General features: G+C 46.1%; 5 protein-coding genes across 16 annotated transcripts in view; 2 read left to right on the top strand and 3 right to left on the bottom strand.

The window, feature by feature from the left end:
• Positions 1–14,101: 14,101 nt before the first annotated feature.
• On the top strand, positions 14,102–98,538 carry RAPGEF1 (Rap guanine nucleotide exchange factor 1). 2 transcript variants are annotated; one of them, XM_034067547.1, is made up of 24 exons: positions 14,102–14,241; positions 46,288–46,427; positions 50,475–50,653; positions 53,784–53,940; positions 57,812–57,900; positions 58,207–58,359; positions 59,752–59,875; positions 61,017–61,200; positions 61,809–62,324; positions 68,389–68,591; positions 82,113–82,205; positions 83,832–83,920; positions 85,261–85,372; positions 86,976–87,051; positions 90,054–90,138; positions 91,467–91,559; positions 91,911–92,096; positions 92,246–92,330; positions 92,557–92,651; positions 93,121–93,199; positions 93,338–93,439; positions 93,816–93,913; positions 94,967–95,095; positions 95,641–98,538. In XM_034067547.1, exons 1-24 carry the CDS (start codon positions 14,217–14,219, stop codon positions 95,789–95,791), a joined length of 3,243 nt encoding a protein of 1,080 aa, XP_033923438.1. In that variant the 5' UTR covers positions 14,102–14,216; the 3' UTR covers positions 95,792–98,538. The 2 variants fall into 2 exon arrangements, with proteins under 2 accessions (XP_033923438.1, XP_033923439.1); XM_034067548.1 differs by lacking the exon at positions 82,113–82,205 and having other exon boundaries at positions 95,641–95,791.
• Positions 98,539–99,787: 1,249 nt separating this feature from the next.
• Positions 99,788–100,556, bottom strand: PRRT1B (proline rich transmembrane protein 1B). Its single transcript, XM_034067731.1, has 2 exons — positions 100,020–100,556; positions 99,788–99,934 (listed from the first exon to the last, which is right to left on the bottom strand). Exons 1-2 carry the CDS (start codon positions 100,554–100,556, stop codon positions 99,788–99,790), a joined length of 684 nt encoding a protein of 227 aa, XP_033923622.1.
• Positions 100,557–101,557: 1,001 nt separating this feature from the next.
• Positions 101,558–107,699, top strand: UCK1 (uridine-cytidine kinase 1). The gene is made up of 7 exons (XM_005146251.3): positions 101,558–101,666; positions 101,743–101,902; positions 102,556–102,652; positions 102,734–102,876; positions 102,956–103,050; positions 104,066–104,114; positions 104,487–107,699. Exons 1-7 carry the CDS (start codon positions 101,580–101,582, stop codon positions 104,672–104,674), a joined length of 819 nt encoding a protein of 272 aa, XP_005146308.1. The 5' UTR covers positions 101,558–101,579; the 3' UTR covers positions 104,675–107,699.
• POMT1 (protein O-mannosyltransferase 1) lies at positions 107,553–120,875 on the bottom strand. Of its 3 annotated transcripts, none has more exons than XM_031046460.2 (21): positions 120,756–120,875; positions 120,055–120,178; positions 119,261–119,404; positions 118,868–118,974; positions 118,239–118,289; positions 117,759–117,905; positions 116,692–116,803; positions 115,893–115,958; positions 115,232–115,325; positions 114,671–114,826; positions 113,955–114,085; positions 113,613–113,708; positions 112,188–112,280; positions 111,053–111,149; positions 110,869–110,961; positions 110,579–110,699; positions 110,223–110,320; positions 109,605–109,718; positions 108,970–109,096; positions 108,125–108,302; positions 107,553–107,909 (listed from the first exon to the last, which is right to left on the bottom strand). In XM_031046460.2, exons 3-21 carry the CDS (start codon positions 119,380–119,382, stop codon positions 107,735–107,737), a joined length of 2,178 nt encoding a protein of 725 aa, XP_030902320.2. In that variant the 5' UTR covers positions 119,383–119,404; positions 120,055–120,178; positions 120,756–120,875; the 3' UTR covers positions 107,553–107,734. The 3 variants fall into 3 exon arrangements, with proteins under 3 accessions (XP_030902320.2, XP_030902321.2, XP_030902322.2); XM_031046461.2 differs by having other exon boundaries at positions 119,261–119,568; XM_031046462.2 differs by having other exon boundaries at positions 120,055–120,194.
• Positions 120,876–124,868: 3,993 nt separating this feature from the next.
• The window catches only part of PRRC2B (proline rich coiled-coil 2B), a 44,021-nt gene continuing 27,914 nt past the window's right edge, over positions 124,869–140,975 (bottom strand). For 6 of the 9 annotated variants that reach the window (XM_034067872.1, XM_034067876.1, XM_034067870.1 and 3 more), the window contains exons 16-32: positions 138,989–140,975; positions 137,867–138,066; positions 137,219–137,364; positions 136,707–136,848; positions 136,044–136,126; positions 135,183–135,374; positions 134,849–135,043; positions 134,334–134,420; positions 133,321–133,425; positions 132,514–132,706; positions 131,137–131,234; positions 130,436–130,563; positions 129,386–129,626; positions 127,743–127,919; positions 126,997–127,088; positions 126,318–126,438; positions 124,869–125,867 (exon numbers count right to left, since the gene is read on the bottom strand). The exon at positions 138,989–140,975 is cut by the window's right edge and continues 77 nt beyond it. In XM_034067872.1, coding sequence (XP_033923763.1) covers positions 125,727–125,867; positions 126,318–126,438; positions 126,997–127,088; positions 127,743–127,919; positions 129,386–129,626; positions 130,436–130,563; positions 131,137–131,234; positions 132,514–132,706; positions 133,321–133,425; positions 134,334–134,420; positions 134,849–135,043; positions 135,183–135,374; positions 136,044–136,126; positions 136,707–136,848; positions 137,219–137,364; positions 137,867–138,066; positions 138,989–140,975 — 4,328 coding nt within the window. In that variant the 3' untranslated portion in view covers positions 124,869–125,726. The remainder of the gene's footprint in view (positions 125,868–126,317; positions 126,439–126,996; positions 127,089–127,742; positions 127,920–129,385; positions 129,627–130,435; positions 130,564–131,136; positions 131,235–132,513; positions 132,707–133,320; positions 133,426–134,333; positions 134,421–134,848; positions 135,044–135,182; positions 135,375–136,043; positions 136,127–136,706; positions 136,849–137,218; positions 137,365–137,866; positions 138,067–138,988) is intronic. The other 3 variants (XM_034067878.1, XM_034067875.1, XM_034067877.1) reach the window with 3 other exon arrangements.

The following is a 140,975-nucleotide window of genomic DNA, read 5'->3' on the forward strand; positions in this document are numbered from 1 at the left end:
GTCACCTGGTCCCAGTGTGGGTGTACAGATGTGCATCCAGCCTGGTCCTTTAATGGGAAATGCTCTTACACTGAACCCAAACTGCTCCTCCATGGGCTCATGGTGATGCCCCCTTCTTGGCACAGCCCCACTCAGCCAAGCTAGGCTCATTCCTCAGCCCCATTGCCAGCATTGCCATGTAGCATGCTCCTTGGGCTCACTGGAGGTACTGAGATTGAAGCTTTCACTTTGGGCTGTAAACCCTCTCTCCAAAACATCCCCAAATGAAGCCCTCTGCAGACCCATCCAGAAGAGTAAAGAGGGGCTTGGACCCAGTATTCTCACTCATGTCCAGTTATTCCAAGGGAAGTAAAATAAGAATGGAAAGAAGATAAAATGCACTTCAAGAATGACCATCATCTCTGAAGTGACAGAGCTTGGGAGCTGAAGGAGCAAACCAGTCTCTGGTAGGAAAAAGTGCTGGAGGCACCAAAAAGAGATTGGGAGCAGGAGACAGATGAGGGGTCCCACAAATGGGATGATTGAGGAGCTGCTCGCTTGAATAACACATCCAGCAGCAAGGGATGGGAGGCTCTCAGGGCCCATAGGAAGCCATCAGTATTGCTCACAGTGGGGCCGGTGCTCGGACTCACCAATGGTGTTTGCCTCATCTTCGGGGCTGGGTGTGCAGCAGGGTGCTGTGAATCTTGTTGGTCACGTTTCCTGGCAGGTCAATTAGTTCTGCACCTTTCTTCCCCGGATCTATCTGTCAGTCCCAATATTATCATTGATTAGAGCCTACATCCAGAGCCAGTTAATGCAGAGTGAACGGCCAGCGGGTTTGTCATTAGCTGTGCTTGTGGTAGAGGCCAGGGTTGACCTGATGACATATCCTGGCATCCTCGCCAGCACTGATCTCACTCATGCCTCTGGTGCTCAGGTACCAGTGACCATCAGCTTCTCCGGGTCCTGTCAGTGTTACACAGCAGCATCCCCTGTCAGCACTGCCTCTGCTGAGTCAGTAGGTTCTTCACTCCAGCTGAGTCAGCACCATCCCACTGGTACCATGCGGTGCCCTAGGGAAGATTGCATAGGAGATGGAGCACCCACAGGCACCTCCCTGGCAGATGCAGCAGTGGGTGCAGTAATGTGTTTCTGCCAGTTTGATGCCATCTATGGCCAGACTCTGATCCCAGTGTAACATCAGCACAGAGGTGCCCAGTCCAGGCTTTGCCCCATGCAGGCAAACTCAATGGCAGGTCAGTGTCTTGTGTGGTGATGTTGCAGCAGTAACATGGGGATGGATTTACTGCTGTCTTGCTGGGCTCAGCCCCTACCCTGGCCAGAAAGCAATGGGGTGTTTGGGGTGCTGAGCTGGGCACTGCCACCTCCCATCCAGCAGCCTCCTGTGACAGCCCCTCCTCATGTCCGTCCCACTTCCCTCCAGCATCCTTGTCCTGGGACTGATGTGTCTTTGGTCCCTGCTGCAGCCTGTCACTTGTCACCAGTGTTGGTATCACCCTTCTCAAGGTCAGGAAGAGCTCTGGGGTTATCTCTGTGCTCTCCTCAGCCTCTACTTTCCCACCAGTGCATTCTATTCATCTGCAAGAAAAACTGTCTTTTCCTTAACACTTATTAAGCCCTAATTTTCATCTTGTTCATTACTACCGAGTCATTAAGCTGGTGAGGAATTACAGGAGGTGAAATGAAAAGAATTGAAAGAGGACTTGAAGGGTTTGAGGTGGTGAGGTTATTTTTGAAGAGACCAGAAAATAATCTCCCAGGATCAAGCAGGTGAGAGCCACTAACGCTGCAGAAGGGCATCTAAGACTTGGAGATGAGGTTTCTAATTAAGAAGAGGCACCAAAGGACCCTGAGGGGCATCCATCCGCTCCTCAATGCCCAGCGAGGTGACAGTGAGGACAGGTGGGCACCAGCGGCTCCCAGACAGCAAAGCAGCTCCTTCTTGATGTCTCTGCTCAAATAAAAGATGCTGCAGTGAGAAATGGGGGCCCAGTGGGTATTTGTGAGGCTTCCAAAAATAGTCTCTGCCAAAGCCACTGCTGTCGGTGCCAGACTAAGCCCCATAGCTTATATTATAGATGGGTGGGATATATTTAGGGTTATTATTTAATATTAATGTGTTAAATATAAGCACACTGATATATTTAAGGTGTATAGTTAAATATATGTCTGTATATGTTTGCTTTCAGAAAACAATCTTCAACCTGCAGGGTTATCAACCAGCCCTTGCTGGCTGTTTTCTCCAAAGGTGGCTCTGTGTCATCTGCACTGACTGTGCATATGGCATGGATGAAATGCTTTGAAACCAAATGTGGTATCTGTCCGTCTGTCTGCTCCTGCCCTTCTCTCCATGCATTTCATCACTCGTGGCCCCAGGGCTCAGGTTTTCCCTAGTGAGGGCCTGATGCTGGGGTGTGCAGGCACTCCATCCCTCAAATAGCTCATTCCATCCCCATTCCCATTGCCCAGCTGGGCCCTGTAGGCAGTGGGCAAACCGGAGGGATCGGCTGCACCTGGGAATGTCACATTGGTGCCTGGATTTGATGTTTTCATTGTTGTTTCCTTAGAGCTGCCAAAGGAATCCCAACTCTCTGGTGAATTCATTAGTGCCGATGCCTCCAGTCACAGGGCTTTATTAGAACACAGTGTCTTATCTTCTGCTGCCCTCGCACATGCAAAGCCCTCATTAGTGGGGAAGACGAAGCACTTTAGAGTCCTGTTAAGTTTCCATCCCAACTTGTTTCATCTCCTCCTTTCCTGACATGCTGCCCTGTCTCCTCTGGCTTTGCTGGCAGAGAGAGGCCCTGTCACAGCCATAGGGATGTAGGACCCAGCATCCCCACAGCACCACAGTGCTGCTCATGTCCTGCTGGTGACTTGGGTCACCCTCTGCTTAGCCAAAGGGACTCCAATGATGTCTCCAGCCCCACAGTTAGGGCTGTGTTCCTGTCTCTCATCAGCAGATGTGTATTGAGCTGTCTGGCCTTTGCTAGTGCTATCCCTGCTGGGAATATCCCAATTCTCAGACAACAGGCAGACCAAGGTGCATGTAGCACACCTCTCTTCCTGGCCTGAACTGGTGCTACTGGGTTTAAACCCCAGTGGGCAGGAATGTCTGTGTTCCTGGAGTCCTGATTTACCTGGTACCCGGCGAGTTGGTGTTTGTTTCCACCCTGCTGCTTACAGCCCTTCTTCACATTCAACACATCCCTGGTTGAATTGCGACCCTGATGCTCTCCTGTTCATTTTGATGCATTCGGGATTGTAAGAGGCTGTTATTTTATGATGGATTAACGACACTGTATTTGCTTTTAGCCTGTTTTATGGTGCCCCGAGTGCCTCGGCTATAACTCTTCTGTTTATTTGTTTTATTATCCCAACAGGCTGCTCATAGAGATTACTGTGAAAACATTGTATGAGTCCCTGGAGAGGCTGGAGGAGATATCTCACCCAGGTGAGGCACAGACCCACCATAGGAATGATGCTTTGAAGCTGCCTGGGAAGGGGATGGGTATAGGAAGCCAGAGCTGCTTAAATTCAGTGCCTTTCTCAACGCATCCCCATGCCTGTGTGCAGAGTGGACACCACCCTGGAACAGCCAAAGGCTTAGAAGAGGAGGTGTGGAGCTTCTAAGAGGTCACATCCATCTCTTTTTCACCCTCATTGCTTGGGGTCCTTCTCCATCCTCATCTTGTTGCAGGTGTGCTGCTCCTGAGAGAGGCTGTGCATGTGGGTAGGGTTTGGCTGGAGGGGAAACACAGGCTCAGGGCTCTCCCCATCTTTGGGGATGACATTGAGGATAGCCCCAGCACTGTACCTGCTCATCACCTCCCCACATCCAGCACTATCATCTCCGGTCCCCAGGGGTTGGCATATATGCAGTGAAGTATCCAAGTGCTAATAACTCACATTAGCACCTCTGGCTGATGGATGTCAGCACCAAAGAGCAGATTCCATTTCAGCTGAAAGCCCAGCTGCCAATATCCAGTAGCAAAGATCAGCTGGGAGCTTCGGGGATAAGAGAAATGGGTGGAGGGCAAAAGGAGAAATGAAAGAGGAAGATCAACATAAAAGTCATACAAAACAAATAGCTGGCAGTAACTCCATTAAATCAGATGTTTTTAAAAGGAAATATTAAAATATTAACTATGTAATTAAGTATTTATTAATTAAAAAGGAAGCCAAGTCACATTAAGCTGAGCAAAGCTCTAATCATGTGCAAATTCTTGTTTAGCTCAGCTGCAACTCAATGGACCTGGTAGCTGGCTTCCCAGGGCCCTTGGGCTCAGGTCTCTCAGAAGGATGGGAAAGGACATGATGAAGTTAGAACTAGCAAAATCCCTTCAGCATTTCCATAACCCTGCCCTTCCAAGGTAAGAGCTGTCCATGTTGGCTTTTGTAGTGGTCCCTTCTTGCTGTGCATCACTACCATTCCTCCAACTTGGCAGTTCCTCCTTTGATGATACCCATGATGGTATGCCCTGTTCTTGACCTCCCAAACTGCAGGAGCTGGGTATGGAGGTGAATCACCAAGTCACTGTTTGGGATGTCTTAGCAACTGGTTTGAGGGTGACCTTAGTGTCCCCCTATGAGGAGCTGGTGCCACTGTAGCTGTGACTTGGGTGATGATGCTGGAGCCAGCACTGGGGTCACATTGAGCTGTCCCAGCCCTGTCCTGGAGAGCTCAAGCTGTCTGGTGCCTCTGACAAACTCATCTGTCACAGAGTGAGGGCCATCGGCTGCAAGACGCTGCAGAAGAGAGAGAATTAAAGAGGGAGAGAGAGAAAGAGCAATCAATACATTATTTAACAGTGGGAATGCAAATGACAAAAAATTAATGAGGCCTCTCCCCCCCTCCCAACCCTCCTTTGCTGTAAGATTGCTGACAAATTCTCTGGAAAATATCAAAACAGCCGGAGGGTGTAACCTGCCAGAGTGATGCACCATTATCTATTATTGATGGAAACCTTGACAAGTTCCCTTTAAAACAGGAGAGAGAAAGGGAGGGAGAGAGGAGGGGGGGAAAATGCATCTAATCTTTGGTTTAAAGCTACAGTTGCTCATTTTCTCTTCCCTGAGGGTGGTCGAGCAACAGAAGGTGTCACTGGGGTGTCACATTGTGCCATGCTCCCTGAGCCCCAGCACAGCCGGGTGCCTCTGGGCTGGGCTGTTGGGGAATCGGCTCAGGGTGACAGCCTAGGTATGGAGGAAGAATATGTTTCTCCCCCATTACCCCCGTAAAGAGTCTTTTAAACCTCGTTTAAGGGTGAAATAGGGCTGAGGTGGCAATGGGGATTGTGGCTGGGGAGGAAAGAGGTTGGGGACCTCGGTAGGAGGGAAGGATCAAAGCAAACCACACAGTGAATCCACGAGGAGACAGGCTGTGGGACAGGAGAATTCCTACAGCAGAAGGTAAAACAATATGCATCAAGTCCCTGAAGCAAAACCACTCCTGAGCAGCAGAGAGGTGAGAGACCACAGCAGCCAGCACAGAGCCACCATCAAACACGCTGGCGAGTGGCACACTGCAGGGATTAATACTTCTTAAATGTCATTGGCCTCCTGACAGGCTCCTGTCTAATCCTTTTATTTGGCCTCTTACAGCAAAATGCTGTGCATAGACCAGGTGGTGCAGGTGGTCCTCACTGCTGTCATCGCATCATCCAAACCCAGGCATGACCTGTCCTTTCTCCCACGGGTACCACCTTCCACCTCCTATGCAGGAGGCATCTGAACTGCTTTGGCTGCAGACCCCACTGCCAGCATTGCCCTGGGGATGCTGTTGGCTGCTTGGCAGTGGGGCAGGCCAATGCAGCCGATGCTATTGGAGTCCCCAGCATGCCAGCACCCTTCCCTCCATCCCTGAGCCCTCCTTGAGCAGCCATCCTGGCCATCAACTTATAACCTGCTTTCCTTTTTCTGTAGCACTCACATTCATACACCTTGCTGCCAAGTAGATGTGCAGCTCTAGGGAGGCAAAGCTGTCAGTGCATTGCGTGTGTGCAGGAGCCGTGGGCTCTTGGATGACGTGCTGTTCATGTGCCCATGTTTCATCGTGCCTCAGTTTCTCAAGGCGCAGACACTCATTTTGAGATCCAGGGATGAAGGGCACACACCATGGATGCCAAGTACTATTATTCACTGTTGCTTTTTATATAGGTCCTCAAATGTATTTCTCTCATCTCACGGCCAAGTCCCCCAAGGATGCTTATGGGATCTATTCCAGGCAGATGCTGAAATCCAGCTCCTGTTTCCCCATCAGTAGCTTGGGGCCTGTCCTCAGGCTATTTAACGTGACGCTGTTGGAGGGGTAGGAATTACCCCTGCAAGTTTATGTGTCCACCTTACTGTCCTGCCTTCAGTAGAGACTATGCAGGAAATCTTAAAGGTACAAAATCCTGGACAGAACAATTTCTATCTTATTCAATTGAATCCTGGCAAACACCAGTGTTCATGTGGTTTATGCCCACTGGCATTGCGGATCCTGCTGAGCATCACATTCCCACAAAACCTCGTGGCAGGGAGTTCTGCAGTTCTGCCTCCTCTTCATTTGAAAGGTATCGTCCTCTAATCACATTGAATATCTCCTGTTTGGGTGCTGCAGGGGCAAATTCATGCTCCCAGGCACCTCCTCTACATTAGCCATTGCTCTGTATGCCTCTGCCATGCCCTCTTTATCTTCACCTCTATTCCATCCCTCCTCTTCTTAAATTAAACAACCCTAAATCTTTTTAATCTCTTCTCATGGATTATTGATACTATTTGTTGCACTTCTTTGGATCTTTTCCATTTCTGCTCTATCTTTGCTGAGATGCTGGGATGATGAGGGCGGACTCCTGCTCAAGGTGGAGTTTCTAAAGTCACAACAATGTCTGCAGGTTTGCCACCTCCCTGCATTGCCCAAATCCACTGGTTTCGGGGAAGGGGCTGCTTTTGCCCACTGCATTGCATGCTCCTGGACCTGCCTACAGCAATACCCAGCCTGCTTCCCAGAGAGCAAACCCCATGCACCAGCAGGACCTGTGTTTTTCTCTTTGTGCTTGCATAGGAGTTGTCACAGTAGTTGAGATCTGCAGTCGTGCTGCCCTGCTCTATTTTTGAGTTCTCATTGCTCAGCCATCACTGGCACTCAGCTATTTTTGAAGTGTTTCCCCCCACCTCGATTTTGCTGCTGTGCAGTCCAGAGCCTCTCTGAACCCTCTGGACACAGAAGTGATGCTGCTCCTCCACATGGTGTCTTAGAAGCATCCCCGCATAACAAGGAGCAATCACATTCCCCTTCCTCATCTTCCTCCCACCCAATCTCCACTGAGCTCCAGCTCTCTCCCAACACATCCACAGCCTCAGCAGCAAAATCCAGACCCACGGGGAGGGATGAAGGCAGGGCATAGGTTCCCATTTAACTGGGGAGGTACCCCAGTTTTTGGGTCATTGTGAGATCTTTCAAGCCCAGAGGGTGGCAGGCAGCTGTCCCCACTGCCTGCACTGTGTGTCCTGCTGTTGGGGTGTCTCAGGAGGGCAAAAGGATGTCCCCTTTTGTCCTCCTAACCTTGATTCTTTTATAGTTTAATCAGTTCCTTTGTTTTGTTATTGAAAGGTGACTGATTCCTTGATTTTATCCCTTGGGTCTCCTTCAGGTTGGAGTTTGGCTTTTACTGCTTTTCCAGCTTGCTGAGGGGGGGCTACTAATGGGAGGTTTATTTTCTTCCTATCACAGCCGCAAGGAAATGAGTCTTAATGTCCATCTGAAATGTGCTGCACACTGGGTTTTCTGCCATGCAGACCACAGCTGGGTTTTATCAGAAATGGAGCTAAACTCTGTCAACCTTTAAGCTGGGGAGAAAATAGGCTTTGGTCCCATGGTAATAGTAACGGAGGTTGAATGACCTGCAGTAGTGCAGGGTTTGTGCTAGCAGAGGAGCTCATCTGTGCCTCTTCTAGGCAAGAGATCCAGGAGCACTCAGGCTGTACCCACCCATCAGCTCTCTGATGGACCACACCACCACTCAATACCCCAGCCCAGGGGACACAGGGACACAGAGACTGGGGCTGATCACAGCTCCTTGGGCTGCTTTGAGGCATTCCAGTTAGATGTGCAGAGACAGATGGGGAGAGGATTGAATTTTGTGAGCTCTGTGCCTTCTCCTGAGTGCCATGGAGCTTTGGTCAGCAGAGACAGGACTCTGACTCTTCCATCACACCACACTTCTTACTTCCACTCCTTATTCTTTCATTAAATCCAACCACTTTCAAATATACAGGAGACATCCCCCAAACACCCCAGCATGCAGGGAACCTCAGCACCAAAAAGCAGCAAAACAACGAGCTGGTAACAGCCACTGAAGAGGCAATTCCTGAGATGGGGCTGCCAAAGAATGGAGAAGCTCCAGCTCCTGCAGTGGGACCCCTCAGCCCAGGTAGGCAGGCACACAGCTGACAAGGAAATCAGTGTTCCATGGAGCTGAAGGTCACCCTTGGACCAGCAATGGGGGGTCACCACAGTCACCATGGTGCTGGAAATGTCGTGTCCAGCCAGAGCATTAGTTTTGCTTTTCTATTGTCTGTTCTGCTAAAGAAAGCGTCGCTGGCAAATGGACTTCATGGGAAGTTTTATCTCCCTGCTGCTAACTTTGTGCAAAAATACAATAATCATAAAAAGCAATAATAAAAAGGATCCAACCTAAATTCCCAGGCAGAATCAAGAGGTCAAGTCTGAAAAAAAAAGAGGAAAAAAAGGTAGGAGGAAAAAACTACTCTAAACAACCCATCAGCAGTGGCTTGACAGCGAGGAGAAGCGCTCTGGGCTGAGAAATAATGGTTTGAAGTTCGCATCATTATCAGAGCTACGTGCCCCACATTTACAATGCTGTCTGCAGTGTATGCAAGAGGAGTAATGGAAGCAGAATGGGGGTGGGACAGTCCCTCCTTCAGGGATGGAAGAGCCAAACTAGATCCTTGCACGAGATATTGCAACTCATCAGCCCGCGCAGGGACCTCGGAAGGGCTGGGTGAGAAGCATTGTTTCATCTTCATGCTGGCTGCTGCTCTTATAATGAGGTCTAAAGGAGTCTGGGTCTGTCTTGTCTAATGGCAAAGGTGAAAGGGCTCTTCTACAAAAGGGGAAACTGAGGCACAGAGAGGCCTGCCCACCCCAAGATAGCTTTCTACACTGGATGTGATGCCTTTCCACAAGCAAACATGTTCCCTTTCTCCCATGCATGTTCTCTGTGCCTTCACTGTTCCAAACCATGACCCTCTTTCATCCAGCTCCCTCAGGTTTCTCTTTCCACATCCTTCCACTTATGTGCATCTGCTGTGAGCTGTATGAACTATATGATCCTTCAGTTAAATGGGCTAGTGACACTCTGGCTTGGGCACAAGGTCTCCCCGCTTGGGATTAGCAGGGAGAGGAAATCCAGGATGTCACATCCAATTACATTATTCTCTGGGTGACCTCTGTTTCCATAACACAATTTTTATTGTTTGACTTTGGAATATTGATTTTGATTTTCTTTTTGGGTTCATTTTGGTTTCACTCTTTCCTGTAGGGAGTGACTTGGGTCACCTTCAGCTTCTGTTTGCTCTGGAGTGTGAAGCAGGAAGGGTCACTTATCCATGGAAAAGGACCTGGAAGAAAAGCAAGATTTTAAAGAACACTTTGTATGGGCTGGGTTTGCTTTCTGATGCCCTGAATGGGGCCCTCCATCCTATCCTTCCTGAACACCATCAGGCTACGTGGTGGCTCGTTTCCCTTTCCAGGAGGTCCTTCATGGAGGTGGGTGTGAGCTGCACTGCAATGGAGCAGGTCTAGATGTGAAGCTCCTCTGATCTTCATGAGCTATTGATCCTGTGGTGAGGTGAGAGGACATCAGACCACCAGGGAGGTGCTGACAGAAACACCTTGGGTACCAGACAGTTTGTTAGCCTCTCCCTTCAGTGTTAGCCAGTATGTATCTTTGTGGTGATTCACATGCTTCATTTCTCCACTGTGAAATATAGCCCCCAGTAGAGGGATAAGATTAGGCCAGAGAAAGAACCTGAACAGCCTTTTCTCCTTCCACACTCGCCTTCCTAATTACTTTAAATGTACAAGGGGGTCATCAAAAGTTGTTAATCTCTCTCTCTGTGTTTTTCTTTTTAGTAATCCCAGGGCCTGGAGTTCTTCTCAGCCTTCCTCTCCATCCATCTCATCCTCCTGTAGTAGTGTGAGGCCAAAAAACGTTCTCCCATTTACTTCCTTTCATAAAAGACTAAGAAAAGGACACTAAAGGACTTTAACAGATCTGAAAGTACACCTTTATCTTTTGTTAAACCACCCAGCCCCAGTGGCCTGGGCATTGTTGGGTCTCTGCCCTCCTGCCTGTGGGACTGGCTATGCTTTACAGATGGGGAGCCCTGAAAAGGTGAGTGACACATTTCAAGCAGCCAAAGGATCTGTTGGTCTTTGAGGCCAGAGATGAGTCTGGGGCAGGACTCGTGGGGCTTAGTTCATGGGAAGCAGTGTGAAGGGGATTTGATTTTCCGTGTTCAGTTTTGGCCAAGCAGGGAAGTGACCAAGGTTCCAAGGTTTTTTCAAGGTTGGTATGTCCCACCTGCAGACAGGGATAAATCCATTCTCCCTGTGTCCTGATCCCTCTTTTCTGTGCCCGGATGCTCAGAGAACAGCGTGGCCTTTGGGGAGCATCCTCAGGGCTGCTTCCTCCGGATAACCAGCGCCGGGATTCTTTTCTTTCTCCTTGCACCGGAGACTTTGCTTGGGCTCGGGGGGGGGCTCAGCTCGGCGGCCCCCCTCAGCCCCATGTGCCGGCATATGCTGCCCTCTAGAGTCAGCACCCAAACTTCCTTTTTTCAAAGGAAAAAGCTGGTGTAAAGCCCTGTCAATCATGTGTCAGTGCGGCTCAGGCACAGAACACAGGGTCTGCCCACAGTGGGACCACCAGCCAGGTATGAGAAACCCTGCGAAACACGGGGGCTGCCTCGAGGAGGTTAGAAATGGGGATGTACCCAAAATCAAGGTCTCCCATTTGTGCTCTTTTGCTTATATGAAGTTTGATGCAGTCCACATTGTGTGTATATACATACTTTTTTCCCCAGGGGGCTAATACAGAAGCTCTGCCCTCACGTACTTCAGCTCCCAGCTCTGTCCCCTTCTGCATCGCTTCTCTGAGCCTCTCACCCAGAGCCTGTTCCCTGCACCCATGCCATCTTCTCCTTCCCTGAACAATTCCTCTCCTCCTCCACATACTGGCACCTCACTACTATTTTTGCCCCCACTGAAGACCTCAGAGGAGTTGCATCCATTAACAGGAGGTGGGAATCTTGCCCTTTTGCTTTAGTTGCTTCCACCCCATCTTTTTTCCACCTCTTCCCAGTTGCAAAGCTTTCCACCCTGAGGGCTGAGCGTGTGCGGTAGCAGGAGCACATTGGGTCGCTGCGGTGTATCTGTCGCTTGGGGATCCTTGTGAGTATTGAATAAGGTCTTTACAGAGAGCTGGTTGTGTCTTAACCACACTGAGCAGCAATGTTATCAAGGCCAACGTCGGTTCAGAAGCCACCGTGCAAGAAGGCATCTGGATAAATCACATTTCCCCGTGTAATCCCAGCATTCCCTGCTACTGAAACCCACTTGGACAGCTGTGTTTGGGGTGAACAGCCGCTATCTCCTCGCATTTCTACAGGGACAGACACCGCATCACCGCAGCCCTGGCCCCGTAAGCCAGAGGAGAGCAGGGGCTGGGGTGGGAGGAAGCTGCCCGGAGAGGGGAAGAGCACTAGAGGGCAGGAGAGCTCTTCTCTAATTGCAAGTCTCTATCTCTTGGTATTTCTTGCACAATTTCCCCTGTTCAGTGGGTCAGTTGTAAGTCCAGTGACTCAGTGCAGGAGATCACCCTGCGCGGCTGCAGTTTCTGTCTGTTGGCCTTTCCCTAGCTGCTGGCAGTGTAGGTGAACAAGGATGAAGCCGAGTACATCAGAGGGGTTTGCATGTGGAGACAGACCATCTGCAGAGGTTTGCGTCCAGGTGGTTTATCCCAGTGAAGAAATATCTATGGAAGGAGGCTCCACTTCTTGGAGCCCTCTTGCTTGACTCTGCAAGATGACCTTTAGCACTGCACTCTCATCAAAGCAGGTATCCACACTGGTACAAAGATACAACGTAGTCTTCTTTTCCTGATGTAGCATCAGCACCTGAAAAATTGGTTCATTGCAGGATGCTTCAGTATTGCTCCCATTTGAAGGTAACAATTACAGTCCTCCTCTTTCCTCTCTCCCCAGCCTGCAGCAAGAAATATCATAGAATCATAGAACAGTTTGGGTTGGAAAGGACCTGAAGTTCATCCAGTTGCAACATCTCCATGCATCTTGTGCATAGGAAACCATTCACAGCTCTCCTGGTCCCAACTCTGTCCATAACACATTCACACCAACACAGTCAGCTCTGGGGTGTTTTTCCTCAGCCAACTCAATGGGATATTTAGGATCATCAGGTTTTCCCAGCGATGTGAGTTACACGTTAATGCAGAAAACTCAAGAGAAACTCCAGCATCCCCCGGAGGCAATAACACATCATGGGCAGAATGGGGCTTTTTATATCAGAGCCTATGAAAAGACCTTCCAATTTAGTAGCTGTTCTGCTCGTATCGCACGTTATTGCACACATGCTCCTTCTTCCTTGCCCAAGACTGAAAGCGGAGGGTGTAAGAATAGCAGCTTCTTACTTCATCTGTCTGCTTCCTGTGTGTACTCGCAGTCGGGTCTGCTCGCATTAGCATCACCCACTACGGTTCCTAGTTACTATCACTCACTAATACGAGTGAGTCAGCACAGCTCAGCGTGGCTTCAAGACAAGCCACTCTTTACATCTGTGTCAGCAAGAGGGAAATCTGCCCCTAAATCTTCCTTTATTCGGTTTAGATTTATTAAGAAAATACACTCAGGAGCTCTCCACAAGCCTCTCAAACAGCACCATTAATGAGAGCATACTTCTCCCTGTTGGAGACTTCCTCCTGCAGCTTGTGCCCAGCCCCAGGTGTGTGAGATGTTTAAACAAGTTGATGAAGTCAGCTTGTTTCAAAGTTGTGTGTAAAGCTTGCAAAAATAGCAGCCTTGTGAATGATTTATTTGGTTCAGGAGGAAGTAAACAGCGGCTGATGGCTCACCAGGCTTTATTGGTCCACAGCACAGGGCATTACCTGCAAGTCAAGGTGTTACTATGAAGTTTGTCCTTAATTAAGTCATAGAAATGAGTCAGATCTCAAATAGGACCATAAGCCATTTACTGTCGCCCAGGGTTATCCCACTGGCTCTGCTGTCATCCTGCCGGAGGGAACTCCCTTCTCCTGCCACTGCTTCCTGGGCTCAAACTAAACCGAGTGCTGAGGTCAGGGGGGCCAGGATGGAGCTGTTGGTGTATGGAAGCTGAATCCCAGTGCCTTCCCGTGGGAATGCCAGCAGTGGAGCTGGGCAGCCTGGGTTCGCATTGGCCAATGCTGCTGGGTGCGAGGTGCTTCATAGGATGCTGTGAGGATGCTCTGTGCCCGCTGGAGGCAACAACTGGGTCAGGGTGTGCACAATCCCACCTTCATTTCCCTTGGGTTAATGGTAATTTAGCTTCCCAAGAGCATTCCAAGAGGAACATTCCGCCGTTACAGCCTATTCGGATAAACGCAGCGCGCCTTGGAGGCCTGGAGAGTGCCTGGAGGCCAGCGCAGACCGGCGGGTCCCTGCCCTGAACAAACCCCCGCTTAGGGCATCGCATTTGGAGGGGGAAACCACCCCCAGGGCCGGCTCCTCCCTTCAGGTTCCCCCACCCCCTCAGCGGAGCGGGGCCCGGAGCTCCACAGCCTCCGTGTCCAGCACCGACGGCAGCCCTGAGGCCGCTGCCCGGCCCCTACCCCCGCCCCCGGCTCCGTGGTCCCGGGCAGGCCCCGCTGCTGGCCCCGCCCGGCGCGGTGTGGCGGCGGCCGGCAGGGGGCGCTGCGGCCCGGGGCGGCGCGTGTGCGGCGGGAGCCCCCGGGCCGCCTCTTCCCCTCGCGGCCCGGCGCAGCGGGCGGGGGGCGGGCGCTGCCGCCGCCGCCGGAGCCCCACAGCCCCGCCGGGTCCCGCAGCCCCGGATCGCGGCCGGTAGCAGCGGGCGGCGGCGGCCGGCAGAGCCCCGCGGGCCGCTCAGCCGGTTACCTGCGCGGCAGGGCCTGAGCGCCGAGCCCGGCTCCGACATGTCCGGCAAGATCGAGAAAGCAGGTGAGCGGGGCCGGGAGGGCCAGCGGGAGCCCGGCGGGGCCGGCCGCGCTCGCCGCCTTCCCCTCAGCGCCGCCGCCCGCCGCTGACGGCTGTGGGCCTGGCGCGGCCCGGTGGGGCTCGGGGGGTACCGGCGGCCCGGGCCGGCCCGAGGCGGCTGTCAGGGCCCGTGCTGGGGCCGGGGCCGGGGCTGGGCCCGGGGCGGCCGGGAATGCTCTGCCCGGAGGGTGCTGCCGGCGCTGCTCCGGGTGCCGTGTGGGTCAGGCTTTGTGTCTTCTCCTCCGCCTTGTCCTTTTTGTTTCCCTCACCCCTTTATTCCTCCTCTCCCGTTTCCCCGCACCTCTGCGGTCCTTTCCATAGAGCAAAGCATCAGTAAAGCCGGGGCGCTGCAACGCTTTGGGGCCTACATGCAATGATTAATTGCAACTTCTCCAACTTTCCTCTTCTGGTGTTTGTGCAAGATGAGGAAAGATGAGTCCGTGGGCAAATGTCAGGAGGGAACTTGCTCATTTTTTCCTCCCTCTTTCAAAGCTCTCCCCTCAGCTTGAGGTGCCAGGGATGGGGAAAGGCTGCTGAGACTGCCCCTGCTCTCACAAGGAAACGCTCAAGCACGGCTAATATTGTCTCTCTGTGCTGCTGGAGTCGTGCCTGGTTCTCAGTTGTCACTTTAGATGGTTGAATGCCCCCGTTTTTCCGTGTAGCGGGAGTAGTATTTTTAAAGATTCAATTAGTGTTTTGCAAATCAAGCCGCGGAGTTACTTAGTTTAATTATGCTGCATTTAATTAGCAGAGAAAAATCAATGCTGGTTTGTATTTTTTATTGTAAGGAATAGCTTGGCAGTTTCCTACTGGGGAACGTAGGGTAGCAGCCTGAGTTGGGATGTGTGAGTGCAGCTTCAGGCTTTCCAGGACAGCAGCCACTGATTCAGGAAAGATTCCTGTTTCAAAGGAGTAAAGTTGGTAGCAGTGCTCTCTCTGGTTTTGATCATTCATTCCGGGTTTGTTCTGGCTTCTGTGCTGTGCTGTATACAAATGTGTTCTCCCATGATACAGGTTCTGGAGCGGCCTCCAGGGATGAGCAGACTGGCTGCCTAGCAGCCGGCTTTTAAGTGAAATACATAGGCATGTTTCCAGTTCTTAGTGCTAAGTTACTGTCTCACAAGTGTGTATCACATCATGGGACAAATGTTATTCCAGAAATATCATAGGTTAATCTTTTGCACGATCCCTTACATAGGATCACAGCACAGCACTTTGTTTTGGGATTCTGGCTATGTCTTTTCAATGCTTACTGGCATATTGCTGCAACTGTTTGTCTGGGAAGTGGAGAACTGAGTCAGGAACGTGTTACCAGCATATATAGACATGGGGCCAGCTCTAAAATAATTGCCACTTGTTTATGCTAGAGGTGAATTTGGCTTGGAGTTCTTGGAGTCAATGCTGACAGTGCTGTATACAGTAATTACAGATGTATAAGTAAGTGATCAGGTTTTGTTTATTCACGTGCAGTAAATAACCCTGTGAGGATAGTAAATATAACTCCACACCAGAGACACAGTGTGAAGAGTTCAAAAGCAGGATGATGACTGTAGACACACACAAACGCAGCACGGTTCCATAAACAATAGAGTAGAAAGGCCAAAAGATACCATACAAAAATCATACGCTGTGCAGCCTAGAGACCCGACCTTGCAACACACTGACCTCCCGCTGAAGGACTCAAGACATCATGCAGGATCCATCCCCAGGTCAGTGCTGTAACCACAGTGTTGAGGATGCAGTGGGTGAAGCCTTTGTGTTGGAAGCATTCTTTCTAATACCTGTGTCTTGCAGTGACACTTTGCTGAACGAGAGAAACTGTAAGTCTGGGAAATTGTCCTCTTTCAACTGCTTGTACTTTGGTTTCTTTAGAAGGGCATTTAAAATAAAATAATAACATCCAATCTAAATATAAACTGGAGAAGAAGAGACTGGGAAGGAGGGCTGGAAGCCAACAGTTTCAGTGCAGTACAGCGTTGATCACTGGTTCTGAGTGTTTGAACTTCTGATTGACACAAACAGTTTGGTTAATAGTGTCACGAAATAAACACAGGCTGTAATACCACAGTAATTTTGGGATAGTTGTCAAAATGTGTACAGTAGCAGAACAAAGGATACAGAGTCATGAAACAATTGTGCTGAGGTCTAAGGTCTGTGTATTTGTGTACATTTGGATTTGTTTTTTTCTTATGGGAAGGGAAATACAGGCAAACCCCATTATGTGGTAAATAAAATAGGTTCTTGCCTGATAACAAGCTCTGACAAACTTCAGAATGGGCTTGGGGTTTGGTTTGACGCTCATATCTAGCCAGTCAGGCTGCTGGGGAAAGAAGTGTTACCCTGCAGGGCTAGATCCCTTGAGATCTTTCATACATCTGCTGCCTGAATCCTTAAATGAAACACCTTGTTGGCACTTAATAAAAACCAAGAATGAATGATAACAGCTACCATCCTGTCCACCAAGGAGGAGCAGATGAGACTCCCTCTGGAGCCTTTCAGTACTGCTGTTTCATCAGCAGAAAGGTCACCATAGAGCAGCAATTCACAGCACTGCTTTGGAGTGCAGGGGAGTCATCTGGTCATGTAGAATAAGATGGTATATTTTGTTTTGACTAGTTTTGGGCCTCCTGCTATGTTAGGCTCCAGCCAGTAGACTTCTAAACACTTTTTCAAAGCAAAACCCTTACTGACTTGAGGAGAAGGAATGGCATCCAGTGCTGGTTCTTCTTTACTCTAGAACTGTGATGTTTCATCTTCACTGTCAGAAAATATTTGTTCTCACCCTAGTTAGTCTTATAGTTTTGATCTAAAATCCCAAATAAGGATGCCAAGAAAGAGTGGAGAAAGTCACATATGGTGCTTGGGTTTTCTGTTGTCATGGCAATACATGAATTTCTCTATTTATTTACCTGATGGATTATGTGCTCCAGGGAATTGAACTATTCGGCATCATTCAGGGAGGATAAGGGAGCAGTTAGATACCATCAGGTCTAAAACAAGCTCTTCCATGAAGCAGGTCCAGTCAAAAATACCTTTGTTAAAACCAAGGAATATATGGGTGCCATACTTTGAAGATTTATTCTACTTGATGTTTTAAGTCTTAATCTTGTAATTTCTTTCAGGGTGTTCATATCCCTTGTAAGCTTGCTTTTTCAATAGCTGTCTGCTGAAGTTTGTTTGAGATAACTATTTGAAGTGCTAGCTACCTGGCACACTGTCAGTCATCTCTATTCTGCTCAGGACTCAACTGGATGTATTTATTCCCAACAGACACAAAATGCTGTTGTTTTCACCTTTTATTCATAAGCATTTGCCTGATAAGCAAGTTCACCTCTGAAGTTTCATTCTGTAGTATAAGCATCTAATCCCAGGAGAGCTCTGTTCTGAAGGAAAATGGAAAAATAGAAGAAATCATTCAGGAGGCCTGATTATTCCCATCTTTATAGGAACTTTATGTTTGTCCAGAGCCCTCTGCATCAATTTGCATGATCCTGAATTATGCATCTGTGAATGTGTCTGTATTAACATCAAGTTTCCCAGGGATCTCATTTTTTGGAAAGGATGTATTTTGACCTGTCATTGTCTCTTGGATCATTCTATGAAAGGTCATTATCCTGCATAGTTTTTTTTACACCTGTACAGTTTTCTTCAGTTTCCCTTTGTGTCAGTTATGCTCAGGTGAGTTACTGGGCAGAGCTCTTTCACCACTGTACTGTGTTCTCCAGTACAAGCGAGGGTTTTCCAGTTAAGTTTCACACTTGACCAGTGTAAGTGATGCTTTACTGGTGCTTTTCAAGTAAAGTAAAAATTGTCAGTGAAGTGTCTTGAATATGAAAATTAATCTCTTCTAAAGACTCACTTCACAGCCATAAAGGCAGTTCAGTTCCAAGTCTTCCTTACTTGGGATATCAGCACCTACTGCATGTATATGTCGCTCAGCATGTGTGTTGTGTTTTAACCTGTTTAAAAAGCATCAGCAGTTCAGTCTAGTTTCATGGAGAGGCAAAATGCAGGTACAAGATGATCACTGAATGGCACAAAGAGCAGAATTTTGCATTTTTAGTATGTTATCATAGGCTTGGCAGGTGTTCTGTTGCAGAGCTTCAAGATTGGAGTGTTCAGAAATGTAGCCTGTGGGATAACTGCTGCAAGACTGAGATGGTCTGAGCAGTTGTAAGAAGGAAGTGGACAAGGAGTGGAGAAAAAAGACAGCTGAAGTCCTCTGGAATGTGAAGCAGCTGGGCTGTGCCTTAGTCAGTGAAGAAGCAGAAACTGGAAACAATTGCTAAATTTATTTTCAGCGCAAGCAGTCGTTTTCCTTGAACCACAATGACTAAATATATCTATTGGTGGGATTTTTATGTGGTGGTAACTCTTGCTGGCTCTTGCTGACCTCCTGGCAAACAGAGATGAGTGGAAGGTCACTGTCAGTCAATATTGTACACAGATGTCCCTCACAAAGGTCTGTTGCTTCACTTGCAGAGAACATTTCCTATATGTAAGGGACCTGCAGGCTGTCTGTGTGGCTTTTACTTGTTGCCCTATGTTGCATGAGTGGAAGAAACCTGGGTGTCTGTTTCTAGGGAAGGTAGTCAATCTGTAACTGCTTTCAGATAGACTCTGATGCAAAGGTGTGGGTCTTTTACAAATACAGACATTAACACATTATTTATTCCAAAGTTGGGACCTTTTAGTGGAATTGACAAAATGAGCTTTGCTGTTGACTTAGAAATCCTTCAAAAGGAGAGCATTCAATTCATAAGCTTACAGCATCTTAACTGCATGTGGAGGAACATGAAGTGTTAACTTTCTAGACTGTATTAAAGAAACTCCTGCCTTCTTGGCAGGGGTATTGATGGCTAATCAGATTCAGCTTGAGCACTCAATCATTACATGTATTGCAGGAGATGTCTAGGTAGCTGTCAGATGGGCTACTGAGAGCTGATAGCTGTAATTGGTTGTTACCATAGCATCAGTTTTGAAAGATTCTTGAACCCCAGCAAAGAAAAGATGGTAGAAAGCATCTCCTGTCTTTGGGCCAGATGTAGTGTATTAAAACCAACAAATTACATGTCAGAGCTACAGGTATGGTAATATAATAGCTGCCTTCCTCTCTCCCCCTCACCACACCCATCATTTTGCATGGTTTGGGTACATGTAGAGGATATAACTGGTTCCATTAGGAAAAAATGGAACCAGTTCCATTTTTCTGCTGAAATTAGAGACCTGGAGTTTTGGGGTCTTTTGCCAGTTTGTAAAGCTATTGACCTCTGTGAACTGTTGCTTGGCAGTGAAATGAATCCTTCCAGCCTATATTCATATTGTGGAGACTTTACATTATCTGGAGAACACCCTGTGCATGGAGAAGGATCCTTCAGCTTCTCAAATATGTGACAGAATAGGCTTTTCTCTCTGAAAGCAATTTATTGTGCTGTAAGTTCCTCAATATTTGGTAAATTTCTGCTTTGGTGTTACCTCTGTCTTTTTTTCTTTATTAACATTAGCAAACTGTAGGATTCAGCCATCGTCATGGAAGCAATACAAAAGGAGTGTTAAAATCATACAGCTCTTGCAAGAATATTAGCTTTACTATTTGTCAGTTTTGTCTAAAACAAACAAAACAAAATGGGATGAGGCATGGTAATGGAGAACCGTGTGTTGTTATCAGTGCTTTAGTAGAGATTAGAGGAAAAGGGAGAGCTGGTTGGAGGAAAAGCTAGATTTATTTACCTTCATAAGGGTGAATTTGCAGCCCCAGAACTCCAAGGTGTATGAAAAGGTGACTAGAGTAGGAAAAAGGGACATCACAAGTGGAGCTGTTGATGGAATGATTGGATAGGACAGAAAGGAGATGAGAGGATGTGCAGCCCACAGATGGTAGAAGAGAAGGGAATGGTGGGCAAGTAGGACAGAGAGGAAAAGACGGATAACAGAAAGGGAAAGCGGGCAAGGAGGAGGCTCCCGGCAGCTTTCACAAGGTCTGTTCCAAGGCAAAGAGACAGAAGATAAATGTCAGCAATCCGGAAAAGCTGCAGGAATCCTGCAGGTTGGGACGTGCTGCCAAAGGAATGTTCTGCAGTTCTGCTATCCACGTTACTGCAGCCCGACAAATTCACAGCTATATTTATATTACCTGACCCACAGCATCCACTCTTAAAAATACATTTCCAGTCTGTTCTTATGGTGTGTGACCCTGATAGAGCAAACAATTTCATCTGCGTGGGAGAGAAACGATGTCCCTTCATATTCTGTGAAGCAACCTGAGAAAGCTGGTGGATCAGATTATTGGTATTTGTGTTGCATATTCCAGTTAAAGCTCTCCAGCTTTGAAACAGTCTCTTGATGGTAAATCTGTTTGCTGTTCTAGCTGCTGCCATAGCTTACTTTCTCTGGGGTTTGCAAGATGATGTTTTCATGTTGAGAGCAAGGAAAAAGTCAATAGAAACAAGTACAAAAAAAGGAGGTCTGTATCAGAGCATTCACTCACTTAGTGTTGTGAAGATTTGGGAGAATGGGTTCTCCTGTACTTGCTTTCTATTTTACCATATTTAGGAAAGTAATCTAAGAGATTTGGGAATTGACAAGATCTGTATGGCAATTCTAAGCCTTGGATAGCATTTTGGGTTTACACGTTTTTGGTTTTTTTTTTTGGTCCCCTTTTATACCATTGATAGGGTTATGTGGGTGGCACCCAAAGAAGAAATTTAATTATGGGGCTGAGGTTCTTTGAAATAAGCAAATGCATGTTTTGCGTTAGCTTACACTACCTGGGTGATGGGCTCTGCTGCTTTGTGTAGAGCTTTTCAGGTGTCATGAAAATACTGTGCATTTGGTGATACATCTTGGTGTGGACATCAGTGCCTCTAAGGAAATAACAATTCATTATTCTGCTGAGGGAGAGCATTCTTGTGCTGTCATTCTTTCTCTCAAGCTTTCATGTGGGGATGCATTTTGTTGCGTATATAACATTCACTGAACCAGTCCTATTTATAGTCTAAACAAGATCTTTAATTTCATCCCTCACATGTACAAAAATCTTGGGTTTTGAAAGAAAACAGAGGAGAATTTTCTTTTTAGGCTTCTGGAAAGAAAGAAAAAATCAGTAGAGGTTAAAATAAAATGATAGGTACTCACAGCTGGTGGAGTCAGAGTAAGCAGATGCTGCAACTTGGTTGAATTTTACCAAGAGACCAAATATGTGGTTCTGTAGCTGTTACACTTTAGTTTGCAGGTAGTCTTTAACAATTAAAATGGGAGCAAAAGGAGCATGTTCACAGTGTCCAGCATACGTTGTTTTATCCCCTCCTTTTGATGTTTTTATTGTGCTTCTCAGTTTACCAATCTGTCCTGTCCATACTGAACAAGGTGCTAAAATTGCCTCAAGAATTAATTCCATATTTAGAAAGTTTCCTTTACAAACCCAACATCAGTAAAGGGCACCCAGGGAAATCAATGTTTTTGTTCTGGTTGTATAGTACATTCCAATCAATTCTAGATAGCAGCGCTCAGTGAATCCATCCAGTGGTGGGGTTCAGTTAGCAGGACAATACTGTTTGAAACACCCTTTTCCTTGGGTGATATATTGACCTTTCATTTTTGTGCTCTATGAACTTAAGTTAGTTAACTTGAATATGGGGGGTAAAGTGCAGGTGGTTCCCATCCACTTTTTGATTAATAATGCAACCTTGCATTTCTTTGTTGGGAGTGACGTGTGCTACAACTTCTGTGTACAGAGAAATTAGATATCCCTGGTTATATGTATGTTTCTACCCTGATGTTTATGAAGTATATGTTTTCTGCTTTTCTCATTAGAAGAAGCTTTAAACTGCATTATATTCAGGAATAATAAGTTTGAGGAGCTATGGAGGACTACAACACATTTAGTTAGAGCTCATCTATGAATTTACAGGGACTTAAAGGAAAATGCAGAGCACTGGTTTGTGCAGGAGGTGCTTTCTCTGTATAAATATCCCTACAAAGGTCACATGAAATGATACGTCAAGTCTGATGCCAGATTTTTCATGGAGCATGGTATGAGTGGTACAGGGGTTGAGTTCACTTTGCTGCTGCTTGGAATTGTTTCTCCAGGGCTGCTGTACCAAAACCATTATGCATCTGAAAGTCACATCTTGTTTCTTTATGAGCAATACCTCAGAGAGCCTAACTGACAGAAACAGGTGGGGATTTTCTCTGTTTTCAGCTTAGTCTTTCTGTTTCCTCCATGAATAGCTGTTGGCTCTTTGGCACTGGAAACAGTGGTACTTCTGTCTCCTGCTCTGTCAGTCTGGTCTATTGTAGTGACAAAGGTAAGATAACTTCATGAAAGAGAGATTTATGGTGATTTGAGAATACCTTTGCTTAGAATTAGTTTTGTGAAGCTGGCTCAAAATTGCACCTGTACTGAAACAGGTACTATTTGGGGTATACCAAGTCTAAGATACTTTTTTTTTTATTTATGTATGATTTTCATTCTAAAAATTTCTAGTTCCAGCAGATTTAATACTGATTATATTGAGTTAGAAGTGCTCACCTTTCACCAGAGACTGTAGGAAAAGCCTGTAGTGACCATGACTAGCACAGGCCCTAACGCCTTGCATTTACCCAGCTAAGTTTGGGGAGATGAATCCCAACCTTGGGTATTTTTCTGTCCTGTTGGGAAGCTGTTCACTGAGATTTTAGATATTGCTTGAAACTATAGTTATGTGAAGTGGAATGAATTGATTTAGCAAAGGGCTTGCTGCATTTTTGGTTGAGGCAGAGATCGGAAGGCTTTTCTTCACTGTCATCTTCACTTTGTCATGCCTGTTTCTCATAGCCCTGAAGCAAACGTGCTGTTAGGTCATGGTGTGCACCCCTCAGACAACATGACTCTTGAGGGAGGAAACAGGTTAGAAGAAGACCCCTTCCCTCCAAAAAAATCCCATCTCACATGCAGGTCACTGCTGGGAGAACTGATGGAAGAACCTAATGTATCACAAAGGGGCTGCCTGCAGGAGCTCGCTTCATGTTAACCCTGATGCTGGTGGTGGGTCTGTGAGCTGGTAATGTTTTATCTAATTCACTGTTGGTTCCCAGGGATGAAATAGATACTAGACCTTTTAATGTTGCTTCCCCTGGTGCTGCTCAGCCCAGGGAGACACGATGTATTGCATTCCATCAGCCCATGATCTGGCATCAGGCTGAAAGGTAAAAGCACTGGTAGAAAAATAATGTTTTCCTTTGCTGCTAGAACAAAGACTCCTTGAATTGTGAACTGGTTGGCCAGGAACAGGGAATGCCAAGGAAAAGCAAAATCACGTCAGAGGAGCCAGTGGATGGGGTGGGGGTTGCTGTTAAAAGCCAGAGTATCCTGGTAAAAATGGCAGGGCAAATGAACCCTTTAAAACCATGCAAAGAGAGAATTTGGCTCTCATTATATCTGTGTACATTTCCAGGTAGTCTTTAAAGATGGGTTTGTTCCCGTCTGTCTCGGGTGAAAGCACTTGTATAAATTCTGCTTTGGCAGCTTTTACTCTCCAGTTTTATCCTGAATTACAGCCTTGTTCATTAGACCTCAAACCTGAGGTGTACGTTTCACTTCTAGGACTCCCTGGAGACATCAGGAATACCGCAAGTGATACACAGGAGAACTCTGAGCTTCCATTTGGCTGAACGCCTGGGGAGTGCCAAGGTCCAAGGGGTCTAAACCATCATTTGGACCAGACACTGGTGAAAGCCATGTCTTTGCCTGGGGTTGTTGGGATTATTGTGGCTTTTTACTATGTGCATAAGTTAAAAATGCTTACCTGGATGTTGACCGCAGTTGTCTGCACTCAGGGTTGCCACCTCAATGTGCATTTTGCACTTTGTGTTCTGTTAATATGATAGAGAAGGGAAAATTAAGGAAACATCTAAGGGATAATTTCTGGCAGCTGAGCAGATAAGTTGATCTATAAATTCTGAGAGTCACTGGCAACAAGGTGTGTAAGAGTGTTAGTAACAACAAAAAGGATGCTGGAAGGTTGTTGTTAGCTTATGTCTTTGTTTTGATACTTCTCAAGTTCTGTAAGTATTTAGGGCTAGTATAAATAATAGCATCTGAGGTTACAACCATTGGCCATCTGGTCTGTTGGAGCTCCAAATATACAATGTCCAAAATAAATATCCCCCATCAAATGAAAGCAGAACTGATCCTGAAGTCACTCCCAGCACACACGTGCTGTTAACATGGCAGTTGGTCGAGGTCCTGATCAGAGTCTGGCATCCAAAGTTCCCAACTCATGCAAAACACCGTTCCTGTCAATGCTATCAGTGCTGTGGCTTGTCCTGTGGGGAAAGCTAACAGGATGTGGGTTTAATTGTTACTATCCATTTGTTTTTGTCATGTAATACTTCTCAGATGAGGTACTTCACATCTAAGAGCTTTGGCAACATAGGACACTAAGGTTCTAATGTTATCATATGGGAGAAAAAAGTCATGCTAGAAATATTAATACTTGGTTGGACACATTAATGAAATTGTTATTCAAAGCTCTTCAATCCAGAAAATTTGTGTTAATCTTAACCTTTGGGATGATAACAAAGCACAGAAACTGGCTCCTCCTGCAATCCTGTGCCCTTGAACGAGTCATTTAGTTAAATTCCTTAATATTTTTGCAGCTGTGGTTGTGGTTTATTAACTGATGCTGCCTTGAAGAGGAGCCGGTGTCTGCAGCAGTTTTCATTACTCATCTGTCAATATTTGCAGAGTAAAACAAATGGGTCTGGGTAGGGAGGTTTCTGCTCTTCTGCGTAAATGGATTCTTTTTCTCCATCCCTGCTATTTTACCCAAGGAGAGGGTAGAGAACAGTTTTGATGGATTGGGTATTGGATCCGAAGGTCTGGCCTGTTCTGTCTGCCAGGATTATTTTAAGCTATGATGTTTAAATTTTATTAAATGAACCAGAGGGAATTAAAAGCATCTCTCTTTCCCAGAATACTCTGACTGTACATCTGTAAAATGCCCTTTATCCTCGATCATTCCAGCTGAAGAATCTCCAGAATTTCTCTTTTTCAGGGGGTAAAATAGGATTTTTGGCCAGTTCAGCAATTTGCTTCTCAGGAGAAATCCGGATGAGTTCTGTTTGGTTTTGTTTTTACACAGTCCTCAGAGTTGAAAATTACATAAACCAAAGTCATTACCTTGCTGAGTTTCCTGGTGCAAACTGGAAGTTGTGCAGTAATTGCCTTGGCTTCTGGGTGAGATATAGGAGGGAACTTATCTGCCTGGATTTGGGGTTTTTTTTGCATGATACTTGCAAATGAAGGACACATCTTACTGTGATGCCCCTGCAGAGTGGGGATATCTGCTGTGGGAGATAGAGATGTAAATGAATGTTGTGCTGGTGCATGCTATGTGTGAGTGAGTGAAGCAAACCATTTTCATAGCAAATGAGCATTCAATACAAAATGCTTTCCCGGAATGGGGCAGGGCTGTAGCAAAGGATGAGCTATAATAAGTAGGGGAGAAGGACTTGAGGAACCCAGTGTATTGACTCACTTGACCACATACTTCTCTTGAGTTTCACACTTGACTGACAAATACTGAACAGAATAACAGCCTGCCTAGTGAGCAAATGTGCGTAAGAGCCAAAAAGCAGTGCTGACCTCTTTCTGTGCATGTGTGCTTTGGCAGAAGTACTGGAGTCCTTACCTCCTTTTCCTGTGGGGCATTCTGGTTTTCCCTAGTTTTCATCCTGCTTCAAAAAATCATGGTGGGGCAAAACCACACAGGGCAGTTCCCTTTGCAAGAAGATGTAAAGAACTGGTGCTCAGCGCAGGAAAAGCAATTCATAACTTGAAGCTTCGCTTTGTGCCTCTGTACCCTGGCTACATGAAGTGTTGGCTGCTAAATTGGTCAGTTTCCTTAACCTTTGGTCATAGAGTTGCCATTAAATATATTTAAAAGCATGTCCTGTGGGAGACTATTTTGTGTTACCATGGCCTCCTCTGCCAGACTGAGCTCTTGGCTAGCTGCAAGCATGAGGAGCTAGTTGGGAGATAAAAACTGATTAGTGGATAATTCCCCCAGAATGAATAATCTCAGCCTTAAAAGATGAATTGCAGATGGGTTTGGATGAGAGAGAGAGATCAGGTTTAAAATGTCATGCTTTCAGTAACCTGAATCTGGTGACCTTAAGTGGCATTGCAGGGATCATGTCAGACGAGTAAGAATGGAAGGAGAGGCTTGTCCGTGGTGTGTGGCCAGTGCTTCCTGCCTTGGTTTGACCCTTGAGCCTCCAGTATTATATTTATCTGGTGATTTGAAAGGTCTTTCACTCCACAAGGTCAAGGAAAGCATCCAAAATAGAGACAAGAGCTACTGTAAGCTCCCCAAATGCAGGATTAGTATCTAATACAGTGTTTTAAACTATTTTCATATAGGTTACACAGCTTTACCCATCTTTCACCTTTATAAAGGTAACAGTATGTGTGTGTTTGCCTAGCTTTGACTTGAAAGCTTGCAAAAAACAAGACTGAAACAGAAAACCAAGTTAAGGACTATATGAGCAAGCTATGTCAATAAAGACTATCATTTTGTGTAGCTGTGCAGCTTATCAAATTACTCCAGCAAGAGTCTCTTTACAAAGGTTTTTGTATTCTATCTGTTGACTCATCCGTCTCAACACTTACAGTAACGTTTCAGTACTGGCTTATAAAGCCTGTGATTGAAACAAGGCTGTTCTTGGCCTGCTTAATCAACAGATGCAATTAATACAATGATGTTTGTCTTGACACCCTGTCTCACTGGCGGCATTGTAAGCAGCATTGCTGCGAGTTGATCTCTGTGGTTGAGGACTCACTGTATGGGCAGATCACTCAACGTTTGTATTCAGCATAAAGTCAACACTGAGAGAGTTTCAGAGCTCTCCAGTCTCACTGGTGCTACAAGCAATGCTAACAAAAGGGTAAATCATAAGCTGCAGCATTTCTTACTCATTTAACAGTTCTATAAAATGCTGGGATTTCATTCTGTTGGAGAGCACCAGAAGTGTAAAAGGAAAGCTCAGCTGGATTTTCTTCTTGTGCAAGTCTGGGAAGGTGGTGAAGGAAGTACAATTTGGACTCAGATATTTATTCTTTCAGTAGAACAATGTGAGTCCCAGACCAGTGCCTCTCAGATGTGTTTTACCCTGGGAACTTGTATAAAACGTCTTCCTTTTCAGCTATTTCATTTTTAGCTGTATAGAGGGTGTAACCATTGTTGAAGGGAGTGTCGGTGGCTTATAGCCAGTTGATATCTAAACCCTATCATGAATTGTTTTAAAGAGAGTACAATTTTCTGTACGGAGATGTATTGATGACTTCTTTTCCAAGGCAGGAAGTACATGCTGACTGCAGCAGTTGCCAGAGCAGCTGTTCATTATGAGTAAGCCATATGAAAAATCCTGTGAAAGCCTTAATATCAGTAGGAAGCAGTGAGAGCTTAAATGATCAGCACCAACGCGTGGTTAAACTGTGTCAAGAACTGCTTTTGGAGTTTCACTCACTTGGAATTTTATATTGGGAAGACTTTCTAGTTCTTACGGTATCACAGTCTGTAGGGTAGTTTACAGAGAAATGTTTAACTTCAGGCTAGGTACTATCTGTAAGGGCTTGTCTGGACACTCCCAAGACTCTTGCTCCAGGATACAAATTCATTTGATTTATCGCATTTTGAGTAAATGTAGTAGTTTCTGTCTCTGAAAGTATGCATCTTGTGGCTTTTAGCATTTCCTAGCCTTGTAGCACCAGTGTTACTTAGGCTGGGTTTCTGCCAAGCCCTGTATTAAACAGGGGACACAGCTGAAATGGAGTCATGTCCTCATCAGTGAAAATTTGGACCTTTTTGTTATATTCTCTGTTTAAAATCACAGAGCTGACTTCTGTCAAAACCCATACATAGATTTCCATAGCTTCAAGAAAAAGAGTAAATGAGAAGTACTGTGCTCCAAATGTGAACCTGCCTGGAAGCTGGGTAGGCAGAGATGTGCTACTGAAGAGGAAAACCTGTTCATCCATAGCTGATGTATTGTACAAGTAAACCCAGTGTAATCACTTCCTAGCTCAGCTTCTGAGATACTTCCAACCCAACTTCCTTCACTCTGCCTTTGAGCTCTGTGTTTGAACCGCTTTTCATTTTCTATTGTTCTTTGTTGTCCTTGATACCAGGATGTGATTTCTTCTTTGTCACCTTCCACTGCCCTTTGTTTCTCTTAGTTTACAGGTTTTTGAGGCATGCCCTGGCTTTGGTGGTTGTGCACATGTCTAAGCCTGTGTCACAAGGTTTTGATTCAGTGGGGTTGTCCTGGAGATGTATAGGGGTGTGCCAGCAAATAGTGGTGCATGTGTCACAGCAAAGAAACATACACATCCATGTAGTAGAGCTTCTCCTTCTGCTGAATATGCTCCTCAGGTCATGTCTTATGAGAGTGGTAGTAATGGAAAATGTGGGATGTTCTGGCTTATTTTGAGAACAAGATTCAGTTTCCTTTGATGCAGTAATTTCATGAATCAAAGAGGGAAATGTGTAATGCTTAGTTTATCTAGAGTTTACATTTTTAGAGCATTGTGCAAGCATTTATTTCATGATGGGTGGTGATGGAGAGTACTGTCTGTAGTGAGGTGAGAATAGTGAGTACAACTTCTGCCTGCGTTTCATTTACTAGTAAGATAGAACTGTTGGTCAGACAATGTCCACTTCTTCATAAGCTTCTATGGGCTTTTCAGTTTATCACTGGAGCTGTATACCCTGTGTGAGTGAGTTGTTAGCTCATGTTTTTAAGGCATTTCAGATCTCATTCGGTAGTAGCAAGGGAAGATGTGCTGTGTAGTGGTGGCATCTCCATTTGTGAGAAGATGCAGGTTATATTGTGTGCACAGAGCATGCCACCTAGAGGAGCAGAGCAGGGCTGTAGCCATGATTTGCTGGCAAAATTTAGGTGGTGTGTGACGAGTGGCTGTGTTGAGACCTTCTCCAAGCAGTGCCCTTTGCAGCCCTGCCTCTATTACATTCCCCAAGTAATGTGTGAGAAGGTCTGTGCACAGTTAGCTTTCCATCACCTCTTCTCAGACATTTTGCAACTGTTTACAAGAGACTACTGTTCATGGTTTAACCTCTTGGTTATGTTGATGCTAATCTTTCACAGAGGCTCAAGAATCTGAAATGGAGTTGCGGATCTCACCTCATATTCTCCGGGAATTAGGGTGAGGAATCTAGTACAAGGTGTGATTTGATGGGCTAACACTCTCCAAGCTCTGTGCTTTTTTTGGCTTGTATGTTGCAATTTCTTTTGTGGGAGACTAATAAATTTCCCAGAAGATTATCCTAATTTCCAGAGTCTCAAAGTCTGAGTTGTAATTAAGCACTTAATTTGATGAGGGTTTGTAGATGTGTTGCTAGACTACTGGCAGCTCAGGGAAATGCTTCCATCTTCAGCCCAGCTTCCCTTGTGGAGGTTCATGCTCAGAAAGCTGGTATATATTTAGAACTGGCAGAACTGCAGCCTGCCAGACAGGCCTCTGAAATTTGTTCCAAATCTCTGCTTTCTGAGAAGGTTAAAGCCAAAATCAAAGGCCTGGCTTTTTTGAAAGAGCTGAAGTTAGGATGATGGCAATTTTTCATTAACAAATAGGCAGTGGGAAATTTTAATACTGCATTTATTGCTAACACTTGCACTGAGTTCCCCATTGCCACAAATGACAGTAATCAATGCATCCAACAGGGAAGCAATTACTTTATTCCTTGATCATCCAGGGCAAGGGTATTGTGTTGCCAGATAAGCACATGGCTTGACCAGAGGGTATCATCTTTTTAGGGCAGAAATTTCATTTTGATCCATATTAGTCTAATATGTAGTGCAGGAAGGTCATAACCAATGACGTGGGCTTGTAGGATTTAATACAGGAATAATGACTGAGTAGAGTTTTCTTTTGTACTGTTTGAGGTTATGGCTTCTAGTTGCCTCTGGTTAAGTTCATATCTTCTGCCAGAGTTTCTCTCTGCTGTTTTAAGTAAAATATCTTTTCTCCCCCCCCCCCTCCATGCTTCAACTTTTGTGCTTGAAACCTCAGGAACAATCTTGAAGACTTTATTACACTGTGCCTTTGAATTGACCCCCATGTATTTCCATCGAGACATTAGGGTGTTCTTCGCATTTCCTTCTATTCTCCGTTTAAATTTTCCTGTTATTAGTCGTATGTTAAAGCAACCAGACTAAAGCCAGCAGGAAGAGCATCCTCTCCATGTCAGTGTATGAGGCCATGTGTTACTATGCCACTTCGGCTGGGGCAGGATCTCCTGCGTGCATTGACCACTCATGCATTTAACAGATCTGTTCTGTGGCTGCCCCTGTGTCTCTCTCCTTTACACATGCCCCTTTTGCTGATAACTTTCTGGCCTTCAGGCTACTGACAGCTGTTGTCCACTTGCTCCTAATTAAGAAAGCAGCATGAGGGATGGGAATGTGGCTTGGAGAGACTGAACCCCCCTCTCTGCAGCAAAGCATTTCAACCTGATTAAAAAGAGTCTGACTGACGACCGAGCAGCCTCTTTTTCCTTCTCTCACTGTTGAGCCTCTCTGTAGACAGCCTGTTTGCTATCAGAACTCTATGGCTCTGAATTTTTTAGATCCTGGTACAATAAGCAATGTCAGAACAGATTTGCCATTGAAAATATGGGCACGTGTGAAATTGAAGCCACTCTCAAAGCACATATTTAACATGCAAAGTGTTGTGTACATCTGTGCTCCTCTTCAGAAATTCAAATGCAGGTCGTATTTTTCATATAAAATGACACTTATTTGTTGAAAATTTAGAACGTGCTCTAAGAATCAGTATCATTGTGAATTAACAGCACTAAAGTGAATGGACTGATGATTTCAAAGATTTTCCTTCTTTGTTTAAGGATTTTCCTTGTTTGTTTGCTTTCCTTGTTTGCTTTCCTTGTGTTGGTTCTCCTTGTTTTGCATCAAGTCCCAATGGATGAGCTTTTGTGTGATATGGTTACGCTGTGATTTTTATAATCCAGAAAGAGAATGGGCTTGAACTCTGGAATCCCCTTTCTGGCCTGTGCGACTGTGGAGGGAAAATGATAGAGTGAGGTGAAGATCATACAGGATTATTGGGTTAATACACAACCAAAAGATGTGACTTCAAGTAAGAGCGATGGTAATTTGGTCAAAGCAGCCTCTTTCTATAACAGTGATGCTCTCTGGAGCTGTTTACCCCCAGGAATATTATGACTTTATTTCAGATTAGACCTCCAAAATCCAATCTGAATTCTTATCTGCAGTAAGTGGGCTCTGTATAGCCCCCAGCACGCTTTGAAAGCAGTGTTGTTTGCTCTCATATCTGGAATGTAATTTCTCTTCTTCCTGTTGTGTTTTTTCTGTTATCTTTTACCTTGGAGATGATTGTTTCTTGATGCAGTAATTCAGCACAATCAGAGCTTCTCTTTAAAGGCACTATGAATATATAGGAGTAAAATGTTTCTTTAAAATACAAAAATCCCTACCAGACTTGGCTCCTCAGGCGTGTGAAAATCCCTTAACAAACCGTATCTACCACAGTATAATTGAACAGAAGAACATGTCTAGGGAGAGGAGGATACTTTTGACTGTATTTACTGGTGTTCACCTTGTATACCCATCATTTTGCTGCATGATCGCTTTGTAACAGAAGCCTTGGAGCGTTTGACTTCAGCATTTCAAATAAGGAAGTGTGTAATACTTGGAGTTGGACAAGAGCTGCTCTGCCAGTCAGTGTTGTCATATATTCACCTAAACACTTTCCATACTAAAATGCTGGGATATGCAAAATGTAGTGTGATTATAACTAACTGAACTAGGCAGACTCTTTGGGATATGGGTGGTTCAGGATTTGAAAGTGCTATAATGTCTTTGGGCAGCTTTTTGTTTTCGCATGAAGAGAGCAGATGCTGACATGGTGCAAATAGAAGAGAAATCCTATCACTAGCCTGGCCCTGAGTCCCCAAGCTGTAGTCCGTAAATAAAGTGATTTATGGCTATTATAGATGAAAATGATGGGTTTTCTTTTCCTCCAAGCAAAATATTATTTCCAAAGAGATCATCTCATTATTGGACTCTGGTTTGGCTAATAATGGTGTAAAATAAGCCTGGTAGACTGAATGTTAGAAAATTAATGGGCTGATTTCTTTACTAGTAAGAATTTATGGAGACTCCAAATCCCTTTCTGCCTTGCTGAGGGAGGCAATTAAGACTATGAGGCAGTGGTTTCTTTGGTTTGAAATGTTGAAAGCAACAGTAAGCATCCATACTGTTAAATCTGGAGAGCTTGTTAGGGATCGTGAGATGGGTTATGCCGGGTCATTTGCTGTGAATATTGGTCATTTCTTTCCCAGTAACCTGATTATTGCTTGAAGAGCTTTGCCAAACTGTTTACTATCTGCTGGCTGTTGACTGGCAGTGTGCTTTAAGCTGATTATAGGAATATTATGTGGCTTCAGGATCACAGTTAGTCCATTTGTCCTTTAATGCCACTCACGGTGACATTAAGAATTGAGCTGCTGTCATCCAGGTAGGTCCTCTGCCAATATTGACGCGGATTTGCATCTGTTCTGCATTAGATTTTCATGTGACTGATGGCAAGTGTCACTTGCTCTGGATCCCCACCTCTTACCCATTTGTGCCATGAATTTCTGGCTGTGTAAAATGAAAGCCCATCACGCAGTCATTTCAGAGCCACAGAGATGGCAGTTTTGATATTAAAGGGGCAAAATTAACATTCTGCAAATTCCCATGTAAAAACTAGATGCCTGTCTGGTGCTAGGTGAGGCTTTGTTTAGGCTATTGTCTGAATGTAAGCCTAGAGCTTTGCCGTTAGGCCTACAGTTGACTTCCCTTCCACTGGGTTGTGAATGACAAAGTAGTTCAGTGGAGCTGGCACTTCTTTGTTGGGTTGTTTTGCAAATGGAGACCCAATTCTTAACAGGAGAGCACAAATCAGGAATTTTTGCTTTACAATGAAAAACGTTGGAGGAACAGGTTTAGTTCCTCTGTTTTCCTGATTCCTGTGGTTCCATTGGAGTGTCCTTTAAATAAATAAAAATGACAAAATACCATCACTCCTACCAACTGGGACAAAAGACACAAACCATTTCGAGAACAGGCCACTGGATTGTAGGGAGAGTGCCTACAAGAAAAAGATGAAGATTTGTCATCTCCTTCAAGGAGTTTGTCATCTATTTTATCTTTGAGAAGCAGCTTCCCATCGGTATGAGCATTATCCCCAAATATTGTTCTTTATTTCTAATTTGGCTTTAGATTTGCCAAATCTACTTCACGATTGGCCAGTCTTATTCCGAAGCAAAACTGTGTAGGGAGTTCTGTGGGAATAAGGGGTGTGAGTTTCCAGCCTTCACCTTGATTTGAATTAAGTTTCATGGATGGAACAGTCCTCATTGTAGATTCTGAGCTGTAGGGTTCTTGTGGCTTTGCATGTTGGTACATTTTATCATGATAAAGACTAGCTTATATAGTTTCAGGCGATCTCCCTTATGTATGGATTCATACAGCTGCCAAAAAAACAGCTCAGCTCTTCACCTGCTCTGTTCTCAGCCAACAAATATCACATTAACTTGACTGTACTTGAAGTATTTTCTATATATTTTTAATTCTCTTTTATAGGTGATTTGGATCCCTGTTGAAAATGCCTTCTGTGAGAGGCCTCTGTCAAAGTTTCCATATGAATGGGTTCAGTTTCATAATTTAACATTGTGACTGCTATATATAGTGTTGGGGTTTTATCAAATAACAGCACTCAGACCATTATGGCTGTTTTGTACCTATGGCTTGTTTGTACTATCGGGATAGACATGGAAATGGTATTGTTTAAAGTCATACAGAGTGTAGGAGCCTTCTGCAGAGGAACTAGAGACTCACAACACATTTAATGAAGCAGGTTTTCCCAAATCAAATGCCTTTTCTATGATTTGTTTGAGACATCTTTAGTTTTGCACTCTTAGCAAGAGATACACAGCTGGTTTTCAGGTTAATGAAGAAGGAGAGCGCATTTAGAGTGCTTTCCTGACTGCAGAGTTGCCAAAAATGAAGCAGGAGAGAGATCTTCCATCTGTCATTCTTTTACAGGAATCAGCACTTTAGAAGTAGGTGTAGCGGAGAGTTTATTTGCTGAGCTCAGAGTAGAGTCCATGAGCACACAGAGGATCAAAAAGGCAGAATGTATTTGTTTGTTTGGGGAGGGAGGCACCGTGAGTTTGCTGAGTAAATCTGTAAACAGGGTAGAAAGGAAAGGGAAGCTTCCCTAAAACGCTGCTCAAATAAATGAAGTCCAAGCTCAATTTGGAAGTCTCATTGTGAAGTCGTGCAGGGAGCTGTGCTCCTTGTGGGGAGCAGATGTTTGCTCAGGTCCAGCAGTCAATGGCTGCAGTGTTCAACTCCTCTCAACCCCCTCCCACAACACACATGGGTATTTCTTGCCAAGCAGCACCCCAGCTCCTCTTCTTCCTCCTTTTATTTCCTCCTTCCTTCTCCCTCCCATGACTTTTCAGATAAGAGCAGATAAAATAGTAAAGTCTACTTTTGTATTTTTGGCACTACTCTCTGCCCCCCTTTTTTTCTTATTGCCAGGTCCTAGACACATAGTCTCTTGTGATACAAAGCCATGGTTTTTAACTAGGCTGACACAAAGCTTAGTACTAGCTTATACTGCAAAATAATAAACACAGATTGTACATACAAAGTCAGTTTCATGTTTGCAGCATTAAAGGTGGTTCATGATTAGCTGAAAGATGGTTTACAGTGTTTATCATTGCTTTACCCTGGTGTCATTTTTTGCCTCATTGGCTGCACCCAGCTGATGCTTCAAAAGCCGACAGGGATGAAGATTGTGCAGGGTGGTTGTGTGTTACCAGTTCTTAATACCAAGCGCAGAAGGTCTGGGAGGTGTTTACCCTCCTAATAATGGTACCAGAGGTATTTTTATAAACATCTCTGTACACCTTTGTGAGCCCAACTGCTGTGACATACTAAATATGCTGCAGGAATCAGTAGGTTATTGAATGGTTTTCCACAGAGCATAAAGTTAATCACACTGAAGCTTTGACAAAGCACCAGGCTTAGCCTGAGCGAGGAGGCAGAGCTCCCTGGACGTGATGGAGCATACCCTGACCTGACCCTCAGCCCTCTTGGGGCTGCCAGACCAGCACCATGCAGCTTGAGGCCTTGTGAAGCTGAAGTTTCTTGTTACAGACTAGCTGCTGTTTTCCACACGGACCCCCTGAGCTCCCAAAGTATTGCTCAGTGCACCACGAGCTCGAATGAGTATTGATTCACCTTTCAGAGCTGTATGGGAGGCTCGCCGTGCAATCGCGTATTGTGTTGCAGAGACTTAAATAGCTTTGGTGGTTGTGGTTTTGCTGCTTTGTCAAAACCAAATTAAATATAAATGCTGTACAAAATTATTTATTTATAGAAACTTGAGGTCTCTCTGCCACAGAATTATAGAATCATAGAATGGTTTGGGTTGGAAGGGGCCATAAAACTCATCCAGTTTGTGAACGCCTTCCACTACAGGTTGCAAGCCCTGTCCAACTTGGCCTTGAACACTGCCAGGGATGGGGCAGCCACAGCTTCTCTGGGCACTGGGGTTTAAAACATGCTTTTTTCCCATGGATTTATATGGCACCCAGTGTGTCCCTGGCAGGTATGGCTCTTGAAGAGAATCTCACTTTTGAAACCTGATGGTGATGGCATGCTCTGCATTGGATGGGATATAAGGGAATGAACCATAAGTAAAAACCACATTCATGTAGCTGTTAATTCACCAAGATTTATTCAGCAATAAAAGAATTGTTTCAGCAGGACTGCAAAGAGATGCTGAGATAAGGTTCAACTTTATTTCTGGTAAAATACAGTCTCAGCTTAGTTCACTTTAGGTCTTGCCCTGTTGTTGTATGTCAGTGTTGAAGGTGTTTCTTCTTGAAGTGCTTCCTGTATCAACAAAGTGGAAGCTCACTGAAAATAGGAACTGATTCTTAGTAGAGCCCACATTTGTTAATTTCCATTAAAGATAGCTACCTGTTTAAATACAGACAGCCTGGGTGATACAAGAGATGACATTGCATGACGGCAAAGAGTTAAGCTCCAAAGAAAGAAGGCTTCACTATCCCCTTGTTAAGTGGGTTTCCAAACTTACTACTGCATTAGGCTACATCATATTCCAAAATAGCCAAGGAATAGCTGCTTTTTCTTCAGCATTAAATTAACAAGTAAAATTCTAGGGACTGTTTCCATGCTAGGCTCAGTTGTGTTACTGATGCTGTTGCATTCTTTCATAAACCCCCTGTGTTCCTGCTGATGCTTGTACAGATCTGCTGGGGTTTTCTTCTGTAGAAGTTCTTTTTTCTGTATAATTTTAAAAGATTTGATTGTTTTAAAGTCAGGATTTGCTGAGAAGACTGCGGAGAACTGCAGGTGTTTGTAGCAGTTGCCTTCTCCTTGAACCTGGTGTGCGGAGGAGCAATGTAACCAGGAGATTTTCATTCAGGCGTGAGAAGGTGGGATAAAACAGAGTCGTCACAAATAATTGTTTACTGCTAAAGTAACCTTTAATGTTTATGTGCAGTAGAATGAAAGGCAGACATCCCACTTAGACTCCGTAAGCTACCTCGGGTTTCCTGCCATGATGGTCTAGGGATGTGCTAATCCTACAGCTAACAAAGAGGGAGCTCCCTCCTGGGCTGCTCAGTTCAATTAACATCTCGGTTTCCCCTTGCTGGAGGCGCTGATGTTTCAAATTGTGCTTATAGGAGACTAAAATTTCCTCCTGCCTGTAGGCAGGCAATAAAACTGGTGGTTTGGTTGCAGATCCTATCAGGTATAGAACAGGGTATGGAACTGAGGATAGGGCCTACAGCTCATTAACCCTTTGTGCAAGGAGCACGACAATCATGTAACAGCAGCTTCTGACCTGATTACATCAGGAATTTCACACCTGCAGTGCTGCTGTATCTCTTTGCACACATGCTTGTCTGTATATGTGGAGATAGAGAGCTGGTCCTTTGGGGCAACAGCACAGTGGTACTTCAAAGTTCAGAGATTTGCATAGCCCTCCTGTGATGCCTTCTTTTATTGAGTAAGCAGTATCAGAGAAGTTTACACTGCTCTTGCAGTGCCTCTAGGAGACAGAGCTGGCCTGGTTCCTCAAATTCATTTTCCTTTCTCTTGCAGAGATGTGAGCCCCCAGCATGGTGCACTGGAGTTGTGCAGGCATGTTTAATCTTACTGAACCGAATATCTGCTTTTCAGCATCTGAACCCTGAGGATACAGTGCTAGTCAGAACAATGAGAAATGAGGCTTCCTTACAGAACAGTTAGCTCATCTCTTAACATGCATGGAAAAGAGCTTACATCACACTCTCACCTGGACTCTTGCCCTTAATCTGTGCCACTTGCTAAAGAAGGAAATAAAATTGAGCATGTTTAAGCAAATGCTTTCCATGTTTTGATCTTATTTCTTGTGCTCAGCTCATATGAGTGTGGGTGGTGGCTTTTGGGCAGGGTATAAGGTTCCTCCCAGGCCCGCTGGAAAAGAGATGTTAGCTTTGCGAGTCAGACTGAATGTGCAAAGAATCTGTAATCAGAGGTCAAAAATAAAGATGACTATAATTAGTAATGTCCAAAGCAACTGGAAATTGTGTCAGGCAGATCCGAGCCAGCTTCTCTTCTTTTTTTCCATCGCCTAATGAATGAGAGCTGAGGTTACTCTCTAAGGATGAAAGAAGGCTGAGTTTTTCCCATTCAGAACTGGTGCAGTGGGGCAGATGCAAAGTCAAGACTCTCATTTACAACCTTGTTTTTCAGCTGTTGAACCTGTGGGCAGGTTGCAAGCAATTAGGCTTTTCCCTAAAGCATCTGAAATAATGTGTTTCTGCTTGCAGTCCTATAGAGTGCCAGTGACGACATTCTGTCACCTTGGAGATGGATAAACAGCTTCAGCAACATTAGGTTATAATCTTTCAGGTCTGACTTTCAAAGCTGACAGCCGTATGACTGAAACCCAAGCCTACAAAGGGTTTTCAACGTGGAGAGAGTCCAAATGTGCTCGAGTAAAACGAGAGGAGGGGAGAAAGAGTTTAAGTGGAGCTCAGTGACAAGGCTTTTTGCTTGGCCATGGCAGTAGTGTGAATGAAACAAATTGGCTTTGGCTCATATGCTCCCTACAGCCCAGGGTGACTCAGGTAGTGTGCATGCATACTTGTGCCTGCAGGGCTTTATTTTTAGATGTCTGAATCACTGTCATGACTATATCCTCATAAAGCCACTAGATGAGTGGGGATGCCCATGGACCCCATATTAAGTCATGTTTGGTGAGCAGAGAAATTCAGTAGATTGTCTCCCAACCATTGCAATTCTTGTGTCAAAGCAGTTTGCTGCAGTAATGCAGAGGTTATGCCTTGTAGTTGGGTTATTTTTCTCCATTAAAAATTAAATGTTAACAGCCTTGGTGGGTTTTATGTGTAAAGAAAAGAGCATGGACTACAGCAGTCCTGTTGATGTTGGAGGCTACTTGACTCTCTTGTTGTTTTACTGGTGCTGGCACAGAGGGAGTTACGAGTCATGTTACCAGTGTTGTAATCCCATCAGTTCTTTCGGGTTTGCAGGGCTGTGCAAAATCAGTACTTAAATGGGAAATTACCAGAGACTCACCAGACGCTGCACAGAGGTTTGCTAGTGATTTGGTAAATGGCAGCCTTTCTGCTTGTGAGTTGATAAGGACCAGTCTGCAGCAGTGGTTTTCATTCACATACAACGGAGCTGAAGTCTTGTCTGCTCCTTATCAATACATTACAGCATCCGTTTCAAAAAGGAGTGTCCAAGCCAGCTTTGGTGTGCTGGAGGAAGCTGAGCTTGGGCAGTGAAGTCCTGCTCACTTAAATCCCCCTTTATTCAATCAATTGGACCTTTTTCCTATCCCCAGTAAATCAGTTGGGTGCCATTACTGCAGTTGTCAGCAGCTGAAGGATTCCTGGTTTATGTGTCTGCATGCAAGGAGATTTCTCTCTTTTTGAAGCCTTTAAGGCTAAAAGAGGACTTGGAGGGAACCTGGCCAGCTGCTTTGAACTTGCTGCTTGGTCTGGTGCATCTTCCTTTCCTCACAACCTGAAGCTTTACTTCTAAATACGAAACTGGAAGGAAGAGGAGCTGTAGTACTAGTGCACTGTAAAATGAATGGGGCTGACTGACCCCCATCCTTTTCACTGCAGTCGGGAGCTGTGGCTGAATGCATAAGTTGCCCTCTGTGCCTCCCCTTTCCCTTGCAAACACTGTGAGCTCTTTCCACTCGAGGTTGCTGCAGCTGGAGATGCCTCATTCATGGCTGCGAGGGAGAAAAAAATCAAAATAGAAATGTGCTCTCCGACAAATCAAAATGTTTTGCTTCCTCTGGAGGCCCCAGAGGGTGGCGTGAAAAATAATGAAGGCTGTGAGTCAGTGAGCGTTGCCTGGCCAGCTGAGAGGGAACTGAGCCTCCCTTTTCCATAGGAGTTTGTGTGCTGTCATTGCGCATCATTAGTGCTCGCTGGGTTATGCTCATTCACTGCAATGTTGCCAAAAGAGAAGGGCAGTCGGGCTTTCTGCTCCCAAAAGCAGGCTGCTTCCAAGGTGACGTGATGTTAAAGGAAAAGTTTCTGTAGTGCTCAAGAGCGATTGTTTGATTCCCAAGCAGCCCTTCCTCCACCGTTTTCCTCTCAAAGCTGGCCGCTGTCCTGGCAGTCGGATTCCCTGGAGAGGGACTTGGAGCAGCTTACAAACAGCTCCACCTAAGGTACAAAGGTTAGGGTGGGCAAACTTCCTCATTGACACTGGAGCCTCCCTTTTCTTTCCCTTCTGGATCCCCAACCAGGTCTTTTTTTGTTTCTGAATAAACTCTCTTTGCTTCAGTCTCTGGGGGTAATGGCAATGTTGAGAAAAGTAAACTAATGGAGAGGGAAGTGGTAGGCCTGAGGCTTCTGTAGCGTGTCCAACAGGCAGCAGTGCTATGCTTATCCATTTAAGAGGGGTATTTTAATTCTGTTCTGTCACATTTTGTCTTTTCTATATTTAGGATCCCAGTTCATCCCTTTGAGAACACCCAGCACCGCACAAGCGCTGCGTATCAGCATTTTTAGACTTCTAAACATCCCCAGGACTTCTGGAGAAAGAGGGCGTGAAATGTAGCAGGAGGCTGTTGAGCACAGTTATACATTGCAGGTGTGAAAGGGCTGAGAACATATCTGGGGTTCTCCTCATCTGTTTCTTCAACCTTCCTTGACAGCCTAGTTCTTCCTCTCCATCCTTATAGCTACCCACTGGCAGGCTTGACTGGTTTATTGCAAGGAAAGAGATGCCCTCCACCACAGGATTATTGACCATTACTTTTACCAGTGGTAGCTTTCTGTTTCTGTGGCAGCTTTCAGTTTCCTGGTAGTTTTCTCTCATAGCTCACTGGTGAGGGTTCACATTGTGCCTTAATGTGTCAGCTCTGCCAGTGCTTCTGCAGAGGTTCTCAGCTGCTGAGGGAGGTTTGAGTTTCAGGTTCGAGCAGCATTTCTGCAAAGCTCAAAGGCCTCAATTTTCTGTTAATCACTATTATTTAATGTTTGCATTACAGGAGAACCCAAAAGCTTTAGCCAGGGCAGAGGCCCCACAGATGTGTGTGCATATTTACAGGTATGCAGCAGATACAGCCCTACCCTTCAGGGTGCAAGGAAGACAGTTGGGAATTCTACCAATAGTCATATAAAACCTTTAAAGATCTGTTCTTTGTGGCATGTGGGAAGCTCTCATATGCCCATCTGCCCATCCTGAATCGCCTGTTCTGCTGTGTTTGACAGCAGAATTGTGTCTTGAGGAGCCAGATCCACAGTCCCAGCCCTGTAGCCTCTCGCTGGGTACCGCATCGCAGCACCAAGCAGACACCCTCAACAGAAAGATCATTTTGAGCTATCACTTATTATTGTTTTCCTTTTGCTTCAGAACTCTTTTAAAGTCCCTGTCAGTGAAGGTTTAGCTGGAGCCTTGCAACTTGCCTTTTGTCTTCCGCAAATGATGGAGCTGAGCCCAAGGGAACAAATGCCATTTTAATGGGCATCGTTGTGTAACTCATTACATAAGTCACCTCTGCCTTCAAAGGGCTCGTGGCAGAAATGGCAGGAGCGGTTGATTAAAAATGTGCACAATAGCTTCATTATGACATGGGGAGAGATGTCTGCTGTTATTTTTAATCTGATAGCTTTTAAATATGTGCATCCAGCAGAGACCCACATGGCCTTTGAAAAGTGAACCATTTGTGGGATAAGATTTTTAGACTCTGCTCTTTCTAACAACCCACAAGAGTCAGTTCAAGCTGGAAAATGAACTATAACCCTTTCTAAGGCTTTGTCACCTCTAAAGCTGTAGGCGTTCTGTGTGTGAAGACGACCAGAGTGAGAGAAGATGGAAGGTTTAGGTTTTCACGTGAAGGAAAGAAAAGGTACTGTAATCTAAAGTTTTGGGTTTGGTTTTTGTCAAGCCTGTTTTCAGTTTGTTTGATATGATCACTAGGCAGGTTGAACAGTGGAATTGCCCATCCCTGCTGCTGGAGCCTGCCTGCTATTGGGCTGTGCTGTAGTGACAAAAACATCACCAGGAGGGCCAGAAGCTGACAGGGGTTATTTCCCATCTCCAAAGCCTCCCGTATACTGGTTACCCCGCAACTGGAAAGTCTGCTGTGACTGAGCTCTGTAAAACCCTGAACTTTCACTTTGACTTTAAAGTAAATAGTTTGCTGTTGGGTTAGGTTGGTGGAATTCACCAGCATGTGTGTGTTTTTTGACTTAATTTCTGGAGTTCATTTGAACCAAGTGGAAAGTGACCGTTTGACTATGGCTTCGGTGGACATCGGGCTTTGACTTGCTGGCTTTCTCCCTAAGCAGCCTAGTTTCTTCATCCACAAGCACGTAAGCTGATTTATCTGCCTTCCCTTGTGCCTCTTAATCTACTGTTGTTTAAAATCTGCAGTTCTTTCCTCACCAGATTTAGCTTTCTGTCAGCAAACTGGCAGGCAGCACTGTTTTGCTGGGGCTGGTGGAGCTGCCAGGGAACGAGGTGGCTGTGGCCTCCCTAGCCCAGTAGGGCTCGAAGGGTACCAAAGCTCCTCTCTGGCTGCCCTTGGCAGCGGGGCTGCTTGGAGCAGGCACATAACATGAGCTTTCTCCTGTTGTGTGTGTGGTCGGACCCCAGACACGTGCCATTCGGGGGGAGAGGAGCCCGAGAGCTGAGCAGGGCCATGACTCAACAGCTGGAGTGTGTTCAAGCACAACGGAGCGGGAGCCTCATTAACGGGGGATGGAATTAGCAGTGAGACGAGTGACGTATTAAACCTTCCAGTCAGAAATCAAGAAACTCAGATCCAGGGTAAAGTGATTTTGGAGGGATTGGGGTTTTTTCACAGCAGAGAATCTGGGCAGGTGAAATAGAAGGGGATGGAAAGTGGTTCCTTTGAGACAGAAATGCTTCAACACAGCACTACCTTATTTTTTTCCCCTTTCAGTTGATAAACTCCGTCAAGTTTATGACCTCGTCTTTTCCCATTCATCTTGTTAGTACTTGGACACTGCATAGAAGTGCAGGGTGCCCTCCTCCTGCACACCCAAAAAGCAGAAAGAGAAGCTGAGAAAGTCATTGCCGAGATTCCAGTTAAACACTGCCGGCTATTCATCAATAGGAGTCGAGGGTAATATGATAGAACAGTTTCCAGCGGGCAGGCTACCAAGCTCAGGAACAATCTCAATGCTGCATTAAGGGGTTTGGTTACCGTAGACAGGCAGGAAGGAGCAGGAAGGTGGTTTGAGCACTGTCGTGACTCTGTTTTCTGCTTCTCTCTGTACATTATCAAATTAATTGATCTGTAAAGACATACTGTGCTGGTTGAACTTTTTAAATGGACAGATATGGGGCGTGTTGGATATTTAAATTACGATATAGTATAAAGAAAGTGACTTTCTCAAAGCAGACCAGTGCTATGTAACCATTCTAGGAAGTCACTCAGCTTTGCTTTTTGCAGGAGGGTTTCAGTTCTTGTCTGTAAAAGCTTAGGTAACTGCTGCCTTTGAACCAGGACACCTTTCTGACTTCTGCTTTGTACCACTTCATCCCGATTCATTAAAATGCAGATTCTGTTTATCGTGCTTGAATGATGTATCTGCTTGAAAAGCATAAATCCCATCATGCTGCATAATGTCTGTTGGCATTCACTGAATATAATCACAGTAGCTCCACTGCTTGATTCGTGAATATGGGTATAGGGATGAGGGCCTGCAGTTGGATGGAGATGCTATACTGGAGTCACTGACTCACCCTCTGCTCTGTTTAGGCAAGTTGCTTCACCTTTGTGCCTGCTTCCCTTCTGCAGAGTAAGGTTAAGACCTAACTGTTTAAGGATGAGGAAAAGATGTTTGTAATGTGCTTGGAAGAAGAAAAGTGCTATTTTTAAGTGCTGCACGTAATTGAGTGTTGGAGAATATTGGTTTGTGACTCATTTGTTTAACTGCAAATGCATCAGAAACTTATGAGCAGATGAGATCTGGAATATGCTTGTTGTAGATGGAAAGACATGGCAGTAAAAAGCTGCATTAATTTGTGATCTTCAAAGCAGGACTTAGCGGGACTGTTCAAACAGTAAAGTTTATTATTATTACAAATGCCAGCTGCTTTACTTCATTAGTACTATTTTAAGAAGTTCCTATTCTGCTCCAGACACTCACTCCTGTCCTCACTCTGTTGGTCTGTGTCCCCTTGGAGTGGCATGCAAATGATGCAGTGTTTGATGTGATGGAAGGGTAAAGAGAGCAAAGGGCAGTGGTTAGGGTGGTGGTGGTGATGGGGATCTTAGCAGAAGAGAAACTTTCTCTGCTGACAGAACATCTCATTTTGGAGGTTCCTTACCATACACACACACTAATTCATCTGTTCATGTGCTTGCCCACAGAGGTGGATAGAGATGTCTGGTGGAAGGAGAAAAGGAAACGGCAGTCTTTTGGAATCTTTCCCTTCCAAATGTCTTATTCCCTAGAAGGCAGAATTATCCCCATATGCAATGGAGGGTTCTGTAGGTATTGAACATTCTCTTAGACCAGCAGTTTGGATCTCACTGCAGCCCGTGGAGGAGCCAGAGACAATTTGTTGCTGCTACTTTTATTTCCCTGCAGATTAATTATTGTAATTGTTTGCCAGTCCTTGACAAATAAATTCAGAGCCATGGCTTTTCTTGGCAAGCATACGTGCATACACATGCATGTATAGAAATACTCATATGGTGTATGAAATAAATAGGAACTGTTGGAGGGGTTAGTGCAAGAGCATTATCACAGCAGCCAGGAACTGTGTTCAGTGGTGACCTTCAGCACCCTGTGGAGCCGGAGGGGTTTTAAAGGTTTGGAGATCCCCTTGTAGATGTAAAGCAATGACGTAAATCGTTGCTAAGTTGAGGTGCCAGCTGCTGTAAGTGATTCTTCAGAGGCCAACTGATATGTCTGGATTTATCTGCAGTGACCAAGGTCTTTAGTTCCTCCGTCCTCAGAGCACTAAACAGGATTTTATGATACAAAGAAGACTTGGAAATACATTTACTCCTGTAAATGGAGGTCTGCAACCACACTAGATTACAATTGGTGCTGGTGCAGCTTCCATTAATAGGATGCCTGCAAGAGTGTGCTCTAGAGGACACAACTAACCAGAGGTTTAGCTCTGGTAAAGGTGTTAATAGCAGGGTCTTAACACAGTACAGGAAACTAAGTTTAAAGGGAGATGGCCCTTTGGGGAGGCAAGCACAGGTTCCTTCCCTTGAGCTGTGGTTAGGTAATTTCTGAGTATGAGGAGCTGTGTTTGTGCTGCAGTGTGGTGTTTAGCTTCTGGGTGCTAGATTTGACTCAGCAGCCTTTTCTGTTTGCGGGCTGCATGCTAACAAGGTGGTGCAGTGCTGCATGCATGGGGCTGTGTCATTTGGACTCATTACAGCCAGGGCAGTCAATTCCCAAGCAATCTAAAAGAAAAATGGAACATAGAGCAAAACTGCTTACTTTTCTTGTTAATATAAAGACAAGTTTGGTAACTTCTGCTGAATTATCTGAGTCACTAGAGAGCAGTTCAGACCTTCATTTATTAAAGTGCTCTTTGCTTGAAATACATTCTGAATTGCTCTCTACAAGGAAGCATAGTTTTATTTAGCTTTGTGGCTAAAGAGATAAAAATACATTTCAACGGTAAGTCTGCATATGGCATGATTGCAAACCTTTGAGACTTCTGCTTTTAGATACTCAAAAAACATTAAAATACAACTATTAAAAGGGTTGAGCTGTTTGTATTTAAGCCCCTTCAAGGATGCCCTGGTATTGAAGTGGTTCCTCTGGTTGTTGATTTCTCTGGTACATTTGAAGTTAAATCCATTGTAATTGACAAGGGCTGGCATTTTTGTTTGCATTATCCATGGAGCCACATCCAAAGGTGATGCTACCAAGCGAGTAGAGATCAGCAGCCTGGGAAGGGCATAACACTGGAAAGGACCTGGTGCAGCCACCAGTCCTGGGTACCAGGCAGAACCCTGCTCTGCCAGAGGTCTGTGAACAAGTCACTTCATCCCCTTGACTCATCTGCAAAAGAGCAATGTTGATTACCTCCTTTGTAAAGTACTTTGGGATCTGCTGGGGATAAGTGCTTTGAAGAGAGGTGTTCTTCCTTTTCTCTGCAAGGCACTGTTCCTGCCTTTGCACTAGTGTTGCTGGCTCTGAGGGTAAGCAGGAAATGATGGTGATGCTACAGTTGGGAACCTAATAGAGAGCCACAATTATATTTTTATCCTGTTCCACTCTACAAAAATGGCAAGGTTGCAATAAATTTCCATGGTGCAGTTATATTCCAGATAATGCTGTAGCACAATGTCCTGGTTTCAACAATTTCACCCTAATCCAGTAACGTGTTTCTTTGTCTTCCCAGATTCTGAGCGTTCCCATCTCTCCTCGTTCACTATGAAGTTGAAGGGCAAGTTTCATTCACCAAAAATAAAGAGAACCCCTTCAAAGAAAGGAAAGCAAGTTGACCTGACAGTGAAAACACCAGAGAAGTCAGTGAACAAAGTAAGCAGATGAAGGACCTGTTCTGTCTTGCTGTCGTTTTGCTTGCTGGTACTCACTTTATCAAAACCCAGTGTGTGACTTTGTCCTCTGCAGGATTCTGCAGATTTTCCAGGGATCCTCAGGGTTGCTTTATGGTCAGTTATAAACTGTACTGTGTAGTGTAAAGTAAGAGCAACCAAGGCATGTACCTCCCTTTGGAGAGCCTGATGAGACTTCCTTCCATAAGCATTTAAGTATCGCATTATGGAATGTAGTGTATGGCATGACACATCCCTCTCCACAATGCTCCACACCCTATGGGTATGCTTACAGCTTCCAGATAACTGCCTGGTTTTGGAATGGATCTTTTCAGAAACCTTAAAACCCAGGCAAGCAAATCCATGAAGTTGGTCCAAAGATGTGCTCAATCTGACATCAGCAGGGAGAGTCAAACAGATGTGTTCAAGCAGCTGCTCATCCCAGCACACCGTTCCTCAGCCCCAACATACTCCAAGTCCTCTAAGAGCTGAGGTCACCCCTCTTTCCCAGCACAAACCATCACAGTGTTATCTCCTCTGCTGTTGTGACCTGATTTTGTAGGCTGGAGACTATCTCTGTAACAATACTGTTGCAGTCAGTTTTCAAGTATAAATCTAAGCCAATAGTTAAGAACAATCAAAGTTATTTATAATAATTCACAATCCTTCCCAGTTGTTGTTGAAAGTCTCATCCAATGTGCAGTGCCAGGAGTGCAAACTTTTTTAGATTATCTCTGCTGAGGGTTGTTGTAGTGTTATTGAAAGCAGTCAGCAAGATACAGTTATCTTACACTGTGTGATGTGCTTAACGCCCAGAGAAGTCACTGCAGGGATTCCTGGCCCTATTCTGCACCATCAGGTGGAAGATGATGAGGCTTTTATTTCCCAGGCTGTAGGGTTTTTTTCCCCCAGGAGGCTATGGATGTGCTTTCTGGAGCTGAGCACCTTGCGTTGCTGACTGCTATTGAAAAATGAAGGGATAATCTGAGAGTACTCCTTGAAGGCTTTTAATTCCAACGATGTTTCTAGATGTTGAGATAATTTAGAGGCCTTCCTTTAAATTGACCACAAATTAAATAAATTGGAAATGAAGAATCCATTTCAAAATACTATCCTACAGCAAATATATCTCAGCATGTTAATAACAGGTGAAGGTTTTGCTTTTCTTTCTTTCCTCATAAAAACAATTCAAGAAGATTTACTGATAAGGCATGCTGAACACGTAAAACCTTTCTTTATGTGCAGATTGGGATTTTTTAATTGGAAAACAAAAAACACTTGCAGTAGTTTTTATTACCATACATGATTATTTAAGCTGTGTGCATTTTTATACTGTGATATATTGTTGATTTCTGGCTCATTCCTTGTGTATTTTAATAGCTGCTGTCCAACTAATCGATTAGTTGGATATAGTGAGCTCATTAGCTTTGTGTGGAGGGAGTGGGGAAGAGGATATGCATGGACTGTTGCCAGGTTCTCTCACTGGGATATAGACATCAGTTGCCAAACAGGAGATTTTCTGTCAGAAGACACACTTGATAAACCAAATATCATCCTTTTCTCCTTCTTAAGTACTTCAGGAGTATAAAAATAGCATCTTAAGTAGATAATCACTGTAGAGCAGAAATAGCAATACCAAAAAATTAATGTGAAATCACTATGTGTAACGTGAAGGTTATGCTCGACCCATGCGGACCTCTCCTCTTCCCTTTTATACCTAGAAATTCGTTAGCATGCGGGGAGGTTTTTCTGAGCTTTCTTTTGTCCCCTGGACCCTGTCTTTGGTTCTTATCATAGGGTGTATTGTAGGAACAGTAGTGTCCTTCAGTAACATAGGCAAAGTTATAATAGGTTTTTCATTGCCAAAATGCAGGCAAAAAGGCTCTGTTCAGCTTTTGTAATTGGGTGTGTTCTGTACAGCTCACTGTAACCCTTTCTGGGTGAGTTGTGTCTCATACATGATGCATTTGTAACGGTTCTGTAAGGGAAGACTCCTACTTTGGTGTTAGGAATACACTGAGATGTTTGGTGGAAAAACTTAATATCATTAGTCTTGTGAGATACAGACACAGGAATATGTTAATATCCATCCATCCCACCAGATTATTGCTCCTTTCTCCAGATTTATTGCTGTTGTTCTCAGACCTCAGTGAGTAAAGTACTAAACACAAGAAGCTTCAGCCTCAGAGCAACAACTGACATTGATGTATGTGAGCTCTGAGCAGCACCTGTGATCCTATATAGGATGTACAGGCTTGCTTTGTGTATGTTTGTGTGCACACGTATACACACGCATACGATACCTCTGGACCTCAGAATGGGTTTCTTAGGGAATGTCACCCAAAGAGCTGGCAGGGAAGTTGCAAAAGAAAGGCTGTGTCCCATATAGTGTCCGGTGGCTGGATTTGCATGCCTTGGTGTGCTCAACGGAAGGATATGTGTTTCCACTTGTCATTCTCAGCCCTGAACTCTCAGAATCAAGCCCATTCCTCCTAAGTGCCAGAAGAGTGTTTAAGCTATTAAGTCACAAGCCTTTCTACAGGAAACAGTTGTTGAATGAAATACATAAACAGCCATCAGAGCAGGAACTGCAGCCCACATTTTTTCACTTCTGTTTGAGAGCTCTGACCAGTGGGCTGTGGTCATACTTGCTTGGGGGTATACAGGGGCTCTTCATCCCTGAAATGTGTGATCATCTTATATGATGTGCCAAACCTTCATGGGAGGGTCTGAGCTTCTCCATATCTCCTGGAGTAAATTCTGCAGTGGTGAAATGCCTGAAAAATGAGAAATGTCATTTTTTGTATCAGTGAGTTGCCAGGATGCTCCTCAGCAAGGGAATTTGGGTGCTGTGGGCTGCAGGTCAGAACCTGAGGTGCCTGGCAAGCAGTATGGTCAAAAAGTTGGAAGCAGCAGCAGAGTTTGGGCACTTCCCAAATGAGATGGAAAATCACAGGGTGGTTTGCAAGTCCTGGATTGGATGTTAGACTTGGAGCTCTATGGGACTTGGGAATCTAATCCTTTTATGTAACTGGCCCCAAATTACTAACCAGTGTTGCCTATAAGCTGTTCTTCCTAAAACCTTTTGGGCTGCTGGCCTGATTTCACAGAAAAGCAGCAGTCTAACAGCTGACAAGAGTATGGGGAACACACAATGCCCATAGGTCATTAATTCTTGAAGCTGAATTTCCTGAGGAGATAATGGATGAAACCTGACTCTGCTAAGCTCTCTGCTCCTTTTCTAGCAGTGTTCAGTAGTTCATTTAAATCTCACTTAGGAGCTGCTTGTGGCATTAAAAGTCCTCCAGGTATACTCTGGTAAACTTCTTTAAACTATCCCTGTCCAGAATGCCTTTAAGGCATCATGTATCACTTCTGAGTTTCCTCTTCCAGCGTTGGCGGTGGCAAGGAAGTTGGTGACCGCAACTCAGCTTTATTCCAATGAATTGTTCCCTTCTGCAACATTCATTCACTGATGCCAAAACTTAACTTTCACAGTTTGTCCCTCTGGAAAGCATGTGAGTTCCCTTGTTCCAGCAGCATCACAGAATGATTTGGGTTGGACACTGATCAGGATGGAGGTTTTTATTTGTGAATGGAGGAACAAGACTGTAGCCCACTTTCAAACAAGTAGGCCTGTTGGAGTCAGGAGAATTAATCAGAATTATAAGGGTGAACAGCACATATGTTGTTGAAACTATCAGGATGCAGAAATGGAGGCGTAAGTAAGTTTTTCTGACTCAGGGCAGGGGTTATCCTCTTTTTCCCTTTGGCTCATCCACTCTGTTTACTGATTGAAAACACCTTTTGGTAGTAAGATGTGCTTAAGGACTTTGCATCAAAGGAGCAACTCAATTAAAACTGGTAGTTGTTGCTTCGTTTCTTGCATTAGCGTTACTATCTCCGCTTAGGGGCAGAGACAGGCAGCAAATCTGCCTGCGGAAGGTGTGCTTAGGTAGAGGAGGTGAGAAGGCTGTATAACATCAGGGAAGCTGAGGTTTTAACATCTCCTTTGTTTCCTCCTCTTCAGAATGTATCCTGGCTAGAGGAAAAGGAGAAGGAGGTCGTCAGTGCGTTGCGCTACTTTAAGACTATTGTGGACAAAATGGCAATTGATAACAAGGTGTTAGAGATGCTGCCAGGCTCAGCAAGTAAAGTGCTAGAAGCCATCCTGCCCTTGGTGCAAACCGATCCACGTATCCAGCAAAGGTAAGTGTCCTTCTTGAGTTTTGGAACTGTGACAGAGCAGCAGGCTTCCAGCTTCTCTCCTTTTTGTGTGTAAAGAATCACATCGTGCAGGAGACAGGCAATGCTGCAGTGGCTAATGAAGTGATGGCTATTTTTTACTAATTATGTGGAAGTTTTCAAACATAACTTAAAAGCGGGTTCCCTGCTGTGGAGAAGCCCATGCTGTGGCAAGATAAAGCAAATCAGAATGGTTTCAGAGAGGAAGATGGGATGATTCTTAGCATAAATTTGGAAATACATCATTTACTAGCAGGAGAGTCCCACTACAGTGCTTCTGCAGTCCATGGTGGTATCCTAAAAGCTAACAAATCCAGTAGCTTTTACCTGAAAACAAGTTTATCTTCAGAGTAATACCTTTTGGAGTTCAGTTTATCCACCCTAATATTAGAGAACCCAGAGCCTCTACTCTTAAGTGCTTTTTTGGATTTTAGTGGATCAGACACAGTACAGAAGTCAATAGATGTACTTTAGTAGATTAACCAGTCCAAGTTTATTCCTGTGTACTCTCAACGGATTATTTATCTTTTAACAGATTATGTGTATTATCTTTTATTATTATCTATGTATTATCTTAGACAGCGAGTTTGGAGCCAGGGAAATAATAGAAATTCACCAAAGCAAAGCTCAGTATGGATTATAGGAATTTGTGGAGTTGTCAAGCCATAGAGATGTAGCTGCTCATCCCATAGATGCTGGAGCTTATTTACACAAAACAAGCAAACATTGTTGGATAATATAGAAAGAGCAAGATTAGCACAGACAGAAAAGCACAAAACTAGGCAAAAAAAATGCAGGTGTTTGGTTCCTGAAATCCTGCCTGTTTCTGTACTGTTCCTATTTGTTTTCTGATTAAATATCTTGATTTTTTTTTTTTGCTTCATGATACTGATTTCTGTGCTGGTGCAAGAAAGGCTTATAGTATGGTCAAGACAGCAGTAGGGTGCCAAATACTTTGCAGAGATGCTTAGATGTGTTTGGCCCTGATGCATAGACCAGGGTTGTATCTGACTGTACGAAATGAAAGAAGCAATAGGTGAGAATGAGAGCTGTGGCTGGGACAGGAGGGATCCAATTTAGGTTGGATTTGTAGAACTACAAAGAGCAATAGCTGTTAGAATGGGAACAATTATCAGGCTTCTGGGTGCAGGCACAGAAGTTTCTTCTGTTGCTATCAGGTTTCCCACAGCCATTAAATTCCTGACAAGCACCTGCTCTCACTTAATAAAAGAAACAGGGAACTTTCCCCTTACACCGGGAGAACATGTAAAATGTCAGCAAATATTTTTAGGGTAGAACATTATCTTTATAGCCACTTGCTTTGATTTCTGTATCCAGGGGGTGTTTGCTGCGTGATCTTTCCTTTCAAGAATATGTTTGGAAATAAATATCAACTAAGTGGTCTGCAGCAGCAGCAGTATTTGAGACAGTTCTATCCTTTCTCTTAGTAATGAACTAATGCAACCTTGACAGTTGGATACCTATATTTACCCATATAAGCAGAAGTTTCATAGTCAGTAGGCAGTGGAGTCCCCTACATAATGATAAGTCTCTCTGGAAGCAGTATGTATTAAAGCACAGATATATGTTGTACCTTGTTTAGCCTCACAATAAAAAAGGGATCTGGCATTCTCAACAAGCTGTGTCCTTTTATGCCTACTGATGTACTTTCTTTCCTTCCAGTAGTGACAAAGGGGTGATTTTGATAGCAAATCCCCCTCAGGAAAAGTGAGCCAGGCTTGTGTCAGTGTGGAAGAAAGGCCTACAATCATTGCTGGACTTCTTTTGGCTTTAGGGGAAGCATTTGCATCAAGGAAAAAAGTAATTAAATCTAGCACAAAATGGGCTTTCAATTACTGCCTCCTTAGAAGGAAACAGACTGAAGATTAATGGCAAAGAAATCAAAGCCTTAGAAAGAGATGGGGGAGGGCCCTATTTAGGAAATATCTCCTACCAAGCTAATTTCATTTGAAATTAGAACAAATGGCAAGCTGCATGCTTTAGAAAGAAACAAACAGCTAAACAAAAAGTACCCCCCCTTGTTTGTATCTCCCTGGTTGTAACTTGACAATAGCTCTTTCTCCAGTCCTGGAAACCTCATTCACCTAAATAATCTCCTTGAAGCTTGTGGGCTCGATTCTCTTCTCACAGATAATGAAATTACTGGAATTAAGCCAGTGTAAAATGGATCCTGAAGAAAAATGGGCAGATTTGGAACAGTTGTATCAGTAATGATTGCAAGATTACACCTTCTCTTATCTATTTACGGTTTCGATGCAGTTTGGAGTTGATTTAACTTTACAAAGAATTGTTGAAGCGTTGCCATCAGCAGTACTGTTACACACCTTGTTTAATAATGAAGTAAGTGTTTTCAGAATGGCCAGGGAAATGCCTGTGAGCGCTGTTGTTACAGTTAACTTTTATTTAGAGTTGTCATCCTTCCAACCTTTTTTTTTCCCCCTTCAGAACAATAGCTTCAATTCTGGTTCTCATTAAAAACAAAACAAAGCAACACCCTTCCTCTTCCAAACCTGAGATTCATTCAGTTCAATTTCTGTAAAGAAGCAGGTTTTAATTACATGTTTTCAGGCATTATAAACAGTTGAGGCAATGGTTTGTAAAGGAATAATACAGGCAGCTCTCAATTATCCAAGACACTTTTGGGGAGAGTTAATAAGGAAGAAGGAAAGCAAAGATAATAGTGAAATAATGTAACTTAGACTTAAATATAGCACTTAAATATTTACCTTTGAAGTTAAGGCATGGGATGGAGCTGTAAATTAAAATGGGAAGGATGATCCTTTTAGCACTGCTGTGTTAATCTGCAGCACAGGTAATTCTTTCTGTTAACTGAGAATGGACTGCTGATTGTTTGTACCTTCCCACTGTCATCCTCTTTGGTGCTGGAGAACAAGAGGACAACTGCATCAAAGGAGAAACCCAGGCTTTGTCACCTGCTAAACACAAATTCTGGATGTCAGAGAGAAAATGAGAACAATGATGTCTTTGACAGTGTGAAATGCACTTTAAATCAAGCACTCTCGTAACATTTGATATCTCCATAACTTCATTTTGTTCTTTCTCAACTGTCCAGCTCTGCCATCTCATCCTGCTATAGCCGTGTGTACCAGAGTCTGGCCAATCTGATCCGCTGGTCTGATCAAGTGATGCTGGAAGGCGTGAATTCAGAAGACAAGGAGATGGTGACAACAGTGAAGGGTGTCATAAAAGCAGTTCTGGATGGAGTCAAGGTACATGAGACAAATCTTGTAAATTATATAAACTATATAATAATGGATTTTAGAAGAGATCTGGTTGAAAGAAGTTAAAATCTTTATTCAGCATCATATTAAATTTCAGCAAGTCATTCCCAGTCTCCCATGCAGATTACAGAGGTTGCATATTTTCTGTCTAGGCAGAATATAATGGAAATGCTTCCTGTCAGTGCTCACAAAGACTCAGACTCCAGCTCTGTGTTTTAACATAAATTTTAAGGGATTTGTCAGTGATCCATCACCACTTTCGGCAGTGGGATCAGGGTGTGGGACAGGTGATGAGCTCAGCTCAGTTTTCTGGAGATTAATTTTACATAACTAATGGGAATGTTTATAACAGAAACCTTTGTATCCTTTGTGAGGCCTACTTACAGCACTCCCTCCCTACCTCACCCAAGGAAAGCTGTTTGCTTTCCCTCTTCCTCTTGGTAAGCTTTTTGGTACCCACTGTTTCTCTTTCCTAGGCTTGTCTCTGGGCCGATGGCTGCCGAGGCTGTTCATTCAGCGGTCCTAGCGCTGCAGTTAAAAGTTGGCTTGACCTGGACTTAGGGCAGCAGTGTATCTCTGCCTGTTGTATCTCCTGGCAGTCTTATTTTGAAAGCTGTAGAGGAAGTTGAGCCTCTTCCAACAACAGATCTGAATCTAAATGGGGATGTTTAGATCAAGTACAGAGAGAAAGCTGGGATAGAGTTTTAAGACCTGCAGTAGATGTTTCACCTGGGTTAGTGTATCAGGAACAGACTGTGCTGAAACTCAGCTTAGTTTTTATAAACTGGAGCTGAATGCAGAAATGATGTCAATCTCCCAAATCAAACTTTGGCTGTCACGATTTAAGGAGTTGTGTTGTGGTGTTTGCATGCTCTGAATATCTCTTCCGTGTTACTCGAACACAGATAGTAAAATCTATTAATTGCCAAGCCTTTTAAAAATATCTTTGAAACAAAACATTCCCATCACTAAAAGAAGACAGATTTTCCAGGATTATTTTCCACAATATGCCCGTTAAGATCCAGATTTGGAAAGAAAAGCCGATCTTAAATTTGCACAGCAGGATAGAGAAAAAGAGTTTAGCCTGAAGCCTCAGCTGCTGTTAGTGCTGGAATTTAGTGGCAATTTGCAGTACGTGAAAATCTGTGCTGTGGTATCTGAGCTGTAATATCCCAGCAAATAGCGGGAGGGTTCACTCTGTTACCACTTAATGAAGCTGCACAATCCCGTGGAGAGCCGTGTTTCCAACAGATCCAGGATAGAGTTGTGTAGTCTCATGACAGGAGACTTGGAGACCTACTGTCCATTCACTTCAAGCAATATCTAAACCCCAATACCTGTTGCCTTCCAGCCAAAGCCACGTACTTGTGTGGATGGGTGGTAGGTCTTGGATGCCTGCTCTTCCCATGCTGCAAGTGACTGGGATCAATACAGGCATGTCCATACAGTGCTAAGCCTGAACTATTAAGCCCCACTGCATGGCATGGCTATATCTGTCTCTTCTTTGTTGTCAGACTAAAAGTTATTTTGGCCTTCCAGTTGGAGCTGGCTTATGTCTGGTCAGTGAGCAGATGTGTGTCCGTCTGGGTAGATGCGAATGTGTCTGCCTATCAATAGGTCAGCATTTGGAAGCAACATGCACTCTTCTCCTGCATAAACGAGGAGCAAGGTTTATTTTAGAAGGGCCAAGCCAGCTTTCAGGTCTGGAAGCAGAACTGAGAAGTTGGACACTTCTCTGCTGTGGAGAGACCTGTTTGTTTTTCTGGCAGATCACATCAGATCCACTTCCACATTTCAGTGCTTACTTCCCCCTGTTTTTGTGAGAGTTAAGCATAAAGGGGTCACTTGTGCACTTCTGTTACTTGTGTTTCGATCTCAGGTTTTGATGTCTTGCTAGCCAGATATAAAAAGGAAAAAAAGATCCTTGTTTTGATTACATAACTTCTTAAAAATCCATCTCATTTTGGAATTTCCAGCTTGCTGAAGTAGCAAAAGTTTGTAGAGAGGCTTTAATTATCTGTAATTACTCCTGCAGGAATCTCTTTACTTGCTGATAAGGAATAGCATAATGCGCATCTGGCTCGATTGCGTGCTGATTACCTCTGTGTGTACACTAAAGATCTTGGCTTGATTTTCAAATGCTAGTTCTCATTTTGGGGTTAGTAGAGAAGATTAAAAATCAGGGTCCATGGAATCCAGTGATATTGGTCAAAGTTGAGAGGAAAAAGTGATCCTGTTTTCTGTGATGGACGAGCCTTAATTGTATAACTTTTCTATACACAATGTAATGTACATTATCACAGTGGACCTGATAGATTGTCAAAAGTCCTGTTGCTCCTTGTAGCAGAGTACTTCCCTGTCCCTGGAGGACATGGTCCTCCTGGAAGGTGGGAGCTGGCCAGGCTGGCTGGCTGTGGTCAGCGTGGTGCTGTGCTTTTCCTCATCAGGGCACTTAGAACATGCTGTTCCTCACAAGGGCTCTTGTCTGTCTGTCTCAGACAGGAACATCTTCATAGCATTAACCCACATGGACATCTGTACACACTATGTTTGTGCTCTTCCATCCTCACTTGTGGGAATTTCCGTTTCCAGCTGAGTGTTTTGTTGTGCTTTTGGTTGACACAGTGTACGTTATTCTTAAGCACAAGGTCACACCAAGAATGCAAGCAGAACATTGAAACCAAAATCAGCTGTGGTGGACACTTGGACTGTTCTCACTGTCCATTGTACATCCAGTGCAATACTTTATTCCTCTTGTGTGTATGTTGACCCATGGAAGCTCAGCTTTAAATAGAGCCTTATATAAGAATATGAGAACCAGAATATTTCCTTTCCTTGAAAAGCTGATGATGACAATGTTCCAGTTGCAGTTATTACATTGAGAGAGCAATGACAGTTGTTTCCAAGCTCAACAGACATGGACATGAAGATGATACTGAAATGATGACATTGTACTTCAGGGTGCTTTGAAATTAAAAATTGATCCCTTATAGTTTTATTTGCATAATATGCTGGGAAGCCAATACTGTCAGGAAACACTGCCAGTTTTCCAGCCTGCCTGTAAGAGGGCATGTGTTTGCATCTGTGAGCAGTAGATCTATTTGTTGGCCTCAGACATCCGTCAGATGTTCTCTCCATCTTTCTAGCACAAGTGATTGTTGTTCTGACTGCTGGCAGACTTATATTTCAGGATTATCATGCCCTTATCTCTTTATCCAGAGCCTTATCTTCCTATAACAGATACACCCGGAGTAGCTCCTTGAATGATTAAGACTTCCGTTGCTCACATGTTAAAAGATGGCTTCAGGGCAAGCAGGCCCGTTAATAAAGGTGTTCTAAATTTAATTTCTTGTTGGGCATCTTACACAAAGGTTTCTTTTTGAGACAAATATATACTTGTTTATAAAATATAAAGCTATTACTTATATTTTTTTACTAGCTAGGTGAAGTATTCCACTGTGTAAGACTTTTCTGTACTTAAATTTATGTATGTAAAGGCAATCTGCCATTATCTAGGGTGTTGTGGGGACTAGAACATGTTTGTGACAACAGAGGAAAGAGGAAGCATAGCAAAAAGGTATACACGTGTGTTTGTGCAGAATCCCCTTAGGGCCAGGGTTTATAAACTTAACTCAAATATAGCCAAAGGGGCATGCTGCTCCTTAGAAACAGTGCTGCATCGTTTGTGTATCTCTGTTCCACACTTACACCCACGTCAGCTGTGTGTCCATGCCATCATTACTACATAACGTGGGTAACCAGGAGCTTACTGTGCCAACATCCCTTTCTGACCTAGGATGTTTGAGTGCAGCATTCAGCAAATAATGATGATTCTCTTTTTCTTCTCTCCATCCATCAGGAGCTGGTCAGACTCACGATTGAAAAGCAGGAGCATCCCTCTCCCACAAGCCCAGTTAAACCCAGTTTACCAGCATGTAAATCTGACAGGTGGGTCACTGACAGGGTTTCTTCTGTGTACATGACTAATATAGAAGGGTTAATTTCTGGTTACTGATAGTTGAATTAAAGCATTTAGTTATTCTTCACAGAGGGTAGCATAGTGTTCTTTATGTAGCCTCATTCATTACAGTGAAACCACTTAAAGAGAATATGCTATGATAGGATAGGGAAGATACCTATAGATATGCTGTGTCTCTCATAATTGTGTGTGATTTAACATATGTATTAACCTGCCAGCATGCTACATTCCTGCTGTGTTCTATGGTATATAATCTGTATTGTGCTTTGTTGCAGCCCATCAGAACTTCCCCTTACAGACCGAGAAATGGAAATCCTCAACAAAACAACTAATATGACTCAATCCAATGAGTTACTGACTGACTCCATGGATGAAGAAGTTGCACCTCCCAAACCCCCTTTGCCTAGCATTCGTGTGGCAGAAAACAGGTAATACTGGCAACCAGCTGACTGAAGAATACCAGTGGCTCTTACCAGCTCCTTGGTTTTTCAACAACCTTGCAAAATACGCACAAGAAATGTCACAAGGAGGGTTAGTGGTGCCTCTGAATTTCCAGTCCTTCAGAGTAATTCTTCCCTGCTCCAGGGTTCTGTTTATGACTTTGTTATCTCTCTGCCTTGTTTTGGGCAATACCCTTCATTATCTGTGTTTTCCTTTCCTTTTTATGTGAGGGTAATGCTATGCCCTGACATCCCTGCATGAGAGGCATCACGTAAAGGCATAAGAACCTTATTTAAAACTATATGAACACACCACACTGTACAACAGTGTCTTGCTGCTGTATCCAGTGGAAAATGTTCTGTTAATGTCAGCAGGCACTTACCAACCTGTCCTGCACCTCCGGGTTGTTCTGTATTTGCTTAAGAGTGAAAGGAGCCACTAATGTGTGAAAAAAATCTTTTACCTAGTTCTTACCCTGATCTACACATAACCACATGAAAGTTTCTATGTTCTGTTTTGAGAAGGAAGAGAAAAACCCCAGTTTACAGGATTTTGGTCTCTGTGTGCAATGTTTTCCTTCTCTAGCACTGGGGCTCATGGATGGTGTGAAAAATGCATGTTGTGCTAATATGAAAATGCGGCGTCAAGGGCTGTGATTGGCAGAAAGAATCACATTTCTATGTATTTTATGAATTCTCATGGGTGTTATAACTATTTGCTGGTATGTTCCAGGAGCAGAACATGCTCTTGGGTATCTCACAGGCTCGATGCTTACCAGATTTAGGCGCCATTAGAAGCAAATACTAAAAGTACAGTGGTTAAAATCTCACAGCTTACTGCTAATAAGTGTATCTGAAACAGATTCGTGGCAGAGCATGGATCCCTCACATGCTGAGGGCAGTACTGACCATCTTGTTCCCCGAAGCTCATCAGGAGAGTGGAAGGGCACAAAAACAATTGTCCTGTCCTGTAGATTGCTGAAACTCTGAACATTTTTCAAACCTGGAAGGTGGGAGGAAGAGGTCAAACAAAACATTTAATTTGGATTTTCACCACTTTTATTAAGAAATAATTACCTTACTAATTAGCTCCATTAAAAATAATTCTTAAAACAGCAATTGTTTTTGTTTGAGAAATACCAGCTCTTTTCCAACCTTACAAATAAATCACTGCACAGGACCCTACATGTGAGAGCATTCTTAAACTGATATTTGTTAGTGCATACACTCCACTGAGTAGCTCCTGGCCAGCTTTGGACAAGGACCTGTGAGCTCTGAGCCTGGCAAGTCAATGACTTCTGGAAAAACAAGCTCGTGAAGCCTCTGAAGTGTTTTTGCTGGAATAGTAATGGAAGCATCAATGCCTGTTGTGTCTTGCAGCCCTCCACCAGCGTTACCTCCTAAAAAGCGGCAGTCGGCACCTTCCCCAACCAGAGTGGCAGTTGTGGCCCCCATGAGTCGAGCCACCAGTGGGTCCAGTTTACCTGTTGGAATTAACAGACAGGTAATGGCATAATCCCTTTGTGAAAGCCAAAGAAACATGCTGCGAACTGTAGCAAAAGCTCAGAGAAATGCTGTAAGCTGCAGCCATGCAGTTCCCTGCACGCCTCTGCTCGTCCCAAACAGCCCTCAACTCGGGAGAGGGAGTTTTAGTGGCAGGAGCATCAGGATAATAAATAATGTGAACAGCTTAATTTTTTTTTACAGTGTTGTTTGGATTTAATTAACAAATTGCTACAAACTTTGTTGCCTTGAGCTGTAGCAGAGGATGACGATGTGAGTGGTTGAGTGTTGCTGTGTTGAGTAGATCAGGTACAGAACTGAGCTTACCAGTATCTCACCAAGGTTTACTTAGAGGCCAAGTATATCTCCACCCAGTCACAATTTAAAACCTCTTTTAACGCAAGCAGTAGTTTGAGCAACTGCTCTCACCACTGCTGGTGCTTTGGGAAAATATAGAAAACTGGGGACTGTGTGTGTTAGTCATCCTCCATAGCCTGTGCTAGGCTGGGGTTTATGAGGTAAATGGCTGGGTTGCTCTACACATTTAGGAACTTACTAACTCAGCAGTGAGGACCTGAATTGTATTAAATTGCACCAAAATCAAATCTTGTCCTCATCCCCAAAGCCTCAGCTCTGGCTTAGTTGTTTGGCTGACCCAGATAAAGCTGTGGAAGTTCTTCAGTTCCTAGTACAGTCACACTTAGGTTGTTTTGCTGAAATGGGATTGCTTGAGTGGTTCACTTGCAGGTTGGTGGGCTTGAGGAATTTCCAAAGTAGAAATGTATAACATGGAAAATACAGGCACAGAAGTTATATCTCACTATTGCTTATTTTTCCTTTGCATGCACTTCAGCTAACCAATTGCTAAAGGCTGTTTAATGGGAAATCTTGCAGGCTAATTCCCTACTATCAGTGTCTGGACAAGCAGTTATCAGATGTGTGAAGCAGTGAGGGATTCTTCTCAGCCTCTGTGAAGTTCAGTGTGGGTCACACACACAGCTTGTCTAACTAGAGGGGGCTAGCAGCACTGATCCTCTTCCCTCCTGGTTTTCTTAACTGTGAGGTGTTTGCTCCTTGAGCTGCATCTTCCTTATTAGTGAGCTACCAAGAATGACAGTAATTTGATGTTTATTTTGCTTAAGGATTTTGATGTGGACTGCTATGCCCAGAGAAGGTTGTCAGGTGGAAGCCACTCCTATGGGGGGGAATCTCCTCGCCTCTCACCATGCAGTAGCATCGGCAAACTCAGCAAGTCTGATGAGCAGCTGTCTTCTCTGGACCGCGACAGCGGCCAGTGCTCCCGCAACACAAGCTGTGAAACGTTAGGTAAGCAGAGGGCTGGCCAGGGTTGTCCTCCTGCTGCTGGAGGAGCCCCCTTCACTCTTGTCTGGGAGCTGTCATAGCTGTGATGCAGAAGTAAATGGATTGCGCTTGCAACTGTCATCTTGTAGCTGCTGCAGGCGGTTCTGTGCAGAGTTATAGTCTGTCGGATAGGAAAAAGCCCAGGGGAATGTGTTTCCCTAGCTATAGATGATTGTGTTCAAACTCAGTTCATATCTCTTTCAAGTGGAATGTTTTGTTGATTTCAGACTTGTCTGCAGAAACGACAGTCCTGGTAGACTAAAAAGATGTTGTTTCTACATACTAGGAAAGAAAATAAAAATATAGATGTGAAACATAAATAATCTCTGCAGTGATCTACCTGCTGAATTTTTGTTACTTGTTTGCTAGTGTAAAGAAATAATGGGAAGAGTTTTATTAAGGCTGGATGTTACAGAAGGTGGAGCAAGATGGCCCCTGCTGCAAGGAAATAGCACTCTGATTAAATGAACTGATTAATTAACTGATGGAATGGGAGGAGCAGAATTAAGAAGGGCTAAACAGTAGAAGAGAGAAACTAATTCGTCATTCTCCTGTCACCTCTGTTTAACCAGATCAATCAGATCACTATGATCCTGACTATGAATTCCTGCAGCAAGACCTCTCCAATGCTGATCAGATACCTCAGCAGGCTCCAGGTATCCTCAGCCCGTTGCCAGAGTCTTTGGGTGAGTCTGGCTCCCCTTTCCATGGACATGCTTTCCAGCTCCCACAGGGCAGCTCTCCTCCACTGGAATTCTGCAGCCTCTCAGGAGCAGCACAGCCAACAGAGACTCCTCCAGCTTTACCAGAAAAGAAGAGGAGGAGTGCAGCCTCTCAGACTTCAGATAACTCAGGCTGCAGGGTGTCCTATGAGAGGCACCCTTCCCAATACGATAACATCTCAGAGGATGACATGCAGAATGCAGTGTCTGTCCCATCAATACCCTTCACACCGTTTGCTGCTGTTTTGCCTTTCCAGCAAGGAAACTCTTCAGCACCAGTTGAATTCATTGCTGATTTTGCTGCTCCAGATTCTAACAGTGACCCTGAGAAGCCACCTCCTCTGCCAGAGAAGAAAAACAAACACAGTAAGCAAGTTCTTGTATTTGGGTTTTACTTTACTTGAGTTTCTCCTTCCCTGCAGTTGTTGTGCTTCAGATGAACACTAAGTAATGGTGACCCCCAAGGTAATGCTCTTGCTTATGTGAGGCTGTGTCAAAATCAGTTAGTCATGTCAAAGACATGGAAGGGATGTGTCATTCTTATGGTGGGCAGGGAGTGACTCTTGGAGCCAGGAATGATCCAGGCCCAAGGGGATCTGTCACCACGTGGTATCGACATTACTATAGTGAGACGATTTTACTTCTCTGTTTACCTGAGTGGGAGTCTCCAAGGCACTCTGTCCTGCAGATATTCCAAGTCTATCCTCCCATTTTATGTCCTTCTCCTGTGTCCCCATCTTATGAATGTTTTCCCACTGCAGAAGAGAATTGGATGCTTTCCAAGAGCTCAGAGAAAGGGCTGCTTTTCTGTCCAAAACCAAGCATTGCCAGAGCAGTTATTTGGGAATAGGAACATAGTCACCCACATAGTTGGGCAAGACAAGACTATTAACCTAGTGTCCAGCACTAGTGCTTTGCTATGGGATCTCATTTCCTTTGGATGCCTAAGAATTTCCCACATCATTAAAATGAGCAGCCTCTAAAGCAAAGGCTTGCTGGCCCCAGCCAGTCTCCTGGCACACCAGTATTAACTATGACTCCAGCTCACAACCTTATTGTGACTTCCTTAATGTTCATGGCTGAAAACATGTGAAATCTCTTGCCAAAAAAGCAGCCATACTGATCTGCCAAGGAAGGCTGTGGACTATGCACTGAGATCCAGCAGATGTTAGTTCACTAGTCACTGGCTTGCTTTGCAGCTGTATGTTGCATGAGGAGGTGGTGTATACAAGATCTGGATCAACAGGGTTACGTTATGTGGCTGGCAGCCCAAGTGAAGAGCTGATTTGAAAGTGCTGGGTTGGCTTTCTGACTCATTTCTGCAGTTCATAAGTCTCTTCACAGAGAATAAGGTGGAAGCAAGATGAGCGTGTGGTGCAGCAGGGTCAGTATTCTGTCCATTCCTATGGTAGTGTCCCTATATACAGGAAATCACTTTTGCCCTCTGGGATGCAAACATTTAAATGATACTGAAAGCAACTAAAAAGGAGCTGAGGTGTTTGTAGGCAACAGAAATGATATAAGAGCTGGTGCAGGCCATAGCCAAGGCTGGCTGTTATGGCTCGTGCTGTTCAGAATACTCGCCTGCAGTACCAGCTGCAAGGGGATATGATGCAGAGCCTCCTTACTGCAGGATCAGGTCCTTCTGGGCTCTGGGTGTTAACAACAAGGCCTGGTCCAGGTGGTTTTACACCATGCAGACTGGGATGGATGCAGGGAGATGCACCTCTGTGCACGTAGTAGGCAGCTTTAGTAGGGGGAGATGCCTGGGTAAATCTTGGGTAAGAGGCAATTTGACAGTTGAAAGAGAGATCTGGGCTGTTTGCTTTCCTCTTCAGGCCCCATGTGTTTGTTTTCTATTATCATATAAGATCTCAAGGAGTTAGTTAAACACAATTCTAAAAGCTATCTTCTCCATTATTTCCCATGCACACTTTTAACCACAACACCACAGCCTTGTATGTGAATTTTCTTTGATGTTAGAAGAGAGTTAATTGTCATCTGTCATCTGGCATTATGAGAAGCTCTTGGAGTATTGATCAGATTGGATTGCTAGGAAAGGTAGAAGCTGTTACCTAACATGTTGTCAGCTCTGATGGTTTGATAAAGCACCCTTGCTGCAAAGCGTGTAGTAGTATTTGGGCAGATACCTGACTGCTGTGGATTTTTAATTGCACTCATGTGACATCAAGAACTTGTTTTAGATTGTCTTTACTCCACAGTATATCACACCACAGATCTGTGGTTGTTAGTTTTACTTTTATTTTCAACATTAAAAGGACAGTAAAACATTACTCAGGCTGTATAGTAGCACCCAGCATTCTTCTGCCTGGAGGCTGATGGATGTAGATATTCTTGTGCAATCACATAGGTGAGGCAGTGCTGCTTCCACAACACCAACAAACTGCTGGGATCCAGAGGAGATGTGTGAATTTATTAACAAGATCTAGAGCTCACACAGATGGGACTTGGTTGTAGTCCCTTTGTTGTGGGTCATCTTTTGGTAGCTGGCAGGAAATGTTGCAGTGGATACTTTGATGTTCTTTTTATTGGCAATGTACAGCAAATCCTGCTTGAGTTAACCATGTGTATTGCTGTGAGCTGTGCTCAGAGGGACCTCCAAGAGTTGACTTCTGTATAATTTAAACAGAGGACTGGTAAGCCTTTTAGTTTTGCATAAATTATTACATTACTGTGCTAAGGGCAAATTACTCTAGACTTCTGCTTGAGCACCAGCATCATGCTCCTGATGTACAAGACACAGATACGGAGAGCTGCAGTGAAGAGTCCAAAGTCAGAAATAACAAGATCCTCCCCCCAAACAGCTTGGAAACTAGCGGTGAGGCACTTATTCATGTTTCCCTCCCTGTCAGTGGGAACAAAATGCAGCCTGATGCCCTGTAAGCAGCTGGTATTTAACTGCAGGAACCATGCTGAGGGCAGTCTGGGCTTAGCCAGCGGATAATGCCAACTCTGAAAAACAGCTCTCCTCCCAGAGGTGACAGCACAGACTGGCTTATTTGACCTTGACTTCTCCACTGAGTTGATGTGCTGTATAGCTTAAGAATTTCCATTATTTTGGCTCTTGCCCATGCACACAAATCTCCTGTGCTTGTGCAGGCCCAGTTGTAGCACAAGCTGCTGGCACTGTACCAGGAACTGGGCTAGACCTTCAGTGAGTCCTTTGCATCGGATACTACTGTACCATACCTATACTGCAGATGTGCCTTATTGCTGATAATCTCCTAACAACCACTGCACCAAGGGTGTTTTCCTGACAAGAGGACTCTTGCTGCTTTCTCTCCTCTCCTGCAGCACTTCCGGGACCAGTGTTTGCTGTCTCTGTGCAGAGCACTGGCTGCACAGAGAGCTGGCTAGGGCACTGCTGGTGCATTCTGAGCAATCCCTGTGTCTTCTGCCATGTGGGCAGAACTGATGTGTGCTGGAAATCCCTGAGCAGCTTTAGCTCCTTCATGAATGACAGCCAAGGCACTGCAAGCAGATTGCTGGGAAGGTGTTCCTAGCCTCAGTCCGAGATTTTATGGGGGTTTTATTCCAAGTGTTTTCTGTCTGGGTTCAGAGCTGACGTAAGCTGGGCCTGTGGTGGGAGAGGTTTCTCTCTCACACCTCCCTTCTCTCCTGGGGTACTGCCTTGAGACTGTGTCACTCCACCCCAGCTTCTTGCGGTGGAGGTTGCAGCCTCCATCCCTCCCTCTGCACAGTCACTGCAGGGTGTGCAGCCTGATCTGAGCTGGTGATGTAATTCCCCATCTGCTTTTTACATTTCTGCCTTGTTCAAAACCACAGCAGAGAGGGGAAGGAATGGAGGAAGAAAGGGGGAGAGAAGAACCTTTGCAAACAGCAGTCTCAGGAGTGGCCCTGCTCCCTGGCTCTCTTGTTCAAGATTGGCAGCATTTTAATGATGCCATTTTAGTTTGTGCTCTGCAGTCTCTGCTCCTGAGCCAGGTTTGTGTTTCACTGTCCCAACTGTTTTTCACTCTACCTAAAAACAGAGAAGACAAAGTAGAAGCAGAGACATGCTCACCTGCCCTGGACTAGTTGTAACAAGCAAGGCAGGGAGCTGCCATGAGGATGGGATGCATTAGCCTCATAAAGAGCTGAGATAAAAGAGCTCTTCATTAGTCCCTTGCAGATTGAGTTAAAGCTCTCAATAGCATTCAGCCTTGCTACCTTGAGGTACAGTAATTCAATTTTACCCAAGTGTCTAATGTGATACCCTTTTCACCAACACTTCCTGATCTGTAGTGTCATGCAAACATCTGAACCCAGCTGTCAATCCTGAGTGCTGTCTTCAGATCTGGATGTTAAGTGAAGGATTGCTTTTGAAGGGTTGGTCTGAATTTAGCAATGTCTGCTGCATTATACCAGGACTGCCAAGCCTGACTTCTTGGCTGTTATCCCACCCAGTTGATGAGCTCTCAAAATGTGGTCTTTTCCCTTAAGCTTTTGTCCTCTACACTTCTCCAAGGAGTCATGAACCTTAATTCACTTTTGCTGCCAGAGAAATATCTTTCATAAGCCTTCTTAAAATCTTACCCTCTAAAGCTGTTGTATGATACCAAGTAATTTTTTGGGACATGGGTATTAATAGAAGTGCCTTAGTCAACTGAATCACTGATATTTGAAAGTAGTATTTTAGTAATTCTGTATTTTCTACACCAAGACTCCTTTACCTTGATTTCAAATAACAGACTATCGCCAGGATGTGCTTCTTTTCACTGTTAGGCTCCAATTCACATGCATGAGCAAATTTGATCTCGGCTTTAACAGGAGTGCCAACACCAGCAGATGATCAGGAACAAGCACACACCAACACTCGTGTGTATGTGGTTTGAAACCTCTGGCACATTTCCTTCAGTAGGAAAGGTGTGAACCAGCAAGGGTAGTGACTTATATCTGTGAAGGAGGGTGGCTGGGAGAGGAAGAGGAGCAAGGCTGGGGTAGAAGAGGATGCTGGGGGTCAGAATTCCAGCAGCTTTGGCAGAGCTCTGCAGGAGCTGGCAGTGCTGCTGGACACAAATAGGTTGTCCATTGGCAAGTCCATGTAGGGTCACAGGATGGGGACAGCAGGTGTTGCCGGTCAGGATTGAAATCCATCAGCTGAGGTTTCCTCCTCGGCCTTCTTTCTTTATTCTGTTTTAGAGAAGGATTCCATTCTGTGGGAAGGGGCAGCTGTGATAGCTCTGGAATTCTAAATATTAGAGGAAATCTGAAAAAAAGGGTGCAAAAGGCAGGTGTGCAGTGACACATCAGCACAGTGCATCCTGTTTGAAATAGGCTGGCCCATCCATGTGCATTGGCAGGTGAACAGAGGGCTTTGCCTTGCAGCTAGTGTGGGAAGCAGCTTCGTGATGTGCAAGTACTGCATTGTATTTATAGCTTTCACTGAAGCCACCCATTCATTTCAGCTGTACAACTGAAATGCCAGCAGAAGCTTAATAATTGCCACCTAATGACCAGATTTACAAAACCTGACAACTGCTGGTTCATCAGAAGGAAGGGAAGAATTATCACAGAGGATCTTGTGCACAACAGCGTATTTACAAAAAGGCCTTTATTAGTCCTTTTTATGACACTTAAATGCATCTGTTGCTCCTGTTCTCAGGTATGCAGAAGAGAGTTCTGTATTTATTTTATATAATAAAGATGCTTTATAAAGGGATGGGAGCAAAAGGTGTTGGACTGGAGCAGAGAGGGCGCAAAGGCATGGTCAGTGGCACTTTTAGAAGGTAAGTATCCTCTATCAGCAGTAGCATATAAATAGCTGAGGAGGAGGTACACTCAGTCTCACAGGTAGGTGCTCTCCAGTAACAATTTTATCAGCTTGCTAGAATGGAGAAAGGCCATAAGGCTCCTCGCTCTAGAAATTTTGCTGACTACAGATATGAGACTCCTTATATGCACAAGAATTAGTATAGATTTATTGTCAAGATCACATCTTTGTACAAGATGATTTGTGCCTCCTAGAAAGCAGACTGAAGTTATTCTGATTATTGTATGACCTTGGGCGCAAGCTGTTGAGGACTATTGTCAAAATTGCCTTCAGTTACATGAGGAAGGAATTTGGGCTAAGCGTTGGTGAACCAAACTTCTCAAGTAGCTGTTTGAAGACCTCATGGTTTCCTTAAACCATTGTCAGATGTGTTTGTAGCCTGTGATTACGTTTGTTGTGCACTGGCTTGCAGGATGGGGTATTCAGATCCTTTCCTGCAAGGTGGATGGCAACTGACTGTGTGAGCTGCCTGTGAACACAGCATGGATGCCTTGCTGCTCCCAGCCTGCAGCAAAGCCCGGCTGACAGTGGCATGGCCTTACTCTGACTTCATTTTGAGAATAAGCATCCTGCCTGCTGTTACAGCTGCAGCATGTGGACCAGGAGCAGTGAGTGTGACCTGTCTTTGCATTGCAGTGATGGCGTACATGCAGTTTGTGGAAGACTACTCTGAGCCACAGCCGTCCATGTTCTACCAGACCCCTCAGAATGAACACATTTACCAGCAGAAGAACAAGCACCTCATGGAAGTCTATGGGTTCAATGACTCCTTTATCAGCTTAGACCCCTCTCAAGATCTGGCACCTCCTCCTGCTCTCCCACCCAAGCAGAGGCAGCTGGTGAGTGACATCCATTGTGCCCTCCTTGTCCTCCCCCAGCCAGCTCTGTTCTTGATACTCCTGCTTCTAATGGGCTGTAATGGTGGGAGGATGTCTTATTAGAGTTACCCCATCGTGCTCCTTGTCATCTTGTTAACACATTCTTAAGCATTTTGCATCCTCTACTTTGAGCTCCTTTCTAACCCCATGTTCAGACCGTTCCTCATAAGGCTCTGAAAGTCCTAAAATGCCCTAAAAATGAAACATTAGTCTTCCACATGGCATGGCTGAATCTGTGCCAGGCTGCAGGCTTGTGTAACGACAACTGCTTTGAAGATTTTGACACGCTGAGCAATGTGATTTTCCAGAGACTGCTGCACTGTTGTGCCCAATGCTGTTTTGAAACTGTTGTCAAGGATGCCACTAATAATAACAGTTAAACTTAATAACTGCTTTTGTGGCTCAGTCTTTGCCAGAGCCACAGGACTTTGGTATAGCCATTCTTGTTTTCCTCAGGTTAATCCCCTTGTGTGATTCAGGATTTTACCTGTTATTCCAACTGCCAGCACCGAAAGGCACATTCACATGTGTTTGTGTTTTTGGTGGTGGGTTTAACAGTACAGCAAGTGCCGTTTTCCGTGTGGGGGATGAAATCCTGGCCTCAGTGTTGGCAGCAGCACTTTTGTTTCCAACCTCAGTGGAACTGGGATTTTTGTCCTATTTCTTTTTCAGGGTCTTCCTTTCTCTATTTTTAATGCCAACCCTGAGGGGTTTGTTAGATTATTTGATTTGCTCTATTTTTTATCAAAAAGAAGGCAGTTTTGGTGCTGATGTAGCTGACTTAAGTTGGCCATGGCTGTAACAAAACAGGAGGAAATGTGGGAACAGAGCCATGGTCTTACCATCATGAGGGAGACTGCTGCAATATTTCTTCATGCTGTCTATGTTAAAGTTTGACTCTCCCAGGGTGATGCTTTTTAATCAGGTGGGAAATCAACAGAGAACTCTTTAAGTTTGGGATTTGCATAACTGCATTCCTGTGATGCAGGTAGGAGTCCTAAGAAGATAAATTAACATTTCCAGCTAAGCTAAACTGAGTATTATGCATTACTGTTTTGGGGGGGTGAGACCTGGGATGCCTGTGTCCCATCTGCTTTGCGGGGACATTAAAGTGTCTACAGAACTGCTCTCTAAAGGATCAAGCAGTTCTCCAGAGTCTGTGATTCCCTTATCAGAGTGATCCTTGCACTGTCACTTGCACTTTACAGTCCCTTGCCCTACCTTCTCCTAGAGGTGGCTACTAGTTTCCAGTGGTGATTTGGGCTACAGGGTCACAAGGGAGAGTTTGTCAACATAGATTTACTGTAGCCATTGTGTTGAAGGAGACTTCTGCTCCTTGCTTGAATTTGTCAGCTGAAGCAAAGCATTTCTTTGCTGCCCTTTAATTGTTATCTGGGCAGCCAAGATGTCACTGGTTTGCCTGCTAGGCATTCCTGTAGTTTTGCAAGCTGATACCATCAAGGTGTTGCTTGCAGTTCCCTGAAGCAAAGGTTTCTTCAAGCACAGCCTCCCACCCTTACCTTCATCTCTCTGTTGGGAAAGTGGTGGAAGCAGATGATGGCTTGTTCAGCAGTCACTGTAAAAGCCACCAGACTCTTGTTCCTCTGCTCCTGCTCCGTGAGAGTTTCTGAACTAACAAATCACATGGGCATCAGCTGCTCCAGCTGCAGGCAGGTTTTGCTGGATGGACTCCTTTATAAAATAAGAATTGGGGAGTCCTGTCGTGTGAGCTTCACATCTTGTTTATGAAACACTGCAGGTTATATTCAACAAGTCAGAGCTGAGACAGCCGAGATACACCTTACCCGCCCTGAGACTCCTCACTGCAGTGGAATTCAGGAGAAATTCCTTGATAGTATTTGTTACTTACAGTGTAATATCTCCCCTCATGCAAATGATATATAATTTTGGATTGGACTGAAAAATGGCAGGACGTCACCGTTCTCAGCAGTATCTCAGCAGTGGCAGTGAAGGCCCATAGCTCACACAGGAGAGACCAAGTTCCCGGTGGGCAGGTTGCCACAAGGAGTCTGCAAGAACTGGCTGCTTAGCAGGAGCAAAAGCCAGTTCCTCTTATGGGCATCTGCCCCACAAGCCATGGGATAAATAGGGCAGTGAGGAGCAGGTTGCCTCTTCCTGCAGCAACTGACCATGGGTGCACTGTAAGGGGGAGGCAGGAGTTTATTTTTAAGGGATTTGTGAAACAAAGAACATTTGAACTGTGATTTTTGCTGTGCCTCTTGAGCTCAAGAAGGGCATATTGGTGTGTCTGACTGATGAACTGTATGAATAGCTGTTTGTTTAGCACGCCATTATATGCATTGTTTTGCAGTTAGCATTTCTTACCCTTTTATTCATAGCCTTTTCTGTGCTCTCTTTCTTTGTGTCTTCTGTCTCTTGCTTTCTTCTCCCTCTTCAGCAGGCCTCCTATGCTGCCTCTTCTCTTTCTCCTGTCTCCTACTGTGTCCAGCAAACTAAAGTGCCCTTCACCCCCGAGGACACCGGTGCCACTCAGGGCCTCACTATGTCAGTCTCTAACTCCTTTCTCAACCGGCACAGCTCCTTTCCTGTGCATTCGGTGAGTGGCTCTCTGCACTTTAACACGTGTGTGGGTTTTGTGTTGATGAAACTCTTCTGTGCAAACTCTGCTTGTGCTCATGGTTGCAGGTAAAGCCAAAGGTTCTTTTTGGGGGGGGGGTTTGAACTCATGTAGCAGTCAGCCAGGTGAGAAAAACTGTGTAAATCCTACTAAATGAAGCACAGGGGAAGTATAGCTTGTTTTATATAAGTAGCAGTATTGACATTTGTGGTGAAGGACTGACGAAGGAGAGCTGGCCTGGGTGCCATGCAAACTCCTTTGACCTACATGTTCCCCAGGCTGCACATCAGAGCTGCAAAGTCTTTCTGTTCAGTTGCATAATGTCAGCCATGTGGATGAGTTGATTAAAGGCTGCTGTGTGAGTCTGGCCTTCGGAGGAATAACAAGATGCTGTCCCCAGAATACATGGATTTAGTCAAACTTATGGAACAGTGACTGCAGCTCCTTAATCTTTTTCCTCAAAAATGGCCTCTACCAGATCTTTTATCTAATACTTGCTTGTCTGCTTCCCTTCACGTCTCCATGGTCCCAGACAAGTTCAGTAACCTTGTATGATTTGCTGATGGATGAGCAGGGCTTTCTCTCCTACAGCACTGTGAACAGTCTGAAGAGAAAGAGGCTGGAGGAGCTGAGAATGATTCAAATCAAAATAAGACTAATCTTAGAGCACTGCTTAAATCCGTGATTAGCTGCTTCAATTAAATGGTAGTAATAACAAAGTGTTAAGATAATGAAATTAAATCTAACCATGGGATTCCACCAGCTCATCAGTATGGGGCTCGTTTGCATGTAAAATATGTGGTTATGCTCTGATTGCTGTGTGATGACAACTGAGAATAGACTATTTTTTAACAGTGGCCTGGATGTTTAGATAAATTAGACTTCTTCTGGAGCAGAAATTATCAGGCAAGACTTGAGAAAATTCAGAAAGTGTTCAGTTAGTTTAATGTTAAATGTTTGAAAATGGTATCCTCCCACTGTGCCACTGCTGTCTCCCCATTTCAACACTTACTCATTCTCTAAAAATTAGCCATAATCTTTGGTCCAAAGAAGAAAGTATTCAAATACTTCACAAGTAGTGCTACTTCACAAGCAAGGAATTAAAGCTTTTGGCTTCCATTTGTGTGAGAGAGAACAGTATCATCATTTTGCTGCACAGATGAGAAGGGTGAGGTGTGGAAAGGTTAGTGCTTGCAGAAATCTGTGGTAAACAGTTCTAAATTCGAAGTAATGTAAAAGTTCTGACTTGTACAGCTGTCTTGTTTGATAGTGATCCGTGCAAGCAACACACAGAACTGTTAAGACTAAGTAAAAACACTTGACTGTTTTTGTTTTGATTGAGAGGCTATGAATATGATACTATAATGTTTTCGAAATATGCAGGCACTTCCATTTAAAAAGTGTCCTAGTTGGATTAAATGGTTACTTATCTTTGTAATTGTTCTGACCTGTTCTCATCTTGCTTTGGGCTGCATTTTTGTGAATAGGGTATTTTATGAAATGATAAAACTTCATTAAAAAATCCGTACTTGTTTTTACAAGGATTTGGTGAGGGGAAAATAAGTGGTTGAAGAATGAGGAACAATGAGAACAGTTACACAGTGCACCATCAAATGCATAAAGGACATAAGCTGAATTTAAAATGGTGATTTTTCCATTAATGCCTTTAAATTATGATAATCTCATAGTTGCTCATGACTGTAGCTGGTCTGTGTTTTCACAGGGAAAAATGAGATTTTCACTATGACAGTGTCTCTTTGTCTCCAAGCTGCAAAATACCAATGTCCTTACATGCATCATAGCTGACCCATGTAATACCATAACCATGGTTTATCCCATTTCCTTATCCCTAATAAGACAGAGATATGAAACAGCTGTCAGGGTTTGGATCCCTCCCAGGGCGACACCCTGCATTTCTGCACTAAGAAGGGCCAGAGCCCCTCTTGCAATCTGCTCCTGAGCATTGACTGGAAGGAGTGTGTGGTTTCAAGTGAGGGATGCCACAAGCTGCACCAGTAATGCTTTAAGCAAATTGCTCTGGTCCTCTTATTCTCATGTCACCAGAGAAAGGCCACTCAGTGAGCACTGTGGGGAACAATAAACCTGCTTAAAGTTAAGCATCAGCTTTGCACCAACCCCAGCAAGTGAGTTAATGCTGGGGAAAGCACACCTTTCAGATACCAGCCAGCTGAGGGTTGGCTTCTTGCACACCCAGATATCAGTGGTGATTACTGAATCTCTTAAAATTATATGTCTCCTACATAAGTAGTTACCCATTCTATTCAGGAAGCAAAAAACCTCCTTAGATCAATCCCAAGAAGTCAGAACTGATAAATGAAGTGGCTGTCCATTGACCCAAGGCAAGCAGAGCATTGCAGGTTTGCCAAGCATAGCCAATTTTCAGGAAGTGCACTGTGCTTTTTTCCTTCCCTGGAGACTGGCCTGGACAGCAGGAATCAATCCCAGGGGGAAAACCTGTCCCTGTCCCCATCTGTTCATGTGCAGGCAGCAGCAAAGCTGAAATTACACCATGTTTTTCATGTTAGCCCAGTAGGTCAATACGCCAGGTGAAGGACTCATGCTTTACTACTGATTTATGGGCCTTAAAAAGACTATTTTTAGATGGTGTTTTGAATCAGAAAAGAGGTTAAGTTGCTCAGAGCATCTTTACTCTTTTAATGTATGAATTTCTTTTCTAGAACCCTGATTCTTTTCTTTGGGATCAGTACTGCAGGCACTGCTGCAGTCCAGAAGCCACCACTGCTCTCTCAACCCACTAATCGTGCTTTTCCCTTATTTGCAGGAAATTGTGTCAGAGGTAATAGCTTTTACTGGAGAGAGGCAGAGCTTGAGCAACTGGATCAAACCTCATAGGTTTGGCAAATTGAGCTTGCTTTTAACCAAGTCTGATCCGTGTCTGGCCTCTGTGCCAGCAAGGGCCCTATTTGTAGTGTGGGCTGATATTTAAGAAGCTGCATCATCATTCCCCATCCCATGCACAGCTAAGATGTTAAATCCAATGTTGGGGGGACAACTGGATTGTACTGTCAGGGATAAGTCTAGGGATTCCCATCTCTTGAAAGTACTTTGAGTTGCTAAACATTGGGAAAGGAGGCATGCAGTAAGAAACGATCCTCCTCAGTGACTGATTGTTGGCAGTAGTTTTTCTCTAGCTGATCACCTCCCTCCTTCTCAGAAGACAGAGATACTGTCCTTTGGTTCATTAGCTCCATGTGCTGTTTGACTGGAAATGGGTAGGCAGGTATCTGAATGGCAAATCTTGGAATCTCATTACTTCCTGGCAGCTGGGGAGCTCTGCACTGACAGAGGAAATCAGGCCTGTTACAAGCTCAGTTGCTATCCATACACATATTTTCCACCAAAGACTGCAGAAGGCCTTGCATTCAGTTACAGCTAGGAAGCTTTTCCTCTCTGAAACAAGGAACACACTTGTTTCTCCAAGGCATGTACATACCATTAGTGGAAATTTGGCTGCATCCTCCACTATGGAGAAATAACTTTCTCAAAATGTTGGTTTTTCTTATGTTTTCTTTTTAATTAAGAAACATTTCCAGTAATTTTCCAGAACCCAAATTGGCTGTCAGGATTCCAGCAGAAGGCGCAAGTGATTTCCTTATGAAAGCTCCGGTTCAGCGCTTCTGTTCTCGCTTGTTCCCACCATTCCTGAGCAAATTGAGTAAGCTCACAGAAAATTCACAGCAACTGTTTCTCTTTCTTGTCTGTGTGTTAACGTATGTTCAGGAAAAAGAGGATCAGATAAGTGCTTAAAGATGCACACGATGCAGACATGTGCTTCACATGTTTTCCCTGCCTTGCCCCTGTTCCTGTAGCTCACTTCCAGCCTGCAGCACACACCACAGTTCTGGCTCTCAACAGAGACTGAACTGATTTGATTCATATGGTGGTCTGATGGTGGGAGCCTTGGTCAAACCGGTACTGGGAAATCATAGAGTGGTAATTCATTTCTCTCATAAGTAGGTTTTGGCTCCTTATTTTGAGGGGGAGGGAGAGATTTGCATCCATTTAACCATCCTCTGAGTCCTAGATATTGTTTTGCCTTTCCTGTTTAGTGTTCCTTCTGTGTTCATTTCCACTGCCCACGGCAGGGCTGCACAGTGGTATTAATAGTGCTGTTGTGTGCTGGATCACCAATTCCTGCTTCTGAAAAACCACTTCCTCCAGTGGTTTATGTTTTTCTTGCAGTTGGAGCACTATGGCTCTGTGTAGGTCTTTAACCAGCCCTCTATTGACTTCATAGGCCACACACCCCACTTTTTTTATGTGACTGAGTTTTTAGGAGTCTTGTCTTTGTCTCTAGGCTCTGCCTTTTAAAGATCTGCTTGCTAGATATGGTGGTATTGTCTACAGGCTGAATAAGAGTTGACGCTGTAGGTGTGATCAGATGGAATTCTCCTGATAGTTCCAAAAGAGAGATGTGTGATAGCATGGTTATTAATAGCTCCTACATATGTTAATATATCTTACAAATGTTTTCTTCCCCTGCTGCCCCCTTATTTGATTTGTTGCAAAGATATTCAAGAATCTCTCCTGCTTAAGGAGAAGTTTGGATTTTGTATTTTCTTGTGCAGGAGCCAGGAGACCCTTTCCCAAGGGAACAGTAAGCCCCATCCATCCATCTGCTGTGCTAACCATTGCTTAAAATACAGGGAGGTCAGCTGTGCAGCTGGGTCAGAGGCTTTGCTGAGAAACATTCAAGCATGAGGAGTTGCTGCCTTTCCTGTGGCAGTGCTTGAAGCCATTCTGTTGGCAGCTTGTGTTTCCAGCCATTCATTGCAGGAGCATTTCCTTCCTCATTAGCAAAAGTACCTGGAAGTCCAGCATTGTGTCATGAGATAGGAAGTCTTTTCCAATAGTTGTCTATGCAGTGATATTCTCAGGGTGTAACGGCTTTGTGCAACACCCAGTAGTTTGTGAACATAGTTCTGTACTGTTAGAATCTGGGCATCCAGTTCTGGCATGTTGCCCATGTCATTCTTTCAATAGCATTAGCAGGGGAGATCTAAAAGATTGATCCTTTCCTCTGATAGTTTCATGTTTTGGAATTCTGGCTCTTTACCTGATCTGGGAGTGCCTAAGAAGATCACACATTCATTTGGCAGAAGAATTCCATAGGGTAATTGAGAAGGTTGTGTTTAAAAGGTGAAGACTGTGTCTGCTGATGCTGCGGATGCTCTGTCAGCCATGTAATTGAATTCAACTTTGCATTTCGGATGGAGACTGCTGTAATGCAGAACCAGTGGCTCCCTTCATAGAAACACCCTGTTACTTGTGGTCAGCCATGCCTAGTGAATGTAGAGCAGTGTCACACTTGAAATAAGTTTTCTATTAGAGGGCTTATCTCCTGCCATCTAATCCAAATAAACGGTCATAATGTCATTGACCTTAGGGCCATCCTGTAACACTGCTGCTAATGATGGAAAGCTCTTCTAAAATATTGACCATTGCAAAAAATCAAAGGCAGCAAATTGAAAGAGGCCATCTCTGGAAGACCTCTGTGTGTCACGGTGTGTGGTAAACATTCAGGCTGACCATGGTGGCTTCCTGCTGTTCCCAGGAGACAAGGTTGCTTCCATGCTTTGTGGAAGTACTTCCCAAGTGGCAGGTAGATGGTTCTGAGATCCACTTTACTGGTGAGAGGAGAGGGAACTCTTGTGTTGGCCATTTGCAGGATCACTCATGCTGGCAGATCATGTTCTGGTCCTGTGGTGGGACCCTGGCAGCCTGGCTGGAGTTCTGATAGAGGAAAGCATCCTTTCTCACAGGATCCGGATGCATCCTTCTTTCTAGCTTTCCCAGGGATTATCTTGAAGTACTTCATTTAAAGTAAAGCCAAGGCGTAGGAGGTTGTGGCCGTAACCGAGGTCTTACTGACCCTGAAAGAAACCTCTAAGAAGCAGATTAAAACAAGCACTGATCTGTTTCCAGGATAAACTCTTGTCTGTGATTTCTTGGGGGTCAGACTAGAGGATGACTGGTTCACTTGTGACATTTCTGTTGAATGGACTGTCCTCTCCCCAGAAAGGTATGTCTTTGAGAGGATGACAGGGCTTCCAACACCCAAACTCCATGGATGCTGTTGCCACAATTCCTGCTGCAGCTGCTGGCTGGGCTGGGCAGGGCCTGACTGGGGAGCAGCAGGAATGGGTGCCATATGGACATCATCTCCACCGCAGGGTGGTTTTTTTCCCCTCTAAAAGTATGCTTCATTCTTGGCTCTTGTCCCAGCACGGCTGCATAGCTGGAATTCCAGAGCTGCTTGCAGGCTCCAAAGGAAGGCGGGGGCTCCCTGGCTCGATTTCCACAAGATGCAACTTTACAACAGGATTGGAAGTCGGAGAGCAGCCTGGCTAATTAATGCCAATGCACCAAAGGCTTCTCTGCGCTGTTCCCTTTGTTAGCAGCATGCTGAGAGCAAGTCTGCATCCTTAAATGATTGTTCACGGATCACATAATGAAGATGAATGCATTTTCCTGGGCACCTGAGCCTTAAAGCAGCCTTTTCGACACTTCTCGTGCCAAGAGACTGTTTCAAAAGGTGTATTGATGAGGCCACGGAGAAATCAATGTATAGTGATTGTCAGGAGTAACATATCCACAATCAAACTTTTAAGATTTATGCAATGTTGTGTTATATTTAGGTCTGAATTGCCTTTAAATTGGGATTAATGTCCCTGAAACTGTGTGTGTGATTTTTTCCTGCCCCAGCAGCAGTAATTCCTGTCCCTGAGCAGCTAGCTCAGCCTGCAGGCAGTGTACCAAGCAGCAGCTCAGCTGCTGAGCCTTGCGGCCAGTGTTTGGCCTGAACTAACCCTGCCAGCTCCATCACATAGCGTGACAGCTTCGCAGGGTGCTGCTTGTCCCAGAGTGACTTGACTGAGGACAGTGATTTCCTTTCCTGCGCTGCTTGAGCTCTACCACTGCTTTCTAAAAGCCTGGCTTCTTCTCTGGGGTTCGACAGGTCAGAGGCAAAAAACATGGGGAGTTCTTGGTGGGAGATGTCCATCAAGTACAAAGTGAGGGACAGCATGTGCCGTCTGTCTGATGCGGGTGCAGGAAGCCCAGCACCAGGGGAGCTGGTACATAGTTTCTGTTTGAACAAATTATTTGCTTTACTGGATCAGAGGATCTTGTTATCAGGACAGCGCTTTGTTGAGTGCCTTCTTGAACCGTTGAAGCACTGGTTGGTGGGGTATACATTCTCCATCAACTTTGCCCTTGTTCTTTTTATGGGGGGGAGGGGGTCTAGCCTGGGACTTGGGGCAGTAGTTGGCATGTTAGAGCCACTGAGATCATGAAATACCAGGGAGCTGGGCAGGCACAATGGATCTGCTGAGCCAAGGTGATGTCATGAGCCTGGCTTCTTACGAGGGATTTAGTGGTTTGTGCCGTGCGAGTGAAAATGAATAAATGCAGAGCATTTATCTGGGCAGAAAGTAAATACAGAGATTAGACTTGTCATTGTTACTGAGGCAGCACCAGAAGCTGACGGTGTCCCTGGAGCCAGGGCTGCTCATCCGGAAAGAAACAGGCAGGAAGAGAGAGGAGCCTGTCCTAGAGCCAGTCTCCTTTTAGCCACAGGCATGTGGTAGGGATTTGCATTTTAATTATTCTCCAGTGGTCTTTTAAGCTCTCTTTCCAAAGCATCTCCCTCTGTTTCTCTGTATTATGGCCTGCAATTTGTTTGGGGTCCCCAGAGTACACCCAGAGCGCTGCGGGACTCCACGCACAGCGGAGGGCAACCACTGAGGATTAAGGTGGTGGAAGGTAAAGTGTAGCCATTGAGCTTTATGTTTCCTTTCCTTTGTAGTGGAAAAGCTTTTTTTTTGCCCAGGTTTCTGGCCCGAGGCAGTTCTCAGTTTAGGTTTTTGAGCTCATGTCTTTCTTAGGTAGAAACAGAAGTACCACTGCTGCACTGGATGCTGCTGCCAGGGCTCACTCAGGTGACAGACTAAGCTTTGCTTTTTGTCACACACTCAACTCTCCTGGGAAAATGTAGCCTGAGCTCTCTCATTCCTGCCTTTGTTGTCCCTTCTCCTTTTTACATCACAAGGGTGTCACTTTGCAGCCTGGTTTGAGCGAGTTGTGTCTGTGCTTCTGGAGAGCTCTATAATGCTCCATCCTTCTGCCGCAGATCACGCGAAGGAGCAACTGTCACAGCTCCATTTCAGTGTGGGTTTTGTTTTGGATGATGCAATTCTTCCTTTGGTCCACTTGGCTACAGCACAGGTCTCACCAGTGGTTTGAGCTCTGCAGGTTTCTACATAAACTCCTTGCCAGCAGGTTTAGCATTATTGTCTCTTTTGGTTTTTGCTGGGTGTCAGCTTTGTTTTGGACTTAACCCTGATGGTAAATCTTACTAGCACCAGATGTTAAAAGACAGAGGGTTGCTCTTGTTTTTCTTGGCACAGTATATTCCCACTGCACCCTGTTTAATATTATCTGAGCAGTAATCTGATGATTAGGAGAGATAGTGAAATAAAGCTTTACGCAGATGATCTCTTTTCATCTCTTCAGCTGACTTTTGGAGGCACTGTGTTAAAGGATCAGTTTGATAAGGAATTCATCGCTCCTGAGGGCAATTACCATTTCTGCTCCCTGTGTTGTTCAAATGGAAAGGAGTAACAGCCTAAGCTCCTTTATCCTTCAGTGTAACTTAAAAGACGGCATCCAGCCACTCCTCCCTGAGAGCTGTGTATTCTGGAACAGACTTGACACAGTAGCTGTTAAATTACAGGGCTGGAGCAAAAGGCATCTTAAATTTGGATCCTGTGGAAAATCCCAGAGAAGCAGTAAGCACTCGGAGTACTTTTCTCTATCTAGATATTTCCAGCATGCTCACAGCCATGGTTTCTGCCTTCGCATCCTGTCATCCACTCAGTGATTCTCAGGGTCACTGTCATTAAAGGACTGAGATACCCTGCTTAGCAAAGGCTGGATACCTGCAGGTAAACACCCTGGTGCCCCTTTCCTCTCAGCCGAGCTGCTGTTTGTGCAGGAGCAAGTCTCTGGAAAAAAACTGGCTGATGTGTCCCAGGTAGCAATTCCTGCTGTAGTGTGTGGGTGATAAAACAGAGCTGCCTCTGTTGGGGTTGTGCCTTGTGCTGTCACTGCTACGCTGCTGCCAATCTAATTACTTTTTCTTTTGTCTGTCTCTTTCCTTTCCCCATCTTCCTTGTTTTTGTGTTGTACGTCTCTGCATCCCATAGTACAAATCTGTGTTTAGGTCCTACTCCCAGGACTTTGTGCCTCACAACCAAGTCTCCATACCTCCTTTCCTCTCTTCTACCTCCTCCTCCTGCTCCACCCCACCTTTTCCTCCCGTCCATCCATCTCAGAGCTCTGACCTAGCGGTGCCCGCCGCAGCCAACCAGTCTCCCAGCACTGTGGATGTGCCAAACTCCTCTTCTCAGGAGAGCAGCTTTAACGGGAATGCTCCTGTCTGCCTTCCTTCTGAAACCTCTTTCACTGATTCTCTCCAGACGCCTTCGGTGAGACTATCCATAGAGATAATGCATCTTAACGCAAGGCTGCGTTTATTTGTTTGTTAAAAGAAAATGTCTCTTGTATTAATACATGCTCAATGTGCTCTAGTCCGGTTTCCAAATGTGTGTGTGAATTGTAGAGGTTATTTCATATGAAAACAGTGACTGGAACAAATGAACAGCGTCAGCAGGTCTGAGAAAACGTTAGCACATGTGTAGGAAACACAAAATGTCAAATGCTGGGGAAGGGGAGAGGAGAAGTTGCTGTAGCTTCCTGCAATTGTAATACAAAGCTGAGGAAGGCAAAGGAGTGTTTTGTGAGGTTGGTTGTTTCTAAACATGGACTCCTAAAGGTGGTTCACATCCTGCAGTTTCTGCAGGGTGATTGCTGCTCCCTCCTAAGTCACTGGTGAGCCCCAGGAGCAGTGGGTCCAGTCCAGGTCTGTCCCTCCTGGGTATAAACCTGTTTCTCTCTCCAGGCTCCTGCTCTTCCCAGTTCCCAGCAGCCTTACCTGTGTGCTTGGTGGCAATGCACATTGATGCAAAGCATCAGGTGTTGATGAGGTTAGACTAGCGCTGTTCCCACACTCATACAGCACTACTGGTTTGAGGTCCCAGATCAGTCTTGCAGATCAGTGAGCAGGTTTGTCTATTACAGCTACTCTTTTAAACACCCAGTTCTCGAGCAGCTCCTCTCCTGTTTGCTGCAAAGCCTTGAGTTGATTCCTATCAGCACAGTGCATGGTAGTGCTGCCTCCTCACGATGTTTGGAAGAGGAACACTGGTTGCAGAGGAGATGATCAGGTTTTACACCTTAAACCTGACCTTGCAGTTGATCTTCCTTGTGTTGGGTCCTTGTAACAGCCCAGAAACCCTCAAGTTTGGTTTAGCTTGGTGTGTGATGGCCTTAGTTTGTGCTTGCATCACAGTTTGAGAGGTATATTTGATGCCCCCAGGGCTGCAGGACTGATGTGCAGTTAGGAGCAGGACCACAGCGCGGGTAGGACGGGCACTTGGGTGTCAAGCTCTGGATGCTCAGCTTCTGAACTCTTGAAATCTGCACGTGCATATTACACCTTTGCAGTCTCGCATGGAGTCCACGGCAGCTCTTGCAAAGCAGTGCGTGCTGCTGCCCTGCTGCAGCCTTCAGGATGGTGCTTTAAAACCCCTGGTAAAGTACAGCCTTGGCTGTACTTTGTTGGCCATTGTGTTGCCCATTGAGCCAAAGGAAGGGCTCCCAGTTAGGTGACAGCAGCTGCTGAGAGTGCTTCTCCTCCCAGCCCGTGGGCACGTTCTCTCACTAGCGTTGTGCTGGCGGGGAGCACCATCACGTATTTCCTTTCATCCTGTCTCCCTTAGAGTGAAAACGCCAGTGAGGAGGCTGGTGAGGGTGAATACGTCAATCTGTATTCCTCTGGCCAGAGCAACGGGGAACTCCCTCGCTCTGAAGGAGTAAGTAACCTGGAGAGGACACCGGGAAGGGGCTGCCTGGTGCATGCTGAGTTCACGCTGGGGCTGACGCGCTTGGCACCGGCCTCTTCTGCACACTGTGGAGCTCCTGTGTCCATCCTGCTGCCCTGGCTCCCTTGCTGGTGGTCCCTCTGCTTGCCCACTCCTGGCTTGGATGGCCTCCTGCTCCTGGTGCAGAGCAGGCGATGCTTTTGGGGTCACTGTGAGCCCTGGCAGGAGATAGGGACAGCTTCTCCTGCCACGCTGTTTGGTTTGCACTTCACTGGCTTTTTGGAGCTGCTTGCGTGAGGTTCCCTTCCAGAAAGCTGCACCCTGACCAGCACCACCCTGGGGCCGTGTCTGTTCTTCTAACTGCTTTGGCTTCCCTATTCTAATACAGAAAGCCTTGAGCTCTCAATCATTTCTTTCTTCCTTCACTGTTTGGATACAAAGTAAGTGATTGATTTAGCATTGTAATGGCACGCTGTTTCTTCCTTTGCTCAAGCCTCATATCTTAGCTATTTCCTAGAGGAGACAGGGTGTTTTCCACTGCAGGGAGGTACCCTCTTCCTGTTGGGTCATAGGAAACAGCAGCAGAGATCTGTGGCAATCCTTTTGCCTGCCCTCATCTTGGAAGGCACATCTACAGGATGTCTCCAAGACCTTTATCCATGCTGATGTTAAATATGCCAAGAGATAGCACTCCCATCATTTCCCTTCAAGAGTTGCATCCAGGCAGGCCCATCCTTTTGGGCAGCTGTGATCTGGTTCTCAACTTTGAAGCAAAGAGCTTTACAGAGTCTGGAAAACCTCTGCAGACACCAAGAACCTGGAGCTCACCAGTGTTGTTTTCCAGGCTGAAGGGATAGTGTGCAGATGGTTTCAGTCCTGTCTGTTCAATAGGCTGAATTTCCAAGTCTCAGTCTGCATGATATTAAATAATTCTGAGCTCCAACACTGTTAGATTAATATTCCCATTTGTCGTTCATGGCTATTTGTCTCCTTAATAAATGGCTAATTTAAAATGCTATATCTTTGCTTTGAGCTCTCTACCTGCTGTTCTGTGCTGCAGGTTCAGCTGGTGCTGCTTTTTTCCATTAGTCTCATTTCCACAGCCATGAATTGTGAAGTGGAAACATTGCATCATGGTGTAAGCTGTCCTGGTGGAAGAGAAGGGAGGTGGGATCAGCAGTGTGTGTCCACCCCCTAAGGCCAGTTGGTGTTTTGGGGGCTGAGATCAAGAGGGGAACTGAAAATGGAGAGCTTAGAGCTGGCTGTAACCATTCTGATTAAAGCAGAAGGCAAGTGTATTTCAACAGTAAGGACTGGAGAGGAAAAACAGTTGTGAGAGGGTTAAAATCCAAGACAACAGCTGACTTGTGTTGTAACTTTCAGCATCGTTTCACAATGGTAAAAGCAAACAGTACTAATTACACTGGTCTCCAGAGATGCTCCCAAATTTCCTGTCTGATTAACTTCTGTGTTTTCCTGGCATTTGGCATTAACTTGCATCAGTCTTTAACTGCTCCATAGGAATTTCCAGTAAAGGGCCATTTAGAGGCAGGCAGATTGTAAATGCAAGGAGTGTAGGAGCCCCTGTAATAATGAAAACCTCCTTTCTCTTTGCAGGAATCTCCCTCTGTCAAAGACAGCCACTCCAAAGACTCCACTTTGAACAGCAGTACCATGGGGAAGGAAGGCAAAGATGGTGCTGAAAGGTGAGACTGACTCTCCTGGTACTCCTGCTCCCCAGCCTCAAAGGGTGCAGAGTCACCAATGTCCCATTAGCCCTGCCCTTTACCAAACTGTCCTTGGGGCTGCCTGTTCCACCCTCAACTTCCTCAATTGTCCCTAAACCTTAAGCACACGTGGGTTTTCAGACAGCGGTGAGCAGTGGGATCCTGCTGAAGAAGGATGATCCTGGCAAGACGTTGTTACTTAACTCAGGGAGCCTGTGGGGGTTAATGCAGCCTGTGTTAGCCCTCCTAAGCCCACCTAATTGGCAGTGCTGTCATTGATGCTGGTTGCTCCCTTCTGCTTCCAGGAAAACGTGTGAAAAAAAGTCTATCTCACTGCTGGGAAATAGTCTTCCAGAGGGGAATTTCCTCCTAACCCTGCTAGTTAGAGGCTGGCTGGGGCCTCGAGCGGGAAGCTTTATATCCCTTCTAATGCTCTTAGCTATCATTTGTCTATGTAAATGAAGAGGTGCAGGCTGTAACAGATGGGCTTCAGGAGGAGTGGAGTGCTTCCCTGCTGCTTGAGATTGCTCTTCAATTGCATTTCTAAAGCAAAACTAAAGGATGGCATTGTTTTGTGTGTGACAGTCAACTTCCCTCCCCCATTTTCCTGCAGTTGGTTTGGGGTGTTTTAATCCCTGCAGTGAAGGAGACAATACAAGAGTGCTCTGCAAAGCTCACTATCTGCTTCAAAGTATGGACTGGTGCACAGGATTTTAGCCTATGCCTGGGGAAGGCTATAAAGAACATGCATGCTTTTGTGTTGTTTAGGAATACCAGCACGGAGAACGTATGTCCAGGCACAAGAACCAGCCTTTGGAAGTAGGAGTATTAGTGTTGTGGATGTACCCAAAAAAGTGGTCAGAGCTTTCTGCTTTATTCTCCTGCAAAAAGAGAGCCAGTCATCCCCCCTTGTAGCAGCACAGTGGGTCATGAGCTGACCAAGATACATATGTACAGGGTATGCTCAGTCTCTATACATTTGAGGAAGAGCTTAGATTTGTGTGCACTAAAAAGCTGGTGGATTAAGGAGATATGGAAGTGTACACTTATGCAGGGCATAGTAAAATCTTGCCTGACAAAAGTGCACAGGCAGACAAGTGTTCAGGTCCTAAAGGTTCATCTTCCTCTTTTCCAAGAGATGCGCAAAGCAGCAGAATTAGAGCTAGGAATTTGGGCTTGTTTGCAGAAGGTTTACCTCCAGGCTGCCTGTGTACTTACTGTCCTTTAATGAAGGATTGTACAGAGAGCTCGAGTGGACCCCACATCTCTTCCCATGGATGGGCAATGACACTGATGGATATTTCCCCTCTTTTTTACAGGCAGCAGCAGTCACCAGATGCTTTGGAATCATCACAGTTGGAGGAAGAGGTAGATGAGCTATCCCTCATCGACCACAGTGAAATTATGGCTAGGTTAACGTTGAAGCAAGAGGTAGGTGCATTCTGGGTTTGATTTCATACTCTTTGGTTTATGCTATATTGAAACCTGATTCTCTGTGAGCACAAGCAAGGCATCGGCTTTTATTTGATAGGAAAAACTAGGTTACGGCAGAAGTGGTATGCAGCTTTATGTGTGCAGCTGTTGTGAAAGTATAAGATGCTGGTGCAGGCAGGGAGCATCAGCAATGAATGGGGGTTTAATGTGAGATATCTCTCTAAATAACCAATGCATCTCGTGCCCTTTACCCAGTCTGCTCTTTCCCACCTCTTCAGCCTGTGCCAGCCTGAAATGAAGCACCTGGGAGGCTGAGCACTATAAATCCAGGTGCAGGTTTATGGTGTTGGCCTTTCAGAAAGAAGGCAAGTTTAGCACATTTCCTGAGCAGGATGTTATATTACTGGTGTGGAAGAGCAGCTGAAGTGACTGTTCCTGTATTTGAGAAATGGCTTTGTTTTTAGCCTTGGGTGCACTCCCAGACAGCTTTGCTCACTGTGCTCTTGAACCAAGCTGTCTTTGACGTGCAGCTCGAGGGGAATATGCAGGCTTTTGAAGCTTTCAGATTGTAGGGGGCTAGGCTAAAAAACAGAGAGAATGTATCATTTACTGGCACTTTAGGAGTGTTCTTTGGTCAGCCAAGATGTGCAGGAGAGAGTGAGAAGCTACTACTCATTCTTTAAGTAATATTTCATGAATCTTGCCAGAGGGTCACCTGAAAAAGTCACATCTTAGACATAGGTGCTCTTTGGCTGTAATCCAAGGGGGGTTGTATTTTGCCTATTAAAATGCTCAGGGAAGCCAGACTCGATTCCAGTCTCCTCTGCAGAAATATTTCCTTTAAAAAAACAATTAAAAATTAGTGATTTCTGAACATTTGGGCTAGCAGATCTGTCAGCCCTTCTTTTTTCCTCTCCCTTATGGTCTGTATGTTTGAAACACTATAGAAGTGCCACCACGAGCTGCTTCCTGCAGCGTGGGAGCTGCTGGCTGAAGGATAGATCAGTTTTGCATATTTTAGTTGTGAATTACAGTAGCTAGAAGAAAGATGCTTTTAGAGAGCAGAAAGGCAGGGGTCAAGCCATTATCAGGGCTGTTTTCTGCTCCCGGTTATTGGATCACTCCAGGTGACCTCCAGCCAAATAGTTCCAGATTAGGGAATTAACTCGCTAGGTTTTGATGTTCCAGGAGCATGAAAGTTGAATGCATGACCTCTCACCCCACAGCCTCTGGGGTACGTGATCCTGCACTTTGAGACAGTTCACACAGTGTTACTGCTCTGTTAATGGTCTTTTGGGAGCATTTGGGAGTCTGGGACATTTCTGTTCACTCTTCTGTGGACAGAAGGTTCAGCTTTCACTGAGCTTCACAGCTTGGCCTTGAGAGACTTGTGTGAGGATCAGCCCATATCCTCACATAGGGACACCAAATGCCTTATTCAAATTCTAGGATTAGCCCAGCATTGAAGACCATGCCCCAGCTTGCACTGCAGGCAGTGCCAGGAACATTGTGTGCTCTGCCAGTTGTTGCTGAGCTTGAACCCCAGAGATGGTAAACTAGAGCTTGGGACATACCTAACGTGTTCCTGTTCTCATTGCAGGGAGATGATGGGCCAGATGTTCGTGGTGGATCTGGAGACATTTTGTTGGTGCATGCAACAGAGACCGACAGGAAAGGTACAGTGGGTGCACTAAAGGAGAGCTCAGGAGCACAGCCTGGTGTGGCCCTATGCTGCTTGTCTTCTGCAGCATGTGCAGTCATGCTATGGCTGGGCCAGGGTGGAGAGGACTGGGTTTGTGATCTAGGGGAGGGAGGGATGTGCTTATCTCTGGTGAAATGGAGGTAAGCTGGATAAGCCCCTGTTCCATTTAGCAGCAGGGATGGTATTAACTCCTCATAGCCCTTGCCCAGATCCACAAAGGAAGGCACACCAGTGGAGTTGGTGACAGTGTTGTGTTGGTGTCTCTGTAGCTGCCAAGGTAGGCCACTGTCTTCTCCAAAGAGCAGATGTGACCAGCCTGTTGTGGCAAGGATCCTGCTTTCATAGATGTTCCTTACCCTTTGAACTTCCGAGCAGTGGTGGTGTAGGAGGTGCTGGAGTGACTGTTGTTTCGAAGTAGGAAAGGAGGATGTCGGTTTGGGTCTAATTCAGTACCCGTGGGCATTGGGCAAGCTGTTCAGGTCCTGGTCTTCTGACACCCCTTATTTTCAGCTTAGCATGTCGTAGTCCCACTCTCTACCACTTGCATGCAGGTAGCCACCCAGACCAGTTCAGAGAGGGAATCCACAGTACAGGGAAGGAGATGTGGGGGAAGAAAAGGGAGTTTAGCAACCCTTAACTCTAGATTGGTAAAAACCCCACTTTATCTCTCCAAACCCAGTCACCACCCTCACAAAGCAGCTGCTTTCAAAGACCTGTGGCAAAGGCAGCCTTTGCAATCTTTCCAGAGAGTGATTTTGACCCTGCCAAACACATTTGTGCTGATGGCCTTAACCAGAATTGATCTCCTTATCTCCTGGGATGCAAGGAACCCACTGAACCACTCAGCGCTCGTATTTCAGAGGTTTGATAGCCAAAGGGGAGATATCTTTCATGTGCATTTTTAAATGGCAGGGGTTTTACTGTAGCATAAGGTGCTTGCAATTACTTACCAGCACCATTCAGCTAGCAAGAAAATCCTTCCCCTGACAGCAATTTTTCCCTATTTACATCAGGCATTGAATCCAAGCAGAAAGGACCAAAGTTAGGAACATACGAGAGAGGAGGAGGCAATTGACTGCATGAAGGGTAGATAGGTGTGTTTTTAAAAGCAGTCTAAATGAGATGGTGGGAATACCCCAGATAAAACTGCTGAAGCTGGAATAGAGAAGCTTTGATTTATTCTTGCTTGTTCTCCAGAGCAAGGAGAACAAGGACAGGGAGAGTGGTTGGGTGGAGGGAGCTCAGAATAGTCACAGAGCTTGGCCCCACAGGCTCTGCCAAGCCGCTGAGCTGAATGGAGCATGAAGGAATTCGTGCTATGCTAACCCAGTGTTTGGGTGACTGAGAGGGTTAATGAATTAAGCTTACAATGAGAGGAATTCAGGGCTTGTAAATCAATCAGCCAAACGGCACAGAGGGGTATAGTTAAGAGGCTTTCCTTTAAAGATGAATTTCTTGGCAGCTTCAAGTGCCAGAGCAGACCAGCTGTATTACCTCACGTTGCCTTTTGGGCAGATGGGAACCCAGAATAAATGGAACTCCACGCCCTGCTGCATGATGCTTCTTGTCCATTTGAATTTTCTAAAAAAGCTAAAAGCAATAAGGGATAAAGAGAGACTTGTGGTCTTTAGGAATAAAACCCATGGTCACTTAAGTGCTCGCAGCCACGCGCACTTGCTATGAGCGCAGGATTACAGCTGGATGAGGCTGGGGACTCACCCCTGCCATGACCACCCAGCCTCAATCTTCAGAGCTTATGTCTGATTGTCTCTAATCAAAAGGCAGCAGAGCTTTCTGATTTAAGAGCAGGAGGAAGCAATGTCTCCATGAGGCTCCTGCCAAGAGAAACACTGCAGGTAGAGAGGCACAACCGCCACACCATGCCCTGCTCCTTCCCACCCTCCATGCACAATGGATGGATGTTACAGCACGTGGGTGTGGGGTGATCCCTGTCCTGGCTGAAACAAGCTTTACCTGCACAGCCTAGCCTGGGCAGGCACAGCAGAAGCTTTTACTCCCTGTCTGCACTAACAGTGCTCTCTGCCAATAGTTGCTGCACCCTGGGGCAGTGCCATCCCTCTGCACATGCTATCTGCAGGGCTGCTGAGTTTTATACTGGAGATGGCAAGTTTCCACTTTGACCGCTGCTGTACGCAGTAACCATGCCTTGCCTAGGACAGAGTATACTGCAGGCTTGATCCGAAGTCTTCTTTCCCATTTGCAGTTCCTGCTTTTTCAAATCACATCCTTTGTGCCTGTGACAATGGCCAAAACTTTTGTGATTCAGGGGCCTGGAGCACCTACTGCTGCAGATGAATAAACAGAAGTTGACTGCATGCACTGTGTCAATGTCTGTGTTGTGGTCCTGGTAACATTACTTTTTGCAGCATAATTTAGTCTTCTTTTGACTGAAACTACTGTCATATTAGACTATCCTGGGGCAGTGTCATGGTTTAAACCCAGCCAGTAATTTCCTGTAACATAGCACAAGCAGAGGGTCTGCAGCACTGTATCATTGTGTTGAACACATGCATTCCTGGTCAGGAGGAGAGGCCATGTCCTTCTGCAGGGCCTTGTAAGCAGTAAAGGCAGGGAACAAGCCCCCACCTCTCCCCATCCGATCTTCTTAAAGTATCCCCAAGGTCTAAATCACATTTTTCCTTGAACCATTAATGAACGTGCCTGTCCCACAAGTAGGTATTTTTCACTGACCTCTTTGGTGGTCACATAAGTGAAGCAGCAAACCCAGAGTGCTGCAAATGGGAGCCAGGCTGCTGGGGTCAGGACAGTTTCACTGTGGCTCTTGTGCCGTAGAGTCCATCTGCTGGTAAGAAACAACAGCACAACGTTTCTGTAAAGCCCGTTTGTGTCAAAATGTGTCCGTGTCTTCTTCCTGTAAGATTGGGTTCAACCCTAAAAGAAGCTTCCTTTTCCTGAAAGCAGATTTGAATGAAGCTTTCTTGTCTTTCTCTGTAGATCTGGTGCTGTACTGTGAAGCTTTCCTGACTACATACAGGACATTTATTACCCCTGAGGAGCTCATCAAGAAGCTGCAGTACAGATATCCTTTTAAATGAGTGGCAGTTCACCCGCACCAGGCATCAGAGCTGAGAAGTCATTGTGGAGGGAGATGGTGGCAAGTTTGTTGGTCAAAAGCCTGCTGAGAATGTGGTCAGTAATATGCTTGCCCTGGAGGTGTCCCAGGCAGGACTTCCTTCAATGGGAGGTGCTGCTGGGCAGGTCCAGACAGGGTCAGGTACTGCCTTGAGAGTAGTCTCCTGAGGGCCCTGGCAGGGGAGAAGAGCAGTTCAGATTTTCTGTAGTCACTGGGAATTTGGTCATTTGTTTGGGACATCTTTTTTAGGATGGGCATCATGGTGCTTTCTGCCTTCCAGAGGGGCCGAGGATTGTGTGCTTGGCCAGGTGTAGTTCAATACTAGAGGTAACTGAACAATCAAGACCCATTCCCTCTCCTATTACAAGAAATGCAGCACAGAAGATAATGTCCTCTTGGCCTTCTGGTTCTGAACTGAGCTTGTAACTGCTAACAAGGCAAGGGCCCCTACAATGCAGGGTGAGCATTAGCGTTTATGGCTGAGTATGGAGAAAGCTTCTTGTTGAGCACCCTGCCTGCAGTTCCTTCACCTCAGCTCTGTTCCCGTGGCTCCCTTCACTGTCAGCTGAGCAGGTCAGTGTCTGGTTCATGCAGTGTAAGAGCCTCGTGGGCTTTGGTCCTGTCACACGTCAAAGGGAGCCTGACGTCACCTTGTCCTGTGTTGCAGCTCATCACTGCCATCTGCAGCAGAGCTGCTGCTCCCCGTGCTCCTGCTCAGATCAGCACTGCCAAGGACACAGCAAACCTTACTGCAGAGCAGTTGTCACTGGAAATACTGTCTGGGGCATTCCTGCAGGCCCTTGTCAGTGCTTGATTTACTGATAACCTTTTTCCCCTTGTCCATCTGGCAGAAGCTTTTTCAACCTGTGCTGTCTCCCGTGCCATCATTCTCCTTGCAGCAAATTGGGCTGTAAGGAAGGTAGAGATGACATCTGAGTTCTGTTGGGACCAGATGTCACAGACCAGTGAGGGAGATCTCAGTAGAGTGCTGCTCATTACATTCCACCTTAGAGAGAACAGTTTCAGGGTACACCTGCTCTTCTAGCATCAGTTCTATGAGGTGTAGGTACCTCCTCACACGCCTGCTACCTGCAGCTGGAAGCAGCTTAATACCATCTTAATTATAGCCACGTCAGTGTCCCTTATCTTCTGGACAGTGAGCACCAGTTTCAGTCAGGACAGACCAGTGCTATTCTGATGTTCCTCAAGGCAGCTGTTCCCTGCACTGATGCTGATCTCACCACATTAAGTTGATTCTTTAATTTGCAACCAACATATGAGAAGTTTTGCCACTTCCCAGACACGTTTAAGAAGCGAGTCAGTAAGAACACCTTCTTCGTGCTGGTGCGAGTGGTGGATGAGCTGTGGTGAGTTGTCTTCTTTGTTTCAGGGTGGGAGATGTGGGGTCAGTACCAACACAGGCATCTGGCAGTTATGAAAATGTGGTTTTAAACCTCATCTCTAATGGCAGCTGAAATCCCCTACCCTGACCAGTGAGACACTTCCAGTGCTGAACCCTCCTGTTGGAAGAACAGGTTCTTGGTGTGTCCTAAATGGGTCAGTTTTAAAATAACCAGTAAAAGGGGAATCTCTGGGAAAGGAAGAGCTGGGAAGAGGAGGGATTTCAGTCAGTTCTGCTTGTAGGAAAGAGTGACAAGACTTGGTACAGACACAAACACTGTAGCTCTGATGCCTTACCTGGGTTTTCCATCTTTCAGCTTAGTGGAGTTGACAGAAGAAATCCTCAAGCTGCTGATGGACCTGGTCTTCAGGCTGGTGTGCAATGGGGAGCTGAGCCTCGCCAGAGTGCTACGCAAAAACATCCTGGATAAAGTGGATCAGAAGAAAATGCTGAGCTACACCAATTCCATCAAACCTCTTGCAGCCCGTGGGGTGGCAGCCAGGTGAGGAAAGATGCATGTGACTGTATCTTGGTTCTGTGAGAGACAGGGCATCCCTCTTCCTGTGGACACAGAAGTTTTCACAGTCCAAAACACAAGGAAGAGAAGAAAACAGGTCACATTTTCTGAGCCTTTATGCTTGTTTCCTACAGGCCTGGGACCCTGCATGATTTCCACAGTCATGAAATAGCTGAGCAGCTGACCCTCCTCGATGCTGAACTTTTCTATAAAATCGAGGTACAGAGCTGAGGATGGGGTAAGGGTGGTGGGAGGGATCCAACACGTACTCTCTGCAGTCTCTGGTGTTCTCTGCCTGTTCCCCAAGCACACTTGTTGGGTTGTAGGAGACAGCTGGACTTGCGTCAGCAAGTGGCTGTGAACACAGACTGCGACTGGGAATCTCGAGGCAGAAATCCCATTTTAATGTGTGGTATTTTCCCACCCTTCTCTTCTTCCTTGGCAGATCCCAGAAGTTTTGCTTTGGGCGAAGGAGCAAAATGAAGAGAAGAGCCCCAACCTCACACAGTTCACAGAGCACTTTAATAACATGTCCTACTGGTAAGGAGCTCAGAACAGCTGTGGCACTGAGCTGTGCTTAACCCCCAGGGCCCTATAAATACTCAAAATATTCCTTGAAGAGTTGGGTTCCCTTATTACCACTGGGATAAGATATATTTTTGGCCAAGAAATAAGTTCAGGGCACTCGTCAAAGACCCAAGAGCACACAAGAAAGGAAATCAGGAGGATTGTGGAGGGCAGTGTAACACAGAGGGATTATTGTCAGTACCACTGAGCCCTTCAACCAAACATTGGCCTTGCAAGTGAGCGTGCTCAGTGGAGGGTTATTGTGGTCATCCTTAAAGTTATTCTCTTTGTTGTGAGTGCTCCATTTAAATTGGAGGTGTCATGAACTTTTTTGTATGCTTGGCCCATGCTCATCAGTGACCAGGTTTTATGAAATGAAACAAGAAGAAATCTGACATCTGCTTGTGTGGGTTTATCTGTTCTGTTCTGTCTGTTCTTCCAGGGTCCGATCAATAATTATGCTACAAGAGAAAGCCCAAGACCGAGAGAGGCTGCTCCTTAAGTTTATAAAGATTATGAAGGTATCAGCTTCTTGCTGTGAATCACACGCATTGCTTCCTAAAGGAGCAGGGGAGTGGGACCTTGGGGCTGGTAGAGCTGCTTGGTGCTAGAAGGCTTTCAGATCTCTAGAGTAACTGGAATATTCTCCCTCTTCACAGCACTTACGAAAGCTGAATAATTTTAATTCCTATCTGGCCATTCTTTCTGCACTGGATTCTGCACCTATCCGGAGGCTGGAGTGGCAGAAGCAAACCTCAGAGGTGAGGAGCAGTGAGGGCTCCTATCTCCAGGGAGGGAAGAGGGCTGTGCTTACAGTGCATGACAGCTGGGTGGATTTAACAGCTCAGCATCAACAATGGGTGGAGGGATGGTGGATAACTGCTCACCAGTGGGTGTAATGCCATGTGCTGGGAGCCTGAAGTGTGTCTGGGTGAGAACAGCCTCCTCCTCCCTGCAAATTGAAGGCTTGGTGAGGCTGAAGGCAACGAGGCTCTGTCCATACATACTTGGGATCAGGCTGAGTAAATCAGTTGGAGGTGTTTGCAGGATGGCTTGAGCTCCCTGGTGCTCTGGGGAGAAGGTACAGGGAAAACAGGTTTCCAGTAGTGGTGTCACTGTGGGCTTTGTGTCCTGCAGGGCCTGGCTGAGTACTGCACACTGATTGACAGCTCCTCGTCCTTCCGCGCATACCGAGCAGCTCTGGCTGATGTGGAGCCTCCCTGTATACCTTACCTGTGAGTTGGGACTTTCTTCTTCCCTTTGCTATTACTTCTGCCCATTAAATTAGTTCCTTCAAGGATTTCTCAGCAGCTTCTGCTCAGCTCAGCACTTGCCTTTTGCCCTGCATCTACAGTAAGATGGCAGTGTGCCACATCAACCCACATGCCCTCTCTGGAGCAGTTTGTCCTGTAGCACAGAAAGGCAGGCTGGCAGCTATCTTTTTGTGAATTGACTGTGGCAAAGGAAGGATCAAGTGCCTGGATCTTCAGGTGGTGCTTTTTAAATGCATTCTCTTTGAGATCTTTGTGCAGAAAGATGGATTTTTACCAGGAGTTGCAATGGATCCCACAGCTTCCCACAGCAGATACCAGGTTCTGCAGCAGCTCTGGTTCTGCTGTCTGCAAGAGCTGGTAAATGAGGAGTCTGCCTTGTCAAACGTGCTGCTTCATGCTGTTTCTAGATGAAAGGTTGAAGCCATTGCACTTCTCTGTAAGAGCCTTCTGATCTAGATAACAGATTTGGTCTGGGTTTGCACCAGTAAATGTTCTCCTGGTCTTGCTTTCTTCTATGGAAAGAGTTCTGTGGGAAGAGGTTGCACAGGTACACAGCATCTCATCTGGCTGGGACCACAGCAGGACCCTGCAGACACTTAGCAGAGTAGGGGAGGAGGCAGGAGGAAGGCAGCACAGACCCCCTTGTTAGGGAAACCCTCTTGCCTAAAACTGGAGGGAAGGTTTAGCCCCTGGCAGGAACTTCCCATTGCAACCTTATTCCAGGTGGGTCCTCACCTCCATGGACAGTGAAAGAACAACCTCAGCACTCTTAGTGTGACCATGAGTGCCTTGGAGGTCCCTCATTTGTGTGTGGTGGCACCTTGCACCTGAACACCTTTGGATCTGCTGCTGGGGACCATTTCCCTCTGGTTCAGAGTTGCTGTGCTGATGGTGGCAGCAGTGGGAGGCTGTTAGATTGCATCTGGCTGCCTTTTGGCTGGCATCCTGCCCCTGTGTGACTAACCTCTACTTGTTTGCCTACTCCCTGGCCTGCTGCCCCTTTCCCTCTTTCAGAGGCCTGATTCTGCAGGACCTGACCTTTGTTCATCTGGGAAACCCTGATTACATTGACAGCAAAGTGAACTTTTCCAAGCGCTGGCAGCAGTTTAACATCCTGGACAGCATGAGGTGCTTCCAACAAGTGTAAGTGCAGCAGCAGGGGGGTCAGAACTGGCTTTGAAGGCACCATGGTGGGGACTGGGGTGGGGGAATGGGAACCACTGTGCAAGGGAAAGGGAGTCTGAAACCAAAGCATTGTGATGGAGGTGTAAGGAGACCTGGGAAAGACAGGGCTCTGGTCACAGCCTCCTTCCCTCCCTGGGTTGAATATGACTAAAGGTTATGAAGACATTTTTCCTGTATTAGTTTTGAGATCAGTGCAGTTTTCCCACTGCTCTTCCAGACACCAGTTTTTCCTCAAGGTTGCTGATCCCTATGTTCTCTGGGTCATGGAGGGTTTTCTCCAGGGCTGTCTTGCAGCAGAGGCAGCAGATCTAACTGCTCATTCCAGTGTGATGTGGTCTGATTTCCCCTCAGTTCAGCAATGGGCATGGTGGTTCTTCCCTTGTTTGGTGTCATTTCTGTCCTGAGCACACAGTGCTGGATGCCCCTAGGACAGGGTGAGGGCAGCCTGAAGCTGGGAGAGGCATCCCCTTGTTTACCTGCATCCCTCCTCTTTGCTTTTCCAGCCATTACGACATCAAAAGAAACGACGACATCGTGTCCTTCTTCAACGACTTCAGCGACCACTTGGCTGAGGAGGCTCTGTGGGAACTGTCCCTCAAAATCAAACCTCGGAACATCACGAGGCGGAAAACAGACCGGGAAGAGAAGACCTAGGAGGGTTTGTGTGAGCGAGGATTGCTCTGCAGGCACACCGAGGGCAGCTATGAGACTGGAGTTCAATGTTTGTACCTGTTACTGGATGATGCACCCTCCCTCCCCGCCAGGGGGGGACAGTCGGGTGCCCACAGCAGGCAAGAGGTGACCGGGACGCGCCGTGGGCTGCGCAGGGCAGAGATCAGCCGGTGCTCGCTGCACTCACCCTCCTCCTCCTCCTCCTCCTCCTCCCGTCCCTCTGTGCCATGGATCAGCTTTAAACCCGGGGAGAGAGCTTTGTGGAAGGAGGGTCCCATGCAGGTGTGGTACTGGTTTGTTGGCTGATGGCATCCGGGAATACCCAGGCTTTTGTTTTCATCCACAAAGGAGGGCTGGCGAGAGCTCAGCACCCACAGACTGGTCTCTGGAGCGGTGTCAGCAGCGGTGGAAGGTGAGGGTTTGAGTCTCCTCTGCAACACCACCACCTTGAAACGTGTTCATCCATAGATGAGGATGGAGGAGGCTCCCGCTGCCTGCCAGAGGAGCTCTGCTTTCAGAGAGCTGCTTGTGTTTACAGGGGTCTATGGTTTACCCCAGGTCTCTGGCGCCTTCTTCATGGGAGGAAGGCACCGGTTGTAGGTAGGGAAGAGGCACTGAGAATGGGCCATCTCCAGCCACCGTATCCCCCTCCTCCTCTCAGATGTTATTTAAGCAACGGTGCCCCCTCCGAACCCTGGAAACACGGACTACCCGAGGTACTGCGGTTCACCCAGCCGTGGACCCGTATCTTCTAGCGATGGTACTAGCTTTTGCACAGTAAATGCTGTAGAATACGAGACTGTAAATATTAGTGTTTAGAATCCTTTGGGGACTTTTCTTTTTGATGCATGTCTGAATACCGACGAGTTTATAGGAAAAAGAAGTGCGAACCAGTATGTATAAAACTCCCCACCAGTGACAATGTTGTTCCAAGCGCTGGAAGAAAGGAGGCTCGGGGCGGGTGCAGGAGCCAGGCATCGGAGCAAGAGGGATGGTTCTGGGGTTGGGAATGGGAGTGGGAAGGAGCCCTGTGCCTGGCTGAGCCCCGTCCCCTGCACCCTGCTCCTCTCCTCTCACTGTTGCCAAATGTGTGTCTGGCCTTTGGTGCTCTGCTTTGTTCTCAGTGCTTTGGCAGGAGCCCCAGCAGGTCCCATTGCCCCCAGCCCAGCATGGAAGAGCAAAGGGGGTGGTCTCATTTCCCACACACGCAGCGTTAACCCCAATCTGTTTGGTGTGCCTTAATCAGCCCCTTTGTCCCCACTCTGTGTCCCCCCCAGGTTATCCTTCCCAGTCAGGCCATTTCACAGCCCTCCTCTCTCCTCACCCCATGGTTTACAGCGTGGATGGTGGATTTAACTGTACCCTGGAGGTTTTAGCATCCTTGTGAAGCCTTTCTTAGCATCGTGTCACCTGGTTTTTAGAGTTGGTCTTAAAATCCTGGGGCTTCAGGGCAGCAGCTTGCAGTGGGGTGTTCCACAGAGCATGGGATGGGGTGTTCCACAGAGCATTGGATGGGGTGTTCCACAGAGCATCAGATGGGGTGTTCCACAGAGCATCAGATGGGGTGTTCCACAGAGCATCGGATGGGGTGTTCCACAGAGCATCAGATAGGTGCTTCTCAGAGCATCCTTAACTTATTTCCCAACAGCAGCTCTGTGTTTGCTGAAGTCTCATGTTTATTTTGGGTGAATCAGAGGTGCAAGCCCTTCCTGCTGCAGATTGCAAGGTCTCTGCTGGACAGCAGCTCCGCCTGGACCGACAGCAGCATTGCCCTGTCCATGGGATTGCACCAGCTCCATTATATTTTCCAGCAGCCGAATGCCAAGGCACAGGAGACCCCATTTACCTGTGGGGGCATCTTGTAGGTGAGGAGAGCGTGGGGTCCAGCGCCAGCTCCTGCTGCGCATCCCTAGAATGGGAGGAGCAGGGATGTTCCTGTGCTGAAACATCTGAGCCAGAACACATCCGAACGCTTCATTCCATGGCACTGAGGGCACCGGAGCCGTTTGTGTCCAGCCGAGGCTCTGCAATCCCCATAGGCTTCCCAGCCTGCCATGCAGGAGGCGATGCTGGTGCTTGCCTTTGTCCATCAGGTTTTAAAGCAAACCGCACACGGCTGTGACAAGGCAAATAGAGCCTGTGTCTGGCACGGGCTGCCCCGACCGGCACCAAGCACCTCCTGGGGCCCCTGTGCTGTGACAGAGCCTGTTTCTGGGGGTGTCCTGTGGGGTGGTAGCATTAAAGCCACAGCCCCATCGCTCTCATACCACCAATGGGGGGGTCTCGCTCCTGCCCTCCACCAGCTCAGCTGCACCATGGGGCTGAGCCCCTTCCCCTCAGCCTTTCCATCCCCTTTCTCCCCTTTGCTGTTGTCCCCCCGACCTCAGGCTCACAGGGACCTTAAGGGTTTCCTCACCCAGAGCCCCAGCTCTGCAGGAGCAGCACTTGGGGAGCACAGAGCAGAGCCCTTTGCTTGGCCATGAGCGTGTTTGTGTCTTGGAAGCAGCATCCTCAAGGGCATCGCCTCTATTTTGGGGGGGAAAAGGGGTCTCTATCCCCTCCGCGCACTGGGCAGGGAGCAGGGGGAGCGATGCCCCCATCACCAGCCCCCTGCCCATCGGTTGCATTGTGTATGTACCACTGACCCCGTCCTGATGGTGGCATCTTCCTGCAACATTTCAGACCTGTAACTTTTATATTAAAGACAAATAAAGAGCGGTGACGCACCCGCCTGGGCATCCTGTTTGCAGTGCATGCAGCAGTCTGTGGATTAAAGTGACAATCGGATCCACTCCTGGCGCTGGTGTGGCCTCGTGTTTTCTCATGTGCCCCTCGGGCTTCTCTGCATTCGGCCCTTTTATCTCTCCCCCATAAATCTCTTCCCTACCCCACATGGGTCAGTGCATGCTGGCACCAGGGGCTGTAAATAACCTGGGTGCCACCCAGCGCTATTCCAGCCCTGGACGGGGTACAGGATCCCTGTGGATCTCATTGTCGGGAGGATGCGTAGACACTGACCCCGTGCACGTGTCCCCTTGTCACTGGCCATGGACCATGGTGCTGTGTCCCACCAGGGCAGCAGAGCTGGATGGGACCATGGGGCCTGTCACGTCCCTGGTGCAGGACACAGCTCAGCTCATCGGAGCAGCCTTGGGAAGCTCATCTTCCCCTTGCCCTTCCCTGCGAGTGGCACCCTCAGGCCTGGGGCTGCTGCAGCCCCAGCACAGCCCCATGTGGGCTCCCCATGCATGGGTCTTGCTTCTGGAGGAAACCTGGATTTAACTCATTGCAGGGGAATTTACCCCATATTTGGTGGTGGACAAAAGCCATGGGATGGAGGGGAAGGTCCTTGCAGAGAAAACAGCAGCTTTGGCTACAGCCGTGGTTTATTTCAATGAGGAAGCAGCAGAAAGGAGGCGATGCAGCCTCTGTGTGTGTGTGATGGATTTGTGTGTGATTTACTTGTGTGCCAAATCACTGCAGCTGAATGCTGTGGTTCGGTCTCTTCTCACACTGATCGTTACCAGGGAGGGTTCTCACACATGTGCTTTGGCTTCTCTGTCACCCTTGGGCCGTGGGCTCCATCTCCAGCCCCAATCCTACCAGATGCTTCCTCTGCACCAGGTCCTGTTTGGCACCTCCGCGATGCTCTGCGGTGACAGGATCCCACATCCTGCAGCAGAGCTTCATCCCGCACCCGGTGCTGCTGTTCCAACACAGCTGCTTGCTCAGTGCCGGCTCCAGGACACAGCACCGGCACCACTCCGGTCTGGATTCCTCCTCCCCATGCCATGGTGTGTGGGGCTGGGAGCGGGCAGGCAAAGGCACGTGTGGCTCCGGTGTGGCTGCTCGGCCACAGTAACACCTCATGGTCACCCCTATCCCATGGCAGCCCCGGTGATGCCCCACAGGGGCAGTGGCCATGCCCCCCAACCCGTGCCCTGAGGCTGGGCCATGTCCTGGTACTTGGGGTCCCCGTTATAGGTACAGCACCACCAGGACGTAGATGACCCAGCTGATGGAGGCGAACAACCCGAAGAGGAGGCTGAAGAGCACCAGGGATTGGGCCTTTCTGGATGCCACATACGCATGGGCCATGTCCCCACGGCCGAGTGCAGCCCGGGTCTGACACAGGGAGGAAAGGGAGAGGTGAAGAGGCCGCCAGCACCGGAGCAGGGTCTGGTGCTCACGGGGCCTGCACCATCCTTACCTCGTGGGAGTAGATGAGGGCACCGAGCCCGGTGAGGAGGCAGCAGAACACGGTCACCAGCACCGACTCCACCACGTAGTCCTTGGGCAGGGCCGAGGGCCCCACGGTGCTCGCTGCCCCCTCATGCTGTGACCCAGGGCAGGGGGTTAGAGCCGCCTGACCCCCCTGTGCCCCCCCCACAAACCCTGGAGGGGGGGGCCAGGGGTGACCCAGCAGGAGGCGGGGCTGGAGGCCCTGGGGTGGGAACGGCCCCGTCGGGTACAGAACCGGTCCCCGGTGCACCGGGTGCGGGAGCTGCGTGCTCCCGAGGGGCGGTGGGTGCGGGAGCTGCGCGCTCCCGAGGGCCGGGGGCGGTGGGTGCAGGAGCTGCGCGCTCCCGGGGCCCGGGGGTGAGTAGGGCGGGGGCTCCTCCTCGAAGGCCGCGTTCGTCGCTGCCGTCACCACCACGGGCCCGTTCCCGGGGGGGGCCCAGCGGGGAGCGGAGCTGCCTCCGCCCCGCTCCGCTCCCCGGGCCCCGACGGGAGCCTCGTTCTCCATGGAACCGCCTGCGGGGACGGGGGGGGGTGAGAGGGGCTCAGCCCCTGCCCTGCGCATCCGGATGTGTCCCCTTCCCAGGCTGCGGGATCGGACGAGTGGAGCCCCCCCCCGGTCCCGGCCCCGCTCCTCGGGTCCCACCTGCGTCCGCTCCGTCCCGGCCCCGCCGCGGTCCCCGCAGGGCCCCGCAGGGGCAGCGGGAGCGCGCCCGGCCCGGCCGGTTTAATCATTGACCGCTGCTCGCCGGGGCCGCGCCCGAGCTGGCACCGAGGGAGGGGACGGGGGAGCCTCGAGAGCTCGGGACGGGGGGGGGGGGGGGGGGGGTTACACACGGGGGGTTCAATGTGAATGGGGGGGGAACACGGAGTCATGGAGTCAAACAGGGTGGGAAAGAGCTTTGAGCTCAGGTCTAACCCCCCCAGCACTGAGTGCGGTTCTGGTGTCCGTAACACGAGAGACACGGAGGTGTTGAAGGAGACCAATGGAGGCCACGAGGATGCTCAGGGGCTGCAGCAGCTCCCGGATGGAGGCAGGCTGGGAACATTGGGGCTGTTGAGCCTGGAGAAGGGAAGGTGCGAGGAGACCTCAGAGCAGCTTCCAGTGCCTAAGGGGGCTACAGGGATGCTGGAGAGGAGCTCTGCATCACGGACTGTAGTGATGGGACAAGCGGTGATGGGTCCAGACTGAAACTGGGAGGCTCAGGATGGATCTAAGGCAGAAGCTCTTCCATATGAGGGTGCTGAGGCAATGGCACAGGGTGCCCAGAGGAGCTGTGGCTGCCCCATCCCTGCAGTGCTCAGGGGCTGTGCTCGCACATGCGCAGTGCTCAGGGTACACGGGGCTGTGAACACCGCTTCCCCACCGCTCCCGCCCATCCCCGTGGCCGCGGGGCTGACACCGGACGCACCCCGCGCCCGTAGCCCCGCCCCCTCAGTGACCACGCCCCCTCGACGACCACGCCCCCTGGCGGTGCCCCACCCGGACTACAAACCCCATGATGCCCCGCGGCCCCCCCGCAGCCTCGCTATGGCGTCCGCCGGCGGCCCCGACCCGGACCGGCCGCGGCCCAGGCCCTTCCTCATCGGCGTCAGCGGCGGCACCGCCAGCGGCAAGGTGAGGGCCGGCGGCGGCCGCAGGGCCCCGCTCTGACCGGGGTGTCCCGGGCGCTGCCTGACCCCGCTGTGCTCAGTCCACAGTGTGCGAGAAGATCATGGAGCTGCTGGGGCAGAAGGAGGTGGAGCAGCGGCAGCGCAAGGTGCTGATCCTGAGCCAGGACAGCTTCTACAAGGTGCTGACGGCCGAGCAGCAGGCCAAGGCGCTCAAGGGGCAGTACAACTTCGACCACCCGGGTGAGCCGAGCCCCCCGCCTGCCCCCCGGCACCGCTGGTACCGCTGGTCCAGCCCTGCTGGGAGCATCCGGCTCCTACGGGAGCTGTGTCCTCATCCCCGGCTCCTGAGGGGCTCTCGTAAACCCCAGGTCCTGTCCGGATACTTCTTGTCCCCATAAGCAGCCGCTCCCCTTGCTCAGGGTGGTGGTATGGGTTGCGAACAGGACCGCGGGCTGCCTTGGTGCCTGTTATAGGCTGACCGGGGTGGATAATGGAAAGCGTGGAAGATGCCTGAGGTTTCCTAAATTACCCTTAGCCCACAGGTTAAAGTATTGCACACCCACCATTGTGTGTAAATTGTGCCATTACCAAGCGGTTTGGGAATATTACCCAATGAATTAGCAGCATCCCTTCGGGGCTCTTCATTTCACTGTTGTAGCTGCTCAGCAGCAGCAAGTTCTGGCTTCCTTATCTCTGTAATGGAGTAACCGAGTGCAGTGGTTATCAGTTGGGCAGGGAGCGTTAGATTGCTGCTGGTAGGAAAGAATAAGCCCTAAGTTCCTCTTTTCCTGGTGGATCACTGGGCAGTTTTTCCTTCAGGTCTAGACAACCTGAGCAGAACATTTGATGCAGCAGCATCTACGGTTGTTCCTCTTTAAACCTTCCTCTTGCAGATGCTTTTGACAACGACTTGATGCATACAACCCTGAAAAACATCGTTGAGGGCAAAACAGTTGAGGTGCCAACGTACGACTTCGTGACGCACTCGAGGTAGGTTTGAGGGTTGTGAAGGGGGTGGTGGTTGTGAGGGTGAAGCCCGGTGACAACCTGCTCTGGGTGTTTCTCCTGCAGGCAGGCAGAGACAACAGTGGTCTATCCTGCCGACGTTGTGCTCTTTGAGGGGATCCTGGTTTTCTACAACCAAGACATTCGGGACATGTTTCACCTGCGGCTCTTTGTTGACACGGATTCTGATGTCAGGCTGTCCCGCAGAGGTAATGCTCAGCACAGGCAGCAGGACCTTATGAGCCTTATCCATTGTGGTGAGACCGGTGGTTTTACCTTCCCCCCCAGTTCTGCGTGATATGAAACGTGGGAGGGACCTGGAGCAGATCCTCACTCAGTACACCACCTTTGTCAAGCCTGCCTTTGAGGAGTTCTGCTTACCGGTACCGAGTGCTTCACTCCTTGATGTGTGGGGTTCTGGGGAGGGGAGAGAAGGAGCAGGGTCAGCTAGGGATGAGCTGCACTGTAGATGCAGCAGTGGTGGCTTTTGGTGTTCGTACTTCACCCATCTCACACCCTCCCCTCTACCTCATCTGTTTGACCATTACAAGCTGCTTGGTTAAGGAGCTGAAGTGGTTGGGCCCATTCTGCTTGCAAAGCACCATGGAATCCCAGGAGGCAATTTTAGCACATGGGTCCCTCTGACTGAACACTCCCACTCCACATTTATTCTTTAGTTGTGCAGGAAGGAAGAGGAACTTGGTTTCCTACAGGCTCTCTCTCAACAGGGAGCACTGGTGAATACCTAGGCAGACCCTTACTTGCTATGCCATATAATGTGGGGCCAGGTTAGGTGCTCACATAATCAAATTAATTTGTAACAAAGCCTTTTGAGAACAAAATCGTGTTTGTGAATTAAATAAGATGGAAAAGGCAGCTCTTGATGGAAATCTCTGCGGCTCTTGCTCTGGATCAAAGTAATTCCGGGACTGTAAAAGCACTCATTAGGAATGCTGAGTGTGCCAGCCTGTTTAAGAGTGCTGGTGGAGATCAATAAAATGCCATCAGAGGCAGGAAAGACTTTCACATGCATGTTGAATACCTGGGTGCTTGGCAGAGATTTAGCAGTGCCTTGTGAAATGCTGATGAGAACCAGCTCTTAGCAAACAGACCTTGGCCTCCAAGCCATTGACCTGCTTGAAGGCAGCTTAGTCTTAGGAGTGTACAAGCAAGTACTCCAGGCTTGAGCAGAGGGACAGTAAGAACAATCCCTGATCTTAAACCCAGAATGACTTCTCAATTCATTCAGGTGTTTACCATGACCGAGAGCATTACCTTGCAGTCCCAGGACATGGAAACCCCCCTATCTTTGCCCCCAGCTTTCTGGTGTTGGGTAGCAGCTTCTTCTTAGACTAAACTGACTTTTTCCCATTAAAAGTCTCTGTTTGTGTTTTGCAGACAAAGAAGTATGCAGATGTGATCATCCCCCGAGGAGTTGACAACATGGGTAAAAGGGAGCTGGGTTCTCTGTCTGATTCCTCTGGGGAGCCCACCTTTGGGGCTGGGAGGAGAGCTGCCTTGTTTGCAGGCTTCTAAGGAAAGGTGTTTTGCTGGAGGGCTGTAGGGGAGGGAGCTGCTTGAGCCCCTCTGCTGAGGGCTGGAAAAAGCAATGTGCTATCAGATGCAGAGCAGGACACCAGTGTTAAAACTGGTCTTGCAGTTGGTTGTTTCTGTTGAGGTCTGACTTGCTGCAAAGAGCTGATAGTGGTTTATTTAAGGGCTTGCTAAATCTTGAGTTGAACAGGGCTGGATGCTCCACATTTTCTAGATAGCTCAGCCAAGAAAGCCTACGTGTGCTGTTTCCCATTCCTCTCTGCAGTTGCTATAAACCTCATAGTGCAGCACATTCAAGACATCCTCAATGGAGACATCTGCAAGTGGCAGCGAGGGGCGATGAACGGACACGGTCGGACCTACAAGCGCCCATTCCCAGAGCAAACAGAGAGCAGCAGTGTGCTCACAGCCGGGAAGCGCTCCCACCTGGAATCCAGCAGCCGTCCACACTAACCCCAGTGTCTGAAGGATCTGCCACACCAATGATCAAGACATTGGGAAAGGACTTCAACAGAATGGTTGGTGAAGTGCCCTTGGAATCATCCTGGCAGTGGTAGGGATAGTGGTGTGAAAGGCCTCAGAGGGGGGGAGGAAAGGCTCGGCCTGCAGCCTCTCTCCCCTCCAAACCCTCTCCCTTTTGTCCCTGCCATGCCTGGATCACTGGTGTTACTTGATGACCTGGTTGGAGGCAGTGCCATTGCCTGGGTTTTCAAAATAAGATCTAATGCTGAAGGCTCCCCTGAAAATTAAGTGCTACTGGGGGTTAGCAAGAGACCCCATTTCCCTAATGGTGATCTTCCTTAGGGGAAAATTACCTTACCTGCCTGCTTTTCTCAACAGAAAAAGCAGCCTCTTGGCCAAGACTAGCTCACACCCAGGTGAGCAGGTGTAGGCCTCCACTTCTCCACCTTGTTGGCACCTTGGGTTGTGGCATTGCTTTCCTGCTGGCCAGCTTCCCTTTTACCCCATGGGGATGGAAGGATAGATCTATAGAGGAATCTCTCCCCTGAGATAGAGATGAAACAGGGACTGTCTGGGACAAATGGAAAACTGCAGTTCCTCAAGTGGACAGGTCCAGGCTGGATGATTCTGGTTCCTAATTTATTCCTTTCTAAGCTCCCAAACTTTGCTAAACTCTATGATTATTTTTTGTACCCAAATAGTTGTCTTTACCACAGTTAATGTGTGAGCTCCAACTGGATTGAGTTGCTCATGGAAACAGAGACTGACCTTGTCAGTATTAGTGTCTTTTAGGGCATTTGTGTACTGCTGGTTGCAGATTCTGCTGGGTGGAATCCATCAGCTTCTGGAGCTGGGTGGTAAGAGCAGCCAGGCGGAAAGCAATTGCAGGAGCCTCCTTCTGATGGCACAAAGAGCAGCCTGGATGTGCTTCTACCCTCCAGTAGGGTCAAAGCCTTTCCCTTGCACTCAGTTTAAACTCAAGAATGTCTGGTTTGCTAAATAGAGCAGACAAGAGGCTGGAAGTAAACAGTGACATCCCAGTTCCTGTTGTTTACCCCAGATAAGTGATACTGCAGCAACATGAAATGAAGTGCAAGCTGGGCCTTTGAAAGTGTCCTTGTGATACCCTTCTTGAGTCTGGGCTTATGGTCTCATTTTAAGGAGGAGTAATGGGGGAGGGAGATTATTGAGGGAACTTCTTCATATTGGCTAGTTTTCTAAACCCAGGGTCTGTCTGTGTTGGGTGGGGGTGTGTGACTTGGGCTGATGAGCAAATGAACAGTGATGAGAAATGACCATTTTATATAAAAGGTATTTGTGGTTCTTGCACTACAGCAGCACAAAGGTACAGAAAGGTCTGGAGCATCTGGAGATGCTCTTTAACTCAGCAGTTCTCTTTCCCATAAGTCAGAATTGTTCATGTTAGTTCTGTAGCTTTGGAGGAAAATAAAGCAAAGTGCAGTCTGCACTTCCATCCCTTACAGTCTTTTCAACACTGGAAATCAGTAAAGGTTTGTTACTGTTTGTGATCCCCACAGGTCAGAGGTACACTTCTGTAATGCTGAGGAGAAAGCTCTTCTCCTAACTGCTGCTGGGTGCTGTTTAGCTCAGGGTGACAGGCGTGGAGTATGAGCTACTGTACTGAAGCATTAGCTGTCAGGGCTGACTGAAGTAGGAGCAAAACAGTCACTATAACCTTCTCTGAATGACTGTGGTGTTTGATCATACCTTCCTCTGGAGGCGGGGGGAGCTCAAAGCAGCTTTGAATAGCATTTGTTAGAGCAGTGAGGAATGCTGTAAAGAGCACCCTGGTCAGGCTAGGAGTGCTGTTCTTGGTCGGCTCTGAGCACTACTGTCAGATCCTGCTGTTGCAGCCACATGAAGAGAATGAATCGGATGTGGTGTAGGTACTATAAACCTTTCTGAATACCCATACAGAGCTATTACAATGTCCCCACTGAGCAATCACAGTCCTTCACGTGCACATGCTACTCTTCTGCTGGTGCAGGCCAGGGCATGGGCTGAGTTAAAATGGGTTTACCCTGAACTCGTGTACAAGTTAGAGCAGGTTTCCTTGTCAGCATGATCAGTTCTACCTTGAGTTCCTCTTCCTGTGAGAATGAGGTGTAAACCTGCAGCCCAGTAACTATGATCCTGCCATTGATAGGAATGGGCCACAGGCTTCATGTGATGCCACAAGGCCAAAGGATTCTTCTGGTTTTGGCTGACTTCCTGGCCTGCCTGAAGCTTCGTTTTAGCTCATTTAGCTGTAACAGCAATTTTTGTAATGTCTGTTTGTTTTATTTTTGCTTAGCTTCATAAAAAATTATGGTTATGCCAAATGATTGTACATAGATAACAGTAACAAGTCATTACTCTCTGCAGAATGAACTATTTATAAACTTGGCTTAGTGTTGTAATGTAATGAAATAGGGATGATAGCAGAGCATTGGAAGCGGGGGCAAAGAATGCATTGTTGAGGAATACTGTCATGGGATGATGTTGGAGGCTGCAGGGCCAGCTACTGAAGGTTAAAAACATCTAAGTTTTCGAGCTGGAAAACCCCGTTTTTTAGGAAGAAAACAGAGGAAAGTATCTGATACGTTGGAGAGCAGAAGCCATTTATAGTAACTGGTAACATGGAATTGCAGAGCAAGGTGCTAGGAAACATGTAAAATAGCCTTAAGTGCAATGTAGTGCAAGAAGGAAGGAACCATCACCATCATATTCCCAGGATAAGAAGAAGAAACCCTTGCAGTGCACTCTTCCCTGCAAAGTAGCTGGGATGCTGTTGACTGAATTCAGCAGCCCTGAGGAGCAGTGGAAGGGTGAATGTAATGGGGGCAGAAACTGGGAATTGTGCTCATAACAACTGAATTACTGTTGAGACTTTTCTGTAACAGTGTTCTTTTATTTTCTTTTTCTGTAATAATTAGAGCTGGACTACTGTCAGTTATCTGTTCAGTCTGTTAAGATTTCAGTTACACTAACAATAAATTCTTGGCTTTGCATAAAAGGTGTTTCTTTTTGCCTGTAATGAGATGGTAATTGTCACTGTTTTCGGATCAGGATGTTCCAGCTGTCCTTCCAGCGCAAGTCCTTCAGTTCAGTAACAGACAGGGAGGGCTCCCCATAGGTCACAGGGCTGAATGTGGAATAGACAAAGTAAACTGAAGAGAACCAGGCTACGATCAATGCAGTGAACATGCTCTTGAGCAGCACAGATCTGGGATGAGAGAGGAGGGGAAAAAAGCAGTTACACCAAGGCTGGTCAAACACTTCATCCAAAAGGAAGATTCCATATGGCCTGTCTTCTTCAAATGCAGTATGGCCACTGCTGGAAAAAGCACTGCTTTCCCTGCAGCAGCTTGCCAAGGTGCCAACCTGGGAGAAGAGAACAGAGTCTCTTCTCTTGTCCACCTATCCATTAAGACCAAATACCTGCACAGATGATCACTGATGTGCTGTAATACGATGGGGATCAGGAGAATCTGGAATGTGAGGGCGGGCAGGTAATGGTACAGGAAAAGTGTTTTCTCCATCCCAAAGAAAGGCAAGTAATTCACAGCCCAGCCTCCAACACAGATCCCCCCAGCTGATACCCAGAGCTGCCATGCATCTGCAGGAGAGAGGAGATATCTCAAAGCACAGTCCATGGAAACATAAAGTCTATAAGAGGTTGCCTGTTGTCATGGTTTGTTGTTTTCCTTCCACTCACTATAGTTTCTGCTAATACAACCTTTAACTTAACTGCATTCAGCTGAGGGAAATGATTATGTTTTGTCACACAAGATTGTAAGTACCTATCAAGACAGATTAGTGCCCACATGGAGCCACTTCACAGCAAGATAACAAAGCATGCTGTTGGAAAGATGAGCATTAAACTGCATGGCCATACAGAGGAGATGGCCCCTCAGCAGGAACAAGCACATCTAGCATAAAACCCTCCCCACACAGGCAGCATCTACCTATTTTAAATCATCATGAAAGGGCTCAGTAGAATCGAAAGCAAAGACCTGGATGTTTCTTACATCCAGGGAGTGACTCAAATACTGTGATGCCTACTATATTGTCTTATGAGGTGATGGTCATCGTGTGACAACCATAATCAGCCTCTTCATGGGCTACACCAGCTGTCTGTGTATTCCTAGTACAAGTATCAGGCTTGGAGGCAGGAAAGTGCTGCACATGGCTGTAAATGGCTTTGGGGGCCATTAGAGTGTAGCAGAACAAGCAATAACCCTCCCAGCCCAACCTTGACACACACATACACAACAGAATCAGACCTTCAGGAATGTCATAGATCTTTCTTCTGCGTCGTACCAAGTACCACAGGGACAGACACACGTAGACCAGAGCAGCAACATTAGCTGAAGTCCAGGTGACAACATTCCCAAGGAGGTGGATCTGGGCCTGAAGGATAGAAGCAAGAAGTAGGAACATGCTGCAGTTCTTTTAGGTAACTTTAAATATTACCTACATCTACTTGCTAAATTAAATGTCAGGATGTGCATGGCTAGGAACCTGATCTTTCCTGGAACAAAGCTGGCTGATAAACTTCACTGCTTTAATAAGACTCTTTTGTAATGTAAGGCATTTAAAAGGTGCTGTTGGAAATGAACTCATCTCCTAAATGGAATCAATAATGGAAACTATTAAACTGCAGTTTTCTTTTACCAAAAACAAGACAACATGATTTAATTAAAAGCAACTACTGTCAAAGCTGGATCTGATGCCAAAACCAACCCCAACCCTCAGGGAAAATATATTCTTCATACAGGACAAGTTAATCCTGGCACAACTCCTTGGCTGGAACTGCAGCCCTGCTCCCACTCACACTCCCAGAGCTCACACCTGAACCCAAGGCTGATTTCTTCACCAGGCTCTTATTTACTCATTTACTTCTACCTCTCATACTTACACTAGAAGTTGGGTGGAGCCAGTAGGCAATATTTGTGTCCATTGTGATCCAGTCAAGAGCAGAGGAACTGTACTTATGCTCTGTTTCTTCATTTTTTAATGTCAGTATTTTCCACTAGGAAAAAAAACAAACAGAATTGCAACAATGAGTGGGATAGCAGGCACGGGTAAAGAGCTCCAGATGTAAGATACTAAGTTTCTAACCTGGGAGTGGGATTTTGCATATCTCATACTGGATACTAACCAATACAGGGAGTTTATTTTGGTTTTATATAATGGCACTGAGGGATCAGTGAACTTCTACAGTGTTAGTAAGGGCATTGACACAACTGACTGCATATATAGCACATTACAGTTCAGTTTCAGACAGCTTCTGAGTGCCCAACTGCCCTTCCTCCCCCTTCTTTTTTGACACAATCACTTGGGTATTCATTACTGAATAGCATAAATCTCTAATGCCCTTCTAAGTGCAGTCTGAAATATTTTTTTCCAGTGAGGAAGCCAAACTACTCTATCAGCAAGGAATAAACAATGAATCCTCAGGCTCAGAGCCTGCAGAAATGCTCAGGTTCCTGCCCTGCAGCAGAAGGCAACATGAAGGGAATAACAAGGCACTCACCTGCAATTCCGTGAACTTTGCCATGAAGCTGAGGTTTTTACTTATGTCCATCTGTGTGGGAGAGTGGAGTTCCACCTCCCTCTCTTTTTGCTCTAGGCCTGGAAGAAAATAGCATAGCTCAGAAATAACCACTAACAGACAGAAAGCTGTAAAGGGGAGCAAGTACACAGAATATACCCCTGGCTCCTCATACTCCCTGCAGCCTGTCTCCAATACATAATCCAAACGCAGGAGACCTCTAAGGGGATCTTGACACCATACAGAGCCAGAGCTCTATCACACGATACCACCACCCCAGCAACATGAAGCATCCCTCACTCACAGAGATCTGCTTCAAGAACATGGCTCACACATACTTTTCCCATATCTGTGCTCTTCTACATTCCACACCATGCTCTGGTGGTAGCCTTTGGATAGCTTCTCACCAACCACCTCCAACTGCCGGTATCCCCACTCAGGTAAAGATGCTCCACTGAGCTGAAAGTGAAAGAAGATTGTAAATTTATAGCCCTGCCAAACACACTTTATTGTTTATAGTTTGCTTTTATTTACTTGTTTGTTTTAGTGGTTTGGGTATTTTGGAGCAGAGAGATGAATAGTTTATGAGATTACAAGAACTGCAGCAGACAAACACAAATCCACTTGCCTTTAGCACTGCAGAGGTGTTCACGTGAACAAACCTCACTTCTGACAGAATTGTCTTCCACACATCTGTGTCAGACTCCCGATTTACAATTTCCTACAACAGAAAGATGTCTCTTGGTTGTCAGGTTGTATCAGCTACTTCTGCTGCAACACGATGAGCTCCTCCTTTCCGTTTGACCACTCACCACTCTCCAGAGGTTCTGTGCTGGCATGGAGATGTTATAATCAATATAGCAGGAAACTTCTTGGGAGTGGGGGCTAAGAGGGGCAGCAACATCATGCCTAGAGGACAAGCAAAGCATGATCCTCCAACACCATTTCCCAAATTCATATAGAAAGCAAACTCACAAGGGTATTGAATTGGCTTAGACCAGACTCAGTAATAAAGATAAAGTAACACATTTATACAGATTGCACTGTTTTCTCTGAAGGAGAACCCTCCCCACTACCAAGAGCTGCCAGGAACAGGCCCAGAGGAAGCCAATACAGATGCTTCCTATGCCAGGCTGAAAAACAAGCACTGATTGTGGCAAACAGAGATGCTGTTCACTGAGGTTTCCAGTAATGAACAAATTAAGTTTGGAAGGGACTTCGTCAAAACCCAAGCTCAGAAAACAACCCCCTTCCTAATTTGATATTCAAGTATATGCAGACGCCCTTCAGGAAGCAGTCAGGAGGCAAATTCATACTGCAGTCCTTACAAAACAGGCAAGAAGCCATGGCAATCAGCCACAGCACACCGGATCCTCCAACACATCTTCCTCACTTCCAGAGCACATCTATCACACAAGAGGCTCCTCCATCAAAGTGAGTGGAGTTGACTTTAGGTTAACAGTCACACAAAATACTAAATATCTGCACCTGCTTGGAGTGGAGGCACTGGAGGGGCAGGGATGAAGACTCACCAAGGGGCCTGTGTATTCAGGAGTCTGCAGAACCACCATGAAATGTGAACATGGCTGAAACACCTCTAGTCCCTCTAAGGCTATTAGTAGAGAGACCAGAAACAGCTAGCAGCCACTGAACAGTTTGTGATTGGTATCAAATCTCATTGCCAAGTTAACTGCAAAAAACAAATAAGCATACAGCATCCTTTCTCTGTGTTATAGGGATGTCTTATTCAGCTAACCATGAGGTCCTTCCTATCCCCTATATAATGTGTTTGTATATATATATATATATAATGCTTATATAATCCATAAATAACAGGCAGTTTATATACCCCTGAATGCAGGGTGTTTCAAGCCCTGAAGAGTTATTCTGAGAGACAAGCAGCAGAATTAGCCAGCAGACTGAGCAGAGGGTGAGGGAAGGACTTACGTGTTGAGGTACCGAGTTGTGATGCCATGGACCAGCTGCACAATGTGTCCATGCCTGACGGGACGGGGTGGGTTACTCACCACCAGCTGCTGCCTGTGTGGAGTGACACCCAAGAGGAAGTGGTTACATTCTTCCTTAGATATAAGACAACCTTGTCATGACCAAACTGTTGGGTTAAGAAGCTGCAGGCAGGGCCAGACGTTTGAGCAGCAAGATGAGAATTTAAAGCAATCCACAGATGGAACCAAGACTCATCAAGGCAAAGGTGAGTTAAGGGCAGAATGCCTCAGGATCAGTAATGGGATACCAACACCCCAGCCATTAGGTCAGTGGTCTGAATACAGGTCAGTCAGAAGCAAGTTCAGATTATTACCACCAAGCAGCTGTTTGGTGGCTTCTGTGAAATGATTAAGTGCTTCAGTGAGGTCTGACAGGTTTGTACTACAACTGATGTCACTTTTGGGAGAAAAGAGAGATTAATGGCTATCTCCACCATGAAGACCAAACTCTCTTTTTGCTTCTAGGGAGGTTTAAAGCTTCCTTTGGCAACTGGAATGTTAACTGCTGCCTGTATTTTACTGTATTCTATTCTACAGAAGGAATCCACATCCTCCAGGGCTTGTAAGAGTCTTGAGTCTGAAGAATTTTAAGATGTACTGTGTTTCTGTGGTTTTGGTAGAGTTCCTGCTTGAAAGGTTTGCACTATGGACAAACTTTCCCAGTGTGGGTATGATTTATAGTAGTTCACAGTCCTTCTGATAGGACTCCTTATACAGTTTCCAGAGCAGCATAAAAAACCATCAAAAGCAAGTTTTTGATCAGTATGAAATGGTATCACACAAGGGCTTTTACTGGCAAACAGTCCTGCTCTTCACTGACAGTTCTAATGGCAAAACACTTCAGCACAAACCAGGCCTCTTAGGCACAGGCACCCACTTGGAATCCCTCCCGACATGGCAGATTCTACAGCTCATCCCACACTTTAAATACAAAGAAATACTCATGCTGCAAAAGTGATTTCTACTCTCTTCTGAGGCTCATTCAGGTTTGATAAAACTCATCAGGGCACTCTAATGTCTGGCTCACACACTTCAAAAGGCAGAACTTCCCTTTCATGAAAGCACCTGAAGAGTTCCCACTGGTCTTGTGAGTCTTTAAAGTTCCCCTTGTGCAAAGCATAGCCCATGTTCTGGCAGAAGCAGTTCAGACAGAATTTCAGAGTCCTCGATAATGCTTTTAGTATACTGAGGAGGAGTGTCCAAAGAGCCTCCCTTACCAACTCTGACGCTCAAATCACTTGTTTAGGATCACAGATGGCCTCATAGAATAGTTATGTCCAATCCAAGCTATGCCCTCATTAGGTTTTGGAAGCACAGAGAGGCTATGCTTACAGCAGTTTGGCATTTAAATCTCTCGCATACTCACATTCCAGGATCTTTGACGATCCACCAGTTGTTCACATCCTTGAAGGGATAGCAGGTCACCTGCTGCTGATGGGAACTACCTCGGCCATTCTCATACCTGTACAGAAGGTTAAAACACCCCACAGATGTGTTATGGAACATTTCTGTGCTCAAGAGAGTTACAGCAATACAAATCAGCACCAGATCACTGGCTCCACTCCTACAGAGCACAGAGAATCTGTGCATCTGCAGTGTGCTCTGAAAGATTAATGAAGAGATTGCTAGGACCCAAACTGAGACAGCTGGACTGGCAGGTGAAAAATCAGAACTTTCACCCTCATAGAGACCCAACCTGATTCCTCACCTGATGGGATAGGTATTTGTGTGAGAATGGAGCCAACACTGCATGGGCTTGCCCAACACGTTCCGCAGAGTAATCTGAGAGCCGTAGGCCACCTCTAGGGGCTGACCCTGAGTGATTCGAGCCAGCCCACCCTGGGAAGGATAATGACAGGGTAAGTGGAAAGAAGAAACAACCGAGAGGCTGTTTAAATTCTATAGAGTCGCTAGTCAATTCAACATAGCAGTATCTTAGTACAATGCTTTCTCATTTGGCTGTATCTATAAAAAATCAAGACCTGCAGCACCATACTCAGCAGACAGCAAATACACCCATGCCTGGAAGACTACATAGTCTTAGGGAATATCTCTAAAGCCATGCTGTTCTAAAAGACAGGCTAAGCACTCTACTACAGAAAATCATACTATCATCCTGTAGTATACATCATCACTCAAGAGTTCAGTACTGTATCTACTGCTGTGGAGTTTCCTACAGGAGGGACAAATCTTTAGCAGAAGAGTTAATATACCATTTGTGGTTCACTGTGAAAAAGCTTTTCATCTGTCATTAGGGTTTCAGTCATTATTGTTTCATCTACAGCAGCAAAGTAGTTAAATGACATAAAAGGAACAAATACACAGGTCAAAGGAACAAGACTGCACACCTTCTAAAAGTGAACATAAGGCAGATTTCCCCTCTTCTCCCCTAATGCATGAGTTTCATGACCACATTTTCTTTACCTCCAAGCTGGCTTGGAAAGCACTTGTCATAATCTGGTCGTGAGGCCCAGAGCGGTACAGCAAAGTCAAGTGAACATAGAAGAAGGACACATACATTGCCACTGGGATGACGATGAGGGCCAGTGTCCTAGCTAGAAAATGGCACATCAAGGAAACCTAGAACAACACAGAGAACTCACTGGTTTCATGCTCCAGATATGAAAATATTAAAATACCAGTGCACTTGGTGGGTTTAAGTTCCCCCAACCACCCTTACTCAGCTGTATCTTCATGGAGAGCTTGGTAACTTCCACCCAGGATCTGAACTGGAGCTAGCAGGACACATGTGAAATAGCATAGCTGCCGAGCCACAGATCACCAAGACATGGGTAAGAGCAGAAAAGCCAGTCACACACGTTTTTCTTAAACTTCACCCCATCTTCTCTGACAAGAGGGTTTGCAGACTACGGCAAGGAATGTCAGTACAAAACTCAGCCACACACAGCACTGTTTTCTGGAGGTTTGCAAGGCTCCTGGCCTGAAAAGTTACACATAATATATTCTGCATGTTGCACTACCTACATTTGACAAGTTCTGGTCTCCTATCACATGCCAGAAGTGGAGTCCTGCGATGGTCAACAGCAGTATATAGGTAAAGAGGCCCATATATTTCACTCTGACAAGAAAGTGCATAAAAAAAGAACACAGTTAATAATTACCTCATACAAGACATAAACATTCAAACTTTCTCTTGAGCAAAATGCGTTAAAGTCCAAGGACTTAGATCCATGACAAGTTTCACACAACATAAACAAGCCTCAAGGCTTTGACAGCAGAAAACATTTGTTTGCTAATTACATTAAATAACCATAGTGACCGTCTTGATGACAAGGTGGCAAATCACAAAGCACAGTCCCTAAATCGAGACTTACTGAAGCTTGAAGCAACTAGGAGGGAGAGGTGAAATGCAGATGCTAATTTATAACACAAAACCATCTCTGAGAAATATGTTTTGTTCTTCCCAGGACAGTACCCTGTAATGCCTGGTACTGCTCACTGTGAACTGATGAACTGACATCCTCACTACAGAGAAACAAGCTAAGCCAAGTAACTGAAAAGTCATGGAGATGTCTGCCCAGAATGGCAAAAAGAATCAGTCTTCAAAATGTAGAGGCCCACTGATACCTCCAACGGCAGGCAGGACAGTCAGCTTTCTAAAACAAAGTAATATGTCATCACTTACCCAACTGCACATGAACAAGCTACTCCAGTCAACAGGAGCCAAAACCACCAGCTTCCAGAGAAGGAACTTAAATAAAAGAACAAAGAAAAGGATGTTAAGGTGAGACCTGGTCACCTTATTAGGATCCTTAGAATTCAGGTAATTTAACTTGAAAACAACCTTTGCAGGACTCCACTATTCTTTATTCTACTCCTTATTCTTATTCTGAACCTCCCATGCCACCAGCTCTCAGCCCTGACCTAGTGTGCTCTTAAATGTGTTTCTCTGTATCCTAAGAAGCAGAACTGAATGCTACCTGCCTTCTGATACTAGAAATAAAAGAGATGTACTACATCACTTGCTGGGCTCAGTTTAAAGATAATTTTACTTTACTGAAGGTTACTTTATCCTCCGCAAGGATCAGAGAACATGTGAAGTTACAAGAAGAGAGACAAGGATCTCTACACTCAGTGCCTGTAAACAGTAACAAAGGAGCATCCAGTGACCTGTTATCATCAGTGTTTCTGTGCACAGAAGGAAACCTTCTAATAAAAAGCTGTGTGGTCAAAGGATTACACCCAAGGGAGTTCTTTTGATTGTAAAATACAAAAACCAACCTTGCTACTACTTAAAACAATCCTTGACATTGCTCAGAAGAGAAAGCTTCTGGGGCAGCCATATGACAGGTCAAAGCATAGGATTCTATGGACAGATGAAGTGAGCTGCAGAATGGTGAAGTGACTCACAGAAAAACCCACACAGGCTGTACAAAAAAAGATCACCAGAATATCCAAGAGGATGGGAGGCAATCCAGCTTTACCTATGCTTTTGCAAATTGTAGAACTTCAGGTAGGCCAAAACTGCAAGTAGGATAAAAAAAATCAATATTGATTCCAGGAGCATGAACCTTGACTGGGTAATCAAAGAGTTCTCTGTTGGAAAAGAGAAACAGACACAAAATTAGAGAAATTTATCTATAGGCAAGTGATACCTCAGACAATCACATCATTACCCAAGAGAAGTATCTGTTCCTTTAAGGACAGATAATTCATTTGCAATTTTATTGGCTGTAATAGGGAGGTGTTGGGTTTAAATGGACAAAAACCTCCCAGCAGGAGCAAAGTACATAGCCATAACTGTCTCCAAGGACAAAGAGGTGAACAAGTCATGAAGTCTGGCAGGAGGCAAATAAAGGTGCTGTGCTTGCCTACAAAGGCAAAGAAAATCAATGCTGGGAAATCCAGAGGTGTTTCTCAAGGCAAAGAGAGTTCAGGCAGTGACCCCAGCAGGCCACGTGCACGATGACAAATCTTAAAGAGAGGGAGCTGCAAGCAGCCAGTAGCTAGGAGTTATTTCTCTTTATCAGACTGTTAAAGGGATGTTGAGAGGCTCTTTCCCTTTCAGGCAGCTGCCAGCAGACCCTCAAGAGAAAGAAACCAAGCAACTGAGTTAGGCACACCAGAACAATGTCAAACCATGGTGCTAAGGACACAGACTGGTTTGCTGCAGTTTGGTGATGAAGAAATTTGATGAGCTCTGACTCTAAGTAGGGGTGTCCCGTACATTATAACACATCCTTCAAAACTCGGAGAGAGTACAAGTCTCCTTGGATGCAAGAAATGTTGGGGTTTTTTTTGTGAGGCTGTGCCCACTTCACTTAATAATGAACTTTATAAAGCTTCAGCCTCAAACAGCAGCCTGCTGCAAAGCTGTAAAGATCAAGGGGGCCAGCAGAAACTGATATAGGCCAGGGCTGAAAGTGGGCTTTGATGTGTTGATAGCATTCTGTGGGGAGATGATGCCTTTTAGGCACCCCTAAAAATTCACAAGGGGAACAGGGACCCTTCTCCCCCATATGAAGAATGAGGCCCAGGGGAATAATCTTACCTAAGAGAATCAGAAGAGCAGCTCCAAGTGCAGCACAGTGGGAGAACTGCAGTTCTACCAGAATCTGGTATGCTAAAGGCACACAGAGAGCACCAGCTAGTGCTGGCAGGAGTCGCAAGGACCAAACGGGAACGTTCATGCTGTATTCTGAAGGAGGAGACAACAGTGATGCACCAACTTGGAAACTTCATTGCAGAGAAGACAGATCAATGCAGAACTCATGACTACAGCAAGTTGCTGAATCTAATTCCTACTCTTATTTATTGTGTCTTGTACTGCTTAAACTGTTCTGTTTTAAAAGATCTGTGATATTGAATTGTAGTACCTTAAACTTCAGTTAGAGACCTGCAGAAGTCTTATTTAAGAGAAGTAAAGGTGTCAGATAAAGCATTGTTTCCACTAGTCAAAAAGGAAATCTGTCAACTGCTGAAATACTGCTTATTTTAGCAGAAGAATGAGGCAGTTACAATCAGCTCTTACCAGCTCCAATCCTGTTCCATAAGAAGTTGCCATCAAATCCTCCTAAGTAACCTACAACATAAGCAACAATTCAGAACTTCTAGCCTCAAAACAAATATAAAAACCAGTGCTAAATTGGGAACCATTTCCCATACACATAGCTTTTCCATGCATGAAAGCCCTCTTTCCCCAAAAGGTCCTCCTTTGTACTGTCATGCCTGCAGTAGTGCTTGATAATGTGCAGAGGCACAAAGAAAATAAATGGGGAACAGCAGCTTCTCAGCGACAATGTTAAATGTATATTTAATCTCTCCTTCCCATACAGACACTTCCATGTTGTGCACATTGCAGCTTCAGAAAGAAACTCAGAAAATCTCCTTGTTGCCTACTATTTCTAGTCATTAACAGTGCTCATTTACCCTTCTTTTCCTACAAAGCACTGGGTAACACAGCTCCATCACCTCCCCACTACTCATGCAACAGCCCCCCAGTGATACTAAATAAGGGAAATCCTAATTCTTTCTACAACAGAATCTCTCATATGCCTTGTGATTTTCCCCAGTAATAGGATCTGACAACTCATTTCTAATGAGCACTTCTCTTCCACAGCAAGAGGCAACAGCCACTTCTCAATTTCAGGAGAGCCCTACCTCCCAAGGCTAGCAGCATATGGCCAAAAGGTGGGCCACTGTCATCCACAAAGAAGATCCTCTTCATGTAGAGCGAAACGAACTGGCCGTAATAAACTTCATCAAAACTGCAACACAAGAGGCAGAAATGTATCAAGTCTAACTGGAAGTATCCCAGAGACTACAGGGATACTAAGAAAGAAAACACTGATTTGTTGGCAGGAAGCTAAGAAATGCACAAGCTTTGCCCCTTTACATTCCCCTCGGGAGTTTCTATGAGGGAAGCACAATCACTGTATTTACAGAGGCTGACATCAGGCAAGCTCTGCTCTTCCACTCCTGCAATCTTACTCACAAATGTTTAAAAACCAAAAGTCTGTGTCTTTCAAGTAGAAAATAAACTATTCTACTCACACTACAGCCCGTGGGTAGGAAAGCCTCCAGAGTCGGCTTATTAATCCCATCAGAGTCAACACCATGACGTTCATATTTATCTCCACAGTAAGAATAACCGGCTCCTTCAGAAATCCCAACATCCTGTCAAAGGTCTGTCCCAGCCTCCAGGAGTAAACAGAGAAGAGCAGCAGTCACCCTTTTGCTCAAAGTTCACTGAAGATCATACAACAGAAATTATCCACTGCTACTTTCTGCTTCTAGCAACTCATGGTAGCTGATCTCCCCAAGTTCTCTTGCTTTCCACATTCATGTGTTTTCTGCTGTATCTACAGGAGTAAAATGAAAAATGAAGATTTTATCTGCCCTACATGTATATTATGCTTCAACGTTGTGTTATGGTGTCATAAATTCTAAGCTAAAAACTTTGCTTATCCTTACACTGGTTCTGCAGAAACAGCAGAGCTTAATTCAAGCCTATGTTCCGCTCTGCGCAAAGCAAACCACGCAGCCCAAATTGTGATGCTAGTGACAGGCAAACCACGTGCTAAGGCACTAGGCTGCTCAGGTAGCTTTAAAAACAAACAAGAAAGATTATTTCCTTGCAAACTTGGTTTATTTCTGGAGATGATGAGGCAGGGGCAAAACCCACAAACATCCTGTGTTAAAGGGTTGCTCCTGGAGCACAGGGGCAGATGCTGTAGGGCTCTAGCGCAGCCTAGGGGGGAGCACTGCAGAAAGCAGGACTGAACTCTGCAGACAGAACTGCTAAAAGCTGGGTCAGAAAACAGGGAATCAGTGTTGTATCTCCTCACCTCGATACAATTGTAAGTTACCAGAATAAATCCATCTGCATGGCTTTGATCAGAGGAGAACAAAGCAAGCTGCCGGCACATCACCACCTTTCAGTACGGTGCCACCGTCCTTCTTTATCACTACCTACGAGACACAAGTGCTGTGTGGAACAGAGATTTTAAGCCCCTCGCAAAGCCGTGCCCTCCACCAGCACTGGGGATGCCACAGCACTGCGGGCAGCACAGCACTGTCCCAAGGGCTGGTCACCCATTGCCTCTGCTCCCCCATCGCCTCGCAGGCCCTGGGACCCCGAGGACCCCCTGATGGAAAGGATCCTGCTTCTCCCTGCAGTACGGGCAGGCCTTCAAGCCCGGAGCAGGAGCGCAGGTCAACCCCCCCATGGCTCAAGGAACCATTAACCCTCTGTCAGGCTTTGCACCCCCTTCATGAGCCTTACGAGGCGGTGACAGGGGCACTAACCCCCACCAGGCTTTGTATCCCTTTTGGGCTCTACGGAGGGCAGCAGTACCGCTTCATACCCAGGCCTCATCCTTGAGGCTTACAGGGTGAGCAGGACCCCACAGCCACCCTGCACCCAGTCCTGTACCCCCCTCTATGGCTTTGTGGGGCGGCTCAGGACCCCTAACCCACACCACGCCTCCCACTCTCCCCTCAGGAAGCACTCGTGAGCCTCAGGACGGGGATGGACAGCACCACTAACCTCGCCATGGGGCCTCCCCACCGCCCCTTGAGCCTTACGGAGGTGAGGGGGCCCGGGGGAGGCAGCGGGCCCGGGACCCCGGCCCTGAGGAGACAGCGGGGGGACCAGCTCCCAGCCACGCCTCCGGATGTGACGTCAGACGCACGCAGCGCCGTGAGCGCTGGAAAGGGAGGAGCAGCCACCGTTGCTATGGCAACGGCCGTGTGTGGTGAGGCCGCGGCTTGGCCGCCATGGCGGCGGTGGGGACCGAGCTGCAACCGGCCATCAATGCAGACCTCCATTCCGGTAATTAAAAGCATACACACACAAATAATTTACCAAGAACCATGGGAATTTGAGAAAAGCATAATCTGCTTTATTTTTTTATTTTTTTTATTTAAATAAGGAGAATTCTTTCATATGGAAAGAGCTAATACAATCACATATTTGAAAGGAGAAACAATAGGTACTGAAACGAGGAGAAAAGGGGCGATAAAGAGTGTGCCGCAACTGGCCTGGTGATGCCGTGATTCGAGTTCCGGTCCAAGGAAAAGTTCCCAAAAAATATATATATATAAACAGGTTGCACGTTACACAATTATCCATCGTCTGCCCTTTCAAATATCTGGTCTACATGAATAGACAAAGAGAGGAAAGGCCAAAAAAAAAATGTCCTATACAGGTGATGAGGTTAAAAGCTTTAAGGAGTACAATATCCCCTTGAGAAAACAACGACTTAGAGGGAACCAGAGGGATTCCAGCTAAGGACAATGCCTCGAGACACGCTAAGGGGGAGCGCCTCACTGCTGCTAGTCCCGAAGGAAGGGGCTGGGTTGTGGCTGCAGCCATCCCGAGGAGCCGGGGACAGGCATTTGCCCCAATGGGATGGCTGTGGCCATAAAGAATATCTGGTGGTCTTTGGGTTAAAATAAAGAACAAAGGAGTTGGATTGCTGCTGTTTCTTGCCAGCAGTTCCACTGCTTGGGCAAAACGCACCTTTTCTGTTGATGGGCCATAACTAAGTGTATCCTGATGCCTGTTGTAAATTCTCATTCACAAATGCATCTGACGATAAAAACCCGGCTGCTGTACGTCAAAAGTAACCCGTGCTACAAGGGATTAACCTGTGCTGAACCAGCCAGAAGCAAAACAGAAGGTTAAAATGCAAAAGAACAAGATCCTGGCATGCAGTGGTGTTTGCAAGTGAAGAGCAGCCTGCCAAAAGGTGAGCAAAAACGCTAGGTGTGGGGTTTTTAATATATACCTATAATTACAACAGGAACCACAGGGCAGCTTGTAGCTTTGCAGCATTCTTGCAAGGAGACTGTTCAAATGGAGTGCCTCTGCATGAACACAAACAGCATGGGAGTCCAACGGGCTGCAAACACATTCAGAGTCACTGACGACTGCACAGTGGCACAGGGCAGAGCCAGGATGGAAGATCAACAAGCATACCTGTTTCACTGGTGACTGTGCTGCTTCCACTTATTTAAAAATATACAAAGTGGCCTTTTTTTTCTTTTTTACTTCCTTTTCTCCTTTATTTTTTAGTATATTTTTTTCTAAATTAAGAGCTAAAAGAGAGCTGGAGAGGAAAGCAGCACTGAATGCAGCTGCTAGGCCATGAATCACTGCGTATGAGAACCAATTATACACGTGCTTCAGACCTCCAGCTGAACAAAAAGCACCAAAGTCAGCCTCTGAATGTTTCTGCTTCACCCACTGCTGCTGAAAGTATGGATTTCACCCCTCCCACTGCACCTTTCCTAGCAGAAGGAGCCTACAATTTGGTAGCTGATTTCCAGTCAAAGCAAAAGGAACTCACAAAGGAATAAATCATTAAGGCCCAACCCTTCAGCAATGGAGACAGCAAGCAAAGTATCCCCTTAGAAACCATATCCATGCTCTAGGCATCTCTATTCTTCTCTTCCCCAAGCTGAATTCCTATCAGCATACCAGCACCCTTGGCATTTCTGCATCTCGAGGATCAGAGGCTTTCATTTTGACTCAAGAGCACCACAAACTGCACTAACCTTGCACTAGCTTTAAACAAACAAACAAAAAAATCTATGCCAGAAAGGAAGGATATTGCACTGTAGAAATCTGGGCTCTGAAACTGCTTTCCATCACGCAAAACTCCATTAAGTGAGAGTCTTGCCAACTGCAGCTGACAGTCACGCAACGGTGAGGAATGGAATGAAGCTCACATGCATTTCTTGGCCTTTCCTGCACAGAATAATTCAGACATAATATATAAATAGAGCAGTGAAACAATTACTTTTTCACCTAGACCTACAACATCAAATACGTATAAATAAATTCTAGTGTTTTATTCTGTTGGGGGAAGGAATGGAGGGGTTAAAAGAGAAAGAAGGGCAATATTTTTCAACAGGAAGTACTGTAATTCTGATGGCATTTACACCTGAGGGACTGCAAGAACTTGTATCTAGCAATAACCCAGTTTCTCCAACATTTGACCATTTTAAAGTCATACAGGTGGGAGGAAAGAGGTTAGTGTCTTTGTAAAGCTTACGTAGTGTGTCTAGGGTAGGAAAGAGATGTGAAGGGAGGCTTGGCTAAGTCTCTTATAGCCATTACAGTTAGATTCTGAGCTGATATTAGCTAGGGCCAGCTGGGCAGAAGGATAATAATGAAAAAAAAAAAAGAAAACCCAGACAATCCTCTTGTCCATGAATTCCAAGGAAAAAAAACAGAAAGGAGGCTGGGATGTCCTACTGGTGGAGCAATCTTTGGAAAACACGGGGAGCAGGATGTGCAGGTGAGGATGCAGGTCTGGGAGATGGCTGAAGGCCGGGGAAGCATTTCTCACTGTATCTCCAACCCTGTACTCGGATAGGGTGTTAGAGAGATGCTGGCACACTCTGCTCTGAAGTCAAAAATTCCTAAAACATGAGGGGAAAAAGGGCTTTTGTTTTCCTTAAAGTACCATCCTATCCCTTTCCCTTTGGGTTCTCTCTGCCACAGTCAACGGGGACACCTGTGGACAGGGGACATTACTATGCCTAAGTTAGTTTACGTTTCTAAGCTCTTTAAAGCTACTGTATAAAACACTTATTTATACTTAGCTTAAAACTTCAAATGCATCCCTAGAAAGTTATGAAGGATCTTGCCCAAAACAGGGGGGGAGGGGGGGGGGGGGGAGGATAAAGCAAACAGAGAAACAAGAACACCTTTCAGATCCCTTCCCAAATACATTCTTTGTTCAAAGCATCTTCTTTGGAACCACTACCAAATGACTTGCTGCCACCCAGCAGAGGCAGACAGCACAGCCAGTTAGCACGCTGTCATCTGCAGAAATGGTTTCTTTCCCTCACTTCAGAGTGACCAGCCCACCTGACATTTTGAGAGAGCTAAACAAGACAAACCAAGTTAGCTGAAAGTAGTGAGTTCACTTAAGACTACCGTCAGCTGAAGGACTCCATGCACTTCCAGGAACCTGGAAGTCCATTCTAAAAATCTACATCACACACGCACACACACACAAATCAAAACCAAACAACCAAAGAAATAAAAGGCAACCCCTTCCCACTGGGACCTTCCTTCCATAGATCATCAAACACCGGTGGGGAAGTGTGAGGTGACAGTAACTGTACACGCACTATAAGCAACTGCACTGATGCTCTGCTGTTCATCTGGGGAAGGACGAGTAAAAGGATGATTCCAAACTGCCTTTGTAACATGCATTTCCAACACAAAAAAAGGAGGTTCCAAGTGTGCTAAAACGGTTGCCTTGCAGAGGGGCTCCCTTCACGATGTGTTTCTACATTGATTTTACAAAAGGCTGTTGAGTTAGAGGGACACAAAGCAAGACTTAGGGAAAAGGGGCAAGAGCAAAGCTTAGGAGAGCAGCCCCAAGGAATGAACACAAGATAGAACAAGTCTCAGGGAGAATTAGAGCGGCCAAGGTAGGGAGCATAAGAGAGCATCACAACTACAAAAAGTAGTCTATACAGACCCGTTGGCTCTGGCCAACTCTTCTGACGGATGTGTGGCAAGATTTTACATTTCATAAATCTATGATTTACATTTTGGTGTGTGTTTGGCAGTCACTAAAAAATCCCAAACCCACAAAGCCACCAACCAACCAACCAAATCCCCCTAGATCCAGATGAGTTTGCAACAGAAATTTGGAGGTTTTTTTTTCCTTAAAACGAAAATGCCACATTTTTGTTGTGCACAAGCACCCCAAAGCTACAATTAACATGGTGCAAGTTTCAATATTAATGCACTGATCTACTATATATACACATTTACTTTTAATGCAAGCACTGCTTCTAGCTTAAAACAAAGATACTGAAAAATTAATGAATGCCTTAACTGTCCTGTATTTTTAAAATCAGACAAGCTGAAAGGCTAAGTCATCTGGGGAAATATACCCAAACAAACGCAATTTAGAAGAGTCATGATTCTCAACATAGCACAGAACCATATATAAAACAAAGCAGAGTTTTGTCAGAACATAATTTGCGCAGGAGGGAATCCTTTTTGGAAAGGAATGAGGAAAACAGAAGGAGTAGGGAAAATGAGAGAACATATAAAAGTTCTGCTATAAACAAAGGTATAGCATTTCTGTAAAAACCTCAGCTGCCTTTAAAATGAAAAACCTCAAACTAATCCCTCTCCCCCAGTTGCCACTCTGCTGAGACAGAAGTAGGGAAGGAGAAGGATGGGATTTGCCAAGTGAGCGATCACAGCTACCTGTGGATGGGGCATGGGGAGGGGGGGAATAAAAATAAAAACCAAATGGCTCGAGCCACTTAAAAGTCACAAGGTTGGTTTTAAAGCAAGCAGGTCAATGTCATATCCACTGTTTCAAACTGCTTTGTTGGGAGACAGGCTTGGATGATGTTGCTGTAGTCAGTCAATGTGGGGCAGGGAGTAGATCTGGCAATTTTCAGGAGATCCAGTGGGGTCCAGTCTAAGCTGCAGGGCCTCTCAGGCAGCAGGACCAGGCGGGCATCAGAGGTGCTCCTAGGCCTTGCTTTCCTCCACTTTGACTGCCTGAGGTTTGATCGCTCCTGTGCGCACTGGTTTCATCTGGTTTGTGGAGGCTGTTTCTTGCAGCTTTACTGCTCCCAAGTTGGCTTTATTCTCATCCACCCGCTGCTTTGCCTTTTGACATACAACAACAAAGCATTAGCTAGCACAGACACTTCTAGGGAGATATAAACACCAAATTGTGACCATCATTCATGCAAGACATCGAATTTGTTCCAAAATCCAGGTATTTCTTCTCTTCCAGCACACTCTGCTGTCCTAAAACACCTCACATAAGGATCTCAAAGTGTCTCACATGTCTTGCAATACAAATAACCCACAAAAACTCAACAACAAACAACACAGACGCTGTAAAACAGGTAATCCTCTAATTTCCCCTGACTTTCAAATCACACAAGCATTACTCTCAGACTCATTATAACGCCTACCCACTCACTCTCCCTTCAGGCAAAGTAAGAGCTCCCAAATTACACCAGCCTTTCTGACACTCTTAAAAGCCCAAGGCATAAGCATGACAGTGTATAAGAGCAGACACTGTTGGGTCAAAGTACTGATGTACGCTACCTGCTGTACATAGTGTCCTTGCACAGAGCCCATACTAACTCCTGGTCCAGATGGCTTCCCACTTGGGCTGGCAGAGCTAGGCCTGGAAATCGAAGAGTCGACAATATTCATGGAGTAAATTCTACAATGGAATGAGAACCTTATTCATGTGTGAAAGAACAAACAGACAGCAGAAAGCAGCAATTGACAGGGAATGAGTCTGCTGTGCGCATCAGCGAGCTCCCCAGCCCAAAAGACAACACACGGATTGGTTAGGAGAAAAAAAGGCTCAATGACGTGAAGGTCTGGTTTGTCTAGACATGAGCACCACTCATCTTGAGAGCACCATGCTGGAAATTAAAATGCCTACTCAATAAGCCTCTAATTTTGCACCTTAACAAGGAACACACAAAAGCACACACCAGTTCTAAGTCGTCTTTAAGACTCAGTTAACAAGTAATTTCATGCACGTCCCACAGGTATAAAGGGCCAAGAGAGATACACACTGGTCCACACCCGAAACTGAAAGCCATGATCATGCATTCTGATACACGTATTTGGACTACAGCAAGCACATTCTACATGTGAAAACCCAAGTGTATCCTGTACAGGGATGATGCATGCACCATGTCACTGAATGGGGAACACTACTTCTTCCCCATTCATGCTACAGAGAGTTTACGTTCCATAGACGTGTTACCTGTACGTATGTGGTGATGGTACAGACCCTCCAGAGGACATACTCTGTTTACCATCAGAGAAATGAAACCCTTTCATTTCCATTTGGGAGGACTACAAAGGAAAATGAGCAAGAGTATCATCTTTGCATCCACAAATCACTTACTACTTCAGATAAACACTTAAGGCAAATCTTTGCCCTTCTACCCACTGTGCCCATTAAAAGAAACATTTTTCAGGCGAAGAGAGTGAGGCTTGTAAGTGACATAATCTGCTTGTATTAAAGCAACAAGCCAGCAGCACAAGAAAACACAGGACCTGTGCTTTCTCTCCCCTATAATAGACAAACTTATATGAATCCATTAAAGCAGACATGACATGAATATACCTACTCAAATGGACAAGCTTCACAACAGTGTGAAATATCTGGGCAGTATTCCAACTGTGTCTGGAGCTCACCACCCCTCAAGCACTCTGGGGAAACCTGTGTAAACATGTAATAAAACTGGAGACTCCAAACTGGATCAAAGCAGGATGTGGCTCCCTGGAAACAGAATGATGACCAGCAGCAAAACCTGACAAACTGCTGGCCTGCGCTCTGGAGATGAGAGGAAAAGGGTTCCTTCATTTGAACACCAATCCTTGGGTTTGTTATTTAAGGATCCAAATAAGCCAGTCTCCCCTTTAACAGCCAATATCAAGGAGTGAGACTTCAATGCAGGACGGGTTAACCAACGCCAAGGTGAGCACGCAGGAGTTAATCCTTACCTCCCTGCTGGTAGCAAGAACAGAAGGCTGGGATCCAGGAGGGAGGATTCTTCGGGGAGCTCCTACAGGCAGGTTTTGCCCCTGAGGAAGCTGGATGGACTGTGGTAGAATCAGGGGCTGCTGGCCAGAGCCATAGCGGGGCAGAGGAAGCTGAGAGCCAGGCACAGGCATCGTTAGCTGAGTGATAAGGACATGTAGTTAACTTCATGGTGTTAACAGGCTGGTGTTTGAGACTGTCTCCTAAAACCCTGAACACACAGCATTACTAACAGGAAGCTCACAAACCGTGTAGTCAGGCACAGAATAAGTGCAAATCAACAGAACAGAGGGACTTCCACACTGAAATGCATGTTCTGGCAGTGCTGCCAACACCCTATCAGCTGGGCTTTTAACACAACACTGATTTAACAGAACTGCACTCAGACACAGGGCTTTCCTCCTTGCCTAAAGCCTTCTCCCAGTTTTTCAGTCTTCCTCACGGTCGCTGCATGGGGTTGTTTTCTCTTGGTATGATGGCAGCATCAGACAGTTCAGTGTTCAGTGTTTTACTTGCAGTTTTGATGCCCAGACCAGGAAGTCTGCTACACTTTCATGCCAAAGCATTTCAAGGACTGAACCTCTAGAGAAAGTGATAGCAACCTTAGCTCTCTGTTCTGCACTGAGCTTCAAACTGGTGATGGCAATAACTAAGGGAAATCTTAAAACATACAGCTCAGGACTCGTGTTCCCTCTTATTCATCTGGCAGTCCTCACAAATGCTGGAATTGGGAAGTTCTATGACAACACTTTGTAATAAATAAATAAATAAACCAACTAATAAATAACCTAAGGCTGGCAAGAGACCAAGCTGCTAGCTTATGATGGATAAAGCATTTCTTCAGATATCTAGTTTGCCAGTATTCTCTGCATTTTCCTCGGCTAAATTACTTTCAGGATTAACTCTGCATCAGTTACAACATAAAAATCCCTCTTTAAATAGAACAAATAAACCTTAACACGTTGCACAAAATAAATGAGTTTAATAAATGTATCAAACTTCTCCAGAGAATCAAACATGTGTCCACAAGTACAGCTATGCTCACAGGAGGATTCAATGTCTTTATCTGAACCACGCTTTACAAAAGCTTTCTCACACAGTGAAATTCTTGTTAAGATGCTGCCAAACAGATCAGCAGAAGTTGTAAATAAGACCTGGATAAGAAATGAATTGAGAAGATAGATGAGCATTTAATAAAAGGTTTTAGTTACCCTGGAAGCAGAGTTAAATCTGGAGGCGGTTGGGATTTGGCTCTCAGAAGGAGGTACTTTTAGTACAACCGCTGCTTTGTGGCTTCCTACGCATGAAGCACTGCAAGGTTTGATCTGCATTAAATGTCTATATTGAGGGCGAGGACTTCAGAGTCAGAAAATGACATCTCAGCAGGGATAGACAATTAGCAAGCATCTCATTAAATAAGGTGCTGCATGTTTGAAACAATGGCTCACAGAACAAAGTCTCTCGGGGAAACCTTTTGCCTCTTTACAAAGAGCTTAGTTCACACAAACACATAACTCAGCACAAAGTAGGTTCAACCCAGCCTCAGAAACAAGTGGCTGTGAAAAAGCCTGTACATGGGGAGTGGCTCATGAGCCCTGCTCCTAACCTGCGTAAGCTGAGAGTCCATCATCTGGGAGGCTCCCATGCCAGCCGCCTGGTTTATCTGGCCTTCATAAACCAGTGTCTGGCTTCCATTCATGGGCTGGTAGGGGGACCCAGACTGGGTTTTCACCACCTCTAAGGGCTGCATGCCTGGGAAGGCAGAATACGGAGGCTTCAGAGCTGTGCCTCCTGTCAGGACCATGGTGCTGGGTTGAGACAGACTGGGGTGCATATACACCTGAGACCTGGAGAAGAAAAACATGCTCAAGTCATTACACAGAAAACCTTTGGCGACAGTACACACACACCTCCTGCCAAACTGTATCTGGCCTGCAGTCAGTTCTCAGATTCTCCTAAACTGACAGCTTAGAAATAAGCTGTGATGCCACCTTCCATTTTAGTAACAGGGTGGGTTTTCTTTTTTTACTTCCACTTCTAAGCCCTTACAAACATGTCCTCTTGCTGCAGAAATATTCAACAGAACAACAAAGTTTATGTTGTAATACCCTGCACAATAAGCTCTGGATTACTAGTTTAAGGAGGGTTCAGGCTACTGGAAATCTACAGCAGTTTTACAAAGCAGGAAAGAATCAGAAGTTAGAGATTCAAAGAGCTCTAGCAACTTTTAGTCCAAAGTGCAGGCATTTATTCTGTTCTTGTCAGTTTGTACCTAATAAAGAGTAATTTAATTTCATTATCCCGGTACTCAGATCTGATTAAACCCTTTGTCTTGTAAACCAAATACAGTAAAAGCTGTAAGCTCTGTGTTCTCCACTAGGTAAGCCTGTTTGCTAGCCCACAAAACTCCTGTTTCTGCATCTTTTCCAAGATTTGCCTCCCGCTTTAAGAGGGTAGACAGTACAACTGAGTAACTTTCCAAGGACAGTCTTTCCCAATGTCCTGCAAAGCAACATATGCCCCAGTACTCTTGCTCTCCACCCTGGTAATGTTACTAGGAGCACATCAACAGAGAGGGAAGTGAAGATGAGCACAGAGATCTGATCAATGTGCATCACCATCAGGAACAGAGGAAATGAAAACTGGAAGCAGTTACCTGAAGGGCTGAATGGAACTGTACATCTCCTGGGACTGGGAAACCGGCAGACCACCCCTCAGCCCAAGCTGAGCCTGGGCCTGTAAGGATGTGTGGAGGGAAATGGGAATCTGTTGAGCAGCAGCAGCCTGCAGAAGAGATTAAGATGATTGAGAGGTACAAGAGGAGCCAGAAACTCTCCCAGGCTGTTACAAAAGCCATCAGTTTCTTCCATGAATCAATCTGCCATGACACTGCACCTTTACCCAGCCCCTGCATCATTCCACAGAACAGCAGAACACTGGCAGGAACACCCAAGAGGGAAGACTGATGCCTGCAAGAGGCATTTGATAGACACATAAGCGGACCAACGTCCTTCACATATGGAACAGGCACTGACAATCCCAGTTCTCACTTACTAAGGCTGGTGAAATTGCTCATCAGTATTGACTGGCTGTGGTATTTACTTCACACAGGCACCTCAGCATCTGCTTCAGTTAACCCCAACCAAAAGGCACTGGTACAGAAGGGGAAACCCCCTCATTTCCCTCCCTTCAGTGTCATTAATCTGTGACATCCACTGGGAACCAGCATTTAAGGAATATTATAGGAGTCATATCTAAGCTCTTCTGGGCTATCAGAGATAAATGACTCCTAGTTTCTTAAATGCCACCCTGAAGACTCCTTGAGAAACCACTACCTGGTTGTTATTTCTGCCTCACCTGTTGGTAGCTTTGCTGCTGAGGTATCGTCTGAGGGACCAGGCGGGGCTGACTTGCAAACACATGGCCATCCAGATACAGGGGTGGAATATGGTTACCTAAACATGAGAAGGCTAAGTGTAAATTCAAGGTACAGATACAGACACAGTGCACTGCAGAGACTTGCAGGTCAAGATTATTTCCTACTCCTCAGCAACCTGCTCAGCAAGTCAACACAAACACAGTAGTGCCCATTCAGAAGAGCCTATAAAGCTCATAAATCCACATACCAAAGCCAGCAGCCTGCTTACAGTAGTTACACCTGCTTACAGTAGTTCTCTTGCTGTGAATTAATCATACCTTTCTGTAAGAGGCTAAATGTAAACCCAGGTTTCCCACCTCCACAAAAGAGTCAGAAAAAGTAACAGTCCAGGAATTGGTGAGCTGTACTCCAAACTCTTCCTAAATGCTGGAAACCTGCTCTGCAATCACCTCATCTTTGCAGCTACAAGGCACAGAAAGAGCAAATATGGTGTTGAGGCCTTCACAAAAGAGATCTAAAAGCCATATTCACCCCAAAGGTGGCACCGGTTAGAAAGTGCTGTGCCACTCTTGTGGCTCTGTATGGATCTGAACCATGGGATTTACAAGCAAAATTAGGGTAAGCAGGGAAGGAAATCACCTGACTTGGAACAATCTGTTTTCCAAGCAGAAGCTAGTAACAGACTCACTAGAGTGGCCCACTCGCTACCACTTCTGTCCAGCATTCTTGAACAGAGGAATGAAAAGGATAGTACACACATGAGAGGTCCATTGGGACCCAGAAGTCAGAGAAACAAAGTACATTTCCTTTTTCTAGGTGCTCTCCCTAATTACACACAGTATGTAACACAACTGAGCCTAAGCTTTGCCTTCTAACTGAAAGACAGCAACACCTTCCCACCTCCCAGAGCTCTGCAAACTATAAGCAAGTTATCACACACAAAGAGCAGAAGGTGCTCAGAACCTCTGCCTTAAATAGCAAAATGAGCAGAGGAATGAATGGTTGATACTGGGACTGTTGAAATCTTTCAGTCACACGTTTCTTCACTTTCCTCCTGCTCTATTGAACACACAATGAAGGGTAAGCTAGACCTTGAGACATCAGACTTGCTCCTACACAGGGAATGTCATCCTTGTGCTAAATTTATACCAGTTACACTCAAGTGACATTCTTCAAAGTGGGGAGACTTACTTCTTTCTGTCTTGACTGAATTGTTAAGAATCTATTAAATATCAACCAGCCAGTTAACTTTATACATAAGCTCTTCTCACCATGCCTCTCTCATCTACTAGAATGAGATGATTCCTAAATACCAACCAGACAATGCAAATACTGCTGCCACAGTTTGCAGGTACCTGGAATAGATGCAGAAGGTGCTACAGATGCCACGGGCATAGGAGGCATGGAAACTCCACCAAAAGAGCTGTAGCTGACACCGTTGGAAGCTCCAACACTGGAAGCAGGCTGGATGCCTGAGCCTGCACCTCCTGGGGAGTTCTGTTCTGGTAAACTAGGAGAGTTTTCCCAAGCTTTACGAGCAGACTCCATCTACAGAAACAAAGGACAATAACTACAGACAGTTCAAATAGGATGGACAATACTGAAGCCATGAGTTACTCATCTGTGACCTGTTAGCTCAAATTCAGTTTAGTCATAGTGGAAAGCTGGCATGGGACTTCACAGCAATTTCTAATGGGCAAGCATCCTTTACACTCAACCCTTCCTTGGTATCTGCTGAGCTTTTTGGGTTTAGGGTGGTGTTTCTTGTCTATTTGGGTTTTTTTTTGTTGATGCTGTTTGTGTTTGGGGTTTTTGGGATGGGTGGTTTGTTTTGTTTGGGTTTTGGGTTTTTTTTTCCTTCTTTAGACCATCAGGCACCTAGGATTCCTGACCAGCCATCTTCCCCAGCTACTAAAATAGCAGGAAAGCTCTGTTGCACTTTTCTACTAGTGGCAAGGACTTGTAGACTTCAGCATCCAGGACTGTTGAAACACATGCACTTCCACCCATGCTGAATAGCATATGCATACTTCTAGTGGAGCTAATTAAAGATTTAGCAGTACCTAATGAAACACTCTGGGAAAGACCCCCCCTTCTACATACCCTGGCCATGGAAACATGGTATCCACACCCAGGACAACAACACATGCCAGCTTGCTTACCTTAAGAGTGAGATCTGCAGTGGGGAAGGACATTGGGTTGAGGCCAATGCAACGCTGAAGGTGATGATCTCTTCGCAGAATGGGAATGGACTGCGTTAACCCTGCCTGAGGGGAGATGGGTCAATGGTGAGTACTTTATAACTCTCCTGAGAAAGTCATAAGCTACCAGCTAGCAACTCTAGTACACCTCAAAGGATTTAATCCTCGGTGGTACTGCAGGAGTTAAGTACCACATTCAACTGTGATCCATTTTGCTGTTGGAATAAATGAAACTTTGGTTATGTACAGTGACACCCTCTATGTCAAGTTACACCAGCTTCCACTTAAACTTCAATCTGACTCAGTAACTTTATTTTGCACAAGAGTTCCTCCACCTGTCCCAGATTTGGAATCCACCTAGATTTTGGGCAAAACTTCTTTTTGAAAGAGCACTTCTGAAAAAAAACCCTTTAACATAAATCTCCAAAATCAAAGAGACAACAAACTTGAAGATATTTCAAAGAAGCTTTGTGAGTTTGTCATATTGCCATCCACATCTGAGCTACAAGCTGGGCTTTCAGTGTGCTCACTCTTTCATATATAATAATGAAGTCTGGAAAATAAGCTGGGAAACCTCCAAAAGGGCCTAACTAAAGTTCCTCTCCTCTGCCTTGTTGTGGCAGATGAGACCTTCTGAGGAAGCTGGTAACCTGGATCTAAAAACACCACTATCTGCATAATTTCCATTACCAACATTCTTGTGTCTCAAGGGAGGAAGCTGGTGACCTCAGACATACCTCTTGCTTTACACAAGTCACAGTGATAATGGAGTTGCTCCCCATACCCCTTTGAGTGAGCAATGCTCCTCTTACCAATGTACCTCTAGGGCACAGATTTCCGTTATGGATTTTAGTCACATGTGCAGCCTAAGCATTAAGTGGGAAATCAACTGCAAAGAAATACACTTGCTCTCTTTGGAGCAAGGTTTAACCAAGAAGTATCTCCAATGAATCAGTGCCAAAAGAAATACTTACATTACTGGCCAAGGCATCCTGCAATTTGGTGACAGGGTTAGCTGCAGTGCCAGAGGCAGAACCAGGTGGCAAGCTGAAATCAGAATCCTGAAAGAGCAAAACATATAGAATTCAAATCCAGGTTCAAGGGCCATCTGCTTCTCCTAGTTAATGACTCTAGCCTGAATCACAACACTAGACACTAAAGACTGTTCTCCAGTAAGCCTTGCTGGAAGAGAACAAGACATTTCTCAGCACTGAGCAGCAGGCAACCCCCAGAGGCACACAAAGGCTTAGATGGCTGTTATTTTGTCCCTCACCTCTGTTACCACCCCAGCTGGTCCTTGGGACAGTATTTCCAACTGGATATTACATGTTTGCCAAGACATCTCGAATACCTGGTTTGTGTCAGTAATGAAATCTAAGGCAAATCTACAGCTGGAAGCTTCCTTCAAATCATCCTTATGCCCCAAACCACCTTTCCTATTTCAACAAGCTCAAATCACCAAGAAGATACAATTAAATTCAATCCTCACTTTAGGATTTACTCCAAATTCAATGGGTGGCACAGGAAGTACAGAATCCACGTGAATTTCTACCCCATTAACAGGGGGAATATTCCCTTCCAGCCGTTCCGTTCCCTCCGAACCCTTTCTGTTTTTCAGGGAGCGCTCGTTGCCGATTGGTCCAGGCTTGTGTTCCTTGTTCTGTCCTGAGCCTTGATCTGAATCCTTAACAGGAAAGCAGAGAGGCTGAGACACAAAGACTGAATAAGCCAATCTCAAACCTTAAAAATGCTATCAAGAACAACACAACCACTCCACAGGGTCTCCCACTATGAGCTCTGGCTTGGCTGCAAATCCAGATTACCTTTTTATCAGATTGCTTCTGCACTTGCTCCTTCTGGCAGTCAGGCTTTGGGTCCACCAGGCCAGCCCCATTCATCTCCTCTGGTTTGAGGGTGCCATATGGAGAACTGCGCTGAGAGGAGGTAGCGGAGGATTCCCGAGACTCTGCGCTCAAGTCAATGCCACTATCCCCCTGGCTGCCTTTAAAACCCTGCTATGCAAAGCACGAAATGTGTTAAAGCCCCAGACTCCAACCCAGCTCCACAAAGGAGGGAAAGAAAAAAACCAATCCCAGAAAACAGCAAGATCATGTCCCCTTCTCAAATCGCATTCTTAGTTAACTACAAAGGATTTGGGCATCCCTTGGCTGCTGCTTCATCTCTATGCAACCCTGAGACAGGGTAAACCAATGCACCAAATGGACTGTGGCTTTAGAATAAGCAAGAAGTGATCCACATAGCAACTAGGCTGAGATTGCCAAGCTCATTACACTTGTGACCCAAACCAGATTTGAACTCTGGTCTCCAGAGGTGAAGAATTAAGGAACCCTCCCTACATCAAGGCTACAGCTACACACTGCTCACAGGCAGAGGCACACAGACATGACCTACAGGACTCCACCACACTCTACATCCAGCTAGGAGCATAACCTTGGAAAAGCTCTACCAGATGGTTACTCTAGATTTACACCTGGCACATAATACCTGTGTGTCAAGATTTGAGCAGCATCAAGCTCAAATTAGAACCACAAAGGGACAGTTTAAAATTGCAAAAGCAGAGCTGAGAGCTGCTAAGCACAGATGGAGCAATGAGAAGCATAAGCCACCTACGTTAACTTTACACACAAAATACCTGAATGGCACATCAGGTGCCACTTACTTACCTCAGTGGTGCCAGATTCAGTACCATTAAAGGTATTTACAGGTTTATTCCAGGAATCACTGCCAGGAGACTGAACAGAAAGTGCTGGAATAAAACAGAGGACAGGGTTCAGCTGTTTGTAACACAACTATGAGCACACCTCGTACACGGTGCATGCTACACTATGAATGTTCCACTTTTAGACACGAGATATTTTCACCATCTCAGAAAGCCAGTGCTGCCTGACCAGCTGAGACATGAAGGAGCCCAAAGAGTACGGGGTATGGAGAGCGAAGAGATTTCTTAGGGAACACAGAAGCAGTAGAGGAAGGAAGGGCAGAGACAGAAACATGGAAGGCAACAGCTGTTCAGTGTTAGAGAATGAGAAAACAGAGGAAGACAAAATAAGAATATGGGTGAAGCAGATGCAGCCCAACAGGGTAGAAAATGCTATATAATAGGTTCTTAATGTTACATGATGACTCAACAAACAGGAGACTGACATGGTCAACAACAGGAGGTGGATGGCTGAACAGCACAGTATGAACAGATGCTACTCTAGATGTCTGGTAGCTCCCCTCCCACTAGCATCATTCTCTTAAGCACAGACACCCTGTCCTTCCTGTACACACCAAAGGATTACTCAGCTTTCTGAACACTTCAGTACTCCCTTTCCTAAACTTACCTGGGCTGTTGCTCTCCCAGATCTCTGTGCCCAGGCTGTTTCCAGACACTGCTACATCACCTTGCTCCAAGCACAAGCTGTTCTGCTTCTTGGCAAACCGAGGAGGAATGCGAGACTGAAGGACACGGGCCTTAGCTGGTGCCTGAAACAGACGAGGCACAGCCTGCAAGACCTGTTCCTGCACTGAGCTAACACAGCTTGCTTCTGTCAAGTTCAAACCATACATTTCTAAATGCTGCAATGCGAAAAGCCCCCAACTCATCTAATAGAATCATACAAAGTATTTCTGACAATGCAAATCTCTTTCTTTTAAATGGATGCTGTGGCTACTGGGAGGTTCTCCCAGTATAACAACATGGCAGTGAAAAAAGCTGCCTTCAGCAGCATGAGATTTTTGGGGGGAGAGGAGGCAGAAGAATGGGATACAAAGCAAAACATTCTGTGGGCCCTGTTCCTCTGTCTGCAGTCCAACAATGGATCAGGTTAAGCTTTTTCTGCCCCCCACTCCTCACCTGAGCAGCCTGTTCCTTCTTCCTTCGCTCTTCTTCCAGCAACCGACGCTGCTTCTTAGTAAGAACCTCAATGAAGCCTTCACCTGCCATAGAACCTACTTCATTCTCTTCTGCTGTGTTGGATACCCGACTGTCGATGATGGTACCTGAACAAAGCACGTACAGGGAGAAAACGGTGCATTTGTATATGCAGATAAAGCTTTAAAACTGCAATAATAAAGAGTGCATTTCAGATAGAATCCATGCTACAGGTAAGCAAGTTCAGCCAGCAGCACTGCAGAGCTCACGCTCAAATTCCCCACTCTGGATGATCTTTTCATTTCCTTCGCACTACATAAGGTATTTTGGGCTTGCAATTTAACATCTTGGATAGAAATACGGAAATACTCTCCCTAAAAGCTGCCTTTCTATAGAATAAACATTAAAGAGACTGTCAGATCGGTCTGAAAAGTTTGGGTTTAAAATTTAAAGCCATCTTTTGTCTTCCATGTTTTCCTTATTTAGATACACTGGAATTTTCTTGTTAATGTAAATAAACAGAAAAAACCTAGCCTGACATTTAAAATTACACTGGATTGAACGAGTCTGTCTTGAAGTCAGCCATAATGTGTTATCCCTTTAAATAAACAAATCAGTAGAGACACTCACTTCCATAACTCAGTTCAAACTGTGACAAGGCCTCTCCCTTCTCACTTGCTCTTTGCGCAGTGGATTTGGGCTCCTTCTCTGGCTTTTTACCTGGCCCCTCAGCACACTCCGAGTTGGCATGGGAGGCTCTATCCAAGCTGTAAATGGAGTGGCTGCTCCCACCACTGGTGTTGCCAAGGCCCCCTCCTTCTTCTGGAGACCTGCAAGGAAAGAAGGGAAAGGAATTAGATTTGTCCCTACAAGATGAGTAAATGTACCAGGAGGAAAACACATGGGCTGTATTTTCTTCACCAGTTTTCTAATCACACCTCATCCTTTCCCAGCCTTTGCCCAGCTGAAGCAGATGTTAAAATTCTGAGCATGCAGCACATTACAAAGATGTTACTGGAGATGTGGGATGGAAGCAGAATACCTGTAATCATGAGTCAAATTTGCTGCCCCTGCAACAAAGCTAAATACTCTCACTATGAGGAGGGCCCTGTGCTTCTGTAGTCTTCTACCCTCCTATGGCACTGCTCTAGCAGCTCCCCTTTGCAATTAGCGCACCCTTCTTGGTAAGGATCAATGTGAGGGAAAGGGAGATGGGAAGAAGCTGATAACACTGAAAAAAACCCGTAATTTTCCCATTTTTTCTCCCATGTTTTTTTGTGCCCATCTGACCACCATCTACACATCATTCCCAAGTGTTAAGCTCACTAAAGAGTAACCTGTCCCAGGAAAAACCAGCCCTCACTTCTGGCCTCTGCTACACTCCACTGGGGATCCATGACAGGAGAGGAAAAACGCAACATGACTGGAATTAAGGACCAGGATTTCTTTCATTATTTGTTATCTAGCGAGGGGCAGCCCAGACTGCCTTGGTCAAAAACTAAGGTGAAGAGCAGCAGCACATGACATGACCGCAGTGTCTCGGCAACTTCCATAAACCTGGATTCCCAGCATGGAAGCAAAGGCACTGATCGATAGTGAAACAGTGATGAAACCCTTGGATGTCATGAAGTTGGATAAACACTCTTGGAAGTCACCTGCACTAGATGAAAAGAAACACTGCCCACAGCTCCTCCAGCCCTTCTCCAACCCTGATACCCACATATCAGGTGGCACATCAGAATGCAACCTCACCTTTTGCTTTTTATCAGCGTCCCGTTCTGCTGACTCTCATATCTGGAAGCTGCTCCCACACCAGTCCTGACAGACTGCTCTGCAAACCCTGCCGGCTCAGCCTTGCGGCTCTGCCTGTCCACAAGTGGCCTTTGGCTCGAGAAGCTCCTCTTTGCCAGCTCTCTCTTCTCTCCCAAGCTCCCACTGCAGAGGCCTCCCTCCAGCTGGCCTTCACTCTCTGAAACTCCCTCTCTCCTCTCCCTCCGCTCGCTGAAGTCACTGCTTTCGGATGCTGTCTCCCATTCCTCATTGGCGTGGTCTGATGAGTTCTGGTAGGACAGCTCAGGAGACCGTCTGCCCGAAAGGCTGCTCTTCTCTGCACTGCTCAGCTTGGGTCTTCCAGGCCACTGGCTGGGCAGCAGGCTGGGGCCTCCTTCCTCAGGGTTCCACTGGCCAACTGATTCCCTCTCTTGCCTGAGGCGCCTGAACCGTGGGGGCTTGTCCTGGCGGGGGGGACGCCGCCTCCTGAATGGCCTGTTCTCTATGTTCTCCTGATCCGCTGAGTAATCCTCCTGGAAAAAGTGCCTTTTGTCATCCAGATGACTCTCATCAAAAACCCGGCTGGAGAAGGAATCCACGTGTTTGTAAGAATCCTGAATGTAGTCCCTGTCAGCCTGCTGCCTGCTCCCAAAAGTGTCCGATGGAGAGGTGTGGCTGTACTCCTGCCACCCTGCTCCCCCACTCCTGCCTTGCCACTGGGTGGGCTCCTTACCCATGAACCCCCTTCTCCCATAGCCAGAGTTGCTCAGCCTTGGTGGCAGTGACCTCCCAAAAGCTCTCGGTGCCCTCATCTTCGGATCCAGACTATTGTGATCATCTGAATAGATTTTGTTGGACCTCCATGACTCTTTGAAGTCTCCCTTTTTTAAATCACTGTCCTCCCGGTCCAGCACAGAGCCTTCATTGCTGTTTTCTGAGCCCCTTTGCCGGCGACGCTTGGGGAGCTCCTCATACTCTGACCCTTCACTGTGTGTCTCGCTCGCAATGCGGCGCCTTGGCTTGCCCCTGGGGAAGTCCTCTGCCTGGTTGAACTCCCGCAGCCCTCGCCCTCGGCTGCTCCGCTGGTTGTTATAGACCCCCCGGGTGCCCACTACAGTGCCTCGGCCTCGGAAAGTGAACTCTCTGAAGCCTCTCCCTCGTCCGCGTCCTTGACCTCTCCCACCAAAGGCTTGTTCCTCATCAATGAAGATCCAGTTGTTTCTTTTGGTGGGAGGGAGATCGCCGGATTCTCTGGATAGTTTGTTCTCCCAGGTTCTTTCTGGCTTCTCTTCCTCTTCTTCTTCCTCCTCTTCCTCTTGGGATTTCTCAGCCTCTCGGGCAAGGGTGGCTTGGGAAGAACCTTTGTCATCCAGCACGTAACGTGTGGAGTTCACTAAGGCTGCAGAATCATCTGACTCGTTTTCTGCTTTCTGAACAGCTGCCTTCTCCTTCAGTGGGCGTGAAGTGTCCTCTCCCTCAAGCTTAACCTTCTCCATCTCCTTCTCCTTCTCCTCCACCTTGAGGGCTTTCAGCACTGGTTTTTTAATTGGGCCCGATCGCCGCGTCCTCCCCATTTGCTCCTGGTGCTGACCACTGGTGGTGCGGTTCTCAGGAGCCCACTCGGTTGTCTCCTCCGTGGGCTGTTTGGTATTAGCTCCTTCTTTCTTCCATGGGTCAGCACTGAATGACTGCTCATCCCTGGGCGCTTCTTCAGCAGCTTCTGCTGTACTCTCTGCAGGTTTCTGATGGTGGTTGATATCCCAGCCATTGTACTCAGGCTTCTTCTCTGCTTGGATGAAATCAGGCTCTAGGGGTGAGCACCTCAAGTCTGCATGGCGGTTCCCAGCAGGACAGGTTTCCTGCGCCGTCTCCTGATGCTGAAACAACAGATCTTGGCCTATCCTCTGAGAAGGCAGACAGCTGTCAAAGTCTGCTTGGGCCTTCTTGTCAAAAGCATTCAAGTACTCCT

Source organism: Melopsittacus undulatus, chromosome 11 (assembly GCF_012275295.1).
Source record: "Melopsittacus undulatus isolate bMelUnd1 chromosome 11, bMelUnd1.mat.Z, whole genome shotgun sequence".
NCBI classification, from domain to species: domain Eukaryota; kingdom Metazoa; phylum Chordata; class Aves; order Psittaciformes; family Psittaculidae; genus Melopsittacus; species Melopsittacus undulatus.

Bases quoted from the DNA above. Each gene is read 5' to 3' on its own strand.
- RAPGEF1 (XM_034067547.1), top strand. From the start codon at position 14,217: ATGTCCGGCAAGATCGAGAAAGCAG. The intron at 57,901-58,206 runs GTGGGTCACTGA...GCTTTGTTGCAG, and splicing joins CCAGCATGTAAATCTGACAG to CCCATCAGAACTTCCCCTTA. The intron at 91,560-91,910 runs GTGAGTTGTCTT...TCCATCTTTCAG, and splicing joins CGAGTGGTGGATGAGCTGTG to CTTAGTGGAGTTGACAGAAG.
- PRRT1B (XM_034067731.1), bottom strand. From the start codon at position 100,556: ATGGAGAACGAGGCTCCCGTCGGGGCCCGGGGAGCGGAGCGGGGCGGA. The intron at 99,935-100,019 runs GTAAGGATGGTG...TCCCTGTGTCAG, and splicing joins CCCTCATCTACTCCCACGAG to ACCCGGGCTGCACTCGGCCG.
- UCK1 (XM_005146251.3), top strand. From the start codon at position 101,580: ATGGCGTCCGCCGGCGGCCCCGACCCGGACCGGCCGCGGCCCAGGCCC. The intron at 102,653-102,733 runs GTAGGTTTGAGG...TTTCTCCTGCAG, and splicing joins GACTTCGTGACGCACTCGAG to GCAGGCAGAGACAACAGTGG. The intron at 103,051-104,065 runs GTACCGAGTGCT...TGTGTTTTGCAG, and splicing joins TTGAGGAGTTCTGCTTACCG to ACAAAGAAGTATGCAGATGT.
- POMT1 (XM_031046460.2), bottom strand. From the start codon at position 119,382: ATGTTGGGATTTCTGAAGGAGCCGGTTATTCTTACTGTGGAGATAAAT. The intron at 118,975-119,260 runs GTGAGTAGAATA...CTTGTGTTGCAG, and splicing joins TCCTACCCACGGGCTGTAGT to TTTTGATGAAGTTTATTACG. The intron at 111,150-112,187 runs GTAAGTCCTTCC...CTTGTCCTCTAG, and splicing joins ACAACTCGGTACCTCAACAC to GCATGATGTTGCTGCCCCTC.